Genomic DNA, 104,643 nt, shown 5'->3' on the forward strand with positions numbered 1-104,643 from the left:
CGATCAATGTCGAGACGCAAGATGCGCGACTTGGTTCCAGCCGAGTTTAAACCCAAGGCTTCATCAAATTACAAGATTACTTCTGACGGGTTTTTAACCTAATAGTAATATAATTGCCTAAGTGTTAGGAGGCAAGAGAGATTTTTGGCCACCATTGTATTCTCATTTTTCAGCAGAGAGTTTTAGGAGAGAAAATCATAGCGAGATTTGTGATTGGAACTCCATTGATTCATCCATTCTATTCTATGCAGTTTTTATCTATATTTTGTGTCATGAATTGCTTAGCTATGTCTGAGTAGTTAACTTGTTAGATTCAGGGTTCAAATAGGTTAGAGGGACTATCCCCAACTATAGATTTGCTAGGTTGTGACATTCATTGATTGATTGTTCATTAATGCTTGTTTTAGCCTTGCTAACTAGAACATGAACCTAGGAATTAGCATGAGTCAAGCATCCTTGACCATCATGTCCTAAATCTAATCTGTCATGCTAGGACTGCTAGAGAGATGCTAACCGCTGATCTAGGAGACTAGTGAGCATTATCAACCTGCGCCTAGGGCTTAGCTAGAAGCATCGATCGATATTGTCTTCTGACAATCGATCGATATTGTGAAAGGTGTATCGATCGATGTCCCTCTAGGATCATCGATCGACACTTTCTTATGATCAAAAGACGACAGTTGAGATCCAAGATCTAGTTAGTTAACCAGTGAAACATTGCCATCACTGATCACTGTGATTAAGGAGTTAAGCTCTAATATATCATGCATGCAACTGTTAGGCATATGTAGGATTATAATCTCCAACACCTGAATAGAAACCCTGCATCTAATATCTTCCAATAAGTTACACCCCCAATCATCTTGTTAGTCGAGCAATAGACTTGCTCAATTAGGATTGCTATTTACTTTTAAACCATAAAACAACAAACACTTAGAATTAATAATTTGACTAGATTTAATAGGTTCCCTAGCTCCTTGTGGATTTGATCCCTAAGTACTGCAACTGAACATCTTATTCGAGAGAGTAATTCACTCCTTAGGGTAATTTGAGTGGTATCAAGCGGGAAAATAATTTGTTGAAAAAGAGGATGGAGGTATAAGGAAATAACGATGAGAAGTATGATTATTTGGTGAACGAGGTAAACAAACCAAAGTAGGTAAAAGAGAAGGGACAAGGGAACAATGATACTGAGACAAATAAATAGGAGCTCTAGTCGTTCGTTTTGGCCTAGAGACATCAGAAAGATCAGTACCAGAATCCTCTTGAACATTACTCACAGGTTCTACAACAGTTTGAGTGCGTGTTCTAGGAAAATAATTAGATGGCAAAGACGCATTTTCATCAAAACGAACATGCATAGTTTCCACAAAATGTAAAGGAGCAGACATTGGTAAAATTGTATTTGGAAACATATCAACAGAAGCAGAGAGTAAATCACTTGTTTTGAAAGGAAATACTTTTTCTTTAAAAACAATATTTCGTGAAATCAAAACCGAATGAGATTCCAAATCTAACAGTTTGTAACCTTTAAATCCAGATGGATATCCAAAAAAACACAAGGAATGGCTCGAGGACTAAACTTATTTCTATCTTTGTTATTAGTAGAAGTAAAACACAAGCAGCCAAATGATCTAAGTAGTGTATAATTTGGAAGTTTACCTAACAATTTCTCAAGTGGTTATTTGTTATCGAAAAGTGGGGAAGGCATCCTATTAATCAAGAAAATGGCAGTCATTATGCAATCACTCCAATAAGCAAGAGGAACATTAGATCGAAAAAGTAAAGCTCGAGCAACATTAAGAAGATGCTGATGTTTTCTCTCAACCACAGAGTTCTGTTGAGGAGTATACGCACAAGAGAAGTAATGGATCATACCTAAGTCTTTAAGAAGATCAGTGGAAGCTAACTCTGGTGCATTATCGAAACGAACAGCTTTAACTTTGGCATTATATTGAGTTGAAACATGCTTAAGAAATAAAGGAAATACAATAGAAACTTCACCTTTATTCTTTAACATGTAAATCCAAGTGATTCGTGTACAATCGTCTACCAAAGTAAGAAAATACTTGTACCCTTCAACAGACTCGACACTAAAAGGACCCTAAACATCCATATGAATCAAATCAAAAGGATGAGAAGCAAGATTATTATGAGACACATAAGCCAAACGGCGTTGCTTTGCTAAAGGACAAACTTGACAAGGAAAAGAACCAGACTCTATATTTTTGTAAGACGGTAAAGAAGTAGAAATATTTTTAAAAACACTTGAAGACGGATGTCCCAAACGTTGATGCCACACAGAACTATCAGTTGAGATTGAGCCACAGAACACAGTCTTGTCAGAAACAGCACACGGTGAATCAAGTATGTATAGATTGTTGTAAAGGCTACCCTTCCCAATCATCAAGCCCCGAGAAAGTTCCTGAATCAAGCAACCATTTGGAAAGAAATGAGCAGCACAAACTAGAGAACGTATTAGACTACTCACACTTATCAAGTTGAATTGAAAATCAGGTACTAACAAAACATCATACAAGATCAAAGAATCTGTAATCTTAATTGTGCCAGTGTGTGTTATCGGAACAAACCTACCATTAGGAAGAGTAATTGTGACAGAGGAAACTGGTACAAAGCTATCAAACATCCCTAAGTCAGAACAAACATGACTAGAAGCTCCACTATCAATGATCCAAGCATCTTTAGGAAGAAAAGATTGTAAAGTTGAAATGCAATGATGTTTGTAATGAAGGGTATTATTTTCAAAAGTAAGGTTGATAGAAGGAAATGAAATTATACCAGAAGAACACTGAGGATCCATGACACCATGTTATGTGATAGTTGCACACGGGAGAGGAGCAAATGAGGAAGGAACTTGAGGCTCTGAAACTCGTACATGAGCATTGAACTGCGTCATCAAACTCTGAATCTGTTGTGGAGTAAAGCTTTGCAAATTCAAGTTCATTCCTCCACTGGTCAAATGAGGAGAGACTAGTGGAAGTTGTGAGATGAACCGTGAATCTGTATCAGTACATATTATCGCTACAACATTAGTCAAAGTAGCTAGCTGTGCTGAATCTTGTGAAGTGGGTTTAGCCAGAGTCTGTGATGCACGAGACTGAGACTGGTTCTTGTTCTGAGAATGCGGTGCTCCATAAGTCTTGTAACCAGGCGGATAGCCATGAAGTTTAAAGCACTTCTGAACGGTGTGGCCAGTCTTCCCACAATGAGTGCAAATTTGTTTCTGATAAGCATGTCCTGCATAGTAAGCTGCAACATAAGCATGATCAACAACCACAGAAGAAGGATTCACAGTCTGGAAAGCCACATTATCAACCGCAGTGACATGAAGAATATAACGTTGTCGCTCATCTTGAGTTACAATGTTGAAAGCTTCTTCAATTGTTGGAATCAGCTTGAGCATAAGGATATGACGTCTCGTCTGCTCATAGGACTCATTCAAACCCATCAGAAACTTTGTTACTCGGCTCCTGTGCTGTAACTTCTCCCACAAAGATGCCGCATCACACTCACACTTCCCACACGTACAAACTGGAAGCTCCACAAAGTTACGATGTTCCTCCCAGAGAGTTACCAATTCAATATAGTACGCAGATACATCCACAGAGCCTTGCTTAATCTTACTCAACCTCTGTTCAATATCATAAACCCGAGGAGCATCATCCTGCTTGAATCGAGATATGAGATTGTTCAAGATCCCTTCTGCAGTATAAATAAACAACAAGCTCTGCCCTATCTTCTTGGATACCGAATTCATCAACCAAGTAGCCACAATATCGTTGCAACGAGACCAAGCTCCATAGTCACGATGTGAGAGAGAAGGCTTAGGAATTGTATCGTCAATGAAGCCTAGCTTGTTGCGCACATTCAACGCCATCTTGACAGATCGTTTCCAAGAATGAAAATCAGAAGCTGTCGTCAGTCGATCGGTAACAAGAACCAATCCAGGATGATCATTATCATGGAGATAATAGGGATTCTCATAATGATCAGACGAAGTACGGAAAGAATCAGAGGAAGGGGGAATCAAAGGTGATTGAGAAGACGCCATAGATCGATCGAAGAATCTTGAAACCACCAATCGTACGAAGACAAACAAATCTATCGAATCAATCACAGAAGTGATGAATTGAAGAAATCAATCACGAACAAGCAACAAACCAGTATCCCAAAGCAAATCTCACTTATCGCAAGAACGACGAAGTAAAAGAATCGCGAAAGAAAGAGCAGAGGAATACTCATGGAAATGAAGAAAACGAAGCTTAGAGAACGAAGCAGAAGAAGAGTATCATTGCTCTGATACCATATTGAACTCAGAATCAAAGATGATGAAGATGGAGATTCGAGCTTCGAGATCGCATTGAGAGAGTGAAGAAGATGAGAAAAGTTTGTTATTATTGTTAGTCAACATGTACATTTGGTTCTCATATATATATGAATCCGGTTAAGCTAAAGGAGATTTAACCGAACATAACAATTAAGTAAACCGGGATTTCATACTAATATGTATATATATTTAAAAGCTAAAACCATCATTTTAATCGATTTAACTCCAACATATAAAAATCAAAAAGACGCTTACATAAGATTTTGATCAACGCAAGCTATAAATCTTTTGTTTCGAAAGATATGATCCATGTAATGCTTCCTTACCAAATCAATAAAAAGTGAAAAACATCATGAAAGACAAGTTTTTATTGTTTGAAAGTGATGAGTCTTTTCACTCTACGTACACCAGCATCACATCTATGAAAAAGGAACAATAGAAAAAAACTTGTGAAGAAAATAAGTCTGTGTTTTCACAACATCTGTACTATCTGAGTTCATGCTTTCCATCTACGTTATCTAAGTTCGTACTTTCCATTGCCAAAATCTGATCGACCAGCATGTTGTTTGTGGGATTCCACGCTTAACTTGGCGGCACGATTTGAAGCATCCACACATGATAGACTCAGAAGTATATATGTTTCATGGGTGCAATATTTGGAGTTCTTCCAAATAGCTCAAGCATAGTTCACCATCAAATTTCAACTCAGACAAGAGCAAGTGCCAGACCAATACTATTAGAACACCCTTATTGATTTAATATCTTAAGTGAGGTTCTAAAGTACAAAAAAATAATATTTTAACAAAGTTTAGTTACGGAATTAATTTTTAATTTTTAGAAAAAGCTCAACTTGAAAAATGTCATTATAGTTTCTAGAGTTTTTTAGGAGTTATTTTCAAGATACTTTTATTTTTAATTTTCTAATTTTTTTTTATTTTTTATTTTTCTTAATTGTTTAGATACTCATTAAGTTTCTATCAAAACTTGACGATTATAGTCTTTTAGCATTTTCCATTCCAAAAAATACTAGCTAAACTTCTTCAAACCGGAGCTATGAGAGATTTTTTTCCATCATTCCCTGCTTTGCCGGAGTGACAACTTCCATTAAACCCTCCTTCTTGAGGACTCTTTTCTTGGCTCCTAGCCAATAACCGTCAATTTCTTTACTATTCGTCAATTTCTTTACTATTTGATGTCTTATGTAATGGTTCGTCTGGGATCGGAAGGTACAACAATACTCATCCCAGTAAGAAATGAGGTTTTGGAGCGGTCAACATCACAATATACGGTGACTACTCATGTTAGAAAACTTAAAGAACGGTGGCACCTTTAATCACTCTTTAGACTTGTTATCAAGCTTGTTTAAGTTTATGTCTCTATTTTTATTGCCTTGTATTGAAAGTCTTCATTAAGATCGCTCATTTATACTTTCTGATGTTGATTTATCTTTGTAATCGGTTCAAATTATGAATGAAATGTAGTGTTTCAAAAAACAATCTAGTGAAGAAAGTCAGTCTGAGTCTGACCTAAACATCTTCTACAAACAAAGGCTGACTGTTTTTCTTTACTTTGAACCATCGCATTTAACAACTAGTATGATTTTAAGCTAGTATAATAGCCTATTTAATCTATCTATACTATTATTTGTAGAGTGATTTTTCTCATTCGAGTTCTCACGTTAAAAGTTAGAATGATTAATATTGTTTATATCTTTAATACACGCACATTAAATCCTACTTTTAAACTTCTATATAAACGATCACTTCGATCAATTGTAACACAACCCTCCCTTCTTCTTCTTATAACACATTCTCTCCTGATATTTATCATATATCAGTATTATTTCCTTTCTGCGGGTATAAAATTTCGCCATTATTTAAATTTCTTGATACTATAATATTATAAGTTATTTTATAACACGTTATCAGCACGATCACTCTGCGATTCGGTAAAATTTATATGTATCATATTTACTCTGCTATAATGGTCGGTATACTGCCTATATTATTATTAATTATTTTATAATGGTTGTTTTAATTATTATTATTTATCTATATTAATGTGGACGGTATGTCACCTCGTTAATAAACATTGATTTCTAACTACACTATAATTATTGGCTTGGCTGTGCCGCTGCATAATCTATTTAATGTTATAATTTTTCTATTACCATAATGTTTATTATATTATGGTTATTATATAAATGTTTGGTCACATATATAAAATATTATGAGATTTACGGAATTTGGTTGACTGATTATTACAGTATTTTCAGATTGATTTTCGGTTAATACGATTTAATCCCAACGGTCACAAAGAAAAATTTCAAAATTTTTACTCTTTTTCCAAACGGCTATGAACAGTGTTTTCATCTATAAATATACTCACTCTTCACTCATTTACTTCATCCAAAATATTTCATCTTCTCTCAAATATTTTCAAATCGCTCCATTTCGGTTTTTCATTGCAAGAAAGATGATTCGCATATTTTTGGTTTTATGTGCAATTCTAATTTTTGCTTATATGTACGGTCTTTTTATTGGAGAATTTACTCCTGAAGAATTTACGCTTAATGTCGGTTTACTTTTCTATGCCCTGTTTCTCCTTGTAATTGCGTGTATTATTAATATAAATGGTTCATTTTAAAATTACAAAATTCTAATAAAAAATTATTTTGTGTGTTTAGAAATACAAATGGCAAACATCGAGAAACTTCAGTTCCCGGCTCTGAAAATAACTGGCAAAAATTACGTCGGATGGGTCACAAACGTGAAACCATATCTGGTAATGAAAAAGATAACCGAAACAATTGTAATCGGTAACAAATCGCCGCCCGAGCATATAGCCGAAGCGATAATCTTCCTGAAGAAGCACTTAGATGAGAATCTAACGCACGACTATGCAAGCGTCGAAGACCCAGCTGAACTGTGGCAAGCTTTAAAAGAAAGGTTTGATAACCAGAGACAAGTCAACCTCCCTCACGCTCTAGAAGAGTGGAAAAACCTGAGGTTCCAAGATTTTCAAAAGGTTGAGGAATACAATTCCGCTGTCCTGAGGATAGTTTCACTCCTGAAATATTGTGGTAACTCTGTCTCTGAGGCCGAAATGATGAATAAAACGTACAACACTTTCCACAAACAACTTCACTTCCTACCCGAAATTTACAGAAAATGCGGGTACACGAGATTTTCTGAATTGATGGTTGCGCTCATGTTGGCTGAAAAGAACAATGAGCTCCTGATCAAAAACCACAATTCCCGACCTACGGGAGCCAAAGCATTTCCTGAAGTGAATGCTGCGGCGGTAGAAAATTCGGAAAGGAGAACCAGACCAACCGAGGTCGTGGTCGCCGTTTCAACAACAAACGTGGAAAAACTTGCAATCCAAAATGGAAGGGATCTAACAAGTGGGTTAGATTCGAACAAATTTCTAAGGGTAAAGAAACTCAAGAGGATACCACCCAGAAGAGTGAGACAGTGTGTTACAGATGTGGCTGTAAAGGACATTGGTCCCGTACCTGTCGTACTCCTCCACATCTCTGTAAGTTATATCAAGAGTCCACGAAAGGCAAAGCTAAAGAAGTGAACCTCACTGAAAACTTTGAAGGGACATCGTACCTCGATGCCTCCGACTTCGCAAATGAGCTGGACTAGATTACTCATGAAGAGAGACAAAATGCTTATAATAAGACTATTGAATAGTTTTCAGTATTGTCATGTATAATTATTACATTTTATGTTTTAAACGAATAATAATGTTTTAACGTCACCTTAATGTATAATTATTGTGTGTTTCCTTAAATGATTATTATATGAATAAATTTTATGTTTTTTTTATTAATATTTATGACAATTTCAGAAATGGATCAAAATGCTAATGGAGCAAAATCCAAGAAACGGATTCGTGAAATATGGATACCAGATAGTGGAACAATGCACACTATTCTGAGCCAAAAGAGATATTTCTCTGATATAAAACCGACAAGAATTGTCGTCAATACAATATCAGGTCCTGCAGACGTGATTGAAAGAACTGGTAAAGCAAACTTTACGTTGCCGAATTGAACAAAATTTTCCATAAATAATGCTCTATATTCTCCGAGTTGTAAAAGGAATTTTGTTGAGTTTTAAAGACATATATTTTCACGGATATGATACTCAGTCTGCAACTGAGGATGAAAAGAAATACATGTATGTAACTTCTGAGCAATGTGGCAGAAAATACATATTGGAAAAGTTTCCAGAACTTCCTTCGGGACTACATCATACTTATATCGATGAGATCGAATCAAATCTTGTAGTAAAACGAAACCTAGAAGAGTTCACATTATGGCATGATCGCTTCGGCCACCTAGGCACTACAATGATGCGTAAAATCATAGAAAGTTCACATGACCATTCACTGAAAACACTACAAGAAAATAATTATATTGTGACAATTTTTTGGTCGTAATGAACACAATTTCGTAACAATATAATTATTGTGACAGAATTGTGACAGGTTATGAACGGTTACAATAAGGACGTCACAAATTTTCATCGTAACAAAAAACGTCATAATTTGTGACAAAATTATTTTGTCAGTAGCAGTGACGAAAATTAAAATAACAATACCGTTACAATTATTGACGAAAACATCGTCTAAAAATGGTCTCCTTTTGTGACGATAAGAATGTCCCAGTTCCGTAGCTGATTACAACGAAAGTTTAGTAACATACTTTCACAAATAGAGACTACAAGGTCATCACCAATCCATTACACTCACATCCATCAAATTATTTGACTATTAAAATTTTTAGTTCTGTCAATTGGTTATTACTAAACTCCAGTCACATTTTTGTCTTAAACAGCTACTATTTCTCGTCTATAAACTGTTATTATTTTGTACTGAAGTATGGTCACAGCTCACTTATATTCTTAGCCTTCCCTGTTAGCTAAATAAGCACTAATAGTGAAAATAGTTTAGAGTTTCACAACATTTTAGCTATTTTTTATTATTATGAAAGTTTTCAGAAATATACACTACAAGAAAAATACGTTTTAATAGCAGACCAGGATAGCATTTTTTCGCTTTCTGCTATGCTTGATATATCCGTTAGTTTTAGATAGCGTTTGTATTTTTGGAAACGCTATGATTGAGCGGCATCAATCGAAACGCTATGATAGAATACATTTAATAGCACATAAAATAATAAACGCTATAATAGCGTACTTTTTGAATCCCTAAATCCTAAACAAACTCCTGAACCCTATACTCTAAAAAGCAAAAGTTAAACACTAATACACTAATAGTCTTTATAATATTTTAGAACTTAAACTCCAAATCTTAAATATAAAATTATCAACTTAAATATTTTAAAATTAAACACCAAACCTATATACATTAAATCCAATATCATGCATAATCTCTAAATCTAAAATCCTAAACTTCATATTTGATAGTTCTAAAATTTTAATAGTAAAACATACACGTTAAAACCAAAAGAAATTTATTATATGTAACTTCCAAACATACAAACTTTAATTCCTCAATTAAAATTTATACCCTAATTCCTAACATCAAACATATATAAACCATACATCCACTAGATATAATTTTCAAATCTAAAATTTTAAAATTGTAAAAATTCTAAATATTTTTTTGTCAACATTAAAATTTTTAAATCTAATCTTTAAATTTAGGAATTTTTAAAAAAAAATCTAAAATAAATGTAGAAACAGTTTTAATTGTCTTTTAATGGCCTTTGATTGATTCTAATCTAAGAGCTAAAATTAATATTTTATCTATTTTTAACCTTATTTCTTATTGGTTAATTTTTTTTGACAAGGATCACATTTTTTAGCCTAAAATCATTCTCTCTCTTTCTTTACTCCCAATAGATCTGAGATCTACTATTCTTCTATCCTTTTTTTTTCTACGTTCTCATTCTCTGTTTTCTTCTTCTTCTTCTACGATTTTTAATTTGTCTCTGTACATTCACTGAAACAACAAAGTAGATCTGATTTTTATTTGAGTTTGGGTCCAAGAAGTGAAGAAAAATATTGGAGAGGAGGACCGACGCCTCTGTTCAATAGCCATGGAAACTCTGTACGCTTCCTCTCAAGCTCCGTGGAGAAGAAGACCAGGAAGACGGCGAGCAAGCTCCGTGGAGAAGAAGACCACGAAGACGGCGAGCGACTATGAAGGTGGCTGGATGCAACGACGAGTACGCCTCATCTCTGAAGCTTGACTCTCAAATCCCACAGCGAAAAAGAAGAATCAAGGCGGATGTGAAGAGCATAGAAGAGACAACGACGAAGGTGGTGGTGGGGCTGGTGAGGACTGGAAGATGAAGAATACCACGTAGGTGGTGCCATGGTGGTGTGCGGCGGCGTACAAGATGAAGAAGACGACATATGGTAGTTAATTAGGAATTAGGTTTAAGCTTGGTTTAGGGTTTTGGTTTATTTGGTTTGGTTTTAGTACTTTTTTATCTAATTAGATTTTTTTTTTTTTGTAAAACAATTAACTGTAAATAAATTTAAATAATAAAGAAATCTTAAATATATAAATCAATTTTAATTTTTAATTTTGTTTTTATTTTAAAATAATTAAAATAAAAATAATTATCAAATTACCAAATTTAATGTTAATAATAGCAAAAAAAATATGCTATTAAAGAATATTTAATTACATACCAAAAAACGGCTATAATATATAACAATAAGATAGCACTTCAAAAAACAGCTATCTAATGTGTCTGACCTATTATCACGGACGATGATCAGCGCTTCATAAACCGCTATCGTATTGTTAGATAGCGTCTTTCGTCCGCTATTAAAACACATTTTTCTCGTAGTGATATAATCGACATACATAGAAACTTACAACATAATACAATAGATTAATCATCATAAATATTAACAAAAAAGACTAAAATCATAGCAGAAAAAAAAAACAAACTAAACGAAGAAGGAGATCCCAAAAGCAGATGAAAACAACTGTAGAGATTCATCAAAGCATGTCTTGTTATCTCCATAGTTCCCTTGTCAATAGAAATTGTTGTGTCTTACAAGATCCCGATTAATTAACCGACGTATTACGGAGCTCTTATTGTCATCATCACCATCTCCAAAAGCCGCATCTACAGTTGACAAACAAACAAAATAGAAAAGGATGAATAACCAAAGAAAGTTAGCATATGAAAAGAAAAATCCAAAAGTATGAAATCGTTTTGAGTTCAGAACAATAAGCCATTTAAATAATTGACTGCGAAAATATAAACCTAGAACAGAAGATTAGCCACATGTGATGTACTCTTTGAAATCATGAAAAGTTATTAAAAAATGAGGGACGGCTTTAATTTTGCCTGAGAAGAGTTTTTAGGGTAAAACTAAAAGAGAGGATATTGGACTTCCCATTGAAGTGTAGGAGGAGTTAGTGCTTTATTTATTTACTAGTTTTCTTATATAAATTTTAGTTTAAATTAATCTATTGTATTACTTTTTAAATATATATAATACATATTTATCGCTTTTTGCAAATATAATTATAAGATGAAGTTTAAAGTATTAGAGTGCAAACACTAATAACAATGAAAATAGATATTTTATGACTTAAAATTCATACGTTGTTAATTTATATATCTAAAATAATTAAACACTGAATTATTGTTTTTTTTTAGTTTTATTAATGCTTTAGATGTAATTTTCAATTAATTTTATTTTCCTATTAAACTAAGAAAGGAAAGACATATTTTCTCAATTCCAAAAAATTGTGATATTTTTATTGTTTAGAATTATTTATTTCAATAAAACTAAATATTTTTATTGGTTCGAGAAATATTTGTGTATATAGATTGTAATTTTTCTTGTTGTCACTATTTTGTTGTGAAGAGAACAAAATGATTTAATAGATACTAAAAGTTAAATGTTTGAAATAAATGTATGATATTTTAATTTTTTTATTTTAATACAAAGAATAATAATCTATTTGAAAAAAGAAAATTTATTTTTAAAAATGTAATAATGTTTTTTTTTCTTTTTGAGCTTTTCTATATTTCGTTTTACCATATTTTAGAAGATAAATATCTTCATGATTTTAGCTCCAAAATTTTATTTCCAACTTATTAGTGATTTTTATGGCAAGATGTGTTATATTAAAAAATAGTGATCTGTAGATTTAGGAAAAAAAATATTATATGTATTATAACAAACTTGATGGTCAACAACCATTATATGAATTTTTATTTAAAATAATTGGTATTTTTTAGTAATGGTCAACAATGGTCACTGGCTACCATTTGATAAGAAAGAAATTTATGAGTCTACGATCTTATACAATCCAATGATCCATGGACCTTTTTCAATCCAATATTTTCACAGCAAGGTTTCCTGCCCCATTTATTTTGGCTTCTTAGTGACATTAATCATAAATCATATATATAGGTATGCTGCTAGTAGAAAACATAGCGAGAGTGCTTTGAATCAGGTAGTGTGTGCATTATCTATAGATCATATTTTTTAACAGGTCACTTGCATGCAAAAAGACATATAAATCAAAATGTAACGCAAAGCGGTAAACATTTATAACTGAAGCAGTAAATAATGGTTGTCGAGGCACTTAATAATGGCATCGATTGCTGGAGAATTTCGTCAACTGCTTTTTCCTTCTTTGATGGTATTCTAACAATCATGCTTTCTATCTCTAACACCCACAATATATGTTGCGTCAAGATTGGAATCACCCACATCAGAAGTTGTCCAAACTCTATTGCTCCTTGACGTACTCATGGAGGAGATAATATTTTTTATTCTCTTCTTCAGCTGTTACTACATCAGCAAGAGCTTCCCAATCATCCCCACACCGTTATCATCATCATATGAATTTCCCGTTTAAGTTCCCACGTCAGAAGTTGTCCAAACTCTACTGCTACTCATGATGCACCTCCATTTGAGCTATTAGAAGTTTGCTCCACAAAGCTCTCATGATGAAATTTCCCACCATTGTCATCCTCTTTTCTACAGACTTTTAAATTCTTAACTGGGTATCCCTCTCTTCTGGCTTTTCACTGCAATTAACACTCCTCTCCTTGTTCGGCACGGTACGATAATAAGGATATCAAACCCAGAATCAATATATACGAAAACCATTTTAAAAGCAACAGCCTAAGTAGACAAACACACAATCAAAATCATTATAAGTCCTGAACAATCTGAAGAGCATGAAAGAATGAAGATAAACTGAAATATATTTCAGCTGATAGAAAAATAACCATAAAAGGCATATTGGAGTTTCAGCCACTAAATCCAACATATAACATTCGCTTTACCTAATATTTAAGGGAATGGAAAGCAAAAATCTAGCAGACATGCAAAGATAAGCAATGCATAATTACCTTCAGACTCAAGAATCTGGCCTGGACTCTCTTTTTATGTTTAGCTTCCACTTGCATTTTCATAGCACCACCCTCACTCCATTAGGAGCTATGATATCCCCTGGCTACACAACAGTTATTGTACTTAATAGACAAGCAAGGGAATGTAGCAAAAGAGTCAAAACAGAAAATGATTCATTTATCTCATAAAAAAGGCACTGAAGACCCCATGTTTTCCTGCAAGAATGATTCTTTCTCAAAATCATCACACACTTTTGTAATATTCAATACATAAACTGCATTCACCAGCTTCATTTGACAAACTCTTATCCAATAAAAGCTAAAGTCAAACTCAGACTCAGCAATGACTAAAAGAACCAAAAAGCTTCTTTTATTTTGTTACATTTTTTTTTGTAACAAAAGAACATGGCATCATAGAACCCTAGTTTTCTATTCCAAACTACGCTCAATTTAAGGAGACAAATAAAAACTATAGCCAGAAGCATAGAAAACAAACTTATTTTGTTACATTTTTTTGTAACACAAGAACATGGAATCATAGAACCCTAGTTTTCTATTCCAAACTAAGCTCAATTTAAGGCGACAAATAAAAACTATAGCCAGAAGCATAGAAAACAAACCACAGTCTTTTCATTCAGCAAATCTCGTTCCTCAAACGTCGTGTCAAGCATAATCTTCCCAAGTTCACTTCCATAATTGGTACTAAACTAACTGTACAGCAGCTTAGATCGGATTCTCAATGCTCTGAGACAGCAGATGTGGATTGACAATCTGCAAACAAAATCCATATCAACGAAAAACTCAGCATTTATTTCAATTAAGATAAAGAAACTAAGGAACTGAAGATAATAAGCTTTAAGTAGATAACAAATTCGATGTGGATGTTGACGTCATCGTTTGTAATAGAAGTCTGGTTACCAATTGGAATACACAAAGCATGCTCAAATAGAAGAGTATGGATGAAGAGAGCTGATGAGGACGAACCTGTTCTTCAATAAGTAGCAGCCCTACGCCTCCCCTTCCGAACCGTCGATGCGCTTGCTTTTTCGTCAACAACGGCGACGAAATCTTTAAAGAATCAAATCGGGGAGGTATCAATCTAATACTTAAGTTCCATACGAATCAAAATATGGAACTTTCGTCAGCCGGCAGACGCTCGAAACTCCAAAGCAAAAGGACGAACAAACCAATGTCAATTCTAGGCCTGAAATGTAAATAAAAGCCCAAACGAAACTATAGTTAGTTATGGTGACACGTAGCAGCAGACGCCCTATGGAGAGAAGAAACTCAACTTTATTGTATAAGATATATGGTGTATTAGTTGAAATATTAGGGTATTAGATGACGATGGCAACAACCCAATTTAAAATCCTCTTTTACCGGGATTCTTGATTCTCCTATTAATTTTGATAATAATTTGGTCTGTTTTGGCTTTCTTTCCTCTTTCTTTAACTAATTAGATTTTCTTTTTAAATCTACGTAGATATTCATTCTAATAAGTGAAAACTGATTCCTTCAATAAAAAACATTATGATAATATAATTCTCGAACAAATATAACTCTTTAGCTTAATATCAATAGTTTTAGTCACTTGATTGCCACTTTTATTCATAACTTCTAGGTTGTTCATACTTATCATTTAATTAAATATACATATATATATAACATGAGCAATGAATATTCTCTTTTCAAGTCAACACTAATTGAACAATAATTTGTAGTGTTAGTTGCACATCAGCATAAACTGAATTATCACTTTCACGTTACATGGTAGTGAAACCCAAATTTTTGGTTAAGAAATTCTATTCCTCTCTTACATGTATCATGATTGAGTCACCCACACTATACATTACATATTTTATGTTTATTATTAATCCAATAAAAAGACTAAACTCTATATCTTATAAAGAATATAGTTTGATGAAGAACTCATGTATATGTAGTTAAGATTTTTAATTTCTGTTATAAAAAATCTAACCCATGAAAACTATTTATAACCACAAACCCAACTCGAACACACATTCAGTGTTGAGAATTGTAAGCACTTCGATACACCATGCCTTCACAATTTTGGGGCCCTAGAATTGTCAGCCTATGGCAAATTTCTTTTTTGAGTACACTATACTCGATCACTTCAATTGTATGCCTATGGAAAATGCCTTTCTGAATACACTATAATCACGATTCACGATTATGCTAAAACTTTTGTAGTTTAAGAAACTTGTAAGATACTTAAGATATTTTTAGTCATACTTATTAAAAAAATCCAGTTATAATTTTATACCAATTCGTCACAATTATTTAGTCTTTTTGTCACAGTATGAGACTAACTATTCCATCACAACACCGTCACAAAGACAACCGTAAATATAGTCACAAATATGTCACGGCTAATACATTGTTTATTATCGTCACTCTTAGGTAACTAATTGTGACAAAAATGGATTACTACTTAGAACGTCATAATATTGTGACAAAACAGCTACGCCTTTGTGACATAAAAAACTTAGTCACCTATCGTCTCCAAAATGTCACAGATTTGTGACAAATATTTTTTTTGTCACAAAGTTTCGTAACAATAACTGTATTTTTTTTGTAGTGAAATCCAGGAAATTTTTCAAGGGAATAAAATGACATGTGTTGTATGTTCTCTAGAAAAATTGATCGTAAGGCCATCGCTAACCAAAATCGATAAAGAATCACCAAAGTTCCTTGAAAAAATTCAAGGCGATATATGTGGACCTATACACCCACCTTGTGGACCATTCCACTATTTTATGGTATTAATTGACGCATCCAGTCACACGTTTGTCTATTATCATCTCGAAATGTGGCATTTGCGAGATTTCTAACTCAGATAATCAAACTGCGAGCACAATTTCCTGATTATACTATTAAAAGAGTTAGACTAGACAACGCTGGTGAATTCACATCCCAAGCATTCAATGACTATTGTATGGTAACGGGAATTGAAGTTGAACATTCTGTTGCTCATGTTCATACGCAAAATGGTTTGGCTGAATCTTTAATTAAGCGTCTACAATTGATTGCAAGACCATTGATCATGAGATCAAAACTTCCAACTTCTGTATGGGGACATGCTATTTTGCATGCAGAAGCACTCATTCGGATCAGACCGAGTGCATACCATAAGTATTCCCCACTACAGTTAGCGTTTAGTTGAGAACCAAACATTTTCCACTTTAGAATCTTTGGTTGTGCGGTATATGTGCCTGTAGCACCACCACAACGTACAAAGATGAGACCACAAAGAAGATTGGAAATATATGTTGGTTGTGATTCTCCATCAATTATATGATATCTAGAATCACAGACTGGTGACGTCTTTACGGCACGTTTTGCCGATTGTCACTTTGATGAGAAAGTATTCCCAGTTCTAGGGGGAGAAAACAAAAATGTAGAAAATGATATCAAATGGAGTGTACCTTCGTTACTATATCTTGATCCTCCTACTAAAGAGTCTGAACTAAAAGTTCGACGAATCATGCATTTACAGAGTATAGCTAATTAGCTACCTGATGCATTTGCGGATACAAAGACGGTAACTAAATCTCATATACTAGCAGTGAATGCTCCTGCTTGTATCAAAATATTAAATGAGCAAGGAAAAGCAGACGATACACGAGAGTCTAAAACACGTTTGAAGCGTGGCAGACCTGCTGGTTCTAAGAATAAAAATCCTAGAAAACAAAAGGATGTCGAGATAAATGACACACCCAAAATAGCAGAAAGTATTTTGGAAGAAACAAATAATGAGGATACTGAGAAAGTTGAGCATCATGAGTCGGAAAATAATCATGAAATTTCTATCAACTACATCCATAATAAGAAGACATGGAATAGAAATGAACAGGAAGATGTTGATGATGCTTTCTCATATATTGTGTCAAGTGAAATAAATGAAGAAATCGATGATCCAGAGCCAAAATCTGTCTATGAATGTCAAAAGAGACATGATTGAAAACAATGGAAAGATGCAATACAAGCCGAACTTGATTCACTTAATAAACGAGAAGTATTTGGATCTATTACACTCACACCCTCAGATGTAAGACCAGTTGGGTACAAATGAGTTTTCGTTCGAAAGCGAAATGAGAAAAATGAGGTTACGAGATACAAAGCTCGTCTAGTGGCTCAAGGTTTTTCTCAAAGAACTGGAATTGATTATGAGGAAACGTATTCTCCTGTTATGGATGCAATCACATTTAGATTTCTGATGAGTCTAGCAGCTGATAAAAATCTCGAGATGCGTCTCATGGATGTTGTTACAACCTATCTATATGGATCATTAGATACTGATATCACATGAAAGTTCCTGATGGATTTAAAATGCCAGAAGCATTAAGTTCCAAACCTAAAGAGTTATGTGCAATAAAATTGCAAAGATCATTATATGGGTTAAAGCAATCTGGACGTATGTGGTATAATCGTCTCAATGATCATTTAACAAAAGAAGGATATGTGAATGATCCTATATGCCCATGTGTTTTCATCAAGAAAACAATATCCGGATTTGTAATAAGCTCGGTATATGTTGATGATCATAACATTATCGGAACTCAAAAGGAAATACAAAAGGCATCAGACTATCTCAAATGAGAATTTGAGAAGAAAGATCTTGGACATACACAGTATTATCTTGGTCTACAAATAGATCATTCACAAAATGGTATATTTGTGCATCAATCCACATACACTAAAAGAGTGTTGAAACGATTTAACATGGATAAATCAACTCCTCTTAGCACTCCGATGGTCGTTAGGTCATTTAATATTGAAAGTGATCCATTTCGACCACCTGAGGAGAAAGAAGAGATACTTGGTCCGGAAGTACCATTCGCTGTAAATATTTTGGCAAGATTCAGCTCATCTCCAACTCGAAGACATTGGAATGGGATTAAACATGTTTTTCGTTATCTCCAAGGGACCATTGATTTAGTCTTGTTTTATCCTAAAAGTTCAAAAGGTCAAATGGTTGGTTTTGCAGATACATGATATCTTTCAGATCCACACAAAGCCCGATCGCAAACATGATACGCTTTCACGATCGGAGGCACTGCTATATCTTGGCGTTCTCAGAAACAAACGCTCGTGGCTACTTCTTCAAATCATGCTGAAATCATCGCACTCCATGAAGCAAGTAGAGAATGTGTATGGCTAAGATCAATAAGCTGACACATCTGTTCAAGCAGTGGGATTGACGAAAATATAAAGCTAACTATTCTATATATGAAGATAATGCAGCATTTGTTGCTCAAACAAAGGAAGGATATATCAAAAGCGATAGAACGAAGCATATTCATCCAAAGTTCTTCTCATACACTCAAGAGCTCGTGAAGAAGAAAGAGATTAAAGTAAGATATGTCCGATCATGCGACAATGCAGCCGACCTCTTCACAAAATCACTTCCTACTTCGGTATTCAGAAAACATGTTCATAAAATTGGAATGCGTCATCAGAAGGATCTATGACTGTTTATTCAAGGGGAAGCTTACGTAGTTGTACTCTTTTTACCTTACTATGGTTTTTCCATTGGGTTTTTCCTGGAAAGGTTTTTAACGAGGCAACAAAGACGTTAAGCAAGAGACGATAGTGACACCGGTCTCCAAGGGGGAGTGTTATAAACGTGAAGAATGAATGTCAAGAATACACGCACCGAAAATTGACATTTTTGTGTGTACATATATTTTGTGGAGCCCGCGTCACTATGCAGACACAGTAAATCCTACTTTTTAAATATAAACGATCGTTTCGATCAATTGTAACACATCCATCACTTCTTCTTCTTATAACACATTATCTCCTGATATTTATCATATATTAGTATTATTTCCTTTCTGCATGTATAAAGTTTTATCCTTATTTAAATTTCTTGATACTATAAAATTATAAGTTATTTTATAACACAATTTAATTTGTAGGCTATGTTAATAACCGTTTGTGGTGTAGTTGGTTAGATACTGCACGATTGAACCCGCTTATATCGGGTTCGAGTCCCTTTAGTGACACCTTGAAACTTTTTTGACCTCATACATTTTTCTTTTTGGGTTCGCTACTGCATATACGAACGAAACATCATAAATCATAAGTGACAAGAACAATTTTAAATGGCTATAAGAGTATCTCCAACAGCCCTTTATCAATTTATTTTTTGAAGAGTTTTGCACTCTAACAGTTCTTTATCCCTTTATATTTTAAAGGGGTGAACAGTTCACCTTAAAATATAAAGAGTCACTATTCACTTTTCATTTTATTCTTTACAATTATATGTCTCACAATTACATGATAACTTTTTATATATCATATTTTAGTACTTATCATTATAGTTTTTTTAAAACTATTTCAATTAAAATACATTATTAACATTTTTATACTATCTATAGTTATATTTGACTGCATATTATTATATTTTTTTCAAAAATATTTTCTCTTAATATCAAATAGTATGTTTTATTGATTTTTAAAAGTTTAATGATTATATTTAATTATTATACTATTGATGACTAAAATGTAATATATTAAAAATTAAAGAAAATAAATAAAGGACTACTGTTGAAGAACTATCTCTTTATCCTTTTATTTTTAGTGAGTCTCTTCTTTAAAATAAAGAGTGTCCTTGGAGATGCTCTAACATTCCAAAAAACATCCAGTCAAAAGAAACATGCAAAAAGCCAGAATTTTTATTAGATATTAAATAAAATATAAAAAATTGTTTTAAAGTATGACGGTTATGCACACTTTAAAACATGTTTTGCGAGTTCGCGACTTCGTTAATTTGGGTTGGTAGAGACTATATTATAATATAGTATGCACACTCGCTGATGAACATTCAATTTTTAAAGTATAGATAGTATGAACACTAATCCAAGCCGGAGTAGGTGGAAAGATGCGTGGAGACGAAGCCACTAAGCTACTATTATAACACATCTTTCGCCGGAAACAACTCTTTCTCTTTTATGTAACCGACAAACGTGGAGTATTGATTGATCTATCAACCAAAAACAAATAATAAAAACAATAATTGATTAGTAAATAATACGATAAATACAAAACACATTGAAATTGGATGGTCCCAAATATTCTGCTAAGATTCAGTCTGATACGACCAACTGTCACCCAATCACATTACGTTTCTCATATATTGTTTTGGATTCTACAGCTCATATATGTATAAGCTTTCTTTGTAACTTATATAGATAAGTTTCATTCTTCTCTTCGAGGCTCATCAATATACAAGATTCCATGATCTGAATCAAAAGAGAAAAAAATACTAATGGCAATTACAGAAACATCAAGATCGAGCCATGAGCTCCCAGTAACAACCACCACCGCATCAACCGCGAAAAAGCTGACTTTGGTCCCTTTGATTTTCCTAATTTACTTCGAAGTCGCGGGTGGTCCGTTTGGAGAAGAACCAGCGGTTCAAGCGGCTGGACCGCTTCTAGCGATTCTCGGTTTCCTCATCTTCCCTTTCATATGGAGTGTCCCTGAAGCCCTAATCACCGCTGAACTCTCCACCGCGTTTCCAGGTATATCATCGAACCAAACATAATAAGACAAAAAAAGATCTAAACTCTATGTTTCCTGTGCAAGACAATTACTTGTGTTGTGGTCTAAACTTTACTGATTTGGTTGGTTGAATTTGCGTCAGGCAACGGAGGGTTTGTGATATGGGCCCACAGGGCTTTTGGAGCTTTTGTAGGGTCAATGATGGGCTCGTTGAAGTTCCTGAGCGGTGTGATCAACGTTGCTTCGTTTCCTGTACTCTGCGTCACTTACTTGGACAAGCTATTCCCTGTTCTCGAATCCGGATGGCCAAGAAACGTCTGCATATTCGCATCAACGGTGGTCTTATCATTCCTTAACTACACTGGCTTAGCCATTGTCGGCTACGCAGCTGTTGTTCTCGGTCTAGTCTCTCTCTCGCCTTTCCTCGTCATGTCTGCTATGGCAATCCCTAAGATAAAACCTCACCGTTGGGGTAGCTTGGGAAGCAAGAAAAAAGATTGGAACCTCTACTTCAACACGCTCTTCTGGAACTTGAATTTTTGGGATAATGTCAGTACCCTTGCTGGGGAAGTTGATAACCCTCAGAAGACGTTCCCTTTGGCGCTTCTCATCGCAGTGATCTTCACTTGTGTAGCGTACCTGATCCCTCTTTTCGCCGTCACCGGTGCTGTCTCGGTGGATCAGAGCAGATGGGAGACAGGGTTTCACGCGGAAGCGGCTGAGATGATTGCAGGGAAGTGGCTGAAGATCTGGATTGAGGTTGGCGCTGTGTTATCGAGTATAGGACTTTTCGAAGCTCAGTTAAGCAGCAGTGCTTATCAGCTTGAAGGTATGGCTGAGTTAGGGTTCTTGCCTAAGTTCTTTGGGTTGAGATCGAAGTGGTTCAACACTCCTTGGGTTGGGATTCTACTCTCTGCTCTCATGTCGCTTGGATTGTCTTACATGGACTTCACAGATATTGTAGCCTCTGCTAACTTCATATACACGTTAGGGATGTTTCTAGAGTTTGCTTCTTTCGTTTGGTTAAGGAAGAAACTACCTGAGCTGAAGAGACCTTACCGAGTCCCCTTGAATATCCCGGGGCTGGTGGTTATGTGCTTGGTACCTTCAGCGTTTTTGGTATTGATCATTGTGTTTGCTACTAAGATTGTGTACCTAGTTAGCGGTTTGATGACGGTAGGAGCAGTTGGTTGGTACTTCTTGATTAATTACTTCAGGGAGAAGAAGATCTTTGAGTTCAATGAAGATACTGATCTTCTTGACAAGGGTAATGGAGACCGTACAAAGGTTGAAGATCATCATGACTCACGATAGCATCTTCTTATTAAAAAACTGAGATAGTTTTTCAATTCAATGTAAGTTATACTTCTTAAGAGAGGTCCTTATCTCAACTGAAAAATACTAGCTTCCCGGTTCGAGTGATCGCTGAGACGAAATTAATATTATATTATGTGGTTTCGGGTCTGGTATTAAAAAAATGGTTATGCTTTTGTAACACATTTAGTTTTATATAAGAGAAACTGTATACAACATAATATGGAAGAGAGTCTTCTTTATTCACTCACACGCAACACACAAACATGAAACAAAACGAGAAACCAAAGTCCATTTAGGTCTGGTTCTGATCATATCTTGGCGAAGTCAACGGTTTTCTTACCATCATGTGCCTTCTTGAAGAAGTACCTGACGTAATCAGAGTACACAACGTCTTTATAAATCGGTTCCTCTCCATTTGCAATCACCTCAGGAAGAGGACCAATCACAGACTCTGGTTTTGGATTCACAAAGATAGGAACAGAGATTCTGTTGTTGCTACCATTAGCTAAGACCCGATGCTCCACGCTCTTGTAGCGACCATTGCTCAAGATCTGCATGGCGTCTCCTATGTTGATCACAAAGGATCCGGGAACCGGTGGCACGTGAACCCAGTTCCCTGAGGATAGAGAACGCACGTGGAGGCCACCGATTTGGTCTTGTAAGAGAATGGTGAGGGAAGAGACGTCTGAGTGACGACCAACGCCAACGGTTAGGTCAGGGTTAGGACAGATGGGATAGTAGTTGAGGTTGACTCGGATTGAGCCCATGAAGAGTGACTCTTTGGTCTCGTCTAGCTCTTTCACGTTGAGATTCTTTCCTAGATACTCTAGAAGCTTCCTCACCATTGTCTTGGACTTGTTCATGTACTCTAGAGCTTCATTTCTAAAATCAAGAAAATCAAGAATTTGTTTATATGAATCAATGATTAAAACAGATAAAGATTTGATTCTTGAACTCACTTGCAAACATCAGACAAAACTGTGATGCTCGGTCAGTTTGGTTTTCATTTTTAATTTTTTTAAACCGAACTAATCAAAATAATCAAACCGAACTAACGAAAATAACCAAATCTAACTGAATATAACCATTTTTAACCAAAACAATCTCAATTTAAAAAAAAATTAAAGCGAACTTCTGAAACCAAAAATATCGGTTCAACTCAATAATTTTTTTTTTTTAAAAACTAACTGAGAAGCGAACATAACCAATCGAAAACTAAATTATTTAACCGAACATAATTTTTTCGGTTCATTCTGGTGAGATTTTTGCCGAACCGAACCAATCGAAAACTAAAATATTTAACCGAATAAACAGAAACCTAAACAGATAAAGATTTAATTATTGAACTCACTTGCAAACATCAGGCCAAAACTGTTCAGCTTCAGCTTCGGACACAAAGAAGAGACTGAGATAATCTTTCCACTCGAGAGCTTTCTCAGCACGAGGACTGAAACTAGTACCGAACCTAACATTGGTCGTCAGAGAATTCTCCTTTGTGAACCTGCTCTTCTCCTCAACAGGAAGATTAAAGAACCTGTGAGTCGCAGCCTTCACGTTGTCAAGAACATCCAAAGGAACTCCATGGTTGATCACCTGAAAGAAACCCCATTTCTCAGCAGCGTCACAGATAGCTTCAGCGACTTTGTTCTCGTTGGGGTCCGACATGTCGATGACTGGTATAGCTTCGTCTGTCTCGTTGACGAACTTGTTGATGAGACGCTCTTCAAAGGGTTGAATGTATTGGTCCGGAAGAGCTTTGATTCCTGTTTCTGATAAACCCTTTACGCCATTGCCTTTGTTGACCACGAACTCGGTTACTTCCGCTGGGTCTGCGAAGTTGGCGGTAGAGAGAGTTGGAGCCATTTTGGTTGAGACTTGGAATAAACGTTGGAGCTTTGGATTTGGATTGTGTTGTGGAGATAAGTTGCAGAGAGGAGAGAGTATATAAAAGAGAAGGTTTTGAAGATGAGAATGAGCGAACAACCTATATGGCATGCTTCGTCTACCGTTTTACTTGTTCCCGCTTACTTTCTTTTATTTAATTTTTTTTTTCGATTTGTATTTAATTAGTAATGTTTCAAATATTTTGATATGGTCATTATGATAAATTCTATTTCATATGGATATGGTCAGCTGACTCGGCTTTTAAAACTGGCATGTTTTGCTAATTATCTTCGAGTAATTGAAGTATAGCACGTTAATCTTGGCAGAGAAAAAAAAAAAATAACACGTTACTTTCTATATAATACTATTTGAATTTGTAGGTAATTCCAATGAAAATTATATATCTTTCATTAGTTTTGACATTTTACAAAAATGCAGGTTCTCGTGGTTGTAATATGACTCAAAAATCAATGAAATTTCAAAAGTTCATCCATTGATATGCTAGATTAGTTTTGGATTGGTTTGGTTGAAGGGGTACTAACTATAGCGATCCAGAAGTCATACATACGCTTAATAAATCTACTTAGTACGTTCTTAATCAATATGTTCTGGCCTTCTTCTTTTTGAAGACAATGTTCTATCCATCATCGACAACAAATAGTTTAGTTAAATGTAGTGTTTGACTTTTTTTTTCTAAATTATTACGAATATATGTCTTTATATGTGAGGGTCACATCTAATAATAGCAAACGTTATAGGCGTACACATTGCAGTCGTAATGTTTTCTTGTGACATAACAAAGATAAAACTTTTGATAAGTAATCTTGATTTATTCATTTGGTAGGTGGAGAGGCATGGACTATGCATGGTTCTTGTTGCGCCAAACAATCCAACATTATAACCGGGGTTAATTTGATCAAAAAAAAATAAAATAACCGGGGTTGTTCTGACCAAGCTTAATGGGCCTTTCAAAAGCCCCAAATTGTTCTCACCAGGAGCTGAGGGTGGTCCATATAAGAAATAAAAATCTCTCTTCGAGGACAGATTTGTCTTTCCACGCTCACATCAGTAGGGTTCGTGAGTCTTGAGATGTGAACCCGCGCCTAGGGTTTTGAGTCTCCACTGAGTTTTCCTGAGAGAATCGAGCTGAAACTTGCGGTAAAGGTTAAATAAAAGTTAATAACAATATTTAAAAAAAAAAGGAGAATATTGAATCAATTATGTGTGTTGCAGGCTTTTGCCAAAACATACAGAGCGTTGAAAAAGAATCTAACACTTTTTTAACCTATCATTTCTTGTTAAACAAGAAAGGAAGTAAACAAATGAAATGCTTCTCTGTTACAGTAAAGGGGGGAGGAAAAAGAATACAAAAGAATTTCTAAGTCATCATCGTCACTTAATGTGTAATTAAAAAAAAAATCATCAGTTACGAAAGTGTGATGATGATATGACTGCAGTCTGCAGGTAATGACACTCCTCGCCATAACGGTGACATCTGAGGCGTTTGCGTGCTAGACAAGGAGGAGAAACAGAGTCTTGAAACAGAAGCACTTCTCAGTGACGAGTTGACTTGTTCAAGTGCTTGAAACTGAAGCTCTGATAGGTAATATCTTACACAACCGATCCTTGGTCCTGGACCTGTTGTCCATTTGCAAGATATTTGTTTCCCAAGTTGGAAATGTCTGCTTTCCTTCTTTGAATTGATTCTTTTTAGGATTGATTCTTCTGGAATCTTCACCACTTCACTCTCTTTGGTTTCTTCTCCTCCTCTTGGTGAGCTCAGCTCTGAAGGCATTGGTTCTTGTTCTAAGCCAAAAATCTCTTCCTCTTCCTCCTCCTCACCGTCACCAGAATCATAGTCTTCAGATACTTTTGTAGATTGAGTTTCATCGCCAAATGTTTTCGGTGTTTCGATATTAGCCATCACTGGAGTTGTTTCTTCTTCTATTGGACCAGCCTTGTCTTGCAAGATAATGGTCTTCTCAGGCTCCAAATCCTCTTGGTTTCTCATGTGAGTGCTTTCTCCACATCCTCATGCTTCTTTTCTGTCACCAACTTCTTCCTTTTAGCTCTTAGAACCATCACCTCAGCTTTCTTCAGCCTTGGACTCTTTGATTCTTTGAACTTTCACCTTGATTTTCTCTAACCAAGATTCTTCCATCTTCTGCTTTGAACATCTCTGGATATCTCTGATGTTGAGAATGTCCAACAACTGCAACTGTTTCTCACCCTCCCCTCTTCTCAAGTTTTCAGCTGCAAGAAGAGTTTTATCATGGCTGGCTTCATCTTCTCTTCAGTCACTTTTTGAGACTGACTTCTTGATGTTCTTGTTCTTCTTGTTTTCTTTTCTTCTTTTTCTTGTTCTTCTTGCTTGCACAGGCTCCACGGACCACGTACAGCTCTGATACCATGTTGAACTTCTGTTTGACCTCTAACTCACGGCTAGCTTCTTCTATTGTTCTCTGTTTTACTCTTTCTTTCTCTCTGTTTTTATGTCTCACTCTCATTGTTTTTGCTTGTATTTCACTTACACAAGTACACACTGACTCTCTTTGATTAAACAAAGAGAGAGTGTTGGAATTGTATCGTTTGACTAAACAAGAAAAAAGAAACAAAAGAAAAGAAGAACAAGAAAAATGTGGAAGAAGCAAGAGCGAACAAAGTCAAAGTAGAAGTCAAAAAAGTTGTTAGACTTTTCTTGTAAACTTAGTCTAAATATGTGTATGTAGTAGTTGAGAGAATCTAAAAGTCTTACAATATGTGTAGGATTGTTTGTTTGAAATATATGTGTGTACGGTAAGAGTCCAAAGTCTAAAAGTCTAAAAACAAGTGGGAATGGTTAGGCTAAAGTCTAAATATGTGTGTGTAGTAGTTGAGAGAATCTACTATAAATATGTGTAATATTGTGTGTTTGAAATCAACAAGAAAAGAGTTATTGTAGACATGACAAGTGTTCTCTCTTCTCTCTCTACAGCATAAACGAACGTGAGAGAGTAAAGAGATGAGTGTGTGCTTGTGTAATAATGAAACACAAGTAAAGAACAAAACAGAGAATGTGAGAACAAAGAAAAACAGCGAGAAAGAGTGCTGTGAGTAGAGTAAGAGGTCAAGCCAAGAGAGAAAAGTTCAACAAAACTGTTCAGATTCGGACACAAAGAAGAGGCTGAGATAATCTTTCTCTGCACGAGGACTGAAACTCATGCCGAACCTAACATTGGTCGACAAAGAATTCTCCTTTGTGAGCCTGCTCATCTCCTCAAAAGGGAGGTTAAAGAACCAATGAGTCGCAGCCTTCACGTTGTCAAGAACATCCAAATCAACTCCATAGTTGATCACTTGAAAGAAGCCCCATTTCTCAGCAGCGTCACAAATAGCTTCAGCGTATTTGTTCTGTTCGGGGTTCAACATGTTGATGACTGGAATGGCCTCATCGTTGACAAACTTGTTGAGGAGACGCTCTTCAAATGGTTGAATGTATTGGTCTGGAAGAGCTTTGAGTCCTGTTTCTGATAAACTCTTTACGTCATTGCCTTTGTTGACCACGAACTCGTTGCTTCAGCTGGATCTGCGAATTGTGCCGTAGAGAGTGTTGGAACCATTTTGGTTGAATAAAGATTTGAGCTTTGGCTTTGGATTGTGTTGTGAATATTAGTTAGAGAGAGAGAGGAGACAGTATAAAAAACAGCTTCAACACAGTCCAAAGCAAAGCTCAAATCTTTATTAAACACAAAGATCAAAGCCAAACCTCAAATCTCTACCGCACAATTCGCAAATCAAGCTCAAGTAACCGAGTTCGTGGTCAACAAAGGCAATGGCGTAAAAGGTTTATCAGAAACAAGAATAAAAGCTCTTCTAGACCAATACATTCAACCATTTTAAGATCATCATCAAGGACGTGCCTATAGTGTTATGAAAAAACCAAAAAGTATTAACCTTAGGCCCCCACATAATTTACAAAATTTGGGGTTCCAAATCTCTAAAAAGTCTTTGTAAAATAGTATACAACTAGTTAAAATACTTATGTTTATGTTTTCTACTTGAATTCAAAACCAAGCATCAAGAAAAATATTGTTAATATTATATAAAATACGTTTTTTATTTATTCAAAATCTAAAGATTTTATTTTAATTTTTCTCAAATGTGTTTATATGAAATACGTTTGTATTTTAAAATTATTTAATTGTCATATTTAGTGGTGTGAATGTTAATTTTTAACATACTAAGTTTTATTTTAACATATAGGATATTATTTAGTTATTTTTCTGATTTTTAAGAAACTTAAATGTATCTTTAAAAAAAATGAAAATGATTTATAAAAAACGAAAATTAAAATCTCTTAAAACATACTCCTTGTTTTTGAATGTTATTTTTAATTTAATATCTTATATTATTTTAAATTACATTATAATTATTATTTTAAATATATATTATCGTGTTTTGCCTCATCCCCTGGAAGGGTTGGCACGGCACTACATTATGTGTAGTCTTATCTAATAAAAAATAGCAAACGATATAGCCAGCCGTACGTACACATTGCAGTCGTAGGATAAATTAAAGGGAAGAAGCCAAAAGATTTTCTTGTGACATAACAAGGCTGAAATGTTTTGACTTGATTTCTTCGGTTGGTAGGTGGAGAAGCGTGGACTAGGGCATGGTAGTTGCGCCAAAAAAATCTAGGGAAGTTTACTCAAATATACAATATTTTACGACAATTAATTAGAACCATATATATTTTTTTTTATTACTGGCATTTTTTAAATACTAAGCGTGCTTTTTTTTTACGTTATGAGAAAAAACGTATTTACAAAAATGCCATTACTTTTTAATACCATTACTTTTTAATGCCACGTAATCAAAAATCTGGCGCCACGTAGGAATTCGGTTTTGTGTTTTCATTAATTCGGCCGTAAAGATCTATATACGTCGTTACGGCTGAGTTATTGCTACGTTGCGGCTGAATTAAACAACGCGGCTGACTTAAGAGAAAACGGCTGACTTAAGAACATAAATCAGTCGTTAGTTACGGCTGATTTACAGAAGTCTGGTTGATTTATGGGATAACGGCTCACTTACGTATTTAAGTTACGGCTGACTTATACATCGGCAGTTTGATTTCTGTAAAATTTGGATGAGTTGTAGTTAAGACACGACTGAGTTATGTTTCCACGGCTGAGTTAATGAACATCGACTGGCTGAGTTATTGAATTTACGGCCGACTTATGAGATGTTGTTACGACTGAGTTATATTTAATCAGCCGTCATTGGATGGATTAATAGTAAACTCAGCTTATTTACGGCTGACTTATTAGCGAAATATTAATTACTAGAATATCATTTGTTTGACGGTTGATTTATTTGACGATATGACTGACTTAAGATTTTTCATCCTAATTACAGCTGATTTATTAGCGAAAGATTAATTACTGAAATAGTATCCACGTTTCGGCTGACTTGCATTGTACATAAGGGCTGATTTATTTAGGCTGAGTTATATATTCGTTTGGCGGCTGATTAACCGGTTTTCCATTTCATCCGCCATGTCATCAATTCGGATTTGTCATGTCATCACTAATGTTACAACAATAAAATAAGGGTCTATGTTATTCTTCATTCTTCATCTTCTTTATCTATCTTCTTCAACTTATTCTTTATCTTTCTATGAGATCTTATGGTTCTGGTAATTATTGTTTCCGAAACTGGGTCTGAAAACATAGATATTTTAAAATTGAAAATCTGAGACAGATCTACTACAGTCGTCGTCGTTTTCGATGATGGTCGGTTAAAGAAGAAGCTTCCTCTCTTCCAGTTTCATGTATGGCGGTCCTATATCCCGCTGCTCCCTCTGTCATTGGATTCGTCGTCTTGCAGAAAAAAAAGACTCAAAGAGAGAGATGAAGAAGCTAAGTCCCGTAAATTGTAAGAAAAGAAGAGAGTTGAACAAAAAAAAAAAGAAAATGAGAGAAGACGAAGAAGATGATGAATTTGAAAGTTGAGTTTATATGTTTGATGACTCAGATGGTGCGTCATCTGAATATGATAACTTTAGTTCATACATTAAGTCTCCAACACATACGTTATGGCTGAATTATCCTTACGTTACGGCTGAGTTATGCATACGCTACGGCTGAGTTTATAATTCTTATAACTTTATAGTTTTAGGGTTTGGAGTTCAAATTTAAGAAAATATTTAAGTTTTAATATTGTTTTCAAATGATTAACTTTATAATTTTTATAACTTTATAATTCTATAGTTTAGGGTTTGAGGTTCAAATTTAAGAAAATATTGTGTTCAGAGTTGAAGGAATGAGTTTGTTCCCGCCCAAAATATTTTGTTCCCGCCCAAAATTACTTTACAACTGACGTCGCGAAACAAATTACACTTGACGGCTGAGTTATAGGACGGCTGGCTTATACCATTCAGATACGTTACGGCTGAGTTATGCATACTTTACAACTGAGTTATGCATACGTTACGGCTAAGTTATAATCAAATTACGGCTGAGTTATACATACGTTACGACTGAGTTTATAATTTTTATAACTTTATAGTTCTATAGTTTTGGGGTTGAGGTTCAAATTTAAGAAAAGATTAAAGTTTTAATATTGTGTTCAAAAGATAAAATTTATAATTTTTATAACTTTATAGTTCTATAGTTTAGGGTTTGAGGTTTAAATTTAAGAAATTATTAAAGTTTTAATATTGTGTTCAGAGTTGAAGGAATGATTTTTTCCGCCCAAAATATTTTTTTTCCGCCCAAAATACGAAACGTCGCAAAACATATTACACTTAACGGCTGAGTTATAGGGACGTTACGACTGGCTTATACCATTCAGATAAGTTACGGCTGAATTATGCACACTTACAGCTGAGTTATGCATACCTTACGGCTGAGTTTAACTATAAACCAACCCTAATCTATAACCTAGAAACAAAAAAGCTTGCAGCCGTGTCGACAAAATCTAAACCTAACTAAACCACCGCGTGTTTCTTCCATATCACGAGAGCCGGGAGCTCATTATTGTCTTCTTCCTTTGCCACCGCAGTCTCGTTACCACGAGAGCTCCGACGTCTTCAAGCCACACAACGGTTTTGTTATCTCCTCCACCATTAAGCTCATCTGCCTTATCCACCTTCTTCTAGTAACAAGAACAAATTCAAAACACAGAGAAAAAGCGAGAGAGATTGAAAGAGAGAGAGGTGACCAGTGTGGTGACAAGCGGTGGTAGTGGCGACTACGGTGAAGATGAAGACCGACAAAAATGGATCTGAGAAACAGAAACAAGGACGACGTTGGCAAGTATAGATGGCGACGAGCTCAATATCCGTGACGATGGCGAAGACCAGTCTTCTTCAATACTTTTTCTTTTTCTCCGACAATCTTCTTTTCTTCTTTGACGTTTCTTCTTCTCTCACTTCTAAGATTCACAAACCAAATATACTAAGGCATAAGAAATGAATGATAATGTATGAATCTCTCTTGTTTACAAGACAGAAAGTGAGAGAGATGAAGAAGATCTGAAACTGTAAAGAACTGTCGAAGGAAAGAGAAGAGGAGAAGGAGACGTCAAATAGAAGAGAGAAAGTGAAGAAAAAAAATGTATTTTAGACCATTAGATCAAAACTAATTAATTGTCAAGAATTGTAATCCTTGTACAGAAAAATCTAACCAATGAGAAAGAAGTTAGAAGATAACCACTAGATGGATTTGTAGCCCTTAGATTAAAACAATCAATGGTTAATGTTTTAATTTTGATGGTTAAAATTATATTTTATATTAAAGTGTATTTTTGATAAAGGTTTAAATTTTAAAACTTGGATTTTATGATTATATGTTGATTTTTTGATGTGTGGTTTAAATATGATGTTTAAAGTTTAGGGTATATAACTGAGTGAGTTTAGGGTTTGGTATATAGTGTTTTGGGTTTCGATTTAAGATTTAAGAGTAAAGATTATATTTTTAAATAACAAAAATATTAGAGTTTTAACATTTGTAGTTAGAATTTATGGTAGATGATTAATTAATATTTTTAAAAAGTTTGAAGTTTAATGTTTTATGGTATATGTCAAAGTATGTTGTTCAAGGTTTAGGGTTAAAGGTTCGAAATAGATATGGTTTGAGATAATGTTTTGAAAATATTTAACTTTATAATTTTATATTTAATATTTGTAGTTTAAATTTTAATACATTATAAAATATTATAATTTTATATTTAAAATATTGAACCCTTAGACTAAAATCAATCAATAATCATAAAAAAACAATATAATTTGTAATTTTAGTTCTTTTCAATTTGTTTTAAAAATTGCTTAAACTTAAAAAATGTAGTTACGGATTTAAATCAAAACTAGATTATGACCCGCGCAGTTGCGCGGGATTATTTATATTTATAACTGATGTTTTGAAATTAAAATTTTATGATTTGATAATATTTTATAAATCTCTGTTAGCATATTTTTTAATTTTCGATTTGGTTCCCTGACGATTGTGGTCGGTTCAAGAAATTTAGTAATAGTTAAGTTAGTAATAACTAAGTTATTTATTAATTTTGGTTTAGTTTGGGTTTAGTTATTTATTTTTTGGTTTGGTTCAAATAACAGTGATAGGAACCCGATAAAATTTTGAGTTTAACTCGAACGCGTGTATCTAAATATGGATATGAAATTTTGATCCTCATTCAAATTTAGGTAGCTATATTTTTGGTTACATTTATATTTTTTTATTGTTATAAAATATAATACAAAATAAAAATAACAAAATATAACCAAAATAATAGCTATCTAAATTATAATCTAAGATTAAAAATTTAATATTCCTTTTTAGACTCACGCGCTCTAATTAAACTCAAAATTTTATCAGGTTCCTAATATTGTTATTTAAACCAAACCAACAACTAAAATAACTAATTCCAAACAAAACCCAAATTCATAAATAACCGAGCGGTTAGTATATTTCATGAACCGAAAACCAAAAATCATAACTGAACCGGAAAAACCAAAGACTAAAAAATACAATCTATAAATGAACCGTAAACCAAACACCCCATACCTAAACATATTAAACATACCTAAACATATTAAAATCTATTAGTGAATAAACAAACATGTAAATAAATTTGTTAATGAAAATAATCCACAAAAAGCATAATAGATAGATTAGAGCTCAAAATCCAGAGTTAATTAACCTCAAAACATAGTAGATAGATTAAAGCTCGGGTCATCCAATACCAATCATCATGTCTTGTAAAGTATATGATTATAATTCAAGAAACAATAAAGTTCCATTCTTTGACTTCGCTGCCAACTGACTTTCCAGTTTCCAGCTACAAAATAATATATAACAAAAAGTGGCATGAGAAGTAAAAGATCAATGATGATGGTGAAAATCAGGATTACATACGCGCATTGAGGCGCATAAATTAACTCTTTCTTCACAGATTATTTCTCTGACAAAATCAATTCAGCCTGGCATGGTTTTGACATGTACGCTGCAAAATAGAGAGAGAGTTAGCACACTGTGACTGAAACAAAAGTTGAAAAAGAGTAGCATAAAGAAAAACATATGATTGATTCTTACAGGGTATTATAATACGTCCTCTGCCTATGTTATGCTGCTTGGTTCACTTTGATGTGCGATATGAAAAAGGCATCAAAACCCAAAACTTTGACCTGAAAATTAAATGATAATTATCAACTGAGCATAAGATCCATATCAATAAAAGAAAAGAAAAAATAGTAATAGAGTCAAAACTCTAAAGTTACCTCAGTATAAGTTACCTCGGAGAAATCAAGTACCAACTGAGTAGATTTAACAGCCTTGCTACCTTGATTGTTGGAATGCCATATCAGTACGTCCAACACCACGACAGAAGCGTGCGAAGGGGATAACTTGCTTGGGAGCTTTCACGTCTTCCAAATACCTTTTTGCCTTGACTCAGAATTCACTCTTATCTCAGTTTCACTCGAATAGTGACTGACCTTAGCTCTGAATTAACCAAAACATAGCGTCTGTTACTTAGATTCAAGAGAAAATTCACGAAAGAGTTCATGCGATGATCAACAATCAAGGGTCGGAATCACAGATACTAATTTGAGCTATCATCTTTGTTTCCTCCTAATCAAGAAATATCCTTTATCAAACAGCTGCGCAGGTAAGCACATAAACTCTATAAAGTTGTTATCTTTAAAAACGGGAAAAAAAACTCAGAGTTGAGGCCATAGCTCAATCATCTCTAAAGGATCAATCTTTATCCAGCAAAATAAGAAATAATAATCGAGTCCTTAGAAAACTATATGCATTTTGATGGCAAGTCAATTCTAGATTAGCCCACCAGTTCACACACCCTATTTCAAGGTTTTGTATACCCAGAAACCAAATTGCAAAGATTTTCCGCTTCCCATGATTCAATCTACTTAGTGAAACCCTATAAAGCGAACTGAGAGATTGAAAGTTAGAGCATGAAATCGAGTGGAACAGATCTAATACACTCACATGGCCTTTCGTATGGATGAACCAGACCTTAATTATATCTGAAGATTCATTTCTCTAAATGATTGAAAGAAGCAAAACATCTTGCTCGAGAATGGCTGGTCCACGAATCAATCCACAAACCCTGATTTCACTTTGTTCTTTGTTTTGCGAATCTACCCGTGTGTGATGGTCGGAGATCATGATGGTGGAACAGAGGAAGAAGATGTAGAAGACGACGACGACAAAAGATGGATGACCTTTTTAAAGTTGGATAGGGTCAAATATTAATCACATATTAAAGTTAGTTTAATTTAAATATATAGGTCATTATATAATGAAGTGTATTTTTATATTTTGTCACAACTTATTGAATAGGTCCAAAACAAATATGTCACGGTAGAGTTAAAATAGGACTATGTTTTAATAGATTATTAGATTTTGACCCGCGTTTTGAAAGCGCGGGTTTATTTTTGTTTTTTTTTTTCAATTAACAAATATTTAGTAAATGTCACATTTTCATATATTTGTGTTTTATTTTATAAAAGACTTAAAAATTTTATCTTTATTTATCGTATTTCATTTTAAATGACTATTTATGTTAAAAAAATTAAATTTTATTTTTTTAATGAATTAAGTTGGTATAACTCTGATAAATTAATTTTATTATGGGGTTAATATTTTAATTAAAAAATTATATACTTTTAATAAAGATTTATACTTTTCAATAAAAAAATTCAATTATTTTTATGAATGCTTAAATTATATTAAGAAAAGAAAAAAATAATAATTAAGAATAGTTGAAAAAAAATTATTTGAACTTGGACTCAATGGTCCAAAGGAAAAAAAAGGTGAGAATTGAATCTGATTTTTTAATAGGCCCAAATGGTCCAAGAGAGATTTGATTTGGGCTGGATCCAAAAATAATGACCCAATATAGATTTGTTATTAATATTACTTAATTGCCCTTAATGAAACATGCAATGTTAGTGAAGGAAACATGCCCCTAAGGTAATTATGACAATATGATCTTGCTTTAATAGTATAGACTAGTTCAAATAGGACGGGTATATTTTTTGTTTTACATCTTTTTAGGTTTTAATAGATTACATTCAGTTGATTTATATTCACTTGATATTGATAAGATGATCTTCAATATAACTTCTTAAAGTACTTGAATTCAGTTTTCCGATTTTAGGGTATGTTTGAGGTATTGCTGATTTATATAAACGATACGGCTGAGTTATCTAAACGATATGGCTGAGTTATCTAAACATTTTTTTATTTCAGGGTATGTTTGAGGTATGGCTGAGTTATGTAAACGACACAGATGAGATATATAAACGACACGGCTGAGTAATGTAAACATAACATAAATCAAACACACAATACATGGGTGAGTTATGTTTTTTACATAGAAAACCAAAAATACAGGTTTTCTGCACCATTCTGGTATTCGTCCATGTATCCAAGCTTCAATGAACTCCTCTGTGTCGTCTCTGCTGAATCTGTCACTTCTTTTCATCTCCTTCATTTTCTTTTTGTTCAATTTTCTCTCACTTAGATCTGAAAAAAAATTAGATTATCAAAATATGGGTATGAAATCACAAACAAACTTAATTAAATACATCCCACAATTGTCGATTTGGGTGCTTTTTGGAATGTATTTGTCTTTTCTCCTCGGAATGCACACTTCTTATAGCTAGGTTTTCGGAGATTGGCGGAAAGTAATTCAGCCACAACTGCATATATAAACGAAACTGCATATATAAACCAGCCATAAAAAAAAAGTAACTCAGCCACAACATAAATTAAAACTCAGCCACAAACTCGAAAAACGCAGCAGAAAATATGATTTTGGGCGATTACAGCGAAAAATATTTCGTAAAAACGATTGGAGACGACGATTTCGGGGAAGACGATATCGGAGAAGACAAGACAGAGAGTTAGTTCGAGGAAGACGGAGTAAACACAATGTCGATGACGATTTAAGGGAAGAGGCGGTTAGGGTTCCTTTAGTTTTTCGACGAAATTGTGCTGTGTTGTTATGTTTTTTTTTTCAACGTTATGTAATTAAAGAGATGATTGATTGTTCTCTATTACTGATGTGGATACTTAATTAGTGATGTTGATTTAATGTTTAAAAATAATTTCAATTAAAAAAAACTAACCAAAAGCCCTTATTGTCAATTACTAGGAGTATCCAAACACTCTAATAATTTTTAAAAAATGTAAAATACTCTAGTAATAAACCAACTTTTTTTATACATTCTGATAATTTTATCTATTAAGCGATACGGGGCTTACTTGACCAAGTCAAACGGGCCTTTCAAAACCTTAAACTTGTTCTCACCAGAGGTATAGAGTTCGTATAAGGCAAATAATCTCTCTTCAAGGACAAAGTTGTCTTTCCACGCATGCATCACTAGGGTTTGTGAGTCTTGAGATGTGAACCAGAGCCTAGGGTTTTGAATCTTCACTGCGTTTCCTGAAAATCGAGCAGAAATTTGCTGTAAAGTGTAAATAAAAGCTAATAACAGTATAAAAAAAAGAGGCGAATCTTGAACCACTTGCGTTGTGTATATTACAGGCTTTTGCCAAAAACAAAAAAGAAGCTAACATTTTTTTATACATGTAATTTCTTGTTAAACAAGAAACGAAATAAACAAATGAAATGCTTCTCTGTTACAGTAAAGGGGAAGAAAAAAAAGAATACAAAAGAATTTCTGAGTCATCATCGTCACTATTCACACAAAAAGAATAGATCAGATCGAAAGAACTTAATGTGTAATTAAAAAAATTTCATCAGTTATGAATGTGTGATGATATCTGCAGGTAATGACATTCCTCGCCATAACGGTGACATCTGAGGCGTTTGCGTGTGAGACAAGGAAGAGAAACAGAGTTTTGAAACAGAAGCGCTTCTCGGAGACAAGTGGACTTGTTCAAGTGCTTGAAACTGAAGCTCTGATGGGTAATCTCTTACACAGCCTATCCTTGGTCCTGCACCTGTTGTCCACTTGCAAGATAGTTGTTTCCCAAGTTGGAAAGATCTACTTTCCTTCTTTGAATTGATCCTTTTTAGGATTGATTCTTCTGGAATCTTCACTACTTCACTCTCTCTGGTTTCTTCTCCTCCTCTTGGTGAGCTCTGTTCTTGTTCTAAGTTAAAAATCTCTTCCTCTTCCTCCTCATCATCACCAGAATCGTAGTCTTCAGATACTTGAGTAGAATCCATCTTTTTTGGTGTTTCGATATTAGCCGTTACCGGAGTTGTTTCTTCTTCTTCTTCTTCTTCTATTGGATCAGCCTTGTCTTGCAAGATAATGGTCTTTTCAGACTCCAAATCCTCTTCCAGAGAATGGTTTCTCATGTGAGTGCTTCTTTGTTTGTAAAGAGAAAACTCATCTTCATCTGTAGGACTCATCTGAACACACAAAGAAAAAACACTCATAAGAACACAACCCTAACAAACTCAAGATCTAAAATTCATTCAAATCTCTTTCTCTTACCTTTACATCAGTGATATCAACATTGTTCTCTCTTAAGAAAGAGAGAAAGTCCAAGAAATTATCTTCTGTAGGTTGATAATGTCCACTGTGTGGCCAAACAGCCTTAAGAACACCACTCTCAACAACTAATCTCCCTGCAGCAACAGTAGCTCCTCCAGCTAAGAAGCTTGAATGTTGAAAGGTACCCTTCTTCTTCTTCCCAACATATAACACTTTCGACGTGCTGAGCACAAAAATCCATTTAGAATCACTTTCTTCCATTGAAGAATGAAGCATTTCTCCACTGGTCTTATAAAAGAACTTGCCTTCTTCCACAACAACCTCATAAGCTTTCCTTTCCATCTACACAAAAACATAAACATGAAAACAATAAGAAATAAGTTTCTAATTAATTTATCGGTAAGGTTACTTGTTGAGCAGGTAAAAGAAATAGATACTAACCGGACCAAGGTACTTGATGCACTGTTGCTGAAGTTTCAAACGAGGACACTTCTCCACAAGATTTACTTCTTTCCCCTCTCCAATATCAAGCCTGAAACATTTGAATCTAAGTTTAGTTTTCTTGATTCTGCTAAAATGCTTTTGACAGAAATGAGAAAAAGGAGTCGGTGATTAGTAGTGTTACCAGTAGAAGAAAGGTTCTCTACTCTGACAGTGGAGCCATTTGTTGTAGTAAAAGTGCAGGTTGTGTCCATACCGATGTCTGGGGTCAATCTGTTATATACCAAAATGCATTAAACCAAGATCAGATTTCAATCCAAAAAGTTGTACTAATTAAAAAAAAGAAAACTAGTCTATATAAAACTTACAGCTTCAAGCCAATGTTGTAGAGCAAGCTTTTGTGCTTTTCCATTCTTGGACAATCCTTTACCAACCTTAGCTGCTCTAGTCCTAGCTCTAGACCACCTCGAAATCGCGGTTTCGTGCTTCTCAATATCAAAGAAAGATATAGAACTTCTCTTCAGCTCAGCAAAATCCAATAGCTTCCACCTGTGATTAAAACAGATTAGATCACCACAACACAACTCAAAGATGGAACGTTTATAAGTTTTAAGATAAAAGAAACTAACCAGCTTTGCTCCACGAGCACTGCACAATCAGCCAGCTTTCTCCTCGTACGGAAGCTCTTGTAAACTTTCTGTAACTTAATAGCAGCTTCGTGTTTAGGGTTCTTCGGATCAAGAACTGAGAGTTCTCTAGCAATCTCTGCATTGTCTATCTCGAAGCCATTCTCTATCGTTCTCTCGAGCTGCATCCCTTTGAAGCTGACAGACTTCTCAACAACCATTTTACCACCCGATCCAATAGATTTCAAGATCGTGGGCTCGAGAGTTCTGTCATTGAAGTTAACGGATCTCTTGGGAGTTTTGCACTCGTCCTCATCACCGAAGCTTATGGACTTAACGGTGACGGAGTCTAGAGCAACCTCGACGTCTTCTTGCTTGGTGAACGGATAGGAGAATGAGACTCCCATTCAATAGATCCCAATAGGTTCTGACCTGAAGTGAAACATAATGAATCTGTTAAAAATCAAAACTCTTCGGATCTGGAAAACAGAGCAACCTGGAAATGCTGCTCAGGCAAATCATGGAAAATATGAATATAAATAATTAAAAATCATTTTTTAACAAGAACCCATTACTGATAATATCTTCGAATGAAGTATTATCAAACCCAACATCAAGAAAAATCTTCAGAAAAAAAAAACAGAATAATTGAAAACAAAAGCTCGAATAGGTACCTCGAATATACGCACTTGATCAGGTTTGTCAGTAAAAGCTCGTTTGAGGAATCTTGAAAGTTTCTCTTTAGTTCTTCTTGAATCTTGTTTAGATTCTTTTCTTTTCTTGAGAATTCGAAAGATTTCTTTGTTCTTGTTTTTTTTAGCTGAAGAAGGAAATGAAGCTCACAAATCGCAAGTTACAAACTCTTCAGCAATGGAGTTTATATATATAATACCGTCAACTCCAGGACAGATAGAGAGAGAGAGAGAGAGAGAGAAAGAGAAGCGTCGATATTTCCAACCACGTGTTTGTAGCTGCAGAATATTCATTCTAGGTCAAAAGTTCAAACTCAAGATTTTACTTTACCTACAAGCAAAATTTAAATATGTTGTGGGTTTAGCGAGAAAAGGTTTCTAAACTATATCATCATAAAATGACTCCTTTTTTTATCATCTGAATTTGACTAGATCCATTTTTTGTGTGTATTAGTTAGTATAATTGTAACGTCACCATAATCAAGTGACGTAGTTGCATTCGTGGGATTTCCTTAATACTATTCGTTGATTTTCTTATTAAAAAATTTCCATGTTTATCAATTCTGAAGAAGCCCGATGTTGTTTTTTTTTTCCAATAAAATGCGATTTGATGAAATTTCCTTCTTCCTTTCGTGGCGACCCACAGAATACTACGGCTATTCAACGAAAAGTGTTTTGGTGGGTCAATAAAAACAAAAAAAATCATGGAATTAATAAGCATATACAATATAGAGTGTTATCATTTGTATTTTAATCCTTATGTAACGAGGCAACGGAACATTCAAGCTTTGCATCTAGCGACACTTTATTACATAACTTTTTTTTTGGGTCAAGCTTTATCTATGTACCACACAATATACATTGAAATACACCACATAATACATGCATATGTACACTTTCTCTTGAAAATTAGATTGATAGCGACTTGCCTCCTTATATGTCCTTCTAAGTTCTAACACACCAAACATATCAACTCTATTATCGGAATACACCTCTATTCAGCAACATCTTAGTCAAATTGTACGCCGTCATTTAGTTTCTAATTTTTATTTTATTTAGTTTCTAATTTTTATTTCTTTTAAAAAAAAAATTGGAATTACAAAAATGTTTAGTATCGAGTTTTTCATTTTGTAAGTAAAATATGATATAAAAAATAAAAAAGAACTAGTATTCAATCCAAAAAAGGAAAAACTAGTTTTCACTCAACGAAATAAAAAAAGAAGAAGAAATGCTTACTTTATAAAATACTAAAAAAAGGAAAAATGTGGATAAATTTATAAAATATTAAAATATATGATGATGATGTGTCAATTTTGGGTGCATCAATTGCGCTTACCTGGTGTTATGAAGCTTACCTGGTTTTATGAAAATGAAGAAATGCTTACTTTATAGTTTATATATATATAGTACGGCGTCTGTTTTTTATTAAAAAAATTATATAATGAAAATAACGGGTATGATTGGTAAGTATTAGAGAGATTGAGAATAAATTAAATGGAGAAAATGAAAATAAATTTAATGGAGTAACTCTGAGAAAAAGATAATATAAATAAAATAAAAAACAGAGCAAATCAAAGCCAGCAATAACAGTGTAGTTCACTGATAAACTAGAACGGTACATTTACCTTTATTTAAACAGTATCCAGGGTAAAACTAACAACATTTGTTTTCGCTTGACTAACAAGTTCTTAGCTGAACTGAGGGTAAATAGTTTTTTTCGCAAAATATTTTTCAGTACTATTACTGCTATACAATCACACCCAGCATACTTAGACGTAATGAAACCATTTTCAATTATTCATATGATATATTAGAAAATAATATACTTTGACGTAAACAAACTCAGACCGTACATAAGATATCGGTAAGCTCGCCACATGTAGAGAGTTCGCACCAAACCACGACGCTGATGTTAACTTTCAAGTACCACACCGTACCTAACATGGGGGCAACCGTATCTTTTGACGGTATTCAAAAATTATGAGACTTTTTAATGTCTGCAAGAATCTTTAGATCTGTGAAATACTAGTAATTGTAGGCAATTAACTTCATTAACTTAAGAGGGAGCAATAATATTATAATCGTTTAAAATATGGTTGATCTAATCTAACTATAAAGTTTATTGGTCCACCAATTAAATGCATTCAATGATTATGTCTTTATTAGTAGTAATAATACCCAACTTGTAATACATGTACAAGTTGGCTGAACTTTCTATTATTGAAACCATTTGCAAGTAAAAAAAAATAATCTTACAAGAAACTCTACTCAAATTATAAACAACACATAGTAATCTAGTGTTGCCGTTTACAATCAAAGAGATATGCTAGGATGAATAAATAGTTAATTAGTACAGTAGTAAATGTTTACATGGTAGTAGCATGATGTAATAAAGTCAAAGGATGAGAGTGATAGCGTAAGTTGTAACAGCCAGAGGCCAGCTGGGAAGCACAAGGGCGAATTAAATAATGCCAGTGAGGATTCTCTACAAGCGTAAAATCGTTCAATATTAATATTTAGTCGTAAAACTCCAAGAGAAGAGACGCGGTGTTGGTTTCAGTAAAAGAGAAAAGTGCACCGACGCGACGACAAGTAGGAGTGAAGCGAACTACCTACGTTTCCATGCACCGTTCCGTACTCTATTATTTGCTCACCTTTTCCCGAGAGAGTACGGCCACTTTTTGCTTTGTTGACCTTTATTGGTTTCATAGTCACATGTTGACTGGCTCGTTCCAAAAACACGTCTACAGTCTCCAATGCTCTTCTGTCTCAACGGGTGGAATGGATATGTTTATTACCAATGGTTGAGTCTGAAGAAAGTCATAAGTAAAAGTTGAATGTGATAATAATGAAAATGTTATTAGACGGTAGAAGAATAACGACGAAGGCGTAAACCCAAGGGGCGAATTAGTTCTGGACTTGCCATCCAATACTTTGTTACTCATCCCTAGGCCTGGGCATAATATCTGTAACCCGAAATCCGAACCGAACCCGAACCGAAAAATCCGATCCGTATCCGGTCCGAAATGTAAAAAATATCTGAATGGGTCTTGCAAGGTGGTACAAAACATATCCGAACCCGAAGTGTTATTAACCGAACCCGAACGGGTAACCCAAAAAACCGAAAAAATCGAAAAAACCGAAAAGATATCCGAAGAAACCGACTCGAATGTTCAAAATATTATACAATATAATTATATGAAACATGAATATATACTTCAAATATTCAATTTCATATTTATTTTGATATGTTATCTAACAATAAGTATTTAAAATATAAATAACTACCTTAAATACTTAATTATATATAAATAAATATATATTTTTTATGTTTTACTTTTAAATTTTAGATTTTATTTCGGGTATATCCGAAGCGATCCAATATAACCTGAATCTGAATGATATATGATTACTGTATGGGTTCTATGATGTGATACAAAACCGATCTGAACCCGATGTGTTATATCCGAACCCGATCCGCACTTGCAAATTTACTAGAATGGAACCTACAAAGTGTTATAAAAAAAACCGAAATCCAAAAAATCCGATCCGAACACCAACGGGTATCCGAACGTCCCGGCCTACTCATCCCTCTATGATCTATGTACCGCTTCCACAATAATTGTTCATAGACATTTATGACTTTATTGCTTAAAAGATGTTACGTTTATACTTTATATATTGATGTGTTTAGATAACTAGCAAATAATTTTATTTTTACTGTATTTCTATACATCGTAATCGTAATCTTAAATATTAATTCACGTTGACATCTTCTACCTTGTTATCAATACCACTTTGAATTGACGAAGATCAGTTTGTAAATATTAATCTATGTTGACCCTTTCACACGGTTTTACTTGTATTTTACTTATGATTTTCTTCCATCGCCACTAGCAATTTTGAATTATTACTACAATTTTGATTTTAGTTGAGTTATTACTAGATAGTGTAATTGCCCATGGAGAAAATGTCAATTTGTTGTTTTCATCGTTCTCTGAAAGCAATTTCGCTTTTTAAAATCAAGGTTTATGGATGCTACAAATCTTGTTTTTGTAAGGCTAGATAAAAGTTGGTCTAATAGTTTTGAACAGCTAGTTAAAGAATTTAACCGAAAAAGAACAGTCAGTTAAAGAAAGAACATATTAACAAATTAATACGTTATCGTAATTTTCACAAATATTTATTTAAACAATAGATTTCCAGGCAAGAATTGAATATTGGACTAAGCGAAAACAAAAGAAAATTGAATTAAATGAAACTTTAGAACTGCCCATTATTGTGTCGAGGTGGTAGAACTTAACACATATAAGACAATAAATATTGTCATCCATCGACATCATCACTTATATCATGGACGTCCATTTCAATATAGGACCAAAACTTATGGTTATATCCTAATTAATGTATTGTTCCATTCGTCATATCTCGTTTTGGAAGTATATGTTATAACTTATATATAGCAATACATTTCTTTTGTTTGTTGCCAAGTACATGAATATATAGTTTTGAGTACGCAATTTGTATCACCTAGAGGCCCAGCTTTATAAGTTATCTTTTACAATCATTTTGAAGCTATCTCTAACGGCCTAAAACATTTATTAGTCAATTTTATGTGATCTAAACAATAAAAACTACTACGACTATTATCACTAACTAATAGGATTACACAAAATTACTGACAATATAGCTACAGAAAAATAAGAAAATGGTGATGCTGCATGTTATTTATCATCCACGAAACCTATTTATTTTTTTAGAAAAAACTAGTATGAAGCTAGAGAATTGGTCAATTACTTCATGTTTCAGAACTTGAACCACAAGCTGGTCTAACAAAACTAAAAAAAAAAAAACTAAAATACTCATAAAATAAGCTTGAAACTTGAATAGTAGTATATGAAGTCAAAATTATGGTCAACTCAACTAAGATGATTACGGTCGAGTCAACTAAGATGATTTTTTTAATAAAAAAAGTGAAAATGATTTAAATATTTAAAGTAACAATGGTCTTTTGAATTATTAGTTTTACATGGACGAGTCCTTTTTTCTAGCTACCGGAAATAATCAAGCCACGAAGACATCAAGACATTGGTGTTACGTATGGTTAGGCCTGGAACTTATTATCCGAGATTCGGATTCGATCCGAGATCCGCTCCGGATCCGCTCCGAAAATAGGATATCCGGGGTGCCCGGATCCGAATCCGGATAGTAAAATCTTAGATCCGTGCAAACCGAATCTAGATCCGGATATCTTAATTTTTAGGTCCGGATATTTGGATCCGGATCCGGATTTTTAAAATACATTAAATTTTTAAATTTTATTAATATTTATATTTGATATATTAATATTTATATATGAATTAATCTTATAATATTATATTTTAGTTTTTACAATATTATAAACATATATAAATATATTTATAAATATTTAATTTATGTATTATATTAAAAAAATTAGTATTTTTTGTTAAAAAATTATTTTTAATTATTTTGACGGATCCGGATCCGGATCCGGATATCCGCGGATAATAGAATATCGAGACAGATATCCGGAAACCACCAATCCGGATCCGGATATTAAATCCACGGATCCGACAGATCCGGATCCGGATCCGGATACCCTAAATTTCCCGGATATCCGGATCCGTCCCAGGGCTACGTATGGTGATGATCACCAGACCAAAAAGTAGTTATTTATACTATTAAAATTCAAATTGTACATATTATTACGTAATTATTGGATAATCATAATTATAATCAATGAAACATCTTAGTTATTATAGGTACGACTATGCATCAACCATGCCTTTCAATTCAAAAACCACAAGGTGATCAGATCTAGAAGAAGATGATCTGCATCCAAAAATTGATTAAGAAACTTGGTTTGCTTAAGGACCACACTATCTATGAAGCCAATATATAAGTATCTAACACTACTAAAAGCCCGATATCATGGCATTCTAAGGTGTCCACGTAGGACAGTTAATTAGAGCCAATCCCACAGCTTGGTTACTCCACGTCACCATCGTATTTGTGTATTTTCATTAGAGAAATACGATGTGTTTGGGTCATACAAACCAATCCGAGTTAGTGGGCTTTTTAAAATATTTTAAGCCCAGTCCATCACCAACAACTCTCCAAAGTCGTATCGTTTCTTTCCTCTCCGCCGACTGTCGTATCTTCTTCTTCTCTTGCCTTTCCCCTTCCACCTCTTTCGTTACTCTTCTCCAGATCCTTCAGATCCGTTTCACCACTATCTGATCTAATCAATCCTCTTACTGAACTTAATCAATGGATTCCTTTCACCTTCCTCTTCGTTTCTCTATTTATAAATCTCTTTTCATAGTTTATATTTCCATTAAAATCCATAAGATTCTCTCAAGTAACTATCTCGATGGAATCCAAAGGCAACTCTACAGTCTCCAGCGATCAGAAGACCAACGAGAAGACGTTCGCTTCCTCCGCGACTATGAAGCCACACGGGAAGTCTACTGCTGCCTCGGCGATTGCGGCGAAACCTAACGGCAAGAGTGATAAGAAGACCAACGAGAAGACGTTTGCTTCCTTCGCGTCTATGAAGCCACACGGGAAGTTTACTGCTGCCTCGGCGATTGCGGCGAAACCTAACGGCAAGAGTGATGTTCCATCTGACATTCCGAAGAAGCAAAAATCTGATGTTGCTCTCTCCTCCGCGCATGGCGACCGATAGATGTTCTTCAGAGATGTTTCATTCAGCCCACACGAAGCGGAGCTGAGGTTTCGTCTGATTCACTTTTGGGAGGCTCGAAATCTAAACACGAAAGAACTCATCGGACAGGAGATGCTTCTTATTGACGAAGAGGTTCTTCTAAAAATTGTTCTTTGTTAATTTCTACTGTTTTAAAATTGGTTGATTGAGATGGTATTTCTGATAATGTCAATTCCAAATGATTTATAGGGAACTGTCATCCAAGGTTTTATTACAGCAGGACGGGTTGGGATGTATAAGCTGACATCAGGTTCTGTTTATAAACTGAGTAACTTCTTCGGATCCAGAAGCAAAGTCCAGTTTCGGGTTGCTGATCATAGGGCCACCATTTCGTTCTCTTGGAACTCTGATTTGAAAGTTCTCGAGAACCATCCGGTCCCAATTCTCGAAGACAGGTTCAGGTTCCATAGGTACGAGGAGTTTCATGCCAACTGCGACCGCAGAGTTGATCTTTATGGTAAGCTTTGCTGACTTCTTTTTGGTGTTTATACTTAGATCTTTAGGTTATAATTAATCACCTCCAGTAACTACTATTTCAATGCGTTTTGTTACATATTTATGTTTTGGTTAGAATAATTAATCACCTCCAGTAACTACTATTTCAATGAGTTTTTCTTACATATTTATAGTAGATATGTGATTTGTGAACAAATGATGAGTTCCTTTTATACCCGTTTGAAATGATATTAGTTGTATAAGTCTGATATCTGGGACCTTTATATATTCTATTTCAGATTATGTTGGCCACATGAAACTGGTGAATGGGCAGACTATCACTGACCACACTGCTCTTGATGAAGTTGACATAGCAGAGAAGCGGCATCTGTGTGTTCATGTACAAACACATGAGTAAGTTTGTTTATTTTTTTTTAGACGCAATCTCTGTGTGCTATTTTTAACAAATGGTTTTTATCCTTACACAGCGGACCAGTGATGAAGCTCTATCTATGGGACAATGCTGCATCCGAGTTCTGCCAGAAGTTCATATCATATGGACGGACTCCAACCGTTCTTTTGGTCACCACAGTAAACCCTAAACATCTTGGAGGTTATCATTTTACTTAAAATATTTCAATACAATATGTGATAATATCAATGAAATAATCGTTGCAAGTCTATAGCTTTCTTCCTTTAATTTTTTTTTGTTGGTAATCAATTTATTTGTTATGATCAGGAACCCTTGCTCTTGCTTCTATGGCATCATCTAGAGTGTTTATGGATACTGATGTCCAGCCTACCAAGGATTATCTTGCATGATAGGCATTTCTGTAGTCAGATCATTTTTCATACAGCTTCTGCTTTGTCATTTCATGTGACTTTCTAACATATTTTTGTGTTCCTCAATTTCCTCAGGCTGAGCTATAACTTGGACATTGCTAATAAGATTACGGCAGAGGTTGTCACTAAGCCTGAGCCAGTAACACTAGAGGAACTATACTCTTACATCAAGCAGGAGACTACTAAGGTTCAAAGTTGATCTGTTTTATCATTCATTATGACATGCTTGGGTATTTATGAAGTTTATTTTTCTCAATTTTGCAGGTTGCTTGGTTTGAGTGCACAACAACTATAGATGATATTGTCCAGAGTTCTTCTTGGTATTATATTTCTTGTGGTGGGTGTAATAGTAAGGCAATCAAAGGGCCTACTTCACTGATTTGCAACAATAAGAAGTGTGTGAAAAGGGAGGTCACAGGCGTTCCTCAGTAAGTATTTTAGACAATGTTTTATCTACTTTTTGTAAGAAATAATAACTAATCATCTTTCATTGCAGATATCTCACGAAGATTGATGTTTATGACAAGAGTGAACAAGCAGTTTTTGCCATTCTTGGTGATGTTGGTAAAGAGTTGACTGGGAAGCATGCATCCGAATTGGTTGCCAAATGTTTTGAGGTAATTTCAAGTCTGTCTATGTTGAGCCCCATATTGGTCTAACTAAAAATTAATTTATTGAATGTTAGTCAAATGAGGGATTAGGAGCTGACCATCCCGTGCCGGTACCGCAAGCTTTACTTGATACGATAGGGCACACGCACAAGTTCATTGTCAAAGTCTCAGATCATAATCTAACAGGCAAGACTCAAACCATAACTGTCACAAAGATACTTCCACCAGAAGCTCCACTTGCTATAGCACACTTGGAAGAAGGCACTACTCCAGCAGTGTCCGATGATGTTTTGAAGGGTGTAGGTGATGAATCTGGTCCTTCTACAAGCTTTGAGCATTCCGCTGGTGATAGGGTTAGAAAATCCTCTGAGAGTCTTGAATCACTTGAAGCAAAGCGTTCCAAGAGTGGCTAATAAAGCCTCAGCCTATCCTCTTATGCAGTGATTGTGTGTTGCTGCAGTTTAAGTAATGGTCTTATGTGGCTAATAAGTTTTAAGTACTGGTTTTGTTTATTAAGTTATTGTGCTTTGTTTCTTTCATATTCAAACTTTGTCTTTGCAGCATCTGAACTATCTTTGTTAAAACTTTTTTGGTTATCCTTATGTTTGCTACTCCTTTTTGTTAAACATTTTAGTATTGATGTATCTGATGCTTTATATTTTTAGGTTCGATATTTAAATTGGGTCATGTGGACTTTATTTCCTGCTCTATTTGTTCTTTGCAATACTACCCAAATGGAACCTGGTTTGCCTGATCCTGATACAAAGCATTTTATTTGAAAATGTGAGGTTAAGATTGCTAATATTTACACATTTATACACGAATATTGCCTCTTACACTTTAGGAAATTAGCTACAATTACGTGTCTGATATATTATTTATCAACACAAAATCAATCAACCTAAGTAATTCTATTAACCTTATTATTTTCAACGCCTCCCTCTGCACAAACGCTTCTCACCAATTCGCGACTGCTCACAACAGGTACTCATACAATAATATTTGGTCAGTCTCAGATTACTCAGCCTTGTGTTGATTGGTTTCACAGTAATATATGGCTTTTGATTAATTTACCATGTTCTGCTCTTAATCTATGTGGTGAAGCTTTGAGTTTCATTCGATTTTGCTCTCTTTTTAAAATATGAAAAGCTTGGTCTTGCTCTGTTTTGGTCATTCATTAACATTCTGAGATGTTTAGTTTAACCAGAGTGTAGTGATTTTGACGAAATCTTATAAAGCTCTGCTGTGTTTTTAGTGGTGGAAATTTAAAAAAAAACATAGTTAGCTTATGTTTAATCAAGCTCTCCCAAAAACTCATCATTGTTTTGCGTATGAAATAAACTTAAACAATCCATCTCTCAAAAAAAAAACCCATCATTCTTTGGATACGTCGAAAAACGTACACGTTTTCAAAGTAAACCTAATACATATACCTAATTTGTAATAGGTTGGTTGCGAGGATCGCCGACTCAACAGAATGGATAGCCCACTCTCTGACCGGCCCATAGAATATGCAGGTAAATATATAATCTTCTGCCTGTTTCACTGAGAAAAATAATAAAAATTTCAAGGGTCCAGCAATTGGTTTGTTTTTCTTTTTATGCGGTTTCAGTTTTTTTTTTGTTCAAGGCTCAAGGTAACAATATACACATTTAAACTGTATATAGAATGATATGGCAAAATATAGCAAATCGTTAGTCTACTATATGAACTATAATTTATATTTACGGTGCAAAAGAGTATATTTTCGAAAATACTTTTGTAACTATTTCTAAATTTTTAATTTTTAATTTATTAGTGTTATTTTTATTTAATAAAATTTTAAACTTCAGTCCCAATTCCCCGCCCTTATCTCTATACCCTAAGGTTTGTATTAGTTAGCAATAAAGGTATAAATGTATATTTACCTCTTTAATGAAACATTTTGGTCATTATTTTACCTCTTTGATCTTCCTGAAACATATATACATATCTATGACAACAACCAACGAAAATGTAAATAAGAAAATTAATCATAATTTTAATATATTTAAAATAAAAAATATTATTGTTGAATTCAGAGAAATATATGATAAAAATAAAATAAAAATAAGTATTTTTTTATATTTTTAGATTATGTGTTTGCTAATTCGAACTTTCTAAAAAAAAATTTCCAAATTTGTTTTTACTAATTTTTTTTCCAAATTTTCTGTTCGAAATTCGAAAATACTTTTTGAAACTTTTTTAAAAAAATTTATTTTCAATTTATTAATATTATTTTTATTAGTAACATTTTAAACTTCAATACCAATATTATAGCATATCTAAAATCACATTTCTAATTAGAGTAGGGGTAATTCTCCTAATAGATCATTCTCAAGTTTTAGTCACAAAAATAAACCACATGAATGTAAATGACCAAAATGTTTCATTTAATAAGTAAAAAGATCCTAATACCAAATTACAGTGTCTGACTCCAAATTACCCAAATTAATATAATAATATATTAAATTAATTTTTTTAAAAAAATTTAGTAAAGTCTCAAGCATATGAATATTTTTTTTTTTTAAATTAAATTTTAGTATTGAATTAATAATTTATTTTTCCTTTGTTGATATGTAGAGGTATTTGTTGTTAAATTTTATTTTAAACATGTTATATCTCTTAAGATATGCAGTTACAATGTGATTATTTTAAAACAAATATTTATATAATTAAGATATAATTATATTTTTTCTTATATTATTATTTGTCTTATATATAGGGTTAACTAACTATTTTTTTAGAAACAAAAAAACTCAATATAATAATTTTAATTTTTTATTAAAAAGAAAAATTAATTTGTTTCTAATCTCAAGATCATATCTGTAAAATACTATTTATATATTTTTTGCTGTAACTATAAAATATTATAGACAAGTACATATATGCATGGTACACTTATTTTTCTGAGTTAATTTTGAAAATATATCCATGTGTGTAATAGTAATAGTTGGAATACATGTATCTTATTATAATTTATAGTTTCTTTTGTAATTTATAGTGACATCTCACATGCAACACATTCCTCAACAAATTCACCAACTTCAAGAAGGGATTTCAGTGCGTCCTATCACGGTATGTATAAGAAGTGTTTGGGACATCAGAAAACACCAAACAAATAATACTCAAATTTGCATCGGCTTCATGTGCTACGACCACCACGTAAGCCTTTAATTAAATTTAGCATATACATATATATGTATTTCCCAATCCAACATATTTGATTTAAACTACTCACTATTTACTTCAATGGCTCGGCACAACAAAATTTGTTCACTTTCAGGGACAACTATTAGAAGGTCGGCTCACCGGAAACATTCAGCCAAATGACCCAGAAAATATGGCCGAGGGAGACATATATGAGTTTTCAGGGTTTTCTGTCATACATAATTCACGACATCGAAAACTCACCCAACTGCCGTATTACATTCAGATTGACTAAAAGACAATAGCTTCGAAAGTTCTAGACATCGGTCCAATATTTCCAGTTCACACTTTCTCTCCTCGGAATTACAAAAATCTATTGCACTTAGTCACTACACCCACCTACTTACAAGGTAAGTAAGTCATCCCAATATTAATTAAACAAACATGGATTTTTATTCTAACTCAAAATCAATGTGCAGATGTTGTCGGGTAGATACTCATAATACAAAAAACAAATCCGTACTACCCAGAAATCAATACTGATGCCACGATTGGTTTACGGCTAAACATGTAAGTCTAACACAATAGCTAAAAACGAAATCATAATCCTCTTCATACATAAACTTCTATCTCAGGTCGACAATGGTCAAACTCATATTGTACGACAAGCAAGCAACAGATTTTAGCATCTTACAAAGCAAGAAGAATATGAAATTTAAAGTTGTCATCATCACAAGCATAATTCCTAAACTTTTCCAAGGTACATAATTTTTTTAAACACATCAAGAAATAATACATATCTAAATATATTTTTTTATCAACAGAATAATAATATCTAATATTTTCCAGGCAAATTACTACTCAGTTCATCACCAACAACAAATTTCTACTTCAACAAATCAATTGATTACATAAAGCATTTCAAATGGCGAATAAGAGATCATTCAAAAGCATGCAACAAATAATGACTTTAGTTCATGCATCATTTGGATTATTATTCTCTTTCCCACACAACTTGATACCTAGATTTGTTTACGTTTTAAACAATTTTATCTTTTTTTTTTTGAGCAAATCTATACTTCTCTATAAAATCTAAAACTCAACTTATGTCTTACAAACTTTGCTAAGCAATTTAGATATATAGAGACAAAATTTAAAAAGACATAATCCGCGCGTAGCGCGGACAAAGCATCTAGTCCATATTAACAACCAAACTATCTAAATAATAGACTACAAGAGTTTCATCACAATATAACGGGAAAACCTTTGAGCTGAAACAATTCGAGATAGATTAAAATAAAATAAGAATATGTAAAATATAATTAAGGGAAATCATATTCACGAGAAAAGCAACTTATTGATCAATGTGTGCTTGTATTTGTGAGTTACCCATAATTATTTTCCAAATCAGAAAATATAATAATAAATAAACCCAAGTAAAGATTATCAAGTTAAAGCCATAGAAAACTGCAGTTAAGAGACACATATCCATAATGTTGCAAAGCTGGCTTGCAGAACTACAACCCCAAGATAGAGCATAGATTCAATGCAATGTATTTCCATGGAAAAAAAAAATGATCTTCTGTCTCTTTCCATCTGATTTTATTATCCATATGTTTCCTTTATTATATGTGATTCTTGAGTTCTGAGTCTCTGTGTGGAGTCTTTTCATTCGCTCAGTGACAAGCTCAAGCAAGTTTCAAAAATCATAAAAGTCATTTCTGGTATCCCATAGCTCACCTGTCATCCCAGCTTACATGTCACCTAAAGGAAATCAAGCAATTCAGATGCATTGATCTCTCATTCTCACATATCATTCCATTTTAAAACAAAAAAAAATCTAGATTACTCTGCATATAATTTGCAAATCTGAAATATCCATGATTACAAAGCAAACAAGATGGATTACGCTTATAATATGATGTAAAAGGGAAGATGTAGTTTTGAATATAATAACATTTTGGTTCCTCCTTATCCCAAAATGTACAGAGACAAGTACAACTAGCTGTACTTGGACTTAAGAGTCATTGAAAATATCATTGACATAAATGTAAAAGTTAATTGGTGTCTGTATCCCTGTCGAACATCTATATTGGCGAAGTATCCATGCTTTCTGATTAATAATTTCAAATCCATAATATCCCTAGACTCTACTATGTGCAGCTAAAAGCGTTGTCATACTCGTGGACATGAAGCGAGTATTAACTCGAATTGAAACGAGTTTCTGCATTGATGGTGTCCGTTCGACAAGACATAATCATATAATCTATGTTGTTCCTAAGCTTATGTTCCCTAACCCATTCTCATTAATAATTTCAAATTATGAGTTTAATTAACTACTTTTGGGAAGATTATGGATATTTTCATTTTCGATTAATAATTTTCAAATTATGAGTTTAATTAACTTTTGGAAAGATCATGGGTATTTTTTCGAAGTAAATAAGATGTTATAAAATATTTTTTATTAATTGCTACTTAATTTAGTAGCTGATACATGTTTTGGTAAATAGTTTGTCGACTTATACATTGTTTCATACATGGTTTGTTACTTGATAAATTGGTAGATACATAGTTTGCAAGTTGATACATTTTTTTGATAAATTGTTTGTTATCTGATAAATTGGTTGGATACATGGTACATATTTTAGCTTATACATAGTTTGATATCAAATTATTAATAAATGGTTGGTATGCTACATAGACTTGTTGTTATCTGATAAAATATTTGTTACCTGGTACATGTTATGTTAGCTGATATATAATTTGTTATCTGATACATGCTATGTTAGATCATATATAATACTATGTCTTAACGGTTACAAATTACATTAGCCAAAAACCTTTACGTGTTGTCGTTCTTGTTAGACGGATTGAAAGATCCCCCAAATATATTCTTATAACCATATTGTTAATTATTTTTCTCCATTAGTTTCTCTTCGTAAGTTACATTTATCTAAATAATATACTTGTAAATATGGATATAAATCATGTGGCTAAAATCGCTCCAGCTGTAAATTTATGACATCAAACACCACTTTATTTAGCTGACACATTTTTGCTTTCTGCAGCATTAGAATTGACAGCAAAAATTTTCATCATTACAAAGGAGCAAAATCATCTATTCATGGCTTAAATATCATATATTATACCATTAACATCAATCAGTGTGTAGGTAGCAAATATAAGCTTCTATTGGATATAGTTAACTAATTGTCTCTAAATGTAAAACAGGTTTGGGAGACTAGATGCAGCAACAAGGCACTCACTTCAGGTTTGTTGTGGGGTGGGGATCAATCACTTCATGTTTCATAACTTGAACCGCAGGTCGGTCCAAGAATATTAAAAAAAAAACTAAAATACTCGTAAAATATGTTTTTTTTATCGAACTACTTGATTAATTAAACGCGAAACCGAGTTACTCCCTAACGGGAGGGATTACAGATAGACTTAGAGCAGCCTTTGCCAAGGAATCTGCTACAACATTGTTCAAACGAGGAACATACGAAAACGAGATATAATCAAACCTACAGCTCAAAACTCGGATATCGAGCAAAACACTCTGGAGTAGAACTGTCGACGAAGAAGAGTTGAGGAGGTTGACGAGAGACTTCAAATCAGAGAAAACATTCACCTGAGAGAAATCATTAGTGACTGCATCCATAAGGGCAGCCTTTACCGCAAGCGCTTCCGCAACAATGGGCGCAGCGACATGAAGGCGGTTAGTAGAGTGGTGATGGACCTTGACACCAGAGGGATCAACAAATGTCCAGACCTGTCCGCTGTTGCCAGAAACAGGGTCCCAAGCTCCATCAGTAAAGCATCTAACGCCATATACATTCGGAGGGGGGGGGGGAAGGATCGAGCGTGAGGGGAATGCGAGGTGTTGTCAGATTGAGAGGCCTCTTCCCAGCTTCGCGCATCTTTCAATGCTTTAGTGACCAGTTCCGTTTCAGTACACGACTTGCCTTCAAAGACTAGTCTGTTTCGGTTCTTCCATAGATGCCAGTAGAGCCAGGGATAGAGTGGAGAGCGGCCCAGCCCAGAGGGTGGGAGGTTGATCATTCTAGTGTTTTGGACCAGCAACTCTCTCATTGATACAATAGTTCCTGCATTTGGCTTGTGCATAGTCGGAACAAGATCCCAAACACGGGCAGCAAAAGAGCAGGTGAGGAAGAGGTGCAAAGGTGTTTCGACCTCTCCGCATCGCTTGCATTTCGATTCCGTTTGGAGTCCTCTAACACGCAAGGTGTGTCCCGTTGGAAGTGCTCCATTCATCGCTCTCCATAGGAAGGTTTGGATCTTAGAAGAGGTGTGTAAGTTCCAGATGCATTTGCCCCAGGGAAACTGATCCGTAACATGGTTTAACTGAGCTTTTCGAGCCATAGCGTAGCCTGACTTGGACGAGTAAGATCCTGAGGAAACCAGATTAGTTCATCATTTTTGTTAAAGGAACTAGGAATGATTTGAAGAATACAGTCCTCATACAGAGGCAAGTGCTGACTAATAGCACTGAAGTTCCACTCATTTGACTCAGGGAGGATAATGTCCGAGACATGCAGCTCTTGGCTCTCCCTAGAGGGAGGAGGCCCTATGGGAGTTAATGGAGTTGATAAATATACCCACGGGTCAGCCCATACTCTGATCTGCGAGCCGTTCCCCACACTCCATCCCAAGCCCAAGTTAAGTAGTTCTACACCCCAGATGATACCCCTCCACCTGTGAGAGGCAGCTGAAGGACATGGGCCTTCAAGCTAGGGAGCAGAATGGCAGTACTTCCCTACGAGTGTCTACGCCAGGAGAGAATGGGGTTCTCGGATCAGTCGCCACGCTATCTTTGCCAACAGAGCTTGATTATAGCAGGTTATGTCTCGGAAACCAAGCCCACCTAAGTTCTTCGGGAGGGTGAGTCTAGACCACGCTACCCAGCACATTTTCCGCACATTATGCTTTGAATCCCACCAAAATCTCGTAAGAAGAGATTGGATTTGTTTGCATAGGGAGGCTGGTAGCATGAAACATGACATAGCATATGCGGGTATGGCTGTAAGAACAGCTTTAAGCAGTACATGTTTGCCTGCACCGGAAAGGAATCTAGTAGACCAATTCAGTACCTTCTGTCGGATGCGGTCGATGATGCTATTGAAGATATCTCGTTTACGTCTTCCTAAGTGCTCGGGCAATCCTAGATACTTCCCTATGCCACCTTCTTTGTTGATAGCCAGTGAACGTTTGACTCTGATTTTAGCAGAAGCCGGAGTCTTAGACGAGAAGGTTATGGCCAAATTGCTTGGGCTGATGCACTGTCCCGATGCTCGCTCGTATCTTGCTAGAAGCGCGAGAAGGTTGGTACAGCTCGCTTCATCGGATCTGGTGAAGAACATGGTGTCATCGGCGAAGAGCAAATGATTGATCGGAGGGCAATTGCGGGCCACTTTGATTCCCGGTAGGTCTCCAGAGGCTTGCGCTTTACTGCATAATCCCGACAAGACCTCTGTACACAGTATAAAGAGGTAAGGCGACAAAGGGTCTCCTTGCCGTATTCCTCGAGCCGGTTTCACTTTGCCTTGCGGAGCGCCATTAATCAAGAAAGAGTAGGACACCGAGGTCACGCAGACCATAATCCACGAGATCCAGCGGTCATGGAAGCCCAATCTCCACAGTACAACTTCCAAGAAGGTCCACTCGATCCTATCATAGGCCTTGCTCATGTCCGTTTTCACAGCCATGGAGCACCGGACCTTAGCTTTTGAGGTGTGTAGATAGTGAAGGATCTCGTGGGTGATGAGAACATTGTCTCCAATAGCCCGTTTAGGGACAAAAGCCGACTGATGAGGTGAGATAATTCGCGGGAGTAAAGGTTGTAGGCGCTTCGTAAGAATCTTTGCTATGATCTCTTAGTGCGTGGAGCAAAGCGCGATAGGACGGAAATCGGCAACCTTCCTCGGACAGGAGATCTTAGCTATCAAACGAACATGAGTTTCGTTCTGTCTCGGATGGAGATAACCTGATTCGAAGAACTCTCGGATATCTCGATACACATCCTCACCAACCGTGTTCCAAAAGGAATGGTAAAAGCCCGTGTAGAAGCCATCAGGTCCTGGGGTTTTATCGGCATGAATCGCAAACACGGCATTGTATACTTCAGTTCGGTCCGGTATAGCAACAAGTCTTTCGTTATCTTCTGGTGTGATACACGGATTCAGCGCTTCGTTGACTCTCTCAAGACAGTATGCTCCTGACGATGCAAATATATTCTGGAAATAAGTGGAGATAGTTGAGACTATTCCTTCTTCGGTATCAAACACTCTGCCCTCATCGTCTTCTAGAACAGAGAAGTTGTTGATTTGACGCCTGCCCCGGGTGATAGCGTGAAAGAAGCCAGAGTTACGATCGCCGCACTGAAGCCAGAGGATGCGACTTCTTTGTCGCCAGTATTCTTCCTCCTCTTGGTAAGCTTTTTCAAGAGTTGTAGTAGTGGGTACAATAAGGTCGGTATCGGGTAAGGGGGCAGAGAGCGCAGCTTCAAGGACTTGTTGAGCTTCTTTGATTACTTCAGAGCTTTTGATGTTCAGTTCTCTTGTCCATTCAATGATTTTTCTCTGCACCCGATCAATTTTGGAGAGAACAGCTTCTTGTCTATGGAGTGGCCACTGGTCTTCGACGAGCTTGTGTATATCAGGGTTTTTCCTCAATCTCCTATCAAATCGAAAGTTCCCCTTTCTAGAAGTTTTAGTCTGGTCAAAAAGAGTGAGGAGTGGCAGGTGATCCGAACCCTCAAAGCTGAGGTAGATATTGCGACATGATGGGAAAAGTTCCGACCACGCACAGTTTGACATAGCTCGATCAAGACGAGATTGGATGAAGTGTTCATGTCTCATTCCGTGCCAAGATAGATGGTTACCAGCATGTGGCAAGTCCCATAGCCCAGATTGGGACACAAAACTGCGGAAAGCTAAGAAAGATCCCTCCCAGCGCGGTGGGCCTCCAACCTTCTCGGAGTTGTCAAGTAAGTCGTTGAAGTCCCATGTTATAAACCATGCAGAGTCTCGAGCCTTGCCGAGTTCGACCAATTTACTCCAAAAGGCAGCTCGATCTTCTTTTCTCGGAGTGCCATAAATGAAGGAAGCAAAGAATGATGACTTTTTTGAGCAGATGAATGTGTCGATGATATTACAAGATGAGTACAAAACATGCACTTTTATATCATCCTTCCAAGACAACATAAGACCTCCACTTAAACCAGTAGGAGGTACTGAGAAATGTTGTTTATACAGAGAGTTCTGAAATAATCAGAGGACTTTTTCATCGCTGTTCTTAGTCTCCATTAGAAATAAGATATCGGGAGATAGTCGAGTACGTATCTCCTTGATCCGCTGGTCTGTCAAGGTGCTTCCAATCCCTTGACAGTTCCAGCTCAAACACGCTAAGGAAGCGGATCTTGAGGTGGCCGAAAATCCGCCACCTTCTTCTTGGTAGAGGGGAAAACCCTAGTAGATGGAGCCACCTGAGCAGGCGCAGGGGCCTTACTTGTAGCAGGTCCTGTCTTAGCGCCAGAAGCCGACATGACAAGCCTTCTCTTGGACGATTGCTGACCCTTCGTGACCCTTCTTTTCTTTAAGCTTACACCTTGGACAGGGCTTCTAGGAATTTTCTTCTTTGTAGGTTGGTCAGGCGCCTTACGCTTTCCTAGCGTCTTTGCAGCAATACGACCCGAGCGCTTAGGAAGACGGCCCAAGGAGAGAGTGATGGTAGTGTCTGGTTTCGCAGGTACATGGCCAAGACGTAAAGAGACATGAAGCCTATCTTCGCTGAGAGTGCGGATCAGAGATGGTTCAGATTGGGGGGCTTAGAGCCCGACGCCCCTGTTCTGTCAATGAAAGGTAGGTCTCCCATTGTTTCTTCAAAATATTGCAATTCCACATCTTGGAGAATGCCAGAGTCAGTAGTAACCTCCTCATTACGAGGCAAATGCTCTCTATTGGTGGGCAAAGAGAGTCGATCCCGGGCCGGGCGTTTTTCAGAAGTGCCAATCAAACTAACCACAGGGGAGATTCTTTCCAGAGCAGAACGTCGCTCTCTAGAATTGGCATGGGCAGAGGTTGGTCCTGGAGGAGTTATTAGAGGTTCTCTGACAGGACGCGAGCGGGGGGGGGGGAATATGGGAGCTCTGGGCATTAGGGAGTTGTCTAGACGTTCTTACTGACAGCCTTCCTGAGCCTCGAGGCTCAGAGCCCGCAATAGAACCTGAGGACTGGCCCTTCCGTGGTACCCAAGTTTCTTTTCTAGGGTAAGTATTTCTCCGGGGAGGTGAAGAAGGGGGTGGGCGTCTATATTCAGATGAAGCTAGGCGATAGTCAGTACGAAGGGATCGATCGTAGGTCGCCTTCGAGTGTCCCTCGTGGCGAACATCATTTGACCGATGAGAATTTCTACAAGTTCTGTCTGATCGCTCCTCATTCCTCACTACCCTATCATCAGTTCTTCTTCTTTCAGCGAGCTTCTCAAGAGTTCTCGATTGATTGATACCCATAGGGCCTTGAGTTTTAGAGAATCTGGACATGCATTTATCTTGCTCGTGAGAGAGTGAGGCGCATGAGAAGCAATGCTTCTCAAGCTTCTCGTATTCCAGTTCAACTTCCTTGATTTCTGCTGAGGGGAGACTGATTTCAAGATGTCTTTCAAGGGGTCGGAGTCCATTAATGAGGACCCGAACTCGGCCTTTTGGAACATCTTTGGACTCGACATGGCCAAGTTCTGAGCCTATAGCGTGTAGAGCCTCTTCCGTCCAGTAGTGTAGAGGAATTCCATGGATTCGTATCCAAAATGGAATAATAGATGGGAAGCTATCAGATACAATAGGTTCCCACCGCTGCAAGAGTATCATCCATTTTTTGAAGTGGTATGGGGCTTTGTGTAGGATACTCTGTAGATCTCTTTCGGATTCAAAGGTAAACTGAAACAGATGGGGACCAAGATCTCGGCCAGTGATAGAGCCGGAGACGTGCCAGTGTTGCAGAAAGAAGTCTACCAAGGCTCTGGTATTTTGTGCCGCCGAGTTTGTAACTCGTCTGATAAGAGAGAGTTTGTTCTGTTCAATGAGCGCAGAGTTGTTAGTAGCTGGAATGGGGATGGGAGCTCTGCGAACAGGAGCAAAAGTGGTTGACGTCCATTTAGCCTTTTCTGCAGTAGAGTAGCGTCTCGCCATAGCCTCAAATACTAAGTGGGAGAGAATTCATAACCTTCAGCAACAACACAAGGGAGAGGTCCCAAACTGGGCAAAGGCAACTTCAGTACCACAAAAGAGAGAGGTCCCAAACTGGGCAATAAACTAGATGAGCTAGCAGACTTAAGTTCTCTAAATCTCCACAGGTCAAAGCCGCTCAGAGTTCCGAGGAATGAAATGAGGCAGTATACAGACCACAGTAGAGTGGGAGAAAAGGGAACATGTCAGAGATTAGTGGCTCCAGTCTTCAGGCAGTAAGCACTGCGGGCCCTCCGACGGCGTCGGGGGCTGAACCCGGTGGAAGTTTAACCAGAGGTGAAGTGAGAGTAAGAGGTGGTTTTCTCAGTTTGAAAAATTACTACTCGTAAAATCAATACAATACTAAAAGGAAAATATAAGCCATGGAGAGGTTGTTCACGTATGATAGGAAAATCAACTAATCAGAGAGCCCGAAGTTGTCACGTCATCTCATTTATTTTTTCGTAAAAAATGAAAAAACAATGCAAAGGAAATGATCGAACCCGGGTTAGTATGACATAAATATAGGACAGTTACCACTAAGCCATTGAAACTTTCTTGGACACATATACAATAATCACTAAGTGTGTAATCACAAACTCTTATGTACAGTTACAATAATATGAATTCAACTTTCAAGACTCCGATACTTTGTTTTGTAAAAAAATAGGATGGACATAAATGATATACGAACTATGAATAGTACTTTATAAAGCTGACTTAGATAACACATCTGCACATCCATTTCCAATCTTTTTTGATGCTTAAATTCAATTTCTTCAGAGCAATTATTCCATAAAAAGATCGTATGAGATATTGTTTTGATATTCAGATTTGTTTCTTGACTGTTAAGAAGATTGATAACTGTAAAAATGTCTCCTTCGAATATGATATGTCTATAACCGAATCTCCAACATGAGAAAAGTTTGTTTAAAAAGTAAATAATTTCTTTTTTCTTATATTATATAATAAATATATATTATTTACTGATAATAAAAATATAATTATTCATCTATCACAAATATCTATGCAAACATGTGAATCAAGTACAACAATCAAATAACATAATGATTTCTACAAAAAAAAATTTAAAAATATATTTATGTTATGTAGTCTTATTTTATATTCTTTAAATAATATAATACAATATAATATAATATTTTTAGAATTGAGAAATACATATAATATCTATTAAAAAATCTAGTATGTTTAAAACTTGGATAGTAGTAGTATATATGGTCAAGTCAACTAAGATGAATACGCTCGAGTCAACTAAGATGATTTTTAAAAAAAGAAGCGAAAATTCATCTAAATTATTAAAACAGAAGTACAAATTTGAAATAACCCTGAGTTTTCCTTAATAATTACAAGTTTATGCCACTGATCTTAACCATGTTTAACATTTAAATCAAATCACCTAAATTTAATTTAAATAGTTAACCAAACACAATTATTACGTCTTATACCACCTTCTTTAACAACGTTAACAAACCACATCATTTCTATTATTTGGTCAACTGAATTGCCTCCTTTTAATATGATATTCACAATTGTCATTATTATCATTACGTGAGACAATTCTAATTCATCACAAATTGAATTATCTCATTGCACTCGGATTAAACAATCCTCAAATTTTCAAAAACCTGACATGCCATATTCTTAAGATTATACACTGACATGAAAACTAACATGAAACTCTTGATTATGTAAATACTTCATATATTTATACTTACAATCAAATGTCATGTCGGTTTGCATATATTACATATGTGGAATATGAATCATGTTCCCTGTAAAATATTTTCAAAATAAATTACATACTGAAACATAGTTTTGCCATACTGTATATAGTTAGGGATATGACATTTAAACTAATTTATTACCTTAACGTGAGCCAAATTACTTCTATCACATTAACTAGAGTTAAAGATGTCAATCTTTGTATTCGAGTAAGTTTTCCTAATTCACAATATATTGTATACTTTTAATTATTATAACCTCGAGTGTAGAAAATGAAAAACAAGAATATCCTGTTAATAGATACTATCACAGTAAACTAAAATTATGACAATTTTCATTCAAAATAGAATAGTTCCTTTTCTAATACTACCAAATGAAAGAAAAGTTTAAATAGTGTTACAAATATAAGCTCTTATATTAAATATATACAGTCGGGTATTAATGTTTTAAGATACGTATAATCTTAATACTAAACTTGAAAATCACGCAATTCAGAATACTTTAGTTGAGATTTCCTTTTGAATATACGTACTCGCACAATATATACCATTCCTAATTGCCTCAAACAAGTTTTAGCCATTGGAGAAGTACTTAAGATTCATTCAACTTAAGAATCTAGCAAGGGAAGCACCAATATACACTGTAACGGAAGGAAACGAACCCCCATTTTTTACTTGGTTCTTCACCCGGGACTCTTCCAAATTTCCAGTAACTGTGACATCCACTACAAGAAAACAGGGGGATTCTGATGGCCGAAATCGTCGGAAATTCGTCGGAATAGACCGATTCCGACGAATTTCCGACGAACCCGTCCGTCGGTATCGTTTCGTCGGAAAAAAAAAATTCGTCGGAATTTCGTCAGAACTTCCGACGACTTTCTGACGAATACCGAGAAACGTCATTCTGACGAACTTCCGACGATATTACGATGCGGATACACGAGACCAGAGTTCATCGGAAAACTACGTACCGACGAAGAACGTTCGTCGGACAATTCCGACGTAGAATGTTCCTCGGTTTATTCCGACGAACTTTAGGCGTCGGAATTTACCGACGGACAACGGTCGTCGGAATATACCGACGAACCACGTTCGTCGGTATATTCCGACGGAAATGTGGTTTGTCGGTAAATTCCGACGGATATATGTCCGTCGGTATATTCCGACGACCATTGTCCGTCGGTATATACCTTTTTTTTTTACAAATTAATTTTGCATTTTTATATATTTTTTGATATTAATAATTTAAAAAATCGGAAATTTAAAACTAATAATATTATAAAATTTAAATTCATAAAAACCGAAATAGGAAAAAAACATTCATAAAGTTTAAAATTCATACAAACCGAAATAGAAAAAAAAAACATTCCGAAAGTTTTAAAAAGCCGAAATAAACTAAGATGAACTCGAAGACATCAAACGATCTAGCTTCTGCATAATCTCGGTGTTGAACTTCTTCTGGGATGCCAACTCAGCAAGGATAGTGGCATTCTCCGAACGGATAGTGGCATTCTCCGAAAGGATAGTGGTGTTCTGCTCCTCCAATGCCCCAATCCGTTCATCTTTGTCATGTAGCTCCTCGAGAATCATGGGATCGGCATACGGAGCTTGCGAAGAAGATGCCGGATACGAAGAAGCACGACGGGCCAACCCAACTAAACGGCCTCCTTTCCTTTTAGGAACCGCCTACAAAAATATTTAAAGTAAGTAAATAGGGACAAGTAAGTAATCGACATTATAAAAAAAATATATTAATAAAAAAAATTACCTTTTCAACCATCTCATTTATTTGCAATAGAGACAGGTTGGTTGAAGCTCCCGTGGAGTCGCCGTCATCAGAGAGAGGCTGAGATTGAGAAACTATCTCAGCTTCCACCAAATCAACTACACCTTTGATCACGGGGTCCTGAATTTGACCCGTCGTCTTGTTAGTGTGAGCCACCTTAATGAGTTGGAGACGATCAACGGGATTACCGTCATTTGCTTCGATCTAAAAAAACCGCCATTATTAGCCAAAAATATATAAAATATTTATTTAAAAAATATAAAGATAAATAATAATAAAAAACTTACAAGTTCATCCTCCTTAGTAGACATGGAGCAAGCGCCGAGGTTGTGCACATACATACCTTTCCCGCCACGATCGCTCTTCCGGTTCCTGGAGTTCCTAGAAGACGTCTCTGCAGTGTCTTCCTTCTCCCAATGAGCTATCAACTGCTCCCACACCGTCCCGTTGATGAACCGTGGCTTCTTGTTCTTCTGCCAAACTGTCTTCCACGCGTTTATCTGCTTTGTGTAAGAGTCCATGGCCTTTTCGTTGAATTTCTTACGGACTGTTTCCGTAAGATCGGAGTGCCAGTTGAACTCTTGCTACAAAACAAACACAATTTAATAAGTAAATATATGTAAAAAAATGTAAAAACTTTAAAAAAATGAAGAGTTACTATACCGCAAACTGACGAAACCACAACTCTCGTTCGTCGGAAGGGATCACACTCCACTTTGGATATCCAAAACGGAGCATGGAGTACATCATCTGGTTGATGCTCCGGCTAATGCCATTTTTCGACTTGGTGAACCTTTAAAAAAAAAACAAGTTAGCAAGTTAATTAAAGGAAAAAATATAACGGTACAAATAAAAAAAATACTAACCAAGTGCTATGGCCTCGTCGTGGGTTGGGTTGGAGAAACGGGAGATGCTCTCGACCTGGTTGTTGAACCAATAGATGAACCGGCATGACCCCCGGATCCTGTTGAGCAGCAGCGTGAGGGGCAGCGTGAGGGGCAGAGGGAGCTGGAGCGGGAATATATGCGGGAACCGAGTCATGAGACGATACCGATGCACGGAAACCGCTCACCGAACTACGTCGAAGACGGGCTGCGGGGCGGGCTTCATCCTCGGCCCTAAAAAAAAAAAATTAACCCATCAAACATATTTTCATTTATATATTTACAAAAGGTTTTATAAACGTTTTTAAAAAAACTATTAAACCTTATATATATATATATATGTATACAAAATTATAAAAAATTTATAAATATAGAAAAATGTTGTTAAAAATTTATAAATGAAGAAAAATGTTGTTAAATATTTATATTTTAAAAAAAAAAACGTTTTATTATACATAGTTTATTAGTGGAAACTTAAAAAAAATTATAAAAAATTTTAAAATTTTTATTATACATGATTTACATATATATATATGTATACAAAATTATAAAAAATTTATAAATATAGAAAAATGTTGTTAAATATTTTTTTAAAATTTTAAAAACGTTTTAAAAAATCAAAAAACGTTTTTAAAAATCAAAAAACGTTTTTAAAAATCAAAAAAACGTTTTAAAAAATCAAAAAACGTTTTTAAAATCAAAAAACGTTTTTAAAAATCAAAAAATGTTCCAAAAAAAACTAAAACAACAATCCAAACAACAATCCTAACTTATATATCCTAAACTATCCATTCAATCCTAAAATTTTCAATCAAACAACCTAAAATCCGAGATCAACTTCCAAAACCCTAAACAATTGATAAAAAAAAGGTTTGGGATGATTCTTACATGATTTGGGGTTTGGGGAAGAGATATGAGGGTGAGGAGAGGATTCGCCGGTGAAGAGAGGTGGAGAAAGGCCGGAATCGCCGGAGAGGGGGAGAAATCGCCGGAGTGTTCGTGAGAGAGAGAGGCCGCGGAGAAAACGAAGAAGGAAGGAGAAGGGTTTTTATTTCCGAGGATTCCGACGGACACGGGTTCGTCGGTATTCCGTCGGTATAATTAAAATATACCAAATGCCGATTCGCGAAAATTTTCAAGCGGTTTGGTTCTCCCGGGCTAATTGAAATTCCGACGGAACGTGTCCGTCAGTATTTTCCGACGGACACAATCCGTCGGTATATTCCGACGGAATTCCGACGACTTAGTGTTTAGGGTGTTCATTTCAAGTTTCTAAATGCAAAATCCAAATCTTTGATAATATATATAGTATTTGCATAAAGATTTAACAATAAAAATGTTTTATAACACGATTTTACACAACAACTTTTTTTGTAGTGTAAGCTTATATAAATATGATTGTATAAGTATATAATGTTAAGATGAGATGTTATGAAAACAATGATATGCATACATAAATATTTTAATGAGTTGTTATATTTGAACGGTTGCGATCTAATACTATACTAAACACTTATTATGTGTTATTTTCATAGTTTTGGCATCTAAATTTATAGATTTTTATGATTGAAACTTTATAGAAAAACATGTCGTCGGTATTTTCCGACGAAATACCGACGACCTTTCCAATTTTCAATGAAACCCGTTGTCGTCGCTATGTCGTCGGTATATTGCGAGGGATTTCCGACGGACCATTAAAAAAAAAAAAAAAAAAAAAACTAATCAGAATCTTCTGAATCTTCATCAAACTCCCCAACCTCGGCTTCCGGCTCTGAATGTACGACAGCATCATGTCCAAACACAGTCAAATTCTCAACGAGTTGAACATTTTCCAAATCTTCAACTGCCTGGGCGTTGCTGGTAGACTCTGGTTGCAATGGTTCATCATCATCAGAAGTTCCATCCACTCGTCCTCTTGGGTTGATTTGCGTTACAGTAACCCATGGATCGTCTCTGTACGTCACCCGAGGGTAACTGATGTAGCACACCTATACATATCAATTATACAAGTATTAGTTCAATATATAACATTAATTAATTATATTGGTAAAAAATTATGAATAGATTGACATACCTGATCAGCTTGCGAACCAAGAATGAAGGGATCATAATATTGAAGTTTCCGCCGCGAATGAACTGATGTAACACCAAACGCATCAATCTTCACTCCTCTATCTGGGGTGGTGTCATACCAATCACAATAGAATACTACACAACGCAATCCAACCATTCCAGGAAATTGGATTTCCAATATTTCTTTTATGTTGCCGTAGTAGACATCGTCACCAGAAGAAGATGAAACACCAGCATCATATGTTGTCTTAGAATGACCTTTCCTTGTGAATGCATATCCTCGCGTACAAAATTTAGGATATGATTTGACCACATAGTTTGGTCCCTGCACAAATTCGCGTATCCAATCATCGAACACAAGACCTCTGGCCAAACCATCATTCACCTATAAAAAAAAACATATATGATTGCAAAATTAATTAGTTTATATATATTAAATTTAAACTAATCATTTGCATAGGGTAATATGATATATGACTCACATAACTACGAAGCCACGCAGCAAATCCGTTATCTCTAAGTTGTCGAAGCTCATCTTCTGTTGCATGCCTGTGAGTCATACGCAACTCCGCCATATATACACTATATACAAAAATATTATCAATATGAAATAAATTTATTGAATATTAATCTAACAATAAATGAATAAATATTTTTACCTCTCATATTGTAGAACATCTTCACAGTTGGTGAGCAAATATGTTTGCAAATGAGCGTGCTCAGTGTCCGTAAGTCTCCGCTTCGTGAATTTTCCACTAAGTCGTCCTATTTCCTTGAACATGCTTGGGACAGTAACATGATATGTTGCTCTCTCCCCTCTATCATCATGCCGAGCAGGTCTTCGGTGTTTTGTTTGCACTTCTGGTGGAAAATAATTTTCAGCAAAGATTGCAGTTTCTTCATTGATCACCTGTGCCACTATAGATCCTTCCACCCTGCTTTGATTTTTGACCATCTTCTTCAGATGATGCATATAACGCTCAAAAATATACATCCATCTGTACTGCACAGGACCACCAAGTTCCAATTCTCTTGCGAGATGAATAGCAAGATGTTCCATTACATCAAAGAATGATGGAGGAAATATCTTCTCAAGGTTGCACATGCTGACTGGTGCGTTTGTCTTCAAATTATTAATACCCTCTTCAGTCACTACTCTGCTGCATAAGTCGCGGAAAAAAACACTAATCCCTGCAATTGCTTCATGAACATTACGTGGCAATAATGCTGAAAAAGCAAACGGAAGGAGGCGCTGCATAATTACATGACAATCATGACTCTTCAAGCCAGTAAACTTTCCTTCGCTTCTATCAACGCAGTTCCCCAAATTTGATGCATATCCGTCAGGAAATTTCACTTTATCTGTAATCCAATCAAAGAACTCTTCTTTTCTAGCACCATCTAGCCGATAAATGGGAAAAGGGGCCGTACCGTTCTCATCAACGTGAAGTTCAGAACGATCACAAATATCGACTAAATCCAACCTTGACTTCAAATTATCCTTCGTTTTACCTTGGATGTTAAGGACTGTGTTCATCAGATTATCGAAGAAGTTCTTCTCAATATGCATGACATCTAAATTATGCCGCAATAGATGACTCTCCCAATATGGCAGATCCCAGAAAATACTCTTTTTGTGCCAGTTATGTAGCTCTCCAACCGCATTGACTCGAATGTTTTCATGTCCACCTACATCTGGCGTCCTTTCTGCATCAAAATACCTAAACTGCTTCAACAAATCTTTCCCACTAACTTCCTCAGGTGGACCATCAAACACCTGCTTGTTCTTCGTAAACGAAGTCTTACTCCTGCGGTATGGATGATCAGGTGGTAGAAATCGTCTGTGACAGTCAAACCAACACGTTTTCCTTCCGTTCTTTAGTTGGAAAGCATCTGTGTCATCTTGACAATATGGACATGATAGCTTCCCATGTGTTGTCCATCCAGATAACATACCATATGCTGGAAAGTCACTTATTGTCCACATAAGTACTGCCCGCATCTGAAAGTTTTCTTTGCGCGAAACATCGTATGTCTCAAAACCATGCGCCCATAGTTGTTGCAACTCATATATTAGTGGTTGAAGAAACACATCTAGTGATCTTTTAGGATGATCTGGCCCGGGGACGAGAATTGAGAGAAACAAAAACTCTCGTCGCATGCACAAGCTCGGCCGTAAGTTGTACGGTGTCACAATAACTGGCCATAGAGAATACTGCCTTCCATGCTTTCCAAATGGGCTGAAACCATCAGTAGATAATCCAAGATAAACATTTCTTCTCTCTTCCGCAAATTCTGGATATGTTGACTGGAAATGTTTCCAAGCCTTTGCATCTGAAGGATGTCTAATCTCACCATTTGTGGAATGCTCTGCATGCCATCTCATTGCTTTTGCTGTGCGCTCACACTGATACAACCTCTTCAATCTTTCCGTCAAAGGCAAATACCACATTCTTTTGAATGGGATCGGAACTCTTCCCCTCGTCTCCTGATAACGAGGTTTCCCACAAAATTTGCATACATTCCGTGTCTCATCCGCTCTCCAGTAGATCATGCAGTTGTCAATACATACATCTATCACTTCATACGGTAGTTGAAGACCTGCAACAAGTTTCTGAACCTCGTAGTATGAACCCGGTGCAAGGTTATCCTCAGGTAGAATACCTTTGACAAAATCAGTAATCGCATCCATACATTCTTCAGCCAAATTATAGTCTGTCTTAATACCCATTAATCTAGTTGCAGATGATAAGACTGAATGACCATCTCTACAATTTTGATACAAAGGTTGTTTTCCTGCATCCAACATGTCAAAAAATCTCCTAGACTCGGGGTTTGGTTCTTCCCCTCTATAATGATCATGTACCATCTGCTCAGTACCTACACCATAATCTATATCCGTTCTAGATTCTTCTAACCTAATATCAGGCTGAGGTTCACTAACAGGCTGAGGTTCGCTAGTACTACCATATTCATAACCAGTTTCCCCATGAAGGTACCAAACTTTATAATTACGTGAAAACCCTTTCATATACAAATGAGTCCAAACATCAAATTCTTTTATAACCTTATTATTATTGCAAGAAGAGCAGGGACATCTTAACATACCACTTTTTGCATCCGGTTGCTGTTGAACAAGCCTCATGAATTCTCCAATCCCTTGAACGTATTCTTCCGTAAGCAAATTGGTGTTCGGATCCAAATGAGGTTTATCCATCCACGAACGATAATAAACTTCTGAAGACATGATTTTCACGGAATTGTTATGACTAAAGAGAATGAAGAGAGAATGAAGTGTGAATGAGTTGAATGAGGAGGGGTTGTATTTATAGGAAATTGCTTACGGACCTCCGACGACTTTCCGACGTAATTCCGACGGATGTAAAGCAGTCCGTCGGAATTCCGTCGGAATTGTCCAATCCCAAACGGCTATACAACGGTCATATATATTTGTCGGCAACGGTCACATGGTTCGTCGGAATTCAGTCGGAAAATACCGACGGAATTCCGACGACGTTGCTGTTAATCGGAATGTCGTCGGAATTCCGTCGGAATATACCGACGAACTTCCGACGACTACAACGGTCACATTTTCGTCGGAATTCGTCGGAAAATACCGACGGAATTCCGACGACTTTGCTGTTAATCGGAATGTCGTCGGAAATTCGTCGGAATATACCGACGAACTTCCGACGACTACAACGGTTACATTTTTTATCGGAATGTCGTCGAAAAGTCGTCGGAAAATTCCGACGAACCATATTTCGTCGGAATTCCGTCGGAAATGGCCGACGGAATTCCGACGACTTAATTTTTTTGGATTTGGTCGGAAATTTGTCAGTATTCCGTCAGAAATGTCCGACGACCTTGGTGTCCGTCGGAACCTTCGTCGGAATTCGGTGTGTTTTCTTGTAGTGATCTCTCTCTATAAATTTTCTCCATGGAATCTAACTTGTATTAAATAATAAAACAGTTTCGCTCAGCTGTGTGGAAACTCTTTCTAGAAAAGCTCACAGTTCTGGCAAATAAAGGAAAGCCGCTTCTAAATGTAAAAGCCTTAGCTCATTTTGTTGCATTATGCAAAATCAATTTCTGCACTTATGTCTTATATGTTGTGTCTTTTTTGGCTCAAAGACCTAAGAGGAGAGTACTTGTGTAAACTAAAACTAAAAGAAACTATCCTATTTTAAATATCTCCATGTATGAATCTGCAAATATCTTGAAACTCTTCAAAGTAATACCCATGACCAAGTTTCTTTTCTACAAAACTTAACTTCTCCTTTACGAAGTTCTAATCTTGAATCTGCAAAGTTCTTAGGTATATTCTTAAAGTCTGCAGTCAAGTTGTGTTCGTAACTTGTGTTATAATCTGTCTCTTTAATATTCTTAATAGTTTATAATGATCTAAAATTTTCTTTGAAAAAGTTCGATTGTGTTGACTCAGATATGTAGGTTGAATTCAACAATTTATGTCATAAATATTTAAAAGAGTGAGGAAGAAACTCAAAATGTTTTCGTTTATACACAAATATAATTTTTCTACTATTACAATGATACATCATTTTACATAGCAAATCCGCTAAAATTGAATATACGATAGACAAATTACATGTGAACATCAAGACTTTTGTTTTCTAAATATATCCAATTATAAAAATAAAAACAAATACCTGTGCGGGCGCACGGGTCAAAACTCTAGTTTAAATATTTAAAGTAACAATGTCTTTTGAATTGTTAGTTTTACATGGACGAGTCCATTTTTCTAGCTACCGGAAATAATCAAGACATTGGTGTTGCTTATGGTGATGATCACCAGACCAACAAGTAGTTATTTATTTATACTATTAAAATTCAAATTGTACATATTATTACGTAATTATTGGATAATCATAATTATAAATCAATGAAACATCGTAGTTAGGATAGGTATGACTATGCATAATCGATGCCTTTCAATTCAAAAACCACAAGATGATCAGATCTAGAAGAAGATGATCTGCATCCAAAAATTAATTAAGGAACTTGGTTTGTTTAAGGACCACACATATACACAGGTACTACAGCTAATCGATAACAATCATGCAGATTATGTAAAACATGTTTAGTAGCTGTACCAGTAAAATATTCAGATTAGGGTCTGGTTATCATATTAAAATTTTGAGACTTTAGCAAATGCACATGTAAATATAAATATATTTAATCAACTTCCTCAATTCTTTTCAGCTAATAAGCTATACATCAAGGTGTAGTCTATAACTATTAAGGGAAATCATATTCAAAAGCAACCAATTGATCAATCTCTATAATATTAATTGAGAAGTCAGTTTCTTATGTGTCGCGCTCACGTTAATTCTCATGACAGTTAATTATATAGACATTCTTAATGAAATAAAAATATCATAAATGATAAAATTTCCTTTATTCTTAATAAAAAATTAATTAAATTTTCCATTTTTCAAAACACATAAATAAGAAAAAGGAATATTTACAGAATATAAGCTTATAGATTATTTATATGTGAAAGAGTTTAAATTTTATTACCTTTTATCTTTTCGCCAAAAATATAAATAAAAGATAAAATATCTAGATATTTTAATTACTTATATATATATATAACACCACTTCACAAAACAAATTGAAAAAGTAAAATAATTTAGACATGTTTTCTATAAGATAATTTTTTGTGAATATTTTATCAAATTATTAATAAGGAAATGATTTTAAAAGCATATATAAACTCATCATCTAATATCATATGTTTCAAAAAATTTAATTAATTACATAGATAATTATTTTATTTCCCTTTTAACGAAACTTAATTAATTTTTAACTTAAATTTCCTTTTTTACAATAGCACATAAATAATACAAGCAGATATTTATAAAATATGAAAAGATATATTATAGAAACGAAATTTATTTTTATTTTTCTTTATATTTTTCGAAAAACATAAACAAAAATGAAATATATATATAAAATTTAAAAGTATGGACTTATATATTTTATCAAAACAACATATATCAAATTATACATAAATAATTTTATCAATCTAAAGAAAAACTAAACGAAAATCTAATTAACAATATTATTCTTATTTTAGTCTAATTATAACAAAAAATATATGATTCAATTCAAAAAATATAACCCAATATACCAAAATATAAATAACAAAACCAATCAAAATATGAACAGTTAAATAAACCTGTTATTATAATTTATATATTTTATATATAGTCATACATTTGTATGAATTTTCAAAATATTATAAGTTATATTTATTAATGCATACCTCTTTTAATATTTTTATTTTCTGTTTTACTAAACAAGATACATCAAACTATACAAAATTTTATAAAATATATTTAAAATATAAGAGGATAATCTGAATTGGTACTAATAAGCCAATTTTAACCAGATTAAACAAAAAATCATCTTCAATTTAAAAGAATAGATGCAACTTGACGTACCAAAATGAATACTTAAAAAAATAAAAAAATATTATAATTGAAATCACATATCTAACTAAGATGAAAACATAAAGACACTTAGTACATTTTTTTATTTATCATACATAAAAATTACAAAATTACTTAAAATTTATAAACAACCAAGAGAATATATTTATCAATATTATAATTGAATTATTTTAAATGTTTATCAATTTAGCAATTTATATTTATCAATTTTTAAACCAAGAGAATCACCTAGTGTGTGCTTGTATTTGTGAGTTACCATAAATATTTTCCAAATCAGAAAATATAAAAATAAATAAATAAATAAGCCCAAATAAAGATTTTCAAGTTAAAGCCATAGAAAACTGCAATTAAGAGACACATCAAACAAGTAATAAAATGAGGATATGAGCCTTGGATAGAGTGTCCACGTAGGCGAAAATAATCGGCCAATGAGAAACTATATTTTTGCCATGTCATCTCTTCTATTTGTTTTTACAAAATGATTCTTTAATTTTTTTACTTAAACAATTATAACCGAAACTATTTTTAGTGAAATATATTATTTATATATATATATAATTATATTTTTATTTACATAATAGTTTGTAAAGAAATATTTAGTGTAAATAATATCATAATTTTATAAAATACTAAAATAAGTTGGGTTGGTTTTCAACTTTCACAAATAAAAAATATTATTTGTAAACTTAGAAAAGAATATATCAAGAATGTTTTTTTCAGAAGAGAAAATAGAAAAATACATCGAAGACATATTCATCTCTATTACGAAATTCATCTATTTCAGGAAAAAAAATAGAAAAATACATTGGAGATGGTCTAAGGCATGACCGACGTAAATGATTGACATTGAGATTTCAGCTTTTCTGATTCTTACTATTCTAACAAATAATAAAAGGAGGATATAAGCCTAGATAGAGTGTCCATGTAGGCGAAAATAATCGGCCAATGAGAAACTATATTTTTGTCATGTCACCTCCTCTATTTATTTTTACAAAATGATACTTTAACTTTTTACTTAAACAACTATAACCGAAAATAATTTTTTAGTGAAATATATTATTTATATAAATATAATTATATTTTTTATTTACATAATAAATATTTAGTGTAAATAATATCATAATTTTCAAAAATACTAAAATAAATTGGGTTGGTTTTCAACTTTCTCAAATAAAAAGTATTATTTGTAAACTTAGAAAAGAATATATCAAGAATATTCTTTTTCAGGAGAGAAAATAGAAAAATACATCGAAGACAAATTCATCTCTATTATGAAATTCATCTATCTTAGAGAAAAAAAAAATAGATGAATACATTAGAAAAGGTCTAAGGTATGGCCGACGTAAATGATCGACATTGAGATTTCAGCTTTTCTGATTCTTACTATTCTAATGTTTCAATATAATTTGAATATTCCATTTGCTTTATAATATAATGGTTTAAAATTATTTTTTGTTTCACTATATAAATTGTTTTTATATTTCAATATAACTTTATACTTATTGAATATTGTGTGGTCAATTAAATTATGTAAATTACTGTGTAATTGATTAAATTTATATATTAAATGACAGTTTTTTAAAGTAATAACTTTTAAATATTAAAGATTTTAATTAAAACTGGAGGATATAAGCCTCAGATAGAGTGTCAACGTAGGCGAAAATAATCGGCCAATGAGAAACTATATTTTTGTCACGTCACCTCCTCTATTTGTTTTTACAAAATGATCCTTTAACTTTTTACTTAAACAATTATAACCGAAAATATTTTTTTAGTGAAATATATTATTTATATAAATATACTTATATTTTTCTATTTACATTATATTTTGTAAAGAAATATTTAGTGTAAATAATATCATAATTTTATAAAATACTAGAATAAATTGGGCTGGTTTTCAACTTTCACAAATAAAAAATATTATTTGTATACTTAGAAAATAATATATCAAGAATATTTTTTTTAAGAGAGAAAATAGAAAAATACATCGGAGACAAATCCATCTCTATTATGAAATTCCTCTTTTTAGAAAAAAAAAATAGAGAAATACATTGGAGATGGTCTAAGGCATGGCCGACGTAAATGATCGACGTTGAGATTTCACCTTTTCTGATTCTTACTATTCTAATGTTTCAATATAATTTGAATATTCCTTTTGTTTTATAATATAATGGTTTAAAAGTATTTTTTGTTTCACTATATAATTTTTTTTTTTATATTTCAATGTAACTTTATATTTATTGGTTATTGTGTGGTCAATTAAATTATGTAAATTAATGTGTAATTGATTAAATTTATATATTAAATGACAGTTTTCTAAAGTAATATATTTTAAATATTACATATTTTAATTAAAACTGATTACATTTTGAAATAGATAGAGTAATCTATAAACTAACTCTATATATGATGACACAATTTTTAAAGTGGTCTCACCTTGAATTTCTCTCATTCTGTGCGTTCTTAATTGAAAGGAGATAATCAACATCTAATATTATGTTACTCACAGTATATTAAAAATGGTCAAACAGTAAACCAATTAAGGATGATGTAAGGAAGACATAAAGATGTATTTTCCGTTGTCACAAATATAGAATCAATTGACAACAACTTAATTATGTCTAGCATAGGACAACAGAGAAGAGTTTTCATACCTTTTAATATTATAATATCTCACTATATTAGTGGCTAAATCAGTTTTCTTTTGCACAAATACTCACTCAATTCTTGAAGTTTAAGTTTTTCTATCTGATGATATTAGTAGTTTGATCCAAAAAAAAAACGGTCGAACTGTACATTGTAATTGGAGAAAGAAAACAAACAAAAATCAGCCGAACACTTTTAAGGTATATGAAACAAAAATTGGAAATAACAATTCTTTGTAATTAAAGAATAAGGCAATAAAATTGTAAAAATACAAAATAAAACAAAAAACTATACACAAAAAGAAATATTTAGTAAAATAAAATCATAATATAATTTCCATAATTGATAGTGCTCAGTTACACTAATAAGTCTAAATTTACAACATACACATTTTAATTTACATATTTAAACCTATTATCTAATTAAAATGATTCTACAAAAAATGTCAGCATGAAGAATTAGAAAATATACGGTAAAATACAATATATAACGTTAAAAATACATTATCACTTATCACTAAAAAATCATGTTAGTAACAATAAAAATGAAATGACAACACATTTATTAAAACCACAGAACGACACGCAACAAGGTGTTATTAAATATACAACAAATTAAATATGCTCAACGCAAACACACATAAAAATGAGACATCATATTTGGATATATTTAAATAAATAATTTTAAATATATTATATTCTTGATAATTTTAATATTACTTTAAAAGAAACTTTATTATTAAAAAAAATAATATAAAAATAAAACTAAAACAATTTTTTGTAACGTCAAAATAATAAATGAATAAAAATATATTATGTTAATAAAATAGATTTTAGATTTTAAAGACTTCTAATTCATGTAATATTACAAAATTCAAAATTTGTTTATTACAATTAATATTTTACCATTAGATATATTAAAATAATATTCTAGTTTGATATTCAATTGTTAGTTTTCAACTATTACAAGTAAAAAAATATTATTAAGTACGCTTTTTTTTTAAATGGGGTTTTATATTTTAAGTAGGTTATTGGAGTACTTTTTCTTTTCGTGAATTTATTCGAGATAAGATTTCGATCTTTTAAACTAAGATAATTTATGTTCTATACATAATCATATTTTTTTTTACATAACTCTAAAATCTCGGACTTGATTCTTCATATTTTATTAGTTAATTGTGTTATATATAATAGAAATACTTACTTCAAACTAAAAATATATAAAAAAATCAAATTTAAAAATTAGTTATATATAATTTAATATACAAAAATTTGCAGATAAATAAAAATGATAAATATAACAAATTTAAATATATTATCCGCGTGTAGCGCGGAGAAAGGATCTAGTATCCATAATGTTGCAAAGCTGGCTTGAACAAATACAACCCCAAGATAGATCCATAGATTTAATGCAACGTATACTTTCCATGGAAAAAATTACTATGATCTTCTGTCTCTTTCCATCTGATTTTATTATCCACATATCTCCTTTATTATATGTGATTCTTGAGTTCTGAGTCTCTGTGTGGAGTCTTTTCATTCGCTCAATGACAAGTTCAAGCAAGTTTCAAAAATCATAAAAGTCATTTCTGGTATCCCATAGCTCACCTGTCATCGTCCCAAAATCAAGCAATTCAGATGCATTGATCTCTCATTCTCACCTATCATTCCATTTTAAAACAAAAAAAATCAAGATTACTCTGCATATAATTTTTAGATCTGAAATATCCATGATTACAAAGTAAACAAGATGGATTACGCTTATAATATGATGTAAAAAGGAAGACGTAGTTTTTAATAACATTCTGATTCCTCCTTATTGTAAAACGTAAAGAGACAAGTACAACTACCTGTACTTGGGAGTCACTGAAAATATCATTGACATAAATGAGTCTAAATGTAGCAATAAGGTACTACGGAAACTAAGATCAGAGAATTATTTGGTTCAATTAATGAGCCACTACTGAAGCTACATGGGCATTGTGATAAGTTTTGGAGACAAAGGTGATGATTGGTTCGACAAGTTTTGGAGACAAAGGTGATGATTGGTTCGACTGTAGTGGTAAGAATTTAGCTGTAAAAATTTAGCTGCAGTTAAGTTGCATGTAGCTATAAAGTTGTTTAGATGTTCTTGCAGAGACTTTTGATGTACTTAAATTTGTTGTAGCTGTAAACTATAAAAATCTCAAAATAAAATATGTGATGTATATATAAAATAATTATTTTTTGTCAACTAAAATAATTTATATTAATGATTTTTATAAATTATAAATTTTTACTGTTATTTAAAATGTGATATGTAAATAATATTTATCTTTTAAAAAAAAATCGATAATTTTAAAAACACCCAGAATTAAACTAAAATATTTATAAATGTTTTTATTATGATTTTCTAATTTATTTGATATTATAGATAGTTTTTCATTGTACAGTTTCTACAGCCTATAAAACAAAGATGTACGTTTTTTTGCCTAAAATACATAAGAAAAAAATTGCTTTAATTTTTTCGCTGTAGCCTTAAAAGTAAAGGTAAAGCATGATTGGTAAAAATTAATAGAAATATGTTGTAGGATTTAACTTACAAAAATAAAACTACAACATGATTGGTAAAATTAAGTGCTTTAAAAATAAATAAAACTAAAATAGTGAGATAAAGTCTAACCAATCACCCCCAAAGTTTACATGATATGGCTTAACTAGGCATAATATTAGCTGGATATAACAATCCTTTGGCACAATAATCTCTATAACGATTCAGCAGTTTCCGAAAAAGTTGTTTCATGCATGAATCTGGTAGGCATTAGAAACATGATGACTCTGCGTTAGAGATCTTCTAAGACAAATACTGGATCTGTTCGGTTTTGCAGTTAGAGGAACATCTAGTAAATTTCTCAGTAGTAGTACAACATCATTTGTTTCACTTCTGTCGGGTTCAAGTTCAATGGGATTAGGCCCTGTCTCAGAAACGAAACTTAACTCGGGTCTACCTCATTTTTTTCATACGTTATACTTCCTCCATTAAATAAAATTCATTACCGATATACCTAATCATATTTCAACCAATAAAAAATAATATAGTTAATAAATTTTGTATTGAAATTATAAAATGACACTTATTTTGAAACAAAAATCTCACTCTACAACGACAACTAACTTTGAAATGGAAGGAGTATTTGTGGTTTAAAGAAGATAAAACATAGCACGAGGAATATAATATAACTTGCAATTTCAACTGTTCCACAATTTGTAAGATATACAGGCATTAGATAATCAATTTATAAATCCATAGAATAAAATGCGAGTTGCTAGGAGCAAGCTTTTTGCATTTGTGTAAATGAATTTGCATTTGACAGCATTGGAGATAGGATCACCTGCCTCTATAACCAATGAACCATGATCATCTGTGTCAAAAGCGCACATACATATTCCACTGGTCGTAACTACATCCAATTTTGTCTGAGATGTATCTGAGTAGAACCTTCCAGCTTGATATCATAATATTAAACTAAATCTCAGTGATTTGTACGTTGTTAAGAGGGGAGAGGTCAAGAAGAGAAACATGAAACTCACCGTCTCCAATGTTGTTGTCAAACCTCCCGAACGTTAATTAGAGCTACGTAAGGGCACCAAGCCAACTACCAATAGTCACTTACTAACATAAACACTTAACATTCAATGATCCATACAAAGCGTAAAGGAAGGTAATTGTTAATAACTGCAATACAGAAGTGAAGTTGTTGAATCAAAAGAGGAATCACGTAAACTTAATTCTAATCAGTTAACATATTGGTCCCTTTGTATCTATAAAAAATGAGTATTTTCTCCAACACTGTTAATATGACAGATTAAGTCTTACATTCAACTCATTTGTTATTGTACTATCGAATAATTTTGTTATATAAAGTAAAAAATCATCAATCCTAAGAAAATAGAGTAATTAACTAATCAATTTAATTTAGTTACTAGGTAGTAACCCGCGCTTTGCGTGGGATTAGATATCTAAAAATATGTTGATTGTATATATTATGATTATGTATATATAAGGTGTAGCTTTAGTAAACGGTGCAAAAAATATAAAGGTATGATTCAGTTAACTATGATGTTACGACTATGTGAGTATACGTGAGTAATATCATTAACCCGAAGTTTATGAGTCGGGTATACACTACAAGAAAACATCAAGGATTCTGAGGGAAAAAATCGTCGGAATTTCGTCGGAATATCGTTATTCCGACGAAATTCCGACGAAACACGTCGTCGGAAATAATTCCTCGGAATTTCTTTTTTCCTCTGAAATCCCTCGGAATTTTCCGACGGAATTCCGAGGAAATAAATTTCCGAGGAAATTCCGAGGATCCCTTGTTTGTCGGAAAAGTCCTCGGAATATACCGAGGTAGAACTTCGTCGAGATAATTCATCGGAAGTTCATCGATCGATGCGTGTTTGGACATATATACATCGATCGATAGGAGTATACCGACGGACTTTTTCCTCGGTTTATTCCGAGGAACTGTTCCCTCGGTATATTCCGAGGGATCCGTTCCTCGGAATTTTCCGAGGGAGTTGTCCCTCGGAAAATTCCAAGGGAAATGTCCCTCGCTATATTTTTAAAAAAAACGGATCGATCGATGCGTTTTTGTTCAAAAACGCATCGATCGATCTAGTGAAAAATATAATTAATTTCCTCGGAATGTAAAAAATATTAATTTTTTTGAAAAAATAAAATTTCTGAAATTTAAATTCGAAAATATGAAATTAAAAGTAAAATTGAAATCATACTAATTAATATTCAAAGTTTCACAAATAAAAATAAAACATTCCGAGATTGGGGAAAAAAAAAACTACGGGTCTGGCACGTCCGGGAACACCTCGTTCGGGTACATCCTCTGCATCATCTCCATCATTTGCTGGTTCAGCCTCCTCTGTGCCTCATAGCCCGCCTGTTGAGCCGCCATCTGGGTCTCCAACAAAGATATTCGATCATCTTTGTCCTTCAACTGAGCCGTAAGTACTTCTGGATCAACAAAGGGCGGTGGTGCAGAAGAAGGAGGAACCGACCGGGTGCGACGACCCAAACCGAACAAACGTCCCTTCTTCTTTGGAACCGACTGAATAGAAAAAAGCCAAATTTAGAAATTTAAACCAAGAAATAAATGAATTGAACTTTAAAAAAAAAAGAACTTACGGATTCAACGATTTCGTTGATTCGAAACCGGGACAAGTTGGTCGAAGCCGTCGAAGCGTCATCCTCGGTTTGAAGCTGAGACACTTCGTCTACCACCTGAGTTTGGACCAGGTCGACCACGTCCCTCACAAGACCGTCATCAATCTGGCCGGTCTTCTTGTTGGTATACGCCCTCCTCATTAGGGCGAGATCATCGACCGGCTCGCCATCATTTTCTTCCGCCTTGAAAAAAACATAAAATTAAAGAAACATTAGAAATTAGAAGAAATGCACAATAAATTTAAATTCTGAAACTCAAATAATTGAAGAAAAAGCGGTTGAACTTACCATGCGATCTCCGAGAGTGGCAATAGATTGAGCACCCAAGTTATGCTTGTAGATGCCCTTCCCTTTACGGTCGCTCCTGCGGTTGGTGGAGTTGGTGGAAGAAGTTTCTTTCGTCTCCTCCTTATCCCAATGCGCACACAACTCCTTCCAGACCGTGTCGTTCATCGACTTTGGGACCTTTTAATTAAAAAAAAAAAGAAAAAGTTTAATAAATTAAAAAATAGTTTAATAAATTAAAAAATTGTTTAATAAATTAAATCGAACCTTATTGATTTCCCACTTCTTCTTCCACTCGTGGATCTGCTTCCCATAGTTGTCCATTACTTTATGGACGAAGTGGTGATAGATAAAGAGCGTCTCATCGGAATTCCAGTTGAACTCTTGCTGAAAAAAAAACACAATTAGTAGAAAATTTATATTAAAGATTAAAAATATAAGTAAAAAATTAGAATACTTACCGCAAACTGACGAAACCACAGAACCTGCTTGTCGGTTGGGAAGTGAGTGAAAGTCGGATGTCCACTGTCGAGGGCCGAGTACATCATACGGTTGATCCATGCGCTGATCCCGTTCCCGGATCGGTTGAACCTTATTAAAAGAACAAACGGTTAATAATGAATCCAAATTTAAAGAAAAAAAAATGTTTAATTACCATGTTTGACCCCGTCCATGTGGATACGGAGTGAGATACGGAAGATGGTCACGACCGGGCTGTTGAACCAACTCCGCAACCCTCATCACTCCCGGAGGACCCGGAGGAACAGGAGCGGATGCAGCAGCGGGAGCGAGAGGAGCATGAGCGGGTGCAGCAGAGGGAGATGTATGGTTGGAGCTGTGGGGCGAAGGGGAATCCTGAAAATGGCTGGAATCCCGAGACTGGCTCCCCGTACCACCACGACCACGACGCTGTCGAGGCCGGGTCTGATCATCATGAGACCTGTAAATTAAAAAAATATATTTAATAAATACAGAAATATATAAATTAATTTTTTTATTAAAAAAAAATCCCAAATAATTTAATCACAGAAAAAGATTTATATATATTAAAATTTTTTAATAAATATATAAAAATAGTTCTAATAAACAAAAAATAGTTTTAATAAATAAAAATTGTTTAATAATTAAAATGTTTTGTAAAATCCAAAAAATCGAATTTATATAGAAATTTTTTTTTGTAAAATCCAAAAATCGAATTTATATAGAAAAATCGTTTTGTAAAATACAAAAATCGATTTTATATACAAAAATCGATTTTATAAATACAAAAAATAAAAAAATTATAAAAAAATTCTAAATCAATTCAACAAAACAAATTATTCAACCAAATCACAATTCTAAACCTATTATACAACCAAATCACAATCCTAACCAATCACCCTAACAAAAATCTATCAAAACTACACAAAAACCTAACAAATAGAACCTAAGAGAGTGGGATAGGGTCCTTACATGATTTGTGTAAGAGAAGAGGGAGATCGCCGGAGATATCGTCGGATTTCAGGGGGAAATCGCCGGAGAGAAAGAGAGGAGTCGCGCAGAGGAAGAAGAGAGAAATGGGGAAGAAGAAGGGGCTCGTGGTTATAAAACCTAGGGTCCGACGGACATTATCCGTCGGAATTCCGTCGGAATTCTAATTTCAATTTTCGCGAAATATTTGCCCGGTAAAATGAAAATATTCCGAGGAAATTCCGACAGATAGTAAAATATCCGTCGGAATTTCCTCGGAATATTCCGAGGAAATACCGAGGAACTAGTGTTTGGGGTTTCAAAACATCAATTTTTTTTGCCGTATTTCATTTCTTATACAATTGTAATGCATACCATTGAGGATTCTTTGTATACATGAGCATAAACCATGAAATAACAAATTTCAAAACTAATTGAAAGTATTCCCTTTACCGTTCGTTAAAAGGTATAAGTGTTTCTCTTATGTTGCGAGATTTCGTTCATACAATCGGAAAAGTGTTAATTATACGGTAAGGAACAAATTTTTGACTTCATAATGAACGTAAGACACTTAATAAGGGTTATATAGGTGTTATTCAAACGGCAAAACGTTTTTTTCGGTTTAAAAACCCTATTTCCTCGGAATTTCCTCGGATTATTCCGAGGGAACTCCGACGAAACCCTCTTCTTCCTCGAAATTTCCTCGGAATATTCCGAGGAAATTCCGACGAACTAGTGTTTGGGGTTTCAAAACGTAATTTTTTAAAAAAAAACGCATCGATCGATGCGTTTTTGAACAAAAACAAATCGATCGATTACTAAGATGGCCCGGGCCGTAAGATTGTGATCGATCGATGAGAGTATCCCATCGATCTATCGACAATCTGAATTGTTCCTCGGAATTTCCTCGGAAAATCTTGTATGTTTTTTTAAAAATGCATCGATCGATGCGTTATAGAACAAAAACGCATCGATCGATTACTAGGATGGACCGGGCCGTAAGATTGTGATCGATCGATGAGATTAACCCATCGATCTATCGACAATCTGAATTGTTCCTCGGAATTTCATCGGAAAATCTTGTATGTTTTTTTAAAAATGCATCGATCGATGCGTTATAGAACAAAAACGCATCGATCGATTACTAGGATGGACGGGGCCGTAAGATTGTGATCGATCGATGAGAGTAACCCATCGATCTATCGACAATCTGAATTGTTCCTCGGAATTTCCTCGGAAAATCTTGTATGTTTTTTTTAAAATGCATCGATCGATGCGTTATAGAACAAAAACGCATCGATCGATTACTAGGATGGACCGGGCCGTAAGATTGTGATCGATCGATGAGAGTATCCCATCGATCGATCGACAATCTGAATTGTTCCTCGGAATTTCCTCGGAAAATCTTGTATGTTTTTTTAAAAACGCATCGATCGATGCGTTATAGAACAAAAACGCATCGATCGATTACCAAGATGGCCCGGGCCGTAAGAATGTGATCGATCGATGCGTTATAGAAACAAAACGCATCGATCGATGCGTGTTCGGAAAACAGAATTATAAGGCAAAACCCGACCTTTTTTGGATCTAAACCTTAGAACTCTCATCCCCTCCGATTTCCCCTATAATTCCCCCCCCCTTTCTCTCTCTATAATCATCCGATTTGAACAATTTTGGGCTCTATTCCACTTGATTTTTCGAGCTCTACCTGATTCCTACACTCGTCTTCACCCTAAGACAGGTATACTCCGCGAATCTCCACATTCTGAAATCGTGTTCTTGAGCAATTTTTTGGGTTTTGTGAATTTCTTATTTCCGTGTTGATTCCTTGATCAAATATGCATGAAACAGATGTTTAAACATGGAATAGAACACAATTGTCTGTGATCAACGAGTTTGGAACATGATTTGAGATGATTTAGGGATAGAGAATTTTTTTCAATTTCGTTTTTTTTTATCACAACTCGATTTCGCTTTTCATTTTCATGTTCAGCTTTGCCTTCTTAATTGATTATAACCATGTTGAGAGCAATGATTCTATTTTGTAGAGAATGAAGCGCACGAAAACATCAGCAAAGAAAAACACACAAGAAGCGGGTTCGTCACAGCTGGAGAAGCAAAGGCCAAAGAAGTGGGATAAGTCTGATACCACCCACTACAACAACATGAAGAAGGTAGCCGTTCCGGCTACACAACTAGCATGTCCTGAGACGATGACAATATTGGGAATCAAAGCAGACATTGAAGGACTGTTCCAGAACATGGGTCTAGGCCAACTATGCAACCTCAAGGAACCCACTTATCCGGAGTTGGTACGCCAGTTCATAGCATCCGCATACGTCACCCGTCCCGATGATAGCCATCAGGAAGGTTTTCTGGCATTCGTAGTGCAGAAAGTATACTATGAGGTATCTTTCACAGACCTCTGCGGACTATTTGGATTGAGTGCGGGGGAGAGGACATATGGTCTTTATTGGACTTCAGAGCTGTTGAACTTCTGGGAAACGATTGGCACAGGGGTTTATAGATCTTCTCAGGCAAAGGAGTCACTTATCCGGAGCCCAGTACTGAGATATGCGACACGCCTCATTGGCTCATTGCTATACGGGACAACCACAGCCGCATCAGTCACGCAATGGGAGTTGTGCCTCCTGTACCAAGGTGTGAGGCATTTGCTACCGGCATTTGGAAACTCTACATTCCCACCTGCTACTGCCTTCAACATGGGAGCGGTGCTGGCCGCAAACTTAGCAGGATACAAGGGGAAAGTAACCAAATCCAAGAGCAATGCATGTGGATTTGGTGCAGTGATTACTCGGATCCTTAGACATGTGGGTGTAGACTGTGAGAACCACCAGGTAGCACTGGACAGATCGAACAACATTGCTTGGAACTACCTGGATGTCATTTCTCTAGTAAGTAAGGAGTTCATAGCTGGTCCCCACTCGAGGATCGATCGGGATGGTCCTTACGTCTACGTATTCCAGGACCGAGCGAAGAAAACACTCTACTGCCACCTGCCTCAGATCGGCCTGACTGCTCTACTTTCAGAGGCTGCAGTTGAGTTCCTACCCCCTGCTACCGCACTAGTAGACAAGCCATCCTTCTTCACGCCAAAATATCAGACCAAAGGCAAGGGCGTGGTTGATGAAGAAGGACAAGATGAGGCTGCACAAGCCATTCCAGATGATTCACAACCCCATCAGCTACTCCCATCAGACTCCAGCCAGTACAAGCTGCAAGAGCTTCCACCGAACGCCACTTCGCGCCAGCAACAACATTGGAGAGATCAGAGCATAAAGACAAACAACGACATGCTACACAAGATCTGGGCTGCCATTTCACGTATCAGGCCGTGTCGTTGCCAAAAGGATGATGTAGTTCATCGGGACAACTCTCCATCCAGCTCTGGTTCGGGTTCGAGTGGTACACACAGGGTAAGAAAGAGGTCCAAGAGACCCAACGATGCAGGAACATCTGGAGCAGGAGACGAGGAGTAGGAGCTATCACCGGCTATTTTATTTTCTTTTCTATTCTAACGTTTTATGGTCTTATTTTCTGTTAATTTTGAACTGAGTTTTTTTTAGGTTTCTTAATTATGAGTTCGTATTTCTTTTACATGGTTTCTTTGTTTTATTTGGTTGTGTTTTGTGTAGCTTTTAATTCGTATTCAGCTTTGCCTTGCTAGATAAACCAAATAACTATTATCCGAGGAAAGAGGTTATATCAAGTGTTCCTCGGAATTTCCTCGGTATTTCTTAAAAAAAAAAAATAATAAGTTCAATGGTAGTCTGTTTCCGAGTCATCATCACCAGATGAATCTGAATCTGGATCTTGGTGAAACTCTCCAATTACTGGTTCATCCTCTACGTGAACGACGGCTTCCTCTCCAAAGTCGGTTAAATCGACTACAAGGCCAACTCCAGCTAAATCTTCTGCTGCACTACAGTTGCCGGATGTGCTTGGTTGTAGTGGGTCTTCCAGCTCAGAACTTCCCTGAACTCGGCCTCTCGGGTTGAGTCTTGTAACAGTAACCCATGGATCATCTCTGTTCCTTACCCGGGGGTACTTGATATAACAAACCTGTAACATTTAGAAAAATTATAAATTAATACACATGATGATGAATCATTCTGAATAATTAACATTTAATTACCTGATCGGCCTGGGAAGCAAGAATGAAAGGATCATAATATTGCAGCTTTCGCCTCGAATTTACTGATGTAACACCAAATGCATCTGTTCTCACACCTCGATCTGGGGTGTTGTCGTGCCAATCACAATAGAAAACAGTACAGCGCAATCCAACCATGCCCAAATACTTGATTTCCAAAATCTCATGTATGTGTCCGTAGTATACATCATCTCCTGATGCAGAACAAACGCCAGCATCATAAGTCGTACTCGAACGTCTCCTCTTCTGAGTTGTGAATGCATATCCTCGAGTACAAAATCTCGGATATGACTTCACAACAAAGTTTGGTCCAACGACCATCTCACGTATCCAATCGTCAAATGTTTCACCTCTGGCCAAACCAGCAGACACCTATTAATAGCACATATATATATATTATATCAATAAATGTGAATTAGTATAAATATGTGATAAAATATATTTTAATTTGTTTAAAGCACTCACATAAGTAAACATCCATCCAGTAAATTCTCTCTGCTTCATTTCTTCTAGTTCGTCCTCTGTGGCGTATCTATACTCGAACCGCTTTTCTGCCATGAAAATCCTGTATATGATGACAATAATGTAATTAATTAAGATTTAAATTTCAACTTGTTAAAATAAAAATTTGTAAGCTCATTTATTTACCTCTCATATTGAAGAACGTCTTCGCAGTTGGTGAGCAAATATGTTTGCAAATGACTGCGCTCCTGCTCAGTAAGTCGACGGTCCTTTGGTTTTCCGCTAAGTCGTCCAACGTCTGTGAAAATGTCTGGAACCGTAACATGATATGTTGCCCGTTCGCCTCTATCATCATGCCGAGCAGGTCTTCTGTTTTTGGTCTGAACTTCTGCTGGAAAGTAGTACTCGGCAAAGTTTGAAGTTTCTTCATTGATCATCTGTGCGACTATAGAACCTTCCACCCTACTTAAATTTTTCACCATCTTCTTCAAATGGAACATATACCGCTCATACAGATACATCCATCTATACTGCACAGGACCACCAAGTTCCAATTCTCTTGCCAGGTGAATAACAAGATGCTCCATAACATCAAAAAATGAGGGAGGAAATATCTTCTCAAGGTTGCACTGAATCACGGCTATGTTAGTCTTCAAATTTTCAATACCTTCAAGAGTCACTGATCTCGTGCATAAATCGCGGAAGAAACCACTTATCCCTGCAATTGCTTCATGAACATTTCGTGGTAATATTTCCTTGAAGGCGAACGGAAGGAGGCGCTGCATCATTACATGGCAATCGTGGCTTTTCAAGCCAGTAAACTTTCCTTCCTTTCTGTCGATACAGTTACGCAAATTTGATGCGTAACCGTCTGGAAATTCCACATCGTTTGAAATCCAATCAAAGAACGCATCTTTTCCCGCTGCATCAAGTCGGTATATGGGAAAAGGAGCCCTACCATTCTCATCAACATGAAGTTCTGAACGAGCACATATATCGACTAAATCCAGTCTTGACTTCAAATTATCCTTTGTTTTACCTTGAACATTAAGGATCGTGTTCATGAGATTGTCAAAAAAGTTCTTCTCAATATGCATGACATCTAAATTATGCCTTAGCAGATGATCCTCCCAGTATGGCAGATCCCAGAAAATACTTTTTTTGTGCCAGTTATGTAGTTCTCCAACAGCATCTACCGGAAAACGCTCATGTCCACCGACTTCTGGCGTCCTTTCTGCACCAAAATCTCTTAGTTGTATCTTCAAATCTTTCCCACAAATTTCCGGAGGTGGACTGTCAAACACCCTCTTGTTCTTCGTAAACAAATTCCTACTCCTACGATATGGATGATCAGGTGGTAGGAATCTCCTGTGACAGTCAAACCAACACGTTTTCCTTCCGTGCTTTAGTTGGAAAGCATCAGTGTTATCTTGACAATATGGACATGATAGCCTTCCATGCGTTGTCCATCCAGACAACATACCATATGCTGGAAAATCACTTATTGTCCACATTAGTACTGCCCGCATTTGAAAGTTTTCTTTACACGAAACATCGTATGTTTCAGCACCTTGAGCCCATAGTTGTTGCAACTCATATATTAGTGGCTGAAGAAACACATCAAGTGATCTCTTAGGATGCTCTGGTCCGGGAACGAGAATCGAGAGAAACAAAAACTCTCGTCGCAAGCACAAGTTTGGGGGGAGGTTGTATGGTGTAAGAATGACGGGCCATAGAGAATACTGTCTTCCACTCTTGCCAAACGGACTGAAACCATCAGTACATAATCCAAGGTAGACATTTCTTCTCTCATACGCAAAGTCGGGATACTTTGATTGGAAATGCTTCCACGCTTTTGCATCTGAAGGATGTCTGATCTCACCATCTGTTGAGTGCTCCGCATGCCATCTCATTGGTTGCGCTGTGCGTTCAGACAGATACAACCTCTGCAACCTTTCCGTCAAAGGTAAATACCACATCCTTTTATATGGCACTGGAACTCTTCCAATTGTATCTTTATAACGAGGCTTTCCACAAAATTTGCATGTAACCCGCTGTTCATCCACCCTCCAATAAATCATGCAGTTGTCGCTGCATACATCTATTACCTGATACGATAAACCAAGACCAGCTACGAGTTTCTGAACCTCGTAGTATGAACCAGGAGCTACATTATCCTCGGGTAGAATACCTTTTACAAAATCAGCAATCGCATCCACACAGTCTTCAGCCAAATTATAATCTGTTTTAATGCCCATCAATCTTGTAGCAGATGATAAAGCTGAATGACCATCTCTGCAACCTTCGTACAATGGTTGCTTTCCAGCATCCAACATATCATAAAATCTCCTAGCTTCTGCATTGGGTAAATCTTCCCCTCTAAAATGATCATTTACCATCTGCTCAGTACCTACACCATAATCTACATCCGTTCTAATTGGTTCTTCTAATCTAACCGCTGGCTGAGGTTCACTAGTACTACCATGTTCATAATCAGTTTCCCCATGATGATACCAAATTTTGTAACTTCGTGTAAACCCACTCAAATATAGATGAGTCCAAACATCCCACTCTTTAATAACCTTTCTATTTTTACAATTAGAGCAAGGACATCTTAACATACCTGTTTTTGCTTCCGGTTGTCGGTGAACTGACCCCATGAATTCAGTTATACCTCGTTGGTATTCTTCCGTAAGCAATCTCGTGTTCGGATCCAAATGATGTCGATCGATCCAAGAACGAAAATAATTTGAAGAAGACATATTTTTTATGAATCAAATTCGTGTGTAAATAGAGTAAGAGGGAGGATGAAGATATGAAGTGAATGAAGAGGAAGAGGAGTGCTTGTATTTATAGTTTAAATCCTGCCGACATACCGAGGAAATTCCGACGGAATTCCGACGGAATTCCGACGGACAAAACTAGTTCGTCGGAATTTCCTCGGAATTTTGTAAAATCCCCCAACGGCTCTCCAACGGCTATAATATTTCCTCGGAATTCATCGGTGTTTTCCGAGGAACAGAGTTTTCCTCGGAATTTCCTCGGAATATTCCGACGGACTGTAGTTTCCTCGGAATTCCGTCGGTATATTCCGAGGAAACCCAATTTTGTGTTTCCTCGGAATTTCCTCGGAAATTCCTCGGTATATTCCGAGCATTTCATTTTCCGTCGGAATGTCCGTCAGAATATCGCTGTTTTCTTGTAGTGATAGTCTGACTTGATGTTGATATAGATGTTAACTACTTGGCAACCAATGTGATTATACATGTTTTTTTTGATAAACTGAAGTCTAGAACTCGTCTTTATGTTAATAAACTATGAAACTATAGGTCAAAACATCGAAATTTGTTTATTTTCGTAGATTAATCTAAATGCAAAACGAAACCATAACAATATGGAATAAATAAATAATAGTGTTCCTGATTTATAAAAAATAATAAAATATCATAAAAGCAATTGAAGGTTATTCGACCTTCAAAAAACATAATCCCCTATATATTAAAGGAGAAACACTTAAAAAATTTTCCTTAAAAATCTAATCTGACGTGGCTTCATGAGAGGTCTCTATTTACAAAAATGCATACTGAATTATTTTAAAAAGATTTTTAACCTTTGCGCTTTATTGACATAGTTTGCAAGTAACACATTTGTAATTTATTTCAAGTATGTATATACTGAATTATTTCTGATTATTTTATACAACTTATCCCATGATCGCTATCATTATGAAAGACCTCTAACATGATGTTCAGAGGACAAACATTTATGAAAAACATCTTGTAAGACCGTGCATACCTTTATATACCGCCATATTACTGTTATATTGTTTGTAAACCGAGATGCAAGATCACACCCTGAATGACAATGTGTAGCATCATTGAAGAAAATAGTATTGAAATTTAAATCGAATATGAATAATAGAAAGATATATGTTAATAGGAAACGACAGAGAATAGAGAGGTCAACAGCTACTTATAACTTAATTTAGATTATCCCCTATATATTAAAGATGGCATGGAATGGGTAAATGTAAACATAATAAAAATAGAGGCCTTATATTAAATAAAATATTCCAAAACACAATAGAAAAACCAAAACCGATAATTAAAATGTCAAAAACCAAAAATGAAAACTCAAACATAAGAGTAAAAAAAATGGGGAAAAAGCCTCTAAAAAACATGTCTTCCTGGTGAAACTCATTAGCCACTTTTTCAGTCTTTTCCTTCTTGATTCGAGTAGTACATGGAGTCCTTGTAACCGAATTCTGATCGACTGCTTCTTCCAAGTTAACAATAGTCGTCCCTCTGCGTTTGGCTGGAGTAAGATCAGTTCGTTCAACTTCTTCAGAAGACTCAGCAGATAGGATGAGGGAACCCTGTAAGGAAAACCAAATAAGTTATATAACTAATAGATAAAATCATTCTAGACATGGAGTATGGAGTAATTAAAACTAAAAAAACAAAAACCTCTGGTGCATCGGAGAGTACGGTATTGTCGCCTGTATAGGTTAGATTTGGTAGCTGGCAATTATATAAGGGCACACATTAAGCAAACTACTGCGAAACGGTATAAGTATAATTAAATGCAAAACTCAAATGGATACCTTTGGGTAGACCTTTGTATCAAACTCACTAATTATCTCATCATTGGTGATAATCTTAGTGACCTTGTAAGTGTCATGGCTATAGAGAAAGTTTTCTCTTTCAATACCAACCTTGAACAAATAAGTCTTTCCAACCAAATTCTTAAGAGCAAGGGGTATAGCAGCCGGTTCCTCAAGCTATTATACTATAAATTGCATCTATTATAAGCTTAAGAACTATATAACCATATAAAATAATATAGATATTAGATATTATTATAATTGATATTATTGGGAGCTGCGACCAGTGCCCGCTCATCAAGGTGCATTCACGCCCATCAAGAAAATAGATATTTAGTCATTCACGCCCATCAAGAATATCACGGTAGTTTGCAGGATCAAACCCGGAAACCTCAGCAGGAAAATCGCAATCTCTTACACGTGTGGTTTCAAGGAAAGAGATCGTGTATTGATGGTTAGTAGTTCGGTATGAACCACATGACTGTCCCACTGAGAAGTTGATGAATATCTTTGAACTACCTTCGGACAGCTGCGGATCAAATTGATTAACCAAATCTTTCTTCACAGACGCATGAATCTTCACGCCCTGAAAAAAACATTGGCAGTAAAATGCTTCTTTCAATTTCGTTTGATAGAAAAACATAGGTTTATATGATAAGAGAAAAAACATTAAGAAACTAACGTTACAGTCGACCACAACCATCTCAATTGTCAAGCCTCCTGCAGCGGAGTACTGCTTCCAAAGTCGAATGATCCTGACCCTGATCTTCCACATTGTTTTGAAAGGTTTGAGGTCAGTCACATTGCTGAAAGAAGCCATAAGTTTTAATATGCAAACGGTATAAAGAAGGATTCAAGTCCATAACCTTGTCAAAATTGTCAACCATCTTGAACTCGAACGTACTTTAGGTTATTTTATTGGGATGGAGAGTAATAGAGGCGAGGCTTAATATATATTTACAATCGTATTAACATTAGGTTAGAATATTTCACCTCTGTAACTAAGGAAATAACCTAGTTATGGCAAACCAAAATCTCCTTAATATAATACGACTCAAAATATACTTGCAGACCAAGCATAATAACCAACTTTCTATAAAACTTATGTCTGTTAGATTTAACTAATAATCAAAATAGACATGTTACATAAATCAATTTCAAACAAATATTCCTTAGTTTATTTATATTTTGAAAAAAAACGAAAATGAGCTATATACTCATACGCCATATACTTCACATGTTGGTTTACCAAGTTTGTGTATGACACATTTAAAAAGAATTCCATTGCATGTCACTGCCACAAAGTAACTTTCACCACTATCCAATATCATGCAGAGATATTCCCTTGGTAATGTTGTAAGCATGCTAAAAGCGACACTTCCCCAACAGAAAGAAAACAAAACTTGTTTGCATGAGGCTCCTTTTTTGACCGCTTTTTTCACCTCTTATTCCTTTTGATGATCTATTTAAGTATTCCTCCTAGAACTGCTTGCACTCTCACAAAGACCATATGCCCACCGAGTGAGATACTAAAGTAAGAGACATACAAATAACTTTGCGGTTAACAAAGAGATCCCATTTACGATGGTCTCAGAAAAATCGGTCAACAACTACAAAAACGCGCCACACAACGTTGATCCAAATTCCTATGACGACGACCAAGGCGCAGATCCAAATTCCTATTTCAGAAACCTCAGCCTTAGCTATTTTGCTGCGGAGCCCCTCCGCATGTTGCGTGACCACCACAAGAGTTAGTATGCACTGGTGATATTTGCGTGGTAACGAAAACGTTTGTTTCGAAAGTTCATATTTGTGTGGTCTGTCTATGTGTTATAAACCTAAGCATAGTTCGAAACTTGCAGAAGTCAAACAAAGACGTCTCAAGAACCCTATATATAAGAGTCATTATCGCATTTTTAACACATACAAACCAAGAAAAGAGCCTAACCAATATCAAAAGCTATTTCTTGTTTATCTTGTTTTTTTATATTTCATTCAAAGAGAAGAAAATATCTTACTATGATAAGGAGATAATTAGTGGTTCTAATAATCTTAGTTGTTATTTTCGTCGTTGTTTTGGACGTTATGCAAGTTGAAGCCACGATGTATTTCCCGGTGGCCGTCGATGAGCTGTCGATGAGCTCTGGTTCTGCTATTGCAGGTGCTACAAAGAGGTCCGGTTTGAGGCTCTGGTAAGAATGGTTGCACCCATATTCTTCGCGGCGGTTCAGGAAGGTGCCGCCACGGCTAAGCTGCCACGACAAACTTCTTCATGCTTTGGCAGAGAGCTAATTTGATATGCCTCTTACGTAGTCTTCCAAAACCAACACATCACGTACGCTTGTAAAATTGAAGAACCAACATAAAGTGGAGAAGAAAATTTGGTGTGTTACGTGAATGTTAATTTTGAGAAAGGCAAGAATAGTTAAGGTAAGTTTTTTTTTGCATTTAAAGCTTGCGTTTTTTAACAAACGCTCTCCAAGTGACACATATGCATTTTTGTAAATAGAGGTCTCTCGTGAAGCCACGTCAGATTAGACTTTTAAGGAAAAAAATTTAAGTGCTTCTCTTTTAATATATAGGGGATGTTATGCATTAAATTTTAAAACTGCAATTTATCAAAATAGACGGCGAACCATGAAATCTCAAACATGGAAAGTAAGAATCTAAGGTCTCCGTCTCAATGGGGCGACACAAACGAAGACTCCCAATTCTACAGGTGACAACAGACTTTAGACAAAGGGAACCTTGCGTTGATGAAAGCATCACTTAAAGTGATTACTCTTACGCTATTCAAAACCCAAATAATATAACAAGCAATATTGTAAAGTCCATTGCATAAAGCAATGCATTAACTTTACTTTTCTTGCAAACCAAGCAACATCTTAAAGCCAACGATACCTTCTTCCACAGACGGATGAGTTCTCTATAAATGTAACGAATGTCGTTTATAAATAAAAACTGAAGTTTCATAAAAGTAACAAACAAATCCCTATGGAAAACCTCATCACCACTTTTGGTCCTAAACATTCCCTTGAAAAGTCCGGTCCCCATTCCACCCAATATTATGAAAAGAGATGTTACATATGCGTTATTTGTAAAACATGGATCTCTTACGAGTCCAGTTGTTTTTATTGTCGTCTATGTGACTTCTGTTTTCACAAAGAATGTCAGACTGCTTTGATGGAGTCGAATCCGACAATAGATCATCCAGAGACACATGAACATACGCTCACCTTCATTCGCAAAAAGAACTCTTTCAGTTGTGATGCTTGCGGACTGGTCGGTGAGTTCGAGATAAACATGTACGGATGTTTGCCCTGCAACTTCTTTATCCACAGAGATTGTATCTATTTACCAAAGATTATAAAGCTCACTCGTCACTCACACCGCTTGCTTCATACTTATCACGTTCCTGATTGTAACACGAAATGTCGAATTTGTAATGGTTCGTTTGTTTGGGGATGTGGAGGATATATTTGTACTGACAAGACATGTGATTATAAACTCCATTCATATTGTGCAACGCGTAAAGCTACGTGGGATGGCAGAGATTTGGAGCAAGAACTTGAAGAAATCAGTAACTCTGATCAAGATGTTACGTCGTTGAAGGAGGTAGATGGCAAAACGTTTCGCCATTTTAGTCACCACCATGATTTAATGAAACTCTGTGTCAACGGTGAAAAAGAAGGAGACGAACGAGTATGTGAAGCCTGCATCCTTCCCATTGGCTCCGGTAGTTTCTTGGGTTGTAAAGAATGTGACTTTGCACTCCATGCCACTTGTGCAAATCTTCCTCGGAAGCTGGAACACACGTTTCACCGTCATCCGCTAACCCTAGAGGTGGACATCATCGAAGAAGGGTTCTTCAGTTGCTCTCAATGTGAACGAGAATCATGTGGTTTCATGTATCGGTGCTGCCAAGAGGAATGTGAGTTTAAAATGGATGCAAAGTGTGCTTCCCTTGCTGATCCATTATACAATGGAGCCCACCAACACCCTCTCACTCTATTAGACAGTGGGGCATGTTGTTACGAATGCGATTTATATTTTGATTCAACACGCGCAACTCTGCCAGTGTTAGTTAAATGCAACTATGACATGCACCCACTTAGCCTATGTTTTACACAATCATTTATATGGTACAAGCCGTCGTTGTCTTGTGATGCATGTGAAAAAGGAATAAACCCTGATGTTCAAGATATCTACGTCTGCTTCGATTGCAACACTGTTGTACACGTTGAGTGTGCAATAGGGAAATACCCGTATCTAAAACATGGCCATACGATCGAACTGAACGGTTTTGAGATTGAGATTGCATCCAACAACAATATTTCTCGGCCTATATGTCATGCATGTCATTCTATATGTCAGGATAAACTGTTTTTCAGGAATAAGAAAAATGTCACGATCTCTTTCTGTTCTATCAACTGTGTAACAACCTCTTCGTAGAAAACCCTCCTGCAACCATAACTTCTACCTTTCTCATTTTATTTTACTGTTGATCAAGGCTGCATGACAATAAGACCTTGCTTTGCTTTCAGGTTATTTGTAACTTAAACTACTATCACTCGAATAAATTTGTAACAATAAGTTTATAGAAAATACCTTCAAGATAATGTTAAATTTATCTAGAAAATACTCCCATCATCATTTAAACTTGTACACAATAATTTAAAAACTTTTCTAACCAGATGATTAAATAACAAATTCTCCATGTAATAAACAAAACATTATTACATGGAGATTTTGGGTAATGGCAAAAAAGTTGATAAAGAACTGAATGGACCCCCACTGATGAACTGAATGCATCATTATCGGGCGTACTTAGTGGATATCTTAGGTGAATTTTCATTTAAAAGAAAATCAAAAACACTTAATAACATAAGAGCATGATTATCCCTATAACCCCATAAGGATTTCTTAATCACTTTTTTAGTATTAAATGTGTGTTAAGAATTTAGTTAAGAAACAATTAATTTTTTGTCCTCCATTCATAGTTTCTTAACTTAAGGGTTCTTAAACAAAAAAAGTGTGTGATGATTAAAGAGAGAAAGAAAAAATGGATGACTTTGGTTTAGTGAATAAACATAAATATAACAGAACAACAACAAGAAGGCACAACATAAACATAACAGAACATTAACTCCATTACAGAATCAATAGACAGAACAACCTAAACAGAGCTTACTTGTTTGCAACAACCGGAGGAACCACCCAAGTGTTTGCCCGGAAGCCATGAAGAAGGTTGCCAAACTGAAACAGAACAACAAATTATTATACTATGAAGCCTTCTTAATAACATAACACAACACATGCAGAAATGGTTTTACGTACTTTATTATGCTCAATGAAAGCTTTCATAAGAGCAGTCATAAGCCTGCAGACACAATCACAACCACACCAGAGATCACAAAACAGAACTGAAAAAAATAAAAAGGTGAAACCTTTCTCAACAATTGAAACTTACAGCATCAAAAGGCATGCTTATATAGCTCAACTAAAGAATGACACAGAAGCTGATGTTTCCCAGCTGGGTAAAAAATTGTTCTTGACGCAACAAGCGTGATAGGCTTCCCACTTGAAACTTTAATCTGCAAAATGGTATATCAAATCAGTCCTAAGTTTCTCTCGAAAGCAAACAACTAAGAAAGAGTCCTTACATCGATTTGAAAGAGATCATCTAATCCTTTATCTTCAATTGATGGACGAACATACCTCTGATATCTGCAAGATTCAAGAAACGTTAATCAGTACGCGAGATTAGACTCAGAACGCGACGAGTTAGCGAGAAGGAAACTCACATTGGATTGGAGGAGTAAGGTGGGAGAAGGAGAAGAATTCGTAAAATTGCCCGAGACGAGTCGGTGGGCACATGTTGATTTCGCCCTTGTCTCCGCCTTCCGCAACCTGAGAAGCCTCACATCCGCCGCCACGGCCGTTGCCCACGACGAGTTTCTTCTCTGATTCCTTGAGCTTAGGGCTGAGAACGGAATCTGAATCGCCGGCATCCTTGTGTCCAGATTCCTTGGGAAACGAGCGAGACACCGGTGGTTTCGACGAACCGTTTCATCAGATCAGACGGAGAAAACCCTAACCTGGGTTCCCGGCGGTGGAGCTGACAGGACCTTCGACGATTTTGAAGGCTCCTTTGAGCACATAAGACAAAGTAAGGGCATTGTTGATCCGGCTCGACTGAACCTCGCTGTAGATCGTCAACGGAGAAGACAAGAGAGGAGGAGAGAAAGAAAAGAAAGAGAAAAGAAAAAAAAGAAAAAAAAATAATCAAATTTCACAGTTGCTGACACGTGGTTTAAGGATACTTTTTATTATCGGTCCCCAAAATCTTGTATTAAGGATCGCTTATTACCTTTTTATTTAGTTTTGATTTAAATAAATGATTTATTTTGTTTAAAACCTCTTTTTAGAAACTGCAATAATCATGTTCTAAGACATGTTTCTTAGTTAGGGGAAGGAAGGAACGGTTCTTGATGGCACGTGTAGGTAAATGAGAAGAGAGAGGAGTGTCTTTGTTTCGTGGTTTGGTTCTGTTCGCTCTCTCTCGATCGAAAGATCGGAATCCTCTATCTCCGTGGCTCCTCGACGAAAGGACGTTGAGACTGACATCGCTGAAACGCGCCGCGGTTGAGTCATGCCGCATCTTGGAAGTCCGAAGCTTCAGCCACGCAGTGGGTATGCCTCCGCCTTTGAACAGCGTCATCGATCGACCCGCCGCTGATTTCACCTGAGTTCGATCAGAATCAGAACCAACGGGGTTCGATCGATGAGAAGAGCTTCGGATTCGTAAAAACTGTAGAGATGTCGGCTAATGTTAAAATGATATTGATTTCCTACGGTCAGGACTAGGAGAAACTTTTACACCTACGAAAGCGACAGAGGAAGAAGCCATGAGGAACAAGGAGAAAGCGTGGGAGAGAAGGGAGAAGAGGATGCATGAGATCTCTCTCCTTCGATCCATCCCTTACTCTGACCACCAGAGGTATTGTTCAGCATCATTGCGATTTACTCAAGTTGACAAGCATTCTGTTAAATCTCATAATTTAATTTGCTTACATTCTTCTCTTGTAGTGTTTTAACTATATACAGTTGTGAAATTGAGTGTTTGTGTTCAGTATCATTCCTCTTGTGATTAGGCATTTGAATTGATATATGTGTAGATGGTGGTCTTCTGAAAAATGTAGCAGTGGTGACTGGTTCTAACCGAGGTATTGGACTCGAGATCGCAAGACAGCTTCGGATTGACTGTTGTTCTTACAGCTAGAAACGTGGATGCTGGTCTTGAAGCAGTTACATCCTTGAGTCTCCAAGAAGGTCTCAAGGTTGATTTCCATCAGCTTGATGTCACGGTTTTAATTGCACACTTTCTTGTGTCTGCAGGAGATGCGGACGAGTCAAGCTGCCACATTTCTTCTGTTGCAGCGGTGAGCCGGTAAACCCCCAGTGAGCAAGGCCACTAGAACTGGTGATTAAGATTCCTTATATGATTACTCCTTGTCGGATATCCAGCGGGGTAAATCTTTACCCACTCAATTTTAGTTCCTGTGCAAAAAAAATATATAGATCACTTGATTTTTGAATCTGTAGAGAATTGTATGGTATGGAGTCTTATCTGATAGGTTTTCTTGTGAATTTTAGATTTGTAACTTCTTATCTTAGTTAAAACGAATTGTGTGATTCAAGCATATACATTGATTGCAAATGACAAAACCCAAACAAGGACATAAATTGCAATGATCTCATATTTGTTGGTAGCTTTCCAGTGAGTATATTTTATTTGAGACAAGATTGATATTCTAATGTACAATTCTTCTTATATTTAGTCTGTAAGTATCTGTTACTTGTGTGCAGATATTAGATTTTGGGTTTGCCACTGTGTTGGTGACTCAGGGCAAGAATTTGAAGCTTACTGGAACTTTAGGGAACAGAGCTTCTGAGTATTTTCTTGATGGTTATCAAGTTTATATATGTAGCAGAATGAGTCTCACACTATAGAGTTTTTCAGGTTTGGGATCTTTAAGGTTTTTGTTTCTGTTTTTTACAGGGAAAGTAACAGACAAGAATGATGTCTACTCTTTTGGATTTGTTTCTGTCTTGTATGCTCATGTCATCAAACGTTCCATCTTATTAGAAAGTTGTATAAATGGAAGTGTATGCAAGCTCTTTCTTCTCATAAGATCAAACGTTCTTAAGTTCTTTCTTCTTTCTTCCCTCTCAAGTTCTTTATCTACACACAAGATCAAACATAAGATCAAAAGATTCAAAATATTTATCTAAACACAAGTTATCTGAAGCTCTTTCTTTTATTTCAAGTTTTATAAACAATTTTCATCTCATGGCATTTTCTTCGCATAACAGTTATGAGAGAGTAGATATGAAAAAATTGATCAATATTTTGGTGTTTAATTAAAAAAATTTTTTTTTTTTGTAAGACCCCTTAAATAAGAGATTTGCAATGAAACACGTAAATTTTCGGGTCTCTTAATCCAATCTATTAATTCACTTTTACAATTAAAAAATATTAAAAGATTGTTATAAACCAAATGATGATCGACTATGGACCAGCCCGTACTGCAGGCCCAATCCGGGACATGATAAAGACAACCAGAGACTATGTGTTTATCTAGTATATATTCCATGTATATATGTAACATAGTGTTTATCCTTTATCCTTATCTTGTTAGGATAAACATGACCTTATGACGGTCTAATACCTTGTATATATATGGACCTTCTGGTCGACAGTAATAATAACAGAAGTATTTCCCCAACACTTCATTTACAACACGTTATCAGCACGACGTTGCTCTCATAAACCCTAACCCTAAAAAACCAGAAATAAATCCGAGCAGTAAAAACCCTAATTCCCGACGAACTTCAAACAACTCTATCCCTCAACTCCGGTGGATCCAGACGACGAGCCAGATACCAAATTAAAGCTCTTGACGAGACGAAGCCAACGCCGCTAACCCCGCATCAATCTGAGTTCGGACGCGCCCTCACGCTCAGCTACAATACAGGCGGAAAATTTGTTCCAGAAAGCAAAATCTCTCTCAACCATATACCAGTCTCCTATTCCAACAAGCAGCAACAAAAACAATAATTCCGAGCAATCCATCAGCTAACCAGGAAAATCTCTAACTGATAGACCGATCAACCCATCAAAAATTTTCAGGTATCCTCGAAAACTCATCGAAAACCCATAAAAGTATTAAATACCCCCATCCGCAGCTATGTAGCTATATTTAGCAACATGTCTCTGCAAATAAAATAAAACCATAAACCATAAACTCTTTAAAATCTCGAACCTGAACTTGTTTTGAACATGTTCTTAATCTGAAACTGATTTTAAAATTGTTTAAAACTTTTCCTGATGATAGTTTCACAATAGAACTGTTTAGGATTGAAAGTTAAACAATTTTTTTAAAAAATCTGACTGCTATATGTTGAAAGAAACCGACTGTTACTTGCTTAAACTTATCATTATTGTCATGTTTAATGTTCTTATCTGATCTGAATCAACTAGAACTGTTAAGGACTGCATGTTACATATTTTTTTTTGAAAATCTAATCATGGTTTCATAAATTAATCCGAGGTTTTACCTCCTGTTCTTGTCTGAGAAATTTGTTTTCCTGATGATTGATAACGACTAGAACTTGATTAGGATTGAAAAAAAAAATATTTTTTTTCCAATATTTAAAATCGAAATATCAGAGATATATCTGAGAAAATATATTTATTTTTAAATCAAAAAGTATATAATAAATTGCTTGAATAAATCAAATCTTCCTGATTTTTTTTTTTTAAGTCACAATAATTTCTGATTTGATTATTTTTCGAAAAAAAATAATAATAATGATAATAAATATATGGTATATTTTTCGAAAACCCTAACCTGATTTCATGATTGAATTGGTTTGTTTGATTGCATATTGTTTGCATACTAATATTGCATACTGAACATGAAATCTCGACTGTTACGGATATAGATCATTCATAGTTTTTAAGAAATCTGATCTGAACTGAAAAAAAAAATCATTATACTAAATGATCCGATCCAATGGGATGAAGAAAATATGGAACATTTTCCTGATATCCCTAAAGGCCTTGAAACCTTGTGTTTGAAATAAGAGGACCTTAAATCTGAAAAATACATTGATCCACACTTAAACCGTATGGTTTTAAGAAAATGCATCATTTAGAAAAAAATTTCTTTTGGTCCGTGTGTGGCATTGATATGAAGCATGAAAAATTTCAAAAAGATTACTTGATCAAGACCTGTTTTGAATAATGATTTCAGATGTCGAGTTTCATACCCTCAGATTACAAAGCCCTTGATCTTTCTGGAGATAATTATCTTGATTGGGCTATAAACACTTCAGCCGTCTTGAAGTCTAGAGGACTTGGGAAGTGCATCAAGTATGGCAATGACACCCTTGCGTGTGAAAGACACAGAGCCATAATGATTATGCGACACCATCTCTGTGAGGACCTAAGAGACGAGTTTGGATATGTTAATGATCCTCATAATCTCTGGTCATTTTTGAATTCTAGATTCTGTGAGCCATTGTTGCACGAATCCAAGAAAAAATGGGAAGCTCTAAGGTTCCAGGATTATGAATCCGTGGACAATTATCACTCTGATCTTATGAGAATCACCTATAGTCTTAGACTATGTGGTGAATTGGTAACAAACGAGGATTTGTTAAACAAAACTCGTGACACATTCCATTCAGAGGAAGTGTTGTTATCACATCAGGCCAAAGGTTTCACCACCTATTATGACATGTTCTCATATTTATTAGACATTGAGCAAAAGAAGCAGAAAAAGATGGATAACATCAGACGGTTTAATGACATCATGGAGATATATTATGAAGTACTAGACAGTGAGATGAAAATCCCTGAAGCTAATAAAGCCACATTTGATAAGAAGAGATCTGAGGAGGATTCCGAGTGGACACTCATGGACCATGAGGTCGGATTATACATTGAATAATTTTCCGACATTCTGATTTTATGTTTTCATATCTGATTTGATTTATTTGTTATTCATTTATGTTATTGAAATAATAAAAACGATTTTGTTTTTATATATTATCTTGCTTGGTCTTGCTTGATGATTCTTGATTAAATAACAAATAAAACCTTAATAAAAGGATAATCAGTCCACTGATAGTTGATTTCATGCATGGTTTAACTTTACCTTGATTGTATAGGTTTAACTTTACCTTCCTGCAATCACATAAAATCAATTGTTGGGTGTAGACTAATGAGTCAGTTCACTGATAGATTGATTTTTCGCATAGATTTAACTTCATCTTGATTGTATAGGTTCAACTTTACCTTCCTACAATCACTTGAAATCAATTAATTGGTACTGACAATGGCAAAAGACACGACATTATTCAGACCCATTGAGTTATAAAGAAAAAAAAAATTCAATGTTTTCTACATTGAACCAGTGAGCAAAGAAAATACGATTCCTTTCAGATTTTTGAAAAATCGCCTAAAAGCATTATGAATGTCTATACTCATATTTTCTACTGATTTATTCTATGCTAAGGATCAGTATGAAAGAGG

At 35.1% G+C, this 104,643-nt stretch overlaps 8 protein-coding genes and 2 long non-coding RNA genes across 15 annotated transcripts; 3 read left to right on the plus strand and 7 right to left on the minus strand.

Annotated features, from left to right (window-relative positions):
• Window positions 1-12,804: 12,804 nt before the first annotated feature.
• LOC106440608 lies at window positions 12,805-14,955 on the minus strand. The gene is made up of 3 exons (XR_001287736.3): window positions 14,709-14,955; window positions 14,345-14,495; window positions 12,805-13,828 (listed from the first exon to the last, which is right to left on the minus strand). It is a non-coding gene; the product is annotated as an uncharacterized LOC106440608 (long non-coding RNA).
• Window positions 14,956-20,911: 5,956 nt separating this feature from the next.
• LOC106440606 (probable polyamine transporter At3g13620) lies at window positions 20,912-22,814 on the plus strand. Its single transcript, XM_013882320.3, has 2 exons — window positions 20,912-21,274; window positions 21,397-22,814. The coding sequence occupies exons 1-2, from the start codon at window positions 21,019-21,021 to the stop codon at window positions 22,566-22,568; spliced, it is 1,428 nt and encodes a 475-aa protein (XP_013737774.1). The 5' UTR covers window positions 20,912-21,018; the 3' UTR covers window positions 22,569-22,814.
• Window positions 22,733-24,624, minus strand: LOC106440607 (feruloyl CoA ortho-hydroxylase 1-like). Its single transcript, XM_022703678.2, has 2 exons — window positions 23,923-24,624; window positions 22,733-23,453 (listed from the first exon to the last, which is right to left on the minus strand). Exons 1-2 carry the CDS (start codon window positions 24,564-24,566, stop codon window positions 22,880-22,882), a joined length of 1,218 nt encoding a protein of 405 aa, XP_022559399.2. The 5' UTR covers window positions 24,567-24,624; the 3' UTR covers window positions 22,733-22,879.
• Window positions 24,625-27,581: 2,957 nt separating this feature from the next.
• Window positions 27,582-28,054, minus strand: LOC106442681 (feruloyl CoA ortho-hydroxylase 1-like). Its single transcript, XM_048757595.1, has 2 exons — window positions 28,003-28,054; window positions 27,582-27,955 (listed from the first exon to the last, which is right to left on the minus strand). Exons 1-2 carry the CDS (start codon window positions 28,052-28,054, stop codon window positions 27,582-27,584), a joined length of 426 nt encoding a protein of 141 aa, XP_048613552.1.
• A 5,600-nt stretch (window positions 28,055-33,654) lies between these two features.
• LOC106444549 lies at window positions 33,655-35,204 on the minus strand. Its single transcript, XR_001288282.3, has 4 exons — window positions 34,946-35,204; window positions 34,216-34,438; window positions 34,031-34,122; window positions 33,655-33,941 (listed from the first exon to the last, which is right to left on the minus strand). It is a non-coding gene; the product is annotated as an uncharacterized LOC106444549 (long non-coding RNA).
• A 2,267-nt stretch (window positions 35,205-37,471) lies between these two features.
• BNAC05G39710D (IQ domain-containing protein IQM2) lies at window positions 37,472-40,401 on the minus strand. Its single transcript, XM_013882319.3, has 7 exons — window positions 40,175-40,401; window positions 39,504-39,932; window positions 39,243-39,423; window positions 39,059-39,147; window positions 38,875-38,965; window positions 38,434-38,775; window positions 37,472-38,348 (listed from the first exon to the last, which is right to left on the minus strand). Exons 2-7 carry the CDS (start codon window positions 39,905-39,907, stop codon window positions 37,731-37,733), a joined length of 1,725 nt encoding a protein of 574 aa, XP_013737773.1. The 5' UTR covers window positions 39,908-39,932; window positions 40,175-40,401; the 3' UTR covers window positions 37,472-37,730.
• A 5,733-nt stretch (window positions 40,402-46,134) lies between these two features.
• On the plus strand, window positions 46,135-50,262 carry LOC106387373. 2 transcript variants are annotated; one of them, XR_007323613.1, is made up of 8 exons: window positions 46,135-47,033; window positions 47,130-47,397; window positions 47,675-47,789; window positions 47,864-47,988; window positions 48,115-48,405; window positions 48,483-48,646; window positions 48,715-48,835; window positions 48,904-50,262. XR_007323613.1 is itself a non-coding variant. In XM_048757139.1 (5 exons), exons 1-5 carry the CDS (start codon window positions 46,902-46,904, stop codon window positions 48,195-48,197), a joined length of 723 nt encoding a protein of 240 aa, XP_048613096.1. In that variant the 5' UTR covers window positions 46,135-46,901; the 3' UTR covers window positions 48,198-50,262. The 2 variants fall into 2 exon arrangements, 1 of the variants encoding a protein (XP_048613096.1); XM_048757139.1 differs by having other exon boundaries at window positions 48,115-50,262.
• A 5,150-nt stretch (window positions 50,263-55,412) lies between these two features.
• On the minus strand, window positions 55,413-57,723 carry LOC125587338. The gene is made up of 4 exons (XM_048757596.1): window positions 57,109-57,723; window positions 56,499-56,748; window positions 55,875-56,409; window positions 55,413-55,776 (listed from the first exon to the last, which is right to left on the minus strand). The coding sequence occupies exons 1-4, from the start codon at window positions 57,721-57,723 to the stop codon at window positions 55,413-55,415; spliced, it is 1,764 nt and encodes a 587-aa protein (XP_048613553.1).
• Window positions 57,724-57,891: 168 nt separating this feature from the next.
• Window positions 57,892-61,202, minus strand: LOC106442680. The gene is made up of 3 exons (XM_013884338.2): window positions 60,202-61,202; window positions 59,525-59,805; window positions 57,892-59,249 (listed from the first exon to the last, which is right to left on the minus strand). The coding sequence occupies exons 1-3, from the start codon at window positions 61,200-61,202 to the stop codon at window positions 57,892-57,894; spliced, it is 2,640 nt and encodes an 879-aa protein (XP_013739792.2).
• Window positions 61,203-91,507: 30,305 nt separating this feature from the next.
• Window positions 91,508-101,255, plus strand: LOC106440603. 5 transcript variants are annotated; one of them, XM_048757142.1, is made up of 4 exons: window positions 91,508-100,041; window positions 100,220-100,572; window positions 100,911-101,010; window positions 101,104-101,255. In XM_048757142.1, exon 1 carries the CDS (start codon window positions 96,036-96,038, stop codon window positions 97,491-97,493), a length of 1,458 nt encoding a protein of 485 aa, XP_048613099.1. In that variant the 5' UTR covers window positions 91,508-96,035; the 3' UTR covers window positions 97,494-100,041; window positions 100,220-100,572; window positions 100,911-101,010; window positions 101,104-101,255. The 5 variants fall into 5 exon arrangements, with proteins under 5 accessions (XP_048613099.1, XP_048613100.1, XP_048613098.1 ...); XM_048757143.1 differs by having other exon boundaries at window positions 100,220-100,373; window positions 100,440-100,572; window positions 100,911-101,255; XM_048757141.1 differs by having other exon boundaries at window positions 91,508-99,734; window positions 99,903-100,041; window positions 100,911-101,255.
• Window positions 101,256-104,643: the final 3,388 nt, after the last annotated feature.

The sequence above is a fragment of the Brassica napus genome, chromosome C5 (assembly GCF_020379485.1).
Source record: "Brassica napus cultivar Da-Ae chromosome C5, Da-Ae, whole genome shotgun sequence".
NCBI lineage: Eukaryota > Viridiplantae > Streptophyta > Magnoliopsida > Brassicales > Brassicaceae > Brassica > Brassica napus.

Bases quoted from the DNA above. Each gene is read 5' to 3' on its own strand.
- LOC106387373 (XM_048757139.1), top strand. From the start codon at position 46,902: ATGTTCTTCAGAGATGTTTCATTCAGCCCACACGAAGCGGAGCTGAGG. The intron at 47,398-47,674 runs GTAAGCTTTGCT...ATTCTATTTCAG, and splicing joins CCGCAGAGTTGATCTTTATG to ATTATGTTGGCCACATGAAA. The intron at 47,989-48,114 runs GTTATCATTTTA...TGTTATGATCAG, and splicing joins AAACCCTAAACATCTTGGAG to GAACCCTTGCTCTTGCTTCT.
- LOC106442681 (XM_048757595.1), bottom strand. From the start codon at position 28,054: ATGGTTCCAACACTCTCTACGGCACAATTCGCAGATCCAGCTGAAGCA. The intron at 27,956-28,002 runs GTTCGTGGTCAA...TATCAGAAACAG, and splicing joins AGATCCAGCTGAAGCAACGA to GACTCAAAGCTCTTCCAGAC.
- LOC106440603 (XM_048757140.1), top strand. From the start codon at position 96,036: ATGGAAAACCTCATCACCACTTTTGGTCCTAAACATTCCCTTGAAAAG.
- LOC106440606 (XM_013882320.3), top strand. From the start codon at position 21,019: ATGGCAATTACAGAAACATCAAGATCGAGCCATGAGCTCCCAGTAACA. The intron at 21,275-21,396 runs GTATATCATCGA...AATTTGCGTCAG, and splicing joins ACTCTCCACCGCGTTTCCAG to GCAACGGAGGGTTTGTGATA.
- LOC106442680 (XM_013884338.2), bottom strand. From the start codon at position 61,202: ATGGCGAGACGCTACTCTACTGCAGAAAAGGCTAAATGGACGTCAACC. The intron at 59,806-60,201 runs GTCAGTAAGAAC...CCGCACTCTCAG, and splicing joins CCTCGAGGCTCAGGAAGGCT to CGAAGATAGGCTTCATGTCT. The intron at 59,250-59,524 runs GTAAGGCCCCTG...AACATTTCTCAG, and splicing joins TAAGACAGGACCTGCTACAA to TACCTCCTACTGGTTTAAGT.
- LOC125587338 (XM_048757596.1), bottom strand. From the start codon at position 57,723: ATGGCTGTGAAAACGGACATGAGCAAGGCCTATGATAGGATCGAGTGG. The intron at 56,410-56,498 runs GTCAGCACTTGC...TGGTTTCCTCAG, and splicing joins GTGGAACTTCAGTGCTATTA to GATCTTACTCGTCCAAGTCA. The intron at 55,777-55,874 runs GCATTCCCCTCA...TTCTGGCAACAG, and splicing joins TCTCAATCTGACAACACCTC to CGGACAGGTCTGGACATTTG.
- BNAC05G39710D (XM_013882319.3), bottom strand. From the start codon at position 39,907: ATGGGAGTCTCATTCTCCTATCCGTTCACCAAGCAAGAAGACGTCGAG. The intron at 39,148-39,242 runs GTAAGTTTTATA...GGTATATAACAG, and splicing joins TACAACATTGGCTTGAAGCT to ATTGACCCCAGACATCGGTA. The intron at 38,349-38,433 runs GTAAGAGAAAGA...TTGTGTGTTCAG, and splicing joins TTGATATCACTGATGTAAAG to ATGAGTCCTACAGATGAAGA.
- LOC106440607 (XM_022703678.2), bottom strand. From the start codon at position 24,566: ATGCCATATAGGTTGTTCGCTCATTCTCATCTTCAAAACCTTCTCTTT. The intron at 23,454-23,922 runs GTGAGTTCAATA...TCTTGATTTTAG, and splicing joins TTTTGGCCTGATGTTTGCAA to AAATGAAGCTCTAGAGTACA.